Source organism: Bos mutus, chromosome 22 (genome assembly GCF_027580195.1).
Source record: "Bos mutus isolate GX-2022 chromosome 22, NWIPB_WYAK_1.1, whole genome shotgun sequence".
Classification (NCBI taxonomy): domain Eukaryota; kingdom Metazoa; phylum Chordata; class Mammalia; order Artiodactyla; family Bovidae; genus Bos; species Bos mutus.
In genome coordinates, this window is record NC_091638.1 from 1 (window position 1) to 144,179 (window position 144,179).

General features: G+C 38.8%; 2 protein-coding genes across 2 annotated transcripts; one reads left to right on the forward strand and one right to left on the reverse strand.

Annotated features, from left to right (window-relative positions):
* Window positions 1–5: 5 nt before the first annotated feature.
* LOC106700546 (serine/threonine-protein kinase Nek10-like) lies at window positions 6–82,043 on the forward strand (the record flags this gene model as incomplete). Its single annotated transcript, XM_070360022.1, has 10 exons — window positions 6–78; window positions 1,748–1,802; window positions 19,531–19,568; window positions 19,668–19,808; window positions 32,305–32,405; window positions 42,600–42,710; window positions 67,572–67,680; window positions 70,547–70,599; window positions 70,683–70,738; window positions 77,598–82,043. Coding segments are annotated over 10 exons (786 nt in total), but the record flags the coding sequence as incomplete, so codon positions are not given.
* Window positions 82,044–97,836: 15,793 nt separating this feature from the next.
* Window positions 97,837–104,832, reverse strand: SEC61G (SEC61 translocon subunit gamma). The gene is made up of 4 exons (XM_005909333.3): window positions 104,676–104,832; window positions 103,128–103,226; window positions 101,676–101,778; window positions 97,837–98,007 (listed from the first exon to the last, which is right to left on the reverse strand). Exons 1-4 carry the CDS (start codon window positions 104,785–104,787, stop codon window positions 97,998–98,000), a joined length of 324 nt encoding a protein of 107 aa, XP_005909395.2. The 5' UTR covers window positions 104,788–104,832; the 3' UTR covers window positions 97,837–97,997.
* Window positions 104,833–144,179: the final 39,347 nt, after the last annotated feature.

Consider the following 144,179-nt stretch of genomic DNA (forward strand, 5'->3'; position numbering starts at 1 on the left):
CAGAGCTTGATGATGAATTGGACATTTCGGATAACTTTAGCAGCTCCAGCTCAAGCCCTTTGAAGGAATCGACATTCAGTAAGCTTTCTTGCCAACTTCCGGCGGGTAGAGGTCTGAGAATTGTACTCGGGAGTAAGCGGATGTCATCGCCTACATAATGAACGGGTCATTTTCCAGGTGCTGTGCTAATTAGGGCAGGTGTGTCACTCTGACGGAGCGCAGAGGGCCCCTGGCGCTGTGGCTTTCCATTGCCTCCTGTCAAACGAACAGTTTAATTGTTTCTTCCAGCAAATACAGATTCTAACTGGGGAGTGGAGATAACTTATTTGGAAGCATACTAACTAACTACAGGAGTAATGGAAGTGACCTTTTGTGAGTCTGTTGATCAGAGGTTAGAAACCCGAGAAGAAATTAGTCTTGCTGTAGACTAAGTTTTGTACAGTTTTACTTACATTAATATAAAGGGATATATTTTCCTTAAAACACTAAAGTTAAATAAATGTTATAATTATTTAGAATTATGAAAAACACCATGCAGATTCAGTAAATATGTTAATATTTACTCTTAATTTGAAACAGTAAAAAAAAAAATAGACTGGGGCATGGGAAAGTAAAGATATATTTAGATACAATTTAAAGAACCTTCTCTATAGAAACATAGGATTCAAGTCACTAAACAAATCTGAAATTGAAATAAAACACCAGTTAAAATAGAAAATTGACAGAAAAGAATAACTTTTTTTAATTAATTTATTTTTTATTGAAGGATAATTGCTTTATAGAATTTGGCTGTGTTCTGTCAAACCTCAACATGAACCAGCCATAGGTATATACACATCCCTTCCCTTTTGAACCTCCCTCCCATCTCCCACCCCATCCCAAGAGTTTCCTGTGTATATACATCCCAAGGTATATACACATCCCAAAGAGTTTCCTGACTCTTTTAAAAGAGTAAGTTGATGGAATATTAAATAGGATAGATAGAAATACTCTGAAATAAATTGTAAATAATCCATTCTCAAAGACTATACTATGAACATTTCATAAAAGATAGTTTAAAATAGTGTCTCTAAGTATCAAAGTAGAACTCTAAGGATTTTGCTTCATACTTGTCTCTTTTCAAAATTAAATGGTCCATCAAAGTGGATTATAGACGTTCCACATTTTCTGGGGCAATATCAAATTCCAACACTCTGTTCTGTTTTCCATATAAATTCCTGCCCTGTCTGCTAAATAAAATGTCTTGATTTGTGATTGAGAAAACGTGAATATTATGTAGCAAAGATATTTGTGCATTTAAACATATGTAACAGATTCTAGAAGCAGTTAATTACTAACTGAGGTGAATTTTGAGATGATGGGATATTGTGTATCCCCAGTAACAAGGATGGGGAGGGTCAGTGGGAAAGTGAGGAAGGAAAAGCTGGACCCTTACACTTGCATGTGGTTACTCTAGCTCTCTTGGCAAGGGATTTAGGATGATGATGATACAGATGTTTTATGTGCTTTGTTAGCAATTAATAATGGAGTTTCTTTGTTTAGCACTTTTTTGTTGAGAAAGGACCCTTAAACAAACCTGTTAATAAACAGTAATTTGCAACGTTATATTTTAGCTGATAGTATCATAAATGAAGACAGTCTTTATAGTAGGTACAATTTGTTAGATACTTTAAAACAGGCAAATGAGTGAATAAATAAATGATTTGCAGCAAGAAAACGTGAAGTTATTTTTATTTTCTTGTTTCAGGCACTTTAAAAAGAAGTTTTAGTGCTTCAGGAGGAGAAAGACAATCCCAAACTAGGTATGTAGACACTGAGTTCCTAGAAACATTTTTAGACTCTGCAGAGCTGTTTTGGTGGCTAAATTGATACCCGATAGCAGAAGTTACCATGGGCATGTGGTACCAGAGACTGTTGGAGCCCACTCTCCCAGAACTGTTTGCATTTCACCAAGGACCATGCTGGGAAGAGCATTAACCTTGGACGTGGACTTCAGTCTGGCTTTGCAATCCTCAGCCACTCAGTTAGTCTCCCTGAGCTCAGGGGTGGCCCAGGGTTGTGGGGCTTCATGAGATTATCTGGGGCTGTGGCTCCCTATCCCTTATTTTTCTACATCCCTGGGGTATAGATGCCTATGGCACATGTAGCAGGTGTAGACCACGTCACACCCAAGTCTCAGCCAGCAGGAGGGGGAAGGGATGCAGAGACACATCCTTCCTTTTATGGATGTGACCCAGATGTTGTGTTCTTCCCTTCTGCTCACAGATCAGTGAGCTGGGGAGAATCTAGCTACAGGGGAGAATGAGCATATTTGGGGAATTCCATTTTAAAAAAAGAAATCATTATTTTGTAATGACTAGCACTTTCTGCAATATTTGTCTCTTGGGCTAAGAACTGAAATGAAGCTCTTTGATATGGCTTTTTGTAAGTTCCTGGTAACCTTCATGAGAAGAGTTCAGTGACCTTGGGTGAGGCTGGTGGGAGCAGAAGCCTGACTATGGTGGTTTCAGAGGTTACAGAAGCAGAGACAGAGAGAAACTGAAGAAAGTAGTGAGCTGATAGTGAGGTGATGGGAATGTTTGATGGGAAAGGGCCTTCTAGAATCAGGGTGGCTGAAGATGAGTGGACTGAGGAGAAGCAGCTGATGGAGAGAGGAAATTGTAGCTGGTTCCCAGTCTCAGAGTGGCATGGACCTGAGGACAGCCCTGGAAAAGAGGAAAGGGCAGCTTTTATGTGTGTCTGAAGAAAGAGAGGCAAAGATAAATTCAAGCTGGAGTGGTAGAGGAAAGGGATATACTTGGTAGTTTCTGCTTATTAGATGATGTTCCAGCTCACTGTGGAGGATCTTTTAGTCAAAAGAATGTGATCAGCTGGGGCGAACTGGCATTGAGATGGCAGGGAGCTGAGCAGGGACAGGCAGGGGCTGTCAACAGTGCTGGGTCTAGGAAGTGCTGGCCAGGTCATGTGTGAGTGGCTGTGCTTTACCAGGCAGGCTTTGTGGGCACAGGAAATAAAAGACAACTTGGGCTGACTTATATTCATTAGAAAGTTTTCAAGGACTCACATAATTATGGAACGCACAGAATCAACCTATGAAGGGATAGAAGCCAGGTCAGCCCCTGAAGTCTGTGGAGTAGGCACTCCTGGAAGATTGCCAAGGCTCTAATGCAGGCCTGAATGAGCCTCCAGCTTATTTGCTGTCTGCATGTCACCTCTCTGAGGATCCAGTGTCCTGCAGGGGAGTCAGGTTGGCCTGATTCCCTGCTGTGGGAGGGGCTGAGCCGCTTCACTGGCAGCCCCTCCAGGTCCCTCATGGGCCACATTGTTTAGTCAAAGGTACAACATCACTGATAAGTTTATCTTTTCCAAGTGAGGGTCAAGAAGGTTAAGCTAAAGTCTATTTATTTCCTAAGTCTTTTCTGGTGTTGCTAGTAACATGGTCCCATCACTTCATGGCAAATAGATGGGGAAACAATGGAAACACTGACAGGCTTTATTTTCTTGGGCTCCAAAATCACTGAAGATGGTGATTGCAGCCATGAAATTAAAAGACACTTGCTCCTTGGAAGAAAAGTTATGACCAACCTAGACAGCATATTAAAAAGCAGAGACATTACTTTGCTAAAAAGGTCTGTCTAGTCAAAGCTATGGTTTTTCTCAGTAGTCATGTATGGATTTGAGAGTTGGACCATAAAGCTGAGCACTGAAGAAATGATGCTTTTGAGCTGTGGTATTGGAGAAGACTATTGAGACTCCCTTGGACTTCAAGGGAGTCCATCCTAAAGGAGATCAGTCCTGAATATTCATTGGAATGACTGATGCTGAAGTTGAAACTGAAGCTCCAATACTTTGGCCACCTGATGTGAAGAACTGACTCATTGGAAAAGACCCTCATGCTGGGCAAGATTGAAGGCAGGAGGATAAGGGGATGACAGAGGATGAGATGGTTGGATGGCATCACCAACTTGATGGACATGAAACTGAGCAATCTCCAGGAGTTGGTGATGGATAGGGATGCCTGCAGTCCACGGGGTCACAAAGAGTTGGACACAACTGAGCGACTGAACTGAACTGATGACTTATATTATAAAATACATCATCAAAAGTCTTTTTCTTTTTTATTGGACACTTTACTCAGTGATACAAAGTTGCATAAATATATAGAAAAGATACAAAACAAGTATTTTAGTACAAAAATAAATGATCACATATTGGTGTCTTCCCCAATTAAGAGAATATTATTTTGGGATGGAAATTTTCAAACAACTGTTTTTAGGAATCTCAACATTGCCAAATAAATATAGTCATTTTTCCTGAAAGGATTCATAGAAAAATTATCAGTTGAAGTGTAGCTCTTCAAAAACAAAGGAAACATATGTATTAGAGCTTGAAATACTTTTTATTTGTATGTTTTTTGAAATGCTTTTTTAAAACTAGTCATTATCTACATGTTTACATCAAATTGCATAAACTAGAATCAACAGAAAGAAGCAGTCCAATTGGAATCTCATTTAAAGTGGGATATTGCAGAGTGGGCTTTAACTTGGGGCTAATGACCAAGTTAATAGGTGGAAAACAGAAGATGGCCCAGACCTTGAGGTTGAATTAGCAGAAGTGGTCATAAGTAAACAGGTGACTAGGGTCTGAGCTAAAATAACATGTGCAAGACTGTGCCATGTATGGGACTGTGTGACATGCCATTGGGGGTCACAAGCTGATTTAAGGCAAACCCTCTTCTCTCAAGAGAAACTTCCCTGGTGGCTCAGAGGTTAAAGCATCTGCCTCCAATGTGGGAGACCTGGGTTCGACCCCTGGGTTGGGAAGATCCCCTGGAGAAGGAAATGGCAACCCACTCCAGTATTCTTGCCTGGAGAATCCCATGGACGGAGGAGCCTGGTAGGCTACGGTCCATGGGGTTGCAAAGAGTTGGACACGACTGAGCGACTTCACTTTCACTTTTACTTTCTTCTCTCAAGGGCTTCCCTGGTGGCTCAGCTGGTAAAGAATCTGCCTGCAATGCAGGAGACCTGGGTTCTGTCCCTGGATTGGAAAGATCCCCGGGAGAAGGGAAACACTACCCACTCCAGTATTCTGGCCTGGAGAATTCCATGGACTGGACAGTCCATGGGGTTGCAAGGAGTCAGATATGACTGAGCTACTTCCACGTCACTTCACTTCACTCTTCTCTCAAGGAACTCATAGTGGAGGGGGCACAAAAGTAGACTTGAGAAGGAAATAAATGACAAAAGACAGCCTGTGATTAATGCCAAATAAGAGAAGAGAAAATTAATGACTTTTTTTTTTTACTTCCTTCCAGGTATTCCCTTTAATTCTATGAATTAAAGGGAGGTAACTCTAAAATATATTTATAATTCTTTGAAAAGCATTAAATAAGGTGAAAGTTATTTGCAATCTAATTTGTTTAGAGTTATCCTGAGTTTCTTGGTTTATTAATATTAACCATAAACCCCCTCTGCAAAGTGTTTAAAAGCTAAATGAAAAGTTAGAATCTAAAATAAGATAGCAGAGTTACAAAATATAATAAAAATCAATTTAAAATCAAGCCTGCAGATATTTTTGGCTGTTTTGTGCCATGTGTTAATTAGTAAGACAGTTGAAACGAGACCCTGGGCAGCTCCCCCAGAAGCTCCTTTCTGGCTCCTAGAAAAAGGGTCCCAATGAGAAAGAGTCACAGAGAGGTACGTGCTTGATTTGAGCATGGTGTTCAGAGTTTAGAATTCAGACTTGGACCTGGCTCCATGGTACACAGAGAAAGCTTAAGCATAAACTCTCAACTCTGGTCATCTCAGATATCAAGGGCTAAGTTGAAGCTAATTGCCTGCTAAAAATCATTGATACCTCCCCAGTAACTTGACACAGACTTTCATGAGCAGTTGGGCCAAGCAAATGGATAATACATCAGCAAAGGAAACTAGGAAGGGCAGCTCCTGCCTCCTCAGAGAAGAATTCTCAAGGCTAGTGAAAGGAAACATGATATTATCAATGAAAAGCACCCTGGTGTTGTGACCCAAGCTGTACTCAGATGATACATTTTTCAGGAATGTAATTAATGGCAAGAGTCTCCAGAGTCTCCAGAGTCTCCAACTCCTAGAAGTCAATGGTCTTTTTATGCTCTCTTTAGCAGAAGTCACTTGAAGCCAGAAAGTAGTTCATTTGGTTCTTTTCCTTGCCAAACTCCTCCCATATTTCAGCTCTCCCTCCCCAAATCAACAAAAATCCTAAAAGCCAAACTCAGAGCTGAGATACTGGGTCAGTGGAGAGTGTCCCATTTCTTGGCTCTGGAAATGCAGTCTTTCAGTCATTTGCAGCAGAGGTCAGTCTCCAGATCTCCATGACCAGGTCTCCAGATTCTAAATCTCCCCCACCAAGATGTCACCTGGCTAAGGCTCTTCTGGACCCCTAGAAGACCTGGCAATGTCAGCATGGCATTTTTCATATTATTAAGGGAGCCCATGGGGAATCTCTTGTTGATACACATTTCCCAGCAAACTACAAGTATATTCACTTAAAATAATTTGCTTTTAGTTATGCCTTTGGTTTACTAGAATAGAGATTTGATTTTACATCTTTGCTCTTTGCATGTAATCAGAGAGTCATAAATAAAGAGTGTCACTTGGGATACTCCTCCAGATAGTTGCTAATCTGAGTGGTCACCAAGTAATTGCTTTAGCTGCAATCACTCATTCTCTCTCAAGGGCTCGCTAGTTAGCTGTTCTGAAGATACAGAACCATAAGATTCTGGCTTACGTATAAGTTCTATTTGGTAAGTCACGAAAGGCAAATTCATATTACCTTAATGGTTTATTTTTATATATTGGTTTAAGTGAATGCACAGTCTTGTGATGGTCTATTTGAATAATTTTTCTTGAATGAGAACGTAAGAAATTATTTTGTTTTAAAAGCTTCAGTGAGGTATAATTCACACATTACTTTGTGTGATATAGGGCTTGGCCTATACCAGCATCTGTCTGGATTTTATAGCCTTACTTAGTTGATACATTTACTGGTGGTTCTAATTCAAGTCATAATATTTTATTTCAGTTTACAAATAAATTGTCCTGTATACCTTGGTAATATACACAGGCGTTTCAGTCTCTTTGTCCATACAGTCAAGTACTAGTGAACTATGGTCATTGAATTATGACCTTCTACAAAATTCATTGATTAATGAATTAATATTTATTACTTTGTGCTGGCACATACCAGGCTATGCCTAGTCCATCTTTGCATTCCCCAGGGCACAGTTTATTGCACATAGGTACCAGTCCACAAATACTTGTCAGTTAATAAATGAATGACTGTTATCTTGGCACAAATTCTGTATCTCTGTCTATAATTGGACTAAAACCTCACCTCCTGGCTTGAACCTACAGCCTTTGCCATAGTCAACAGCTTAAACCCTTTTTAAAGATCCTGCTGCTTAGGCAATAAAATTTTTCCATGTACATGTATATTCTGTTGCCAAGGCAACAGAGTACAGTTGGCAGGCTAGTTTCAGACATTGAATGTTTGCAGTATCAGAGATACCTGTGGTTCACAGCCTCTTTGATGAATCAGTGTATGCATAATTGTATTCAAGGATGTGTGCCTGATTCTAGTCTTTGTGTATAGAGATGATTGGAAATGTTTGTGACCATCCAGTATCATACACGTGACTGGAAAGAACTTGTGTGATCTCAGGACCTAGGAATGTTGCCTCCATATAGCAAAAGTCTTGATTATTTTGACTTAAAGCTATAGAGGATAGAGACTCCCGCTACTTTTTCATAATCCAGTTTCTAATAATCCAGATCTAGTTTCACTTAAATTGATTAAATACTATTGATCACTGCTTGCTGCTGTTAACCTGGCGTAGTAGCTGATGTCACAATCAAGCAGTCTCACCAGAACAATTTGTCAGTTGTTGTTGCTCAGTCGCTCAGCTGTGTCCCACTCTTTGTGATCACATGGTCTGCAGCACTCCAGGCTTTCCTGTCCTTCACTATCTCCCAGAGTTTGCTTAAACTCATCATGTCCATTGAGTTGATGATGCCATCCAACCATCTCATCTTCTGTCACCACTTTCTCTCCTGCCCTCAAGCTTTCCCAGCATCAGGGTCTTTTCCAATGAGTCACCTCTTTGCATCAGGTGGCCAAAGGACTAGAGCTTCAACTTCAGCATCAATCCTTCCAATGAATATTGAATTCCTTTAGGATTGACAAGTTTGATCTCCTTGCTGTCCAAGGGACTCTCAAGAGTCTTCTCCAGCACCACAATTCAGAAGTATCAATTCTTAGCATTCTTTATGGTGTAACTCTCACATCCATACATGACTACTGGAAAAACCATAGCTTTGACTATCCAGACCTATATTGGTAAAGTGACATGTCAGCTTTTTAATAGTCTATCTGGATTTGTCATAGCTTTTCATCCAAGGAGTAAGCATCTTAATCACATGGCTATAGTCACCATCTGCAGTAATTTTTGAGCCCAAGAAAATAAAATCTGTCACTGTTTCCATTGTTTCCCCATCTATTTACTGTGAAGTGATGGGACTAGATGCCATGATCTTCATTTTTAGAGTGTTGAGCTTTAAGCCAGCTCTTTTACTTTCCTCTTTCACCCTCATCAAGAGGCTTTTTAGTTCCTTTCTGCCACTGGAGTGGTGTCATCTGTGTATTTGAGGTTATTGATATTTCTCCCAGCAATCTTGATTACACTTGTGACTCATGCAGCCTGACATTTCGCATTGGCACCCCACTTTATTTCGGAGAAGGCAATGGCACCCCAGTCCACTACTCTTGCCTGGAAAATCCTGTGGACGGAGGAGCCTGGTAGGCTGCAGTCCATGAGGTTGCTAAGAGTCGGACACGACTGAGCAACTTCACTTTCACTTTTCACTTTCATGCATTGGAGAAGGAAATGGCAACCCACTCCAGTGTTCTTGCCTGGAGAATCCCAGGGACAGTGGAGCCTGATGGGCTGCCATCTATGGGGTTGCACAGAGTCAGACACGACTGAAGCGACTTAGCAACAGTAGCAACTCTTTATTTAGGGCTTCCCAGGTGGCTCAGTGGGTAAAGAATCTGCCTGCAATGAAGGAGACACAGGCAAAAGTGAGTTTGATACCTGGGATCCGGAAGATCCCCTGGAGGAAGGCATGGCAACCCACTCCAGTATTCCTGCCTGCAGAATCCCATGGACAGAGTAGCCTGGTGAGCTGCAGTCCGTAGGGTAGCAAAGAGTTGAACACAACTGAACTGACTGAACATGCACACTCGCACACACTCTGTATATAAATTAAATAAGCAGGGTGACAATATACAGCCAGCCTTGACAGACTCCTTTCTCAGTTTGGAACCAGTCCATTTTTCCATGTCCAGTTCACAGTGTTGCTTCCTGACCTGCATACAGGTTTCTCAGGAGGCAGGTAAGGTGGTCTGGTATTCACATCTCTTTAAGAATTTTCCACAGTTTGTTGTGATTCACACAAAGGCTTTAGCATAGTGAATGAAGCAGAAGTAGATTTTTTTCCTGGAATTCTCTTGCTTTTTCTATGTTCCAACAAATGTTGGCAATTTGTTGTCAGTAAAATCATTCTATTCCTTTTCTATGACAGTTCTAAAATTCCCTGGCTTATTAGTTCCTAGCTATTATTGGAGTACAAGTGGAGAGCCACGGTAGCACCATGCCACCTCCCTGCAGTGATACCAACTCCATTAACATTACAGGTGAACAAAAAGCCCTTAATGAGCAGGAGAAAGCATCCATACCTAATGTCACTTGTTCACACAGGGTATGTTTATGACATCACTGCCTGAAAGACACTTTCAAGATGTAAAATGCTAGTGAGCTTAGATGGTGTGGTTGCATCATCTTAATGTTGTAAGCCAGGCTTCTGATTTCATCATAAGGTCAAATATTTCTTCTATCAGCATTAAATTGTAGTGACTACTTTTCATAGTTGAATTAAATGATGTGATGCACTTGCAATGCATGTGAAAATATTTCCTCAGTTCAGAGATACAGTTAAAATAATTTGATGAGGTATAAAATTCTAGACTCCATCTCCTTCATGACCAGCATGCCTCTGACAAAATAATCATCTAAATAATTTACCTCACACTTGCATTTGGCAGTGAAAACTTGGTTTAAAAAATTACAAAGGTAACACCTCCAATTGCCACCTTACCTGTAGTGGTCAGGTAAAGTGTAAGTTGTCGGCTATTCCTCATATTCAGTGCTTCAATTTCTGTTTTGGCTTATGAATTCTGCATGAAAAATTTGGTTTATGAATATACACCAGATCTGAAGAGAGCTGAAAAGACCTTTCAGAATTTTTAAAAACCTTCCATTTCTCTGAAATTATTTTATTGCTCTGAAATGTTATTGATAAATTCCCATTTCAAAACTTTCAGAAGACACAAGCTTCATTATGATAAACCTTTTCACCACAAAACATTTCTGGAATGTTTTCTTTTTTTAATATAAATTTATTTATTTTAATTGGAGGTTAATTACATTACAATATTGTATTGGTTTTGCCATACATCAATATGAAATGTTTTCTTTGTGGGCCATCTCTGGCTAGTTTCCAGCTTGTACTGTCATAGGAAACCACCTTCTGAAGCCATAATGTTCCATTAGACATAAACATTCAGTCTGGTTCAATCTAGAGGCAGACTTCCCTCGGTTCAATTCAATTCAGTCGCTCAGTTGTGTCCGACTCTTTGCGACCCCATGAACCGCAGCACAGCAGGCCTCCCTGTCCATCACCAACTCCCGGAGTTTATCCAAACTCATGTCCATTGAGTCAGTGATGCCATCCAACCATCTCATCCTCTGTCGTCCCCTTCTCCTCCTGCTTTCAATCTTTGCCAACATCAGGGTCTTTTCAAATGAGTCAGCTCTTTGCATCAGGTGGATCCCTCAGACTCTGCCTAATCTTCTGTCCATTGTTCATGTTTGTGGACCCAACAGTTTTATAGTTAAAAGTTGTCATTAAGAGTTTTTTGCTCTGGTGTAATTTCAGATGACTGGGTTTTCTTATGATCTGTGATATAATTTCCAGAGAAATTAACAGTTTTTCTGCTATGCCTGTGCAGTCTTGTAACTTCTAAGACTGTAGGGATGGTTTCTTTTCAGTATTCCATCTCCAATGTCTAGCACAGTGCCTACACACTGTGAGCCCTTAGTAAATATTTTTGAATGAGTGAGTGAATGTGTGATGGTTATTTTTAAAGATTCCCTGAAATTTCTTAAGGAGAAATTTAGAATCATATAAAGGGGCAGCAAAGCTGAAAGCAACTCAGCATTACCAGGGAGGTCTATTTCATATATGCCCACTAGCATATATGTATTTTTTTCTTAAAATATCTTTTTACTGAAGTATAGTTGATTTACAATATTGTGTTAGTTTCAGATGTACAGCACAGTAACTTGTGTTAAAAGTTATTACAAGATAATGGCTCTATTATCCTGTAATGTGCAATATATCCTTGTTTCTTATCTATTATATATATAGTAGTTTGTATCTCTTAATCCCACATTCTTAAGTTATCCCTCCATTCTTCCCTCACCCCTATGGTAATCAGTTGTTTGTTTTCTACATCTGTGAGTCTGCTTTGCATAAATGTTAATTTGTATTATATATTAGATACAAGAGAGGCTCATCAAGATTAAGAGACTGGACCACCTAAGAGCCTCTCTGGTCCCTTTAATCTTGCCTCAGGTGGTTTCGTTGCTAATTCTCCTTTGATTAGCAACTGTTCTGCCCTTTGGAACTCAGAAAAGGTCATGAAGTCTGGAGTGTTGCCTACAAGGAATGGGGGATTAAAAAGGCCTCCCTGCCCTGGAGTCCCACAGGGCCCTGCTCAGCACAGTTCTATTACTTTTTTTGTTTGTTTTTTTCTATTTTGTTTATTTCTTTCTGATCTTGCTTTCCTTGTGGCTCAGCTGGTAAAGAATCCATGTGCAATGTGGGAGACCTGGATTCAGTCCCTGGGTTGGGAAGATCCCCTGGAGAAGGGAAAGCCTACCCACTGCAGTATTCTGGCCTGGAGAATTCCATGGACTGTACAGTCTGTGGGGTTGCAAAGAGTCGGACACGACGGCGACTTTATGATCTTTACTGTTTCCTTGGGTTTTGTTTGTTTTTCTTTCTCTAATTCTTGTAGGTGGTGGGTTAGCTTGTTTATTTGAAATTTTTGTTGCTTTTTGAAAAAAAAAAAACCTGTATTATTTTTCTCTTAGTGATTTTCCTGCATTCCATAGATTTTATAAAATTGTGTTTAATTGTCACTTCTCTTGACATAGTGTATGATTTCTTGTTTGATGGCATCATTGGCCCATTGGTTTTTTAGTAGCAGCTTGTTTAGTCTCCATGTGTTCATTTTCCCCTCATCCTTCTGCAGCTGATTTCTAGTCTCATGCTGTTGTGGTCAGAAAAAGTGCTTGAAATTTTTATCCTCTTGAGTTTGTTGAGGTTTGCTTTGTGGCATAGTATTTGGTCTATTGTAGAGAATGTTCCATACATGCTTGAAAAGAATGTGGTATACTCTGGGCTTTTGGGGCTGTGGTATCCTGTAGATACAGTTAACTCCAACTGGTCTTTTGTCAGGTAGGGCCTCTGTTGTCTTATGGACTTTCTGTCTAGAAGATCAGGCCATTGATGTCAGTGGGTGTTAAAGACTTCTACTATTACTGTATTCCTGTCAATGTCTCCCTTTATGGCTGCTAGTTTTGATATATGTATCTACTCTGATATTAGGTGCATAATCTTAATAAGTGTCATATCTTCTGTTATTGATCCCCTTATCATTATATGCTATTCTTTGTTTTTCTTTCTAAACTTTGTTTTAAAGGCTATTTTTTGTGATACAAGTACCAGTCAGTTCAGTCACTCAGTCGTGTCCAACTCTTTGCGACCCCATGAACCGCAGCATGCCAGGCCTCCCTGTCCATCACCAACTCCTGGAGTCTACCCAAACCCATGGAGTTGGCGATGCCATCCAACCATCTCATCCTCTGTCATCCCCTTCTCCTCCTACCCTCAATCTTTCCCAGCATCAGGGTCTTTTCCAATGAGTCAGCTCTTTGCATCAGGTGGTCAAAGTATTGGAGTTTCAGCTTCAACATCAGTCCTTCCAATGAACACCCAGGACTGATCTCCTTTAGGATGGACTGGTTGGATCTCCTTGCAGTGAGAGGGACTCTCAAGAGTCTTCTCCGACATCATAGCTCAAAAGCATCAATTCTTTGGCGCTCAGGTTTCTTTATAGTCCAACTCTCACTTCCATACATGACTACTGGAAAAACTGACTAGGTGGACCTTTATTTACAAAGTAATTTCTCTGCTTTTTAATATGCTGTCTAGGTTGGTCATAGTTTTCCTTGCAAGGAGTAAGCATCTTAATTTCCTGGCTGCAATCACCATTGGCAGTGATTTTGGAGCCCAGAAAAATGAAGTCAGCCACTGTTTCCACTATTTCCCCATCTATTTGCCATGAAGTGATGGGACCAGATGCCATGATCTTAGTTTTCTGAATATTGAGCTTTAAGCCAACTTTTTCATTCTCCTCTTTCACTTTCATCAAGAGGCTTTTTAGTTCCTCTTCACTTTCGCCATAAGGGTGGTGTCATCTGCATATCTGAGGTTATTGATTATTTCTCCCGGCAATCTTGATTCCAGCTTGTGCTTCCTCTAGCCCAGCGTTTCTCATGATGTACTCTGCATGTAAGTTAAATAAGCAGGGTGACAATATACAGCCTTGACGTACTCCTTTTCCTATTTGGAACCAGTCTGTTGTTCCATGTCCAGTTCTAACTGTTGCTTCCTGACACATACAGGTTTCTCAAGAGGCACGTCAGGTAGTCTGGTATTCCCATCTCTTGATGAATTTACCACAGTTTATTGTGATCCACATAGTCAAAGGCTTTGGCATAGTCAATAAAGCAGAAATAGATGTTTCCTGGAACTCTCTTGCTTTTTCTATGATCCAGCAGATGTTGGCAATTTGATCTCTGGTTCCTCTGCTTTTTTTAAAACCAGCTTGAACATCTGGAAGTTCACAGTTCACATATTGCTGAAGCCTGGCTTGGAGAATTTGAGTGTTACTTTACTAGCATGTGAGATGAGTGCAATTGTGCGGCAGTTTGAGCATTCTTTGGCATTGCCTTTCTTTGGGATTGGAATGAAAACTGACCTTTTCCCATCCTGTGGCCACTGCTGAGTTTTCCAAATTTGCTGGCATATTGAGTGCAGCACTTTCACAGCATCATCTTTTAGGATTTCAAATAGTTCAGCTGGAATTCTATCACCTCCACTAGCTTTGCTCGTAGTGATGCTTTCTAAGGCCCACTTGACTTCACATTCCAGAATGTCTGTCTCTAGGTGAGTGTGAGTGATCACACCATTGTGATTATCTGGGCCATGAAAATCTTTTTTGTCCAGTTCTTCTATGTATTCTTGCCACTTGTCCTTAATATCTTCTGCTTCTGTTAGGTCCATACCATTTCTGTCCTTTATTGTGCCCATCTTTGCATGAAATGTTCCCTTGGTATCTCTAATTTTCTTGAAAAGATCTCTAGTCTTTCCCATTCTATGTTTTCCTCTATTTCTTTGCATTGACCACTGAGGAAGGCTTTCTTATGTCTCCTTGCTATTCTCTGGAACTCTGCATTCAAATGGGTATATCTTTCTTTTTCTCCTTTGCTTTTTGCTTCTCTTCTTTTCACAGCTATTTGTAAGGCGTCCTCAGCAGCCATTTTTCTTTTTGTATCTCTTTTTCTTGAGAATGGTCCTGATTCCTGTCTCCTGTACAATGTCACGAACCTCCATCCATAGTTCATCAGGCACTATGGACACAATCTATCAGATCTAGTCCCTTAAAAATCTATTTCTCACTTCCACTGTATAGGTCATAAGGGATTTGATTTAGGCCATACCTGAATGGTCCAGTGGTTTTCCCTACTTTCTTCAACTTAAGTCTGAATTTGGCAATAAGGAGTTTATGATCTGCCGTGCAAATAAATTCATCAGTGCCATCTTTCTATATTCCTTATATATGTGGTAATATGTGATATTTATATTTCTCCTTCTGACTTACTTCACTGTATAATAGGCTCTATGTTCATCCACCTCATTAGAACTGACTGAAATGCTTTCCTTTTTATGGCTGAGTAATATTCCATTGTATATATGTATCTCAGCTTCTCTATCCATTCATCTGTCAATGGACATCTACATTGCTTCAATGTTCTAGCTATTGTAGACAGTGCTGCAATGAACATTGGGGTACTTGTGTCTTTTTCAATTTTGGTTTCCTCAGGGTATATGCCTAGTAGTGGGATTGCTGGGTCATATAGTGGTTTTGTGGCTGTATTGGTTTACATTCCCACCAGCAATGCAAGAGAATTCCCTTTTCGCCACATCCTCTCCAGCATTTATTGTTTGTAGACTTTTTGACGATGGCAATTCTGAGTAGTGTGAGGTGGTATCTCTTTGTAGTTTTGATTTGTATTTCTCTAATAATGAGCAATGTTGAGCATCTTTTCATGTGTTTATTAGGTATCTGAATGTCTTCTTTGGAGAAATGTCTGTTTAGGTCTTTTCCCCACTTTTTTATTGGGTTGTTTGTTTTTCTGGTATTGAGTTGTATGAACTGCTTATATATTTTGTAGATTGATTCTTTGCCAGTTCTTTCCTTTGCTATTATTTTCTCCCATTATGAGGGTTGTCTTTTCACCTTGTTTGTAGGTTCCTTTGCTGTGCAAAAGCTTTTAGGTTTAATTAGGTCCCACTTGTTTATTTTTTATTTTATTTCCATTACTCTAGGAGGTGGGTCATAGAGGATTTTGCTTTGATTTCTGTCATCGAGTGTTCTGCCAATGTTTTTCTCTAAGAGTTTTTTAGTTTCTGATCTTACGTTTAGGTCTTTAATCCATTTTGAGTTTATCTTTCTGTATGGTTTTAGAAAGTGTTCTAATTTCATTCTTTTACATGCATATGTCCAGTTTTCCCAGCACCACTTATTGAAAGGCTATCTTTGCCCCATTGTATATTCTTGCCTCCTTTGTTGAAAATAAGCTACCCATAGAGGGGTAGGTTTATCTCTGGGCTTTCTATCTTGTTCCATTGGTCTATACTTCTGTTTTGGTTCCAGTACCATACTGTCTTGATGACTGTAGTTTTGTAGTATAGTCTGAAGGCAGGAAGGTTGATTCCTCCAGCTCCATTCTTCTTTCTCAAGACTGCTTTGGGTATTCAGGATCTTTTGTGTTTCCATATGCATTGTGAAATTTTTTTGTTCTAGTTCTGTGAAAATTGCCATTGGTAATTTGATAAGGATTGCATTGAATCCATAGATTGTATTTGGTAGTATAGTCATTTTCACAGTATTGATTCTTCCTACCCAAGAACATGAAATATCTCTCCATCTGTTTATGTTGTCTTTGATTTCTTTCACCAGTGTCTTTAATTTTCTGCATACCGTTCTTTTGTCTCCTTAGGTAGGTTTACTCCTAGATATTTTATTCTTTCTGTTGCAATCGTGAATGGAGTTGATTCCTTAATTTCTCTTTCTGATTTTTCATTGTTAGTATACAGGAATGCAAGTGATTTCTGTGTATTGACCTTGTATCCTGCAAGTTTCTGATTGGGTCTTTTTTTAATATTTTAAAATGTTCATTGTTGAGATCAGTTCTTTTCCTTTATTAAGTTTGTTATTAATCATGTTTTAAGTTCTCTTGTGGTAAATTGTTTATTTCTGTTTCATTATTTTTCAGGGGTTTTCTTTTGCTTTTTCAGTTGACAGTAGTTCTTTTTATTTAGCTTTCTCTGTCTCTATTACTTTAGGTGAAACAGTTGTCCACTGCAGTCTTGAAATGGCTGTTTTTATGTGGGAGCATCCCTCTGCACACTATGTGTGCCTTGTACCTGCCTCTGATGGGTGATCTGGATTTGAGGTGGATGCCAGTTATACCTTTCCTCGGGATGTGCTGGAAGCTATCCCCTTGAATAGGCAGTGGTGCTAGAGATGGAGGGGCTAGACTTGGCACCAGGTCTGAGGCAGGACTTCCTCTCTGCCCAGTGGCCATCACTGCCCTGTTAGAGGTGAGGTCTGCTTTTAAATTACCAGGGAAGAAGCTAGCTCTATCCCCTTTAAGTGGATTTCTGCCCCCTCTTCCATGCACCAAGACATTTGCTTCAGTGGCATGGGGTGCTAAAACAAGTGTGGTCTGTACATTGACAGAGATCTAATGCACTGACCATGTAAGCGTCTGCAGCTCCAGTCGGATACTGACTCAGATGTAAGCCCCCTTTGTTTTTCATAGCCGATCATTTCTCCCTGCCTCTGCCACCACCCCCTACACATTTGTGGAACAGCTCTGCTGGGCTAGCAGAGAGCTGTGTGGACTCGTGGGGTGTGTCAGAGGTTAGCTGTGGTAGAGCATCCCCATCAGAATCCAGGAAACTTCTGATGCTTCTTGAGTAAGTGCTAGCAATGGCCACTGCTGCCACTCTTAGGCTCTGCCCTGGGACCAGGTAGCCTGTATGTCCCGAGAATTTTAAATTTCATTTAAATTTTAAAAATTATATTAATATTTATATTTAGTACATGTTGAAATAATATTTTGGTTATTTTAGTTTAAAATGTTATTAATTTCACTTTTTTCTTTCTACTTCTTAAAACTGTGGCTGCCAGAATATTTAGACTTATGTTTGTAGTTTGCATATTTCTGTTGGACAGTGCTGGGCTTGTCTAGAAGATTATGGTGTGGGCTATGCGTTTGCCCTTGCTGAGGAGTAACCTGTGTGCAAGGGAATGATTTGCTGGAACAGACGTTCTACCCCTCTGCTCAATCCCGAGGCTTCTGCCCACACTTATATGGACACTGCTAAGATTATGCCCCTCTTTGAAAATATGAGGCAGGGATCATCCCTTTTCCTTATGTAAACACATGACCTTATTCCAGGTGTAAAAAGAATGTATTACCTATGTAAAACTGATGAATTTCATTTAATTTTCAAGGGTCTGGAAATATGGGCTGGAATGGGACAGAAAAAATAAATAGGATCAAGAGAGGAGTGGATTGGTGGGGGATTGGAAGATGGAAATGGAGAGGGAAGGAATTCACAGTTAGATGCACACATTTTGATATTATTCTAGTAATTAAGTTGAGTGGTGGGTGAATGAGTGCCAAATTTGCTAGGCTTGATAACTTGGGTATGCGTTGCATGTACGTATCAAAATTTCTGTGACTGTAGTGAAAGGGTTGGGGTAATAGAATTATCAGTCATGTTTATTTGTGTCTGAGTCCCTATATCAGTTCCCACCTAGTAAACACCTATCATGTGCCTTAAACATAGAGGATGTTTGATGTACTTTGGTCGTGTTGCAGTAAAGTATGGTTCTTATAATTTGTCAGGTTGGTGATGGACAGGGAGGCCTGGCGTGCTGTGATTCATGGGGTCGCAGAGTTGGACATGACTGAGCGACTGATCTGATCTGATCTGATAGATATTTCTTATTTCTTAAAAAAAAAATGTTAAGAACTTGTCTCTCTAGATTCTAGTAGATAAAACAAGATTGAAGGTTATTTGTGGCTGTCCTCAGTAGGGTCTAATGACTCTTCCACTGGGTGAAAGGTCCTGAGACGAACTTGCATAATGATAAGGAAATCCTAAGTTTTAGAATAGGGCAAAAAACTGATGGTAATAATGCTGAGAAAATAAGGAAAAATATAATCTTCTTAAATGTAAAAATTATCTCATTTCATAGGAAGAGTTATAGTTTCTTCTTTAAGACAGCAGGAATAAAGCATGGAACATACTACATATAAAATTTTAAATGCTATTTCTTTTTCATACAAAATAAGTATTTTTTATTTTATTTTTTAATCTATTTTTGGCTGTTCTGAGTCTTCCTTGCTGTGCGGGCTTATCTCTAGTTGGGGCGAGCTGGGGCTGCTCTCTAGTTGCGGTGCACAGGCTTCTCACTGCAATGGCTTCTCTCGTTGCAGAGCATGGGCTCTAAAGCACATCGGCTTCAGTGGTCGCGGCACACAGGCTCAGTAGTTGTGATTCCCAGGCTCCAGAGCACAGGCTCAATAGTTGTGGCACAAGGGCTTCGTTGCTGCAAGTCATGTGGGATCTTCCTGGATCAGTTATCAAAACTATGTCTCTTTTATGTCAGGAAGATTCTTTACCACTGAGCCACCAGGGTAGTTCAAGTATTTTGATTTTAAATGTGACAAGAAAATCATTCAAGCCTAAGATTTAGGCTTATAATTATTCTTAGAGCTCATGAACAACTGTAATGCAACCAGGTTCTTCCACTGCTCACAGAATGTCAGCTCTGCTCTGGGTTCAATTATGTCTCTTTTCTCCCTTTATTAAACTCTTGAGGACATCTTTAGGAAACACAAACCTATATTTTCATATGGTTTCATAAACCATAGTGGGATATAAGCTTTCAATAAATGTTAGTCAAATCCAAGTTGAATAAACCTTCTCATTCTGCTTACAGAGACTTCACTGGTGGAATAGGATCCAGACTGAGACCAGGTAATTTAGCTTTGTCAGCAGTAACATCACACATGCCACCCTGAAATTCAGTGCAATTTGTATTACAGTCTCATGTCTTTCCCCCTTTTATTTCTTCAGCTTTGCTGCCTCTTGACCTGCTTCTGAAAGTGCCACCCCTCCTGCTCAGTGCCCACGTTAAGGAGGTAGAGGCTGAGTTAGTGACGGGGTGGCAGTCCCACAGCCTTCCCACTGTGATTCTCCACAGTCTCAAACACCATGGTAGTACTTATATTAGATAACATTGGTCTCAAGCACACAATGGGTGAACACAGAATTGTGGTTGGGCCTGAATACCCAAATGATGCTTGGGAGGCAACTCTAGTACAAACAACAGGAGAATCTCGTTTCATCTGTCCATTATTATTATATATAGTTTGGCAAATTAACAGTGTCAAGGTGCTTTCTGTGTTCACTTATTTGATGAAATATATGAGCTATTTTTCTAAAGTTTGTGTTTTTGCTTTGGTAGGAATGTTAGCCAGTTAAATTTTGAAGCTAACAGTGCATACCTACTACCAAAAATAGTAACTATGTTTTACATACGTATTTCTATAAGCTGTGCACCTATACGGTATAAGAGAGTAAAGCATATCTTTTCTTCTATCTCCTTTACTCTGATGCAGATAATTCTTTTTCCTTATTTGTATTTGATTAAGCAATGTTATATCAAATTGTTTCTCTAATAAGGTAGAAATTATGAATTCTTAAAGTATAATGGTTTATAGTAATTGTTTGAGAAAAAAAGAGTGTGTTTTAACATTTCTAATTTCTATTAAAGTGGACCAAATGTTCAACAGTAACAGTAAAGCTTTTAATTAAACCTGGATAATTCAGGAAAAAAACTTAGTGATTGTGCTTTTAACATATGTATATGACTCAAGTATAAAGTTCTGTTTTACTACTTTGGTTAATTTGGAATTATTGCTTAAAGTTATTTTCACTTTAACTTCCTTAATTTGTGTTCTTTTGTAGAGTTAATACATATGAACTTTTAGGAGATGTGAATTGATTTACTGTAATACTAGTCTGTGTCTCCACATTTATTAAATTTGCTTTAGAAGACTTATTGACAGTTTGGGGGCAATTACATGATCAGCATAGATGCAGAAAAGAGATAACTTTGTTGTTAAGGTGTCCAAAACATTATTAAGATGTTATGTTGACCATGCCCCACTCCAGCTATTTTGGTACAAGGTAAGTTCATAATATAGCCATGAAGCTAAAATGATTGTTATTAATTTTAAAACAGTGAGAGCAAAACATATACATATGTGAGCAATTTGAAGTTCAGTTGTGATTCATAAAAAGAATTACTTTTCCTAAAGGGTATTTTGAGTTAGTTAGTTCAAGACTTGACTTTATGTCTGCAAAATTAATCAGATCTCTGGATATTTAAACAAACTCTTTAGCATGGATAACATGTAATATATTACATTTCTTAGACCTACAGTTTGTTATACTATCTACTTTTTAAACATTTACCAATTCATGCATTTAAATTTAAAACAGAATATACTATAGCATTTTAAGTGTTGTCATTGAATGCTAAAGTTTACCTATAAAGGAATGATCGTTTTGACTAATATTATAGAACACAGTAATGCATATGGAGAAAATTTGAGTTATTACCTAAGAGTTATTCCACATTACAGTGAAAAAACCATATTTTTATTAGTCTAATGCAGACTGGTTTTTCTGCATATTATAAAAGTCATACTTTTCTAAATGTTGCAGGTGTTCTTGGACTAATTGGTTGCTTTGCCAAATGACAAACAACTGGTATAGGCCCCACTTAGATTGCCTCTTGTGCAAATGAGGATTCATTCCACTGTATATGAACAACAACTATAGTCCTGTATTGCCTAAATGTTCTGGAAAAAACTGTCAGAGAAGAGAGAATTTTGTCAGAACCTGGGTATATTCCCAGGACTAAATCTAGAATGTGAGCATCATTTTCCATTTGCTATGGCAGAACAAAGGGTGAAAACTATTACTTTAGAGTGTCGAATGGCTGTATTAGAATGTGATAGCATACTCTTAAAATGTGAACTTCTAGGCTCATATTGTGGCCATATGGCAGTATTTAATGCACTTCTGAACTCCTGTAAAACAAATAACCATGAAGCCATTTCAACACTATTATTAAAAATCCTTTTGTTCTGCCTTTTAATACTAATTAGATTCTGTAAAAAATTTATTTTATAACATATTCCTTATATTAAATAATAGTAATTTGACAACAGAATTGAAAACTTAGGAATTTTTGTACTGAGTAGACGAAAGTATTAGCAGTAATTAACATGGAATGAATAAATGAATAAACATGCATAACATGCAAAGTATGCATGTTAACTATTTTAGCTCTATTTTACTAACCTTTTTCACTTACACATTACCACTGTACAAATTTGGCCATTTCTGAGTACTATCTGTATTACTATTTTCCAAATATCTATTTCTTTCATTTGATTTACTTTCTCAACAGAAACAGACTCACAGAGAACAGACTAGTGTTTACCAGTAGGGAGAGGGAAAGATGAAAGGGGAAGGGGGTTAAGAGGTACAATTAGATATAAGTAAGTGGCATATACCCTGGAGAAACCACATTTCAAAAAGACAACATGTACCCCAATGTTCACTGCAGCACTATTTGTAATAGCCAGGACATGGAAGCAACCTAGATGTCCATGACAGACGAATGGATAAAGGAGTTGTGGTACATATACACAATGCAATATTCAGTTCAGTTCAGTTCAGTCACTCAGTCATGTCCAACTCTTTGCGACTCCATAAATTGCAGCATGCCAGGCCTCCCTGTCCATCACCAACTCCCGGAATTTGCTCAAACTCAAGTCCATCGAGTTGATGATGCCATCCAGCCATCTCCTCCTCTTGCCCACAATCCCTCTCAGCATCAGGGTCTTTTCCAATGAGTCAACTCTTTGCATGAGGTGGCCAGAGTATTGGAGTTTCAGCTTTAGCACCAGGCCTTCCAACGAACACCCAGGACTGATCTTCAGAATGGACTGGAATGCAATATTACTCAGCCATAAAAATGAATGAATTTGAGTCAATTCTAGTGAGGTGGATAAACCAAGAGTCTGATATACAGAGTGAAATAAGTCAGAAAGAAAAGAACAAATATAGTATATTAAAGCATAGTTTGTTCTCTGTGAATCTGTTTATGTTTTGCTCTATGCATTCATATGCTTTATTTTTTAGATTCCATATATAAGTGAAAACACACACAGTATTTATCTTCCTCAGTGTGACATTTTTCACTAAGCATAATATTCTCTAGGTCCATCCACATTGCTGAAAAATGGCAGAATTTAATTCCTTTTTATGGATGAATAATATTCCATTGCATATATACACACCATATATTTTTTATCCATTCATCTGTCAGTGGGCACTTGGGTTGCTTCCACACCTTGACAATTGTAAATGATGCTGCTATGAACATTGGGGTACATACATCTTTTTGAATTAGTGTTTTTTTGTTTTCTTCAGATATATAACCAGAAGTGGGATTGCTGGGTCATATGGTAGTTGTATTTTTAATTTTTGTGGAAATTCCGTGCTGCTTCCCATAGTGGCTGAACCAATTTACACTCTCACCACCAGTATACTAGGGTTCCCTTTTCTCCACATCATTGCCAACATTTATGTGTTGTCTTTTGGCTATAGCCATTCTGACAGGTAAAAGTTGATTTCTCATGATAGTTTTGATCTGAATTTCCCTGATGATTAACAAGTTGGAGCATCTTTTTATGTTTCCATTGTCCAGCTGTATGTTTTCTTTGGAGAAATGTCTATTAATGTGCTCTGTCCATTTTAAACTTTTTTATATTGAATTGTATGCGTTTTCAATTTATTTTGGATATTCCCCTTATCAGACATATCTTTTGCAAATATCTTCTCCCATTCAATAGTTCGTCTTTTCATTTTGTCTATAGTTTGATTCACTGTGCAAAAGCTTTTAAGTTTGATTAAATCTGATTTGTTTATTTTTGCCTATGTTTGCTGTGTCTGAGAAGACATATCCAAAAAAATATTTCTAAGGCCTGTATCAGAGTGTACTGCCTATGTTTTCTTTTAATTTTATGGTTTCTAGTTTTACATTTAAGCCTTTAATCTCTATTTTGTGTTTAGTTTTGTATCGTGAGTGAGTGAAAGTCGCTCAGTAGTGTCTGACTCTTTGCGACCCCATGGACTATACAGTCCCTGGAATTCTCCAGGCCAGAATACTGCAGTGGGTAGCCTTTCCCTTATGCAGGGGATCTTCCCAACCCAGGGATCGAACCCAGGTCCCCTGTATTTCAGGTGGATTCTTTACCAGCTGAGCCACCAGGGAAGCCCTACTTTTGTATATGGTATGAGGAAATGTTCTAATCTTGTTTTAAATGTAGCTGCCCAGTTTTTCCAGAACTATTTGTTGAAAGACTCTGTTTTCCCCGTTTTATATTCTTGCCTCCTTTGTCATAGATTAGGTGACCACATGTGTGTAGGTTTATTTCTGGGCTCTCTACTCTGTTCCATTGATCTATGTGTCTATTTTTGTGCCAGTACCATACTGTTTTGACTACTGTAGCTTTGTAGTATAGTTCGAACATAGGGCACATACATTCAGCTTTGTTCTCCATGTCTGTGCCTCTGTTCCTACCCTGCAAATAGGTTTATCAACACCATTTTTCTAGATTCCACATATATGCATTAATATATGATATTTTTCTCTTTTTTACTCACTTCACTCTGTATGACAGGCTCTAGGTTCATCCACATCCCTACTACTAACCCAATTTCATTCCTTTTTATGACTGAATAATATTCCATTGTGTATATGTACCACATCTTTATCCATTCATCTGTCAATGGACATCTAGGTTGCTTCCATGTCCAGGCTATTGTAAATAGTGCTATGATGAACACTGGGGTACGTGTGTCTTTTTGAGTTGTGGTTTTCTTAGGGTATATGGCCTGTTTTGGGATTGCTGGATCATATGGTAGTTCTGTGTTTAGTTTTTTAAGGTATCGCCGTACTGTTCTCCACAGTGGCTGTACCAATTTACATTCCAACCAACAGTGTAAGAGAGTTCCCTTTTCTCCACACCCTCTCCAGCGTTTGATGTTTGTGGATTTTTTGATGATGGCCATTTTGGCTGGTATGAACTGGTGCCTCATTGTAGTTATGATTTGTATTTCTCTGATAATTAGTGATGTTGAGCATCATTTCTTGTGTTTATTGGCCATCTATATTTCTTCTTTGGAGAAATGTCTATTTAGATCTTCTGCCTATTTTTTAATTTTATTTTTTAAAATATTTAACTCCATGAGCTGATTGTGTATTTTGGAGATTAACCCTTTGTCCACGGCTTTGTTTGTAAATATTTTGTCCATTCTGAGGTTTGTCTTTTTGTCTTGCTTATGGTTTCCTTTGTTGTGCAAAAGTTTTTAAGTGTAATTGGATCCCAGTTGTTTATTTTGTTTTTATTTTCATTATTTCAGGAGGTGGCTCAAAAAAGATCTTGCTGTGATTTATGTCAAAGAGTGTTTTTCCTTTGTTTTCCTCCAAGAGTTTTATAGTCTTACATTTAGGTCTTTAATTCATTTTGAGTTTATTTTATGTATGGTATTAGGTAGTATTCTAATTTCATTCTTTTACATGTACCTGTCTAGATTTCCCAGCACCACTTATTGAAGAGGCTGTCTTTTCTCCATTGTATATTCTTACCTCCTTTGTTGTAGACTAGGTGATTTTAGGTCCATGGGTTTATATCTGGGCTTTCTATCCTGAACCATTGGTTTATATTTCTGTTTTTGTGCCAGTACCATACTATTTTGATTACTGTAGCTTTTTAGTAAAGTTTGAAGTCAGGAAGACTGATTCCTCCTGCTCCATTTTTCTTTCTCAAGGTTACTTTGGCTGTTTGGGGTCTTATGTGTTTCCATACAAACTGTAAGATTTTTTGGTTCCAATTTTGTGGAATTGCCGTGGCAATTTGATAGAAATTGCAGTGAATTTGTAGATTGCTTTGGGTAGTATATTCATCTTTACTATATTGATTCTTTTAATCCAAGAATATGGTATATCTCTCCGTTTGTGTCCTCTTTGATTTCTTTCATCAGAGTTTTATAGTTTTCTGAGAACACTGAAGCTTTCTCAGTCTTCTGAAATCTTTTGCTTCCATAGGTAAATTTATTCTTAAGTATCACCCCAATTAATATTCCCTGGGGCATGATGTTCTCTGTTAGTCCAGTGGTTCTGACTCAGTTCTCCCACCTCAGGAGCCCAGGCCTGATCTCTGGCCCGTGAAGTGGGATCTTGCAAGCCACAGGGCCTGCCAAAAAAAGGAGCAGGGCAATGCAAATAATTACAAATTAAATTTAGAAAACTAACATATATTCAGAAAAATAATAATCTATATAAAACAAGTACTGGAGGGTAAAACTAAGCTCCAGTAGCGAAGAAGAAAAAAATCATAAATGATCATACAAAATAAAAGGGAGCATGCTGCTGCTGCTAAGTTACTTCAGTCGTGTCCGACTCTGTGTGACCCCATAGACGGCAGCCCACCAGGCTCCCCTGTTCCTGGGATTCTCCAGGCAAGAACACTGGAGTGGGTTGCCATTTCCTTCTCCAATGCATGAAAGTGAAAGGTGAAAGTGAAGTCGCTCAGTCGTGTCCAACTCTTAGAGACCCCAAGGACTGCAGCCTACCAGGCTCCCCCGTCCATGGGATTCTCCAGGCAAGAGTACTGGAGTGGGGTGCCATTGCCTTCTCCAAAAAGGGAGCATAATAATAATAACAAAAAAAATAAAATGAATTCAGAAAATTAACAGTTATTTTATTAAAAAATAAGAAGAATATATACAAAAGAACCACTGAAGGGTAAAACAGAACTCGATAATGGCAAAGAACAACAACAACAAAAAAAAACCAAACAAAACAAAACAATGACAAAAGCAACAAAAAGACAGAAAAACCTCAGCTGTGAGGGGCAGGGCTTAGGCAGGGGCTGGATTTATGTGGAGGCTAGCTTTAGGCAGGGGCAGGGTCCTGATTCAGGACCCACACTGCTGGAAAAGGCCCTGGTTGGGGGTTGGGGCTTGGGTTCAGCCTAGCTGAGGGGGACTCTGCAGTCTCTCCTGCCTTAGGGTGTGCAGGATCACACCTGGGGCCCCAGGAGGCTCCCTGGGGCCAAGTGGGTAGAATACCAGGCAGGTTCCCTGATCCTCTGAATCCCAAGTGACTCTTCCCCCAGGGCTTGGCTCTTCCTCATACTCCCCTCCTCTCACACCCATAGGACCTACATAGGCAGAGTAGGTCCTGTAGGGTGAAAGGCACCTTAAAGGGCAGAGAGGGCCCCAGAGGCTGGAGAGCCAGGCCCAGGGCCTTAGATGACTCCCATGGGCTCAGTGGGCAAGGGAGCAGCAGGCACTTCTCCTGACCCCTGAGGGCTCCCCAGTTTGGCTTGCATCCTTCTTCCCACTCCCTCTCACATCCCCAGTACTCACGTGGGCAGAGAGGTCCCTGAAGGGCATAGGACCAGGCTTGAAGCCTGTGCAAGCTCCCTGGGGCCAAGTGGGCAGGAGGGAATGCCAAGCACATTCCCCCCTCCTCATCCTACAACCTCTGAAGGTCCTTTCTACTCCCTGTTAACATCCTGGAGGCAAGCATGCCTCTCTGGGTGCTCCCAGTCACTCCTCAGCCACACTAGTCCTGTCTGGCCTCCACTTTTCCTCCCCTCTTTGCTCCCGTTCACATACTACCTGATTGCTTAGTGGGTTCCTCCCATCTGTCTGGTTTTCAGAGGCCCCCCACCAGCATCTTGTGAGTATCCTAGTTGTAGGGCAACAGAAACTCCATGTCTTCCCTCTCAGTAATCTTGGCTCTGCCTAATATATATATATATATATATATATATATATATATATATATACATATACATATACAGTTCTTTTTTTTTTTTTTTTTTTTTTTTTTTTCAGGAGCTCCTGCTGTAAACTTTCCCTTCCCCTGTTGTTCAAAAATCCCTGATTCTTAGCAGAGAGAATTCAGAAAAATAGTATACTATGTCTTGGTCAATTGGGGAATATGTGTAGTCCATCTCTTGATCATTTTGTAGTAACTAAGAGGTTCAGAGCTTGTGCTGTGAATTGTAACTTCAGTAGACTGGACCAGGAGCGGGCCCCTAACTTCACTATTGTAATGTGTCATGAGATAATAAACCAGATATAGTGTACTGCACAGGGTGTGAAGGCATAATGTTTCCAATTTATTACATGTACTTGCTTTTCAAAAATATTTGATCCATTAAATGTTAAAAGGTACAATGAGAACGTGTTAGAAGTAGCAGCTCCTTTTAAGAAAAGAAGTAGTATTTCAGGTGTGGGAAGGAGCATACGTGTTAGGTTACGTGGTCCATGGTTTCATGGTCTCCTGGTAACAAGTTAGGAGAGTTGAATAAGTGTAGAGTTAGGGCCCATCTAATTGCAGGTCCCAGTTCTTCAGGCTTGGTTGGACACTCTTCTTAATTTCAGTTATCTGTAAAATGAGGACACCGTTCACAACAGTTACGAGGACCACATGAGATGCCATGTGTGAAACCCTTGCCAGCACCTCTCCAGGTCCTCCTACCACCACCTCAGAGGGGAGACTTAGCTGTTCAGTGTCATGTCCACCACACAGTGAGCTAGCAAATATGATTGTTTGGCATTTTAAGTAAATTGCCACTTATAATGAATTTTGTGGTTTCCTCCTAAGTTTTAAAACACTAATTCAGCTCCCTATTTTAATAAAACCATAAAAGGAATACAGAGTGTTCCAATTTAAACTTTGATTTTATTTAAATTTTAATGAGACCAAATACTTTCTATCTTTTGCAGCAGGAAGTATATAGGTATGACTCATGAACATACTATGCATGACTGACATTGAAATAAGATCAGTTTATATGGTATCTTTTTTTTTTTTTTTTCCTGGCCACATTCTGTAGCATGCAGGATCTTAGTTCCCCAACCAGGGAACAAACCCAGGCCCTTGACAGAACATAGATTCCTAACCACTGAACCACCAGGGAATTCCACCTATGATCTCTTTTTAAGGGAAATTTCTTTTAATAAAATTGTCAATATAAATATGTGTTATATTTTTAGTGAATAGTTAAGTATAGTATTTTCAGTGTGCTAATCTGAAAGACAGGGAGAATGCTTTATATGGCTAACATTTGCCATGAAGTTGGTAGTTATTAATGTCTAATGAATAAAAATTTTAAAGATATATATTTGGATTTTTATTATTTTTGTATTCCTAAAATTACTAATGGCTACATATTTTGGGATGGGGAATATAAAAAACAGTGATGATTTGATAAGGTAGAAAAGGAGGAATAAAAATTATCCTACCTAGGATTAGCTGAAGTTGTTCAGGAAATCAAGAGGGTTTGCAAGTGTTATAGTTAGACTCCCATCATTATGAACCTTAAATTTCTTTCTTCTCCCCAGTCCTAACCCACGTGATCACTCACATCTCAGTAATCCTGCCAGAGCACCCAGAATGCTGAACTGGTCATGCAATCCTGACTTGTCATGGCATAACAGCAGCAGATAACCTTGAGAGACTGTCTTTAGTCTAGGTGATGGGGTTGGGAATTGCCCTTTAAACTGAACAGAAGTAACAGATTAGAGGAAAATACTTATAACATATAAAATACAGTAAAAGGATTAGTATTCAGACAATGTAAAGGGCATATACAAATCAATAAGAAAAAAGAAACTTGGGAAACAGAAAATTCACCAAAGAAGTGCAGCACCTCATCATCATTGAGATAAACACAACACAAAACAAAATCACAGTGGTAAAATTGAAAAGTTTGACTATAGTGTTGATCAAGGGATAGAAAAGTGGATTCTCTTCTGGTTAGAGTGCAAATTGATTCAGCTCCTTTAACATGTATTTGTTAAAATTGCAAATATATGTATCAAAGGGCCCAGCTACTTAATTTCTCATTTACACTAAAAGACCTCTTGCACTATGCACAGTGAGGCACACACACACATATTCACTGTATGAACACATATATTCACTGCAGCATCATTTACCATCATAATAAGTTGAAAGAAAACTAAGTCCCTATAAAGACAGAAGTGTATGCATGCATACAGAACATGCATGCAGAACATGTAGTACTGTTCAATGGTGGTCATTAAAAATGAGCTATAACTGATAAGAAATTATATAACTATATTTGATAAGAAATAATCTCCAAGACAGAATAAAAATTGTAACCAGACTTACAATGTGTCACCATTTATTTAAAAAAAGGGAAAGAAAGCATGAGGTAGCACTATAGATTTTCTACAATAGTAGCTTTCAAAGTGTTTTTTTTTGGAAATGATCCTCAGGAAGGCACACATTTCATATCTAGACTGAGTGAACCCTTACTACATGCAGTACTCTGACATTTTTCTATCCTGTTTTATTCCGTGCCATTCCTTTCCACTTTGCAAAAGCTGGTCCTGGCTCATTAAACTGATTCAGGACTCAACCATAGTTTGAAAAATATTGCTCTGAAGGTGCACACTGAAATATGTAAATAGAAAAGTAACTGAAAGGCAACGCACCAAGCTGGTATCAGAGGTTGCCTCTGGGGAGAAGGCTGATGGACGGTGGTCCCAGGGGTTCTAGAGTCTCTTCTGTGATTACTTAGGTTATTGCACATTTTCTGCCTATTTTATAATAGGCATCTGTAAATATACATTTTAAAATGTACTTTTTAGAGAGTAAGAAATCAAAGCTATTTTCAAAACTCAAGGAATTACTGGGATTGAGAGAGTAGTGGCCAAGGGTCTTAAAGAAAAATTGTTGCACTGCATATTGAGTAGTACAGAAGGCAGGCATTCTAGCTAACTATTTCTGTTTTATACCTATGGCCACAGATATAAAACATCAACTAAACTACATAAGTTTTAGATATCAGTCTAGACAAACAAATAATTACAGGGGTGGTGTGGGGAGGGAGATGGGAGGGAGGTTCAAAAGGGAGGGGATATATGTATACCTATGGCTGATTCATGTTGAGGTTTGACAGAAAACAGCAAAATTCTGTAAAGCAATTATCCTTCAATAAAAAATAAATTAAAAAATAAAACTATAAAAAAATTAAATTTATTTAAAAAGAATAATTATTTTTGCAAAGAAACATTACTGTAGAAAATATAATGTATGTATACTTGGCCATCTCTGCAGGCTGAAGCAGATATGCCCAGTTCTCTGTTTTCTATTTCAGAACTAACTTAATTCTTTCTGGTTTATCTTCACATTTTTACACTAAAGGGTAATTTATTAAGCCTCATCTGAAAGGTCAAGTAACTCATGTTTACAAGAAGTTAGACACAGTTCCTAGAGGAGGTAGATCCTTTTAATTTCAAACATTTAAATGGTATTATATGTAGATGGATTAGAACTAGATGATTTCTTATGTGAATTTCTCAACACAGTAAAAGCACCCGTAAGAAAAAGAATATTTTCTTTTTTTGTAGTTTGTTTCCTAAATATACACTTTCATATGCTAATTGTAAGACAAATTGAATTTTTAATGACCACATTAAATTTTCTCTATAAATGTTCTGAAAATAAATTTTTAGGGTAAAATATTTAAGCCTTCTAAGAAAGCACTTATATAAGAATCATTTTTCAAAATCTTAGCTGTTGCTAAAGCAATGATTATGTTCACCTTTAATTTCATCTACTCAAGGTTTCATTGAGGTAAAAAAAGAAGGTCTTTGAAACTTTTCTTTAAAAATGAGAATTTGGGAAGAAAAGCATTATTTTAGAAAGCATGCTACCGGTTGTAGCAAGGAAGGGAAAGAACAAGAAGATGGGAGAGAGGATAGTATACATCCACCTATCTGGTTTTTCTTCCATTGTGGATCTGAGGTTGAGAGGAGGCAGAGGGGACCTGTGACTAACATGGAGGTTGAGGCCTTTCTTTTAAATAGCTTTACATTCCTTGAAGTTAAGAGTGGGACTTGTGCCTATGACATGTGAATCTGGGAAAGTGGCTCATATGCAGTTTGGCACCAAGCTAGCCTAGGACTGTGAAAGTGATGTGACTCTATGATGAGAACTCAGAATACATTATGAATGTCTCTTACTGATACCCGAAGGGAGGTGAAAATTATAATTCATAACAATTTTCAAACCATTGATTATATTACAAATTATAATTTATTAGTTTTTTTGTTTGCTTTGTAAGATTACCTATTCAGTATTTGCAGTTTGGTAGTTTTAATAAGATTAGTTTTATTTGCTATAATGAATTAAAAATTTTAAAGTGTGATAGTCTCTTAACTGCACATATCTGATGCCTACCTTTTCAGTGGACACAGTATACAATACACCACTGACTGCTAGTGGCAGCCTGGTGTAATTGCAAGCAAATTTTCCAAGTGATAAATAGTCTTCCAGATGTTATCAATAACATCATCATGTTACTTAGGGGTCTGAGAAGTAGAAGGAAGGAATTATGCATCCAATATCATAACATATTGAAGTGTTACAAACTCTCTACATAATGTTTCATTGGCAGGATGAGGGTTTTTGCTTCAATTGTTTTTTTCCCCCTGAATTTTACCCCATTTTCCCATTAATATGGTGTTTGAAGGGGAAAACCAGGGTCTTCACTAACTGCAGTTTTTTTTTTATCCACAGCATCTGCAGGAATTGCTGTGTCACAGAGGAAAGTACGTCAGATCAGTGATCCTATTCAGCAGATCCTAATCCAGCTGCACAAAGTCATCTATATCACTCAGGTCAGTGTGCCAGCTTTTTATTTCCTTTTCATCTTAAGTACAAGTTTGGTGCTAATATTGCCAAAGAACTCTTTGAGACACTTTTAGAATCCACTCCTGTGCATGTTCTCTGGGTTGCTACTAATATGGAATAACAAAATCTTGCAGTTTTTTATTTTTTTAATGTATAAGCTATTACCTCTTTGGTAATGATGTGTACCAGTTCCCCTGGATCATATTTCGCTGGATCATACCATATCCAGGGGAACTGGTACACATCATTACCAAAGAGGAAATGTGATATGAGATGGGTCATATGAGATATGACCCTTGTTCTTGACTTAAAGCTCACTATTGTGGGTCTTAAGAGGAATGAGTATCTCTTTTAAAAGTATTAGCCCTCATTTGTCCTAGGTGAGGTTAGTATAGAGTTTTGAAGCAAAAGAAGGCTTGTCTTCTCAGATGCAGGGTTTAAAGCTACTTCCACTGGCAATGATAGCTCAGAGTGAGTTGAGTTTCAAGATAGTCAGTTTTATCTGGGTCCAACAACATGTCCCTACTTGGAGTTTTAGTATTCTAATTTTTTTTTTTTTTTACCTTTTGCATGAGAAATTTGGTGAAATGAGCATTCAGCTGACACTGTAACTCAGCAATCTACTCAATTAGATTCCTGTTTGATTATTAGCTATACCAGTGCTGTGGTAGCAAGAAGTACATTCTATTAGGGCTGTCATGGAATCTTTCTGGCTCTTAGACTATGATTTGAGCTGACAGTTAAAGGACCCAAGCCTGTCATTGTCTCTGTAAGTGCTCCAGTACATCTGAAGGACCCACCTCCCTCCCCATCCTTGTGGTCTTCATACTGCCTGATCATCAAATGTAGCAGTCGCTCAGGCTTCCAGGGTGCTCCCTTCAGTTGGCTCTTCATCCAGATGACTGTGGTGAACTGCAGCAGCACTGCATGCCATGGATCACTAGCATCTTGTGTCCTCCTGGCAAATAACCCATCAGTGGGCTCAGTTCCAAGGGTACAATCAAACCAGTTTTCAAAATACCATCTGTGTGGCTCCTCCTGGACAATCCTGGAACCAAATCTGTTTCATTAAGAGTCTAGTCAGGGAACAGAAACCACAATAATTTCAACAGGGATGGTTTCACTTAAATACTTATATAAGAATTACTCATAATAACAGCGTATCATCTATTGAGGTGGAGAAGGCAATGGCAACCCACTCCAGTACTCTTGCCTGGGAAATCCCATGGATGGAGGAGCCTGGTGGGCTACAGTCCATGGGGTTGCAAGGAATCAGACACAACGGACGTGACTTAGCAGCAGCATCTACTGAGGAGGGGAAGAGAAATTTAAAGACCATAAGAGCAGATAGGGAAGTCACTATTTATAGGGCTAAGTAAGAGCACCCAAGAAAGGAACAAAATGAAAGAGGACACCCTATCCTGGGCTGAGGTTCAGACCTTACTGGAAAAACCAGAGAAATGTTCTGAGGTTCTGTGCTTTGGACCTGCTGGAAAGCAGCATGTAAGGATAACATGCTAGGAACTGCCCTCCATGGAACCAGGTGAGGTGCCAGAGGTAGGTTCTGCTCCATGGAACTCTTCAGAAAGCTGGTTGCAGGGTTGGTGCCACTGAATTTGGCTGAGCGTTAGCACCACTTGAAGTTCCCTTCCCTGCTGACCATTCAGTGCTGCCCAACTAAGGTAAGGGAGGAGTATCACTGGAACCAGAAAGACAGGCTGAATCCTCTACTAGCGCCCTCTGCTGATAGATCTGAACATCCAGCCAGCTGACAAGGGATATATGTTTCAGTATCACAAACAGGGCAGAGAAGGTGGATTTGGAAGTGAGAGTAAACAAACTGACAACTGGCACAGTTAGCCTGGGGGCTTTATGAGGGGCTCCCTTATTTGGAACCTGCCAACCTCCAGCTTCTCACTGTTCCTCCTTTGACTTCTGCCCATCCTGGAGAGTAGCCTGGCTCTTATCTATCATGTTTGAATTGTTTTTTATGTATTTTTTGGTTGGTTCACTTTTAAACTAAATCTGGTATTCTTTCCAGTTACCCTGAGGGCTACCCTTTTGAGACTTAAGAATCTAAAGTTGATTACTTTTTCTTCCATTTTCTGCCTACAACCTTTCCCTTATGCAACCCCACAAAACTGTCTACCTGATTGAATGAAAGTAGGTGAAGGGGCAAGAAAATTGGTTAATAAATCAAAATATACTCTGCCATATCTCTATTGAGTAAAGGTATTATATTCAAAAACACATTTCCATTTAAATACTGATATAAATATGTGGGGAAGCTTTTTTAACTGTAGTGTTATGGAAATAACTTCAAATAGCTTTTTGGTTACCTTAACAATTCACTACCAAATTAAGAGAAATATCCTTTGAAATTTAATTTCTATATGTCTGTCTTGATCATTTTTATATATTAATAATAAAAATAAAAAATAATGAAACCTTTAAAGGTTTTTTATTATTAATATATAAAAATGATCAAGACAGACAGGACAACTTGGAAGAAATGGACAAATTCTTAGAAAAGTACAACTTTCCGAAACTGAACCAGGAAGAGATAGAAAATCTTAATAGACCCATCACAAGCACCGAAATTGAAACTGTAATCAGAAATCTTCCAGCAAACAAAAGCCCAGGTCCAGACAGCTTCACAGCTGAATTCCACCAAAAATTTAGAGAAGAGCTAACACCTATCCTACTCAAACTCTTCCAGAAAATTGCAGAGGAAGGTAAATTTCCAAACTCATTCTATGAGGCCACCATCACCCTAATACCAAAACCTGACAAAGATGCCACAAAAAAAGAAAAAACTACAGGCCAATATCACTGATGCACATAGATGCAAAAATCCTTAACAAAATTCTAGCAATCAGAATCCAACAACACACTAAAAAGATCATACATCATGACCAAGTGGGCTTTATCCCATGGATGCAAGGAATCTTCAATATCTGCAAATCAATCAATGTAATACACCACATTAACAAATGGAAAAATAAAAGCCATATGATTATCTCAATAGATGCAGAGAAAGCCTTTGACAAAATTCAACATCCCTTTATGATAAAAACTCTCCAGAAAGCAGGCATAGAAGGAACATACCTCAACATAATAAAAGTATATATGACAAACCCACAGCAAACATTATCCTCAATGGTGAAAAATTGAAAGCATTTCCCCTAAAATCAGGAACAAGGCAAGGGTGCCCAGTCTCACCACTACTATTCAATATAGTTTTGGAAGTTTTGGCCACAGCAATCAGAGCAGAAAAAGAAATGAAAGGAATCCAGATTAGAAAAGAAGAAGTAAAACTCACTGTTTGCAGATGACATGATCCTCTACATAGAAAACCCTAAAGACTCCACCAGAAAATTACTAGAGCTAATCAATGAATATAGTAAATTTGCAGGGTATGAAATCAACACACAGAAATCCCTTGCATTCCTATACACCAACAATGAGAAAATAGAGAAATTAAGGAAACAATTCCATTCACCATTGCGATGAAAAAAATAAAATACTTAGGAATATATCTACCTAAAGAAACAAAAGACCTATATATATATAAAACTATAAAACACTGGTGAAATAAATCAAAAAGGACACTAACAGATGGAGAAATATACTGTGTTCATGGATCAGAGGAATCAATATAGTGAAAATGAGTATACTACCCAAAGCAATCTATAGATTCAATGCAATCCCTATCAAGCTACCAATGGTATTTTTCACAGAGCTAGAACAAATAATTTCACAATTTGTAATGAAATACAAAAACCTCAAATAGCCAAAGCAATCTTGAGAAAGAAGAATGGACCTGGAGGAATCAACCTGCCTGACTTCAGGCTCTACTACAAAGCCACAATTATCAAGACAGTATGGTACTGACACAAAGACAGAAATATAGATCAATGGAACAAAATAGAAAGCCCAGCGATAAACCCACGCACCTATGGACACCTTATCTTTGACAAAGGAGCCAAGAATATACAGTGGAGAAAAGACAATCTCTTTAACAAGTGGTGCTGGGAAAACTGGTCAACCACTTGTAAAAGAATGAAACTAGAACACTTTCTAATACCATACACAAAAATAAACTCAAAATGGATTAATCTAAATGTGAGACCAGAAACTATAAAACTCCTAGAGGAGAACATAGGCAAAACAGTCTCCGACATAAGTCACAGCAGGATCCTCTATGACCCACCTCCTAGAATATTGGAAATAAAAGCAAAAATAAACAAATGGGACTTAATTAAAATTAAAAGCTTCTGCACAACAAAAGAAACTCTAAGCAAGGTGAAAAGACAGCCTTCAGAATGGGAGAAAATAATAGCAAATGAAGCAACTGACGAAGAATTAATCTCAAAAGTATGCAAGCAACTCCTGCAGCTCAATTCCATCAAAATAAATGACCCAACCAAAAAATGGGCCAAAGACCTAAACAGGTATTTCTCCAAAGAAGACATACAGATGGCTAACAAACACATGAAAAAATGCTCAACATCACTCATTATCAGAGAAATGCAAATCAAAACCACAATGAGGTACCATTTCACGCCAGTCAGAATGGCTGCTATCAAAAAGTCTACAAGCAATAAATGGTGGAGAGGGTGTGGAGAAAAGGGAACCCTCTTACACTGTTGGTGGGAATGCAAACTAGTACAACCACTATGGAGAACAGTGTGGAGATTCTTTAAAAAACTGGAAATAGAACTGCCATACGACCCAGCAATCCCACTGCTGGGCATACACACCAAGGAAACCAGAATTGAAAGAGACACGTGTACCCCAATGTTCATCACAGCACTGTTTATAATAGCCAGGACATGGAAGCAACCTAGATGTCCATCAGCAGATGAATGGAAAAGAAAGCTGTGTTACATATACACAATGGAGTATTACTTAGCCATTAAAAAGAATACATTTGAATCAGTTCTAATGAGGTGGATGAAACTGAAGCCTATTATACAGAGTGAAGTAAGCCAGAAAGAAAAACACCAATACAGTATACTAATGCATATATATGGAATTTAGAAAGATGGTAATGATAACCTTGTATGCGAGACAGAAAAAGAGACACAGATGTATAGAACAATCTTTTGGACTCTGTGGGAGAGGGTGAGGGGTGGGATGATTTGGGAGAATGGCATTGAAACATGTATAATATCATATGTGAAACGAATCGCCAGTCCAGGTTCAATACATGATACAGGATGCTTGGGGCTGGTGCACTGGGATGACCCACAGGGATGGTATGGGGAGGGAGGTGGGAGGGGGGTTCAGGATGGGGAATACATTTACACCTGTGGCAGATTCATGTTGATGTATGGCAAAACCAATACTATATTGTAAAGTACAAAAAATAATAATCGAATTTCATGGTCAAAAAAAATAAATAAATGGATATATTTTATTTCTTTACTGGATTCCAAAGTATTTTAAAGCAAGAACGAAACAATTATTAACACCTAATTATTATGCTCTTACACTTCCAGCATAACAAATTATTTCATGTTTTTGGCAAAATGCCATTCCTTGCTGCAAGTTCAGATATAACCATGGTGATTGTAAAAATGTACTCCAGAATTCTTTAAAGTTTATGACTTTGTACATAGTAAGGAATGATTACTCTTTGGGAAACTAAATTACAGTGCTTACCAAACTTAATGCCTTTCAAATAAAGGAGATAAATAAAAGACTAAACATTACACTCGCATATTCACCAAAGGTTGAAGACCAGGATCAGTTTTTCCCCTCTGGTAATGGCAAAGGAAAACTTCTGAAAGTAAAACTGAATTGACAAAGCAAACCAAAAAACCCTTCTTGTTCATGTATTTATATACTAGGCTCTCAAACTCTCACAGACTTATGCTGTGATAGCACCCTGAATTGCAGAACCAGGTCCCTTCTGACAACCAACAAGTGACTTTAAATGGGAAACTGCTTACTTTTGGCTGGTGGTGACATTTCCTACCCAATTTCCATGGAGACAAATCTGTGGAAACAATCTAAAAGCAGCTATTTTTAGAGACACAATGTTAGAATCCTTATCCTGCCTCCAGTGATTTTTCATCTGTTTTCATAAAAAATGAGATAGTAATCTTAAGACCAGTGAGCTGAGAATGAAATCAGTGGTTCACTTCCATTGCTGAAAACCAAAATTGATCTTTGAGCAATTAAGGTGACTGAAATACATATGATAGCAGGAGTCTTCATGTGTTATTGCTTAGGTAGAAACTTTGCGGACAATGTAAGTTTGGATTTAACTCTATAGTTAAAATTTGATTGTTGTGTTAAATAAATGCTTTGAAAATGAGCATATTGCAACTTTTTAAAAATGGAACATCTGTCTCCTAGAGAGTAGACTGTTAGTTTGGTTGGAGCTCCTTTAGATTGTCATCTTAGCAACAATACTTGTTGCCAGAAGAATACAGAGATGTAGTCAGGAATAGCAATGAGCTGTCCTCAGATGGAAAATGCAGGACTAACTGTCATCAGGGCAACATACTGTTTTTTTCCAGCAGTGGTGATGGATGAAGTTAGATCCATCTGTACCCTCTCATCTGGATCTTCTGATTCCTAGGGGCAAGGATGACAGATTAAATAGAATTTAGGGCAAATCTGTGTTTCTCAAGTGGACTCAGGTTTTCAGGGTTTGTAAACTCTTAAGGCAAATAGATGGGGAAAAAATGGAAACCATGACAGGCTTTATTTTGGGGTCCAGAATCACGATGGATGAGACTGCAGCTTTTCTTGGAAGAAAAGCTATGACAAACCTAGACAGTGTATTAAAAAGCAGATACATAAGTTTTCCAACAAAAGCCAATATAGTCAAAGCTATGGTTTTTCCAGTAGTCATGTACAGATGTGAGAGTTGGACCATAAAGAATGCTGAGTGCTGAAGAATTGATGCTTTCGAACTGTAGTGCCAGAGAAGACTCTTGGAAGTCCCTTGGACAGCAAGGAGATCAAACCAGTTAATCCAAAAGGAAATCAACCCTGAATATTAATTGGAAGGACTCATGATGAAGCTGAAACTCCAATACTTTGGCCACTGATGCAAAGAACCAACTCATTGGAAAAGCCCCAGATGCTGGGAAAGATTGAGAGCAAGAAGAGAAGGGGGCAACAGAAGATAAGATGGTTGGATGGTATCATCAACTCAATGGACATGAGTTTGAGCAAGCTCTGGGAGATACTGAAAGACAAGGAAGCCCAGATAGTGCTTCAGTCCATGTGGTCACAAAGAGTCAGACATGACTGAGTGACTGAGCAACAACAACAAGAGAATTTTACATTCTGTGTATTTATTTTGATGATATGCTGAACAGTTTAGCATTTAGTGAAATCTCCTTTTAAACAGTAATATGTCAAATCACTTTTTTTCGATAGGAAAGATATTATTTGAGTCACTATCAAAGCAGATCCTGTGGGCTACTGAAAGGTTGTTGTTGAGCCATGAAAGATGCCAGGATTCTTGGTCTCTGGAGGAGAGGAATTCAATCCAGGGCCAGTGACGAGGCTTGATCAGAGCTTTTGTGTAATAAAGTTTTATCAAAGTATAAAAGAGATAGAGAAAGCTTCTGACATAGATATCAGAAGGGGGCAGAAAGAGTGCCCCCTCTGCTGGTCTTTAGCCAGATGTTTTATGTCTGTTCAGTTCAGTTTAGTTCAGTCGCTCAGTCGTATCTGACTCTTTGTGACCCCATGAATCGCAGCATGCCAGGCCTCCCTGTCTATCACCAACTCCCGCGATGCCATCCAGCCATCTCATCCTCTGTCATCCCCTTCTCCTCCTGCCCCCAATTCCTCCGAGCATCAGAGTCTTTTCCAATGAGTCAGCTCTTCGCATGAGGTGGCCAAAGTGCTGGAGTTTCAGCTTTAGCATCATTCCTTCCAAAGAAATCCCAGGGCTGATCTCCTTCAGAATGGACTGGTTGGATCTCCTTGCAGTCCAAGAGACTCTCAAGAGTCTTCTCCAACACCACAGTTCAAAAGCATCAATTCTTCGGCACTCAGCCTTCTTCACAGTCCAACTCTCACATCCATACATGACCACAGGAATAACCATAGCCTTGACTAGATGGACCTTTGTTGGCAAAGTAATGTCTCTGCTTTTCAATATGCTATCTAGGTTGGACATAACTTCCCTTCCAAGGAGTAAGCATCTTTTAATTTCATGGCTGCACTCACCATCTGCAAGTGATTTTGGAGCCCCAAAAAATAAAGTCTGACACTGTTTCCACTGTTTCCCCATCTATTTCCCATGAAGTGATGGGACTGGATGCCATGATCTTCATTTTCTGAATGTCTGTTAGGAAGCTGTTAATCAGATAAGAGAGACACCTCAAGGCTGATGGAGTTTCACCAGGCCCCTCTCCCACAATATGCATTTTTGAGATAGGATGGCACGAGGTGTGTCATCCCCCAGACATGAAACAATTGATATGAATACTAGTTTGTTGAGCTATTATCAGCCCAAGGTTTGAGAAAAGAAAAAAAGTTAGTCTAGGTGGAACTATTTTGAAGAAAGGCAAATTCCAAAGCAAATATATAATACATTAACATAGCTTAAGAAAAGCATTTCCATAAGAAAAACGCATTGGTTAGCTCAAGGTTAGAAAAAAGTTAAGGTGGAACCAGGTATTGTCATGGCAACACAGAATTTTAAGAGAAAAATATCTGATGCTTGCACCCTGTTTCCTCCATTTGGAGACCCTTGGCCTTCCTGCCTGTTACCCTCTCACTACTGACGGTCTGCCAGTGTGTTTTTTGGAGACACTAGAGGATATAGTTCCTCAGAAAGAATCCATATATTATGTTCGAGGAAACCTACTATATAAACATACAAGATTTTATTTTTTCCTTCTGTTACTTTGGAATGATGAAAACAAACAAAAACCACACTTTTAGACTTGTGATGTTGAGGGAGTCATTCTCTCTTCTAGACTCAGTTTCATCATTCAGGTGGCCATGGGACTGTGAGATAAGGGAAATACAGTATGTGAAATGTTTGTAAAGTGTTATACTAGTGTAATGCTAGTGATGGTGGTGTTTGCTCTCAAGCAAAAGTAGAGCTGGGAGACTCAGAAAGTGTCTTGGGTGTTATATAAAGTCTGACTTACTCACCTATAGAATAGTTCCTGATTTATAAGTTTATTGTCAAGAAAAAAAGTGGGCTAATGCCCACAAAAGAGAACAGTAGTGCCTGGCACATACAAATTATAGGTAGTAGTCATTTCATCCTTAGTATTATAACATATGTGTATTTACCTGTACTTATGTCATCTGAAGTTAGACTATGCATGAGTTACCATTCTGTGCAAAAACTTTAATTCTTCATGAAAACTTTAAAGATAGGGTACTGTCCCTTGTGATGCCCCATATGTGAATCTTAAGTTGACTGAATATTGACTTATGCAAGAAAGGTTTTATGAAAGTCAATTCAAGCCATCAGGAGTAGTAAAAGCAATTCTAAGTTAACTAGAGGCATATCAATTTAGCTGCCATAACCAGGGTAAGTCACTTTTCAAGGACGCACTGGCGCTGTAGCGGACAATAAGGCATGTCAGGGAAGACTGCCGCCCTTCCCTTTGACGGACAGAACCGTGCTGGGCCGCACCTGAAACGCCGTGCACCAGCTCTGCCTTGCGGTGTTTGACTCAGGGAGGTGGAAGCTTCTGGTGGGTAACAGTAGGGAGTTACCAACTCTAAACAGTGCTTCTCATGATACTTTCCCTTCTCTACCCCAAACAGTGGCTTCCTACTACTTATTTATTAAATCTAATTCATCCTGACTGAACCCTAATGTATACATATTCATTTCTCTCTTTCTTCTTTCATAGAATACATCTTTCCTTGTAAGTCTGTTATTTACAAAATTCAGTTTATATGTGCAACTAATATGTAGTTTAGTTCTGTGAAAAATAACATCAATAAAATGAAAGAACAGTAATATAATTAGAAGTAACCTTTTGAAAGAAAACACAGTAAAATATTTTTTCTGGATTGTAGACTGAAAAATTGTAGTATCAAATCATGCTATTTGGAGTAAAATTTAAAATTCTTCTTTAGTCCTATTGAATGAATATTGTTACCATCACAAATGCTTCTTGAGAGTCAGCTATGCATTGTTAATGACGTGCTTATTATGATTTTCTCATGTTATGCAGCTTCCTCCAGCTTTGCACCACAACTTGAAAAGAAGGATTATAGAGAGATTCAAGAAATCCCTCTTCAGCCAACAGAGTAACCCTTGTAATTTGAAATCTGAAATTAAAAAGGTACAGTATTCTACATATAGAAATTCTTCTTTTACTAACAAAAACACATCATATGAATTAAATTTTATCCTCCCATGCTTGAATCCTCTATTAAACTCTGCCCTTTCCTAAAGCATGTTATCAATGTTTCTCTTAGCCCATTTGGGCAGCTATAGTAAAAATACCAAAAACTGTGAGTTTATAAGCAGCAGGAATTTATTGCTCACAATTCTGGAATCTGGAAGTCCAAGATCAGGTGCCAGAATAGTTGAGTCTAGTAACCTCTTCCAGGTTTCAGACTGTCAACTTCTTGCTATATCCTTATGTGGCAGAGGGAGGTAAGGGAGCTCTTCCAGGCCTCTTTTATAAGGGTACTTTTAATAAGAACACTTATATAAGGGCTTTATTTTTATGGCCTAATTACCTCCCAAAGGTCCCTCCTGGGGGATTAGTGTCAATATACAAATTTGAGAGAACACGAGCACTGAGACCATAGCATACTTAAGATATTAAATCAAGGGTGTGTCTTTGCCTCTAATTTTCTCACCTTTATTTCTGAAGCCATCAACCTCAGAAGACTAATAGAAAGTTCTTTCAGTGTTATTGTATGTTTCCTAAGAAGAAATGTTATTAAATATCTTTAATATAAACAAATATGTATGTCCTTTTAGAGAATTCTATTCCAATCTTTATTGAAATATTCTTCACCAAGCTCATAAATTTAAGTTTGCAACCCTGAACAAGTCACTTAAGCATCTGAGGTCATGATTTTTATCATTTAAGAAGGTGAAATGAGCCATTTCTTAAAGTTCTTTTCTTCTTTGACATTAGAGAGTCTCCTAGACTTTGGGTGCTGGTAAATATTCCTATTCTTACATAAGAAAACTAAATCACCAAGAGGTTAAATCAACCCCAGATGGAAAGAAAACTGTTTATTTCTGATTAACACAACTTGGCGAAAGGGTATCCTTTTGACTTTGTTGGTAGCCATTCTGATACAGGCCTTGGAGATGGTCACAGGTTCTGTTCTCCTGTCCCAGAACGACACAGGCCAAACAGCTTGGACCCACTGGTGTAAAGATGCTTGATCCTGTTCCAATTTTGTGTATTTTTAAAAAGTTTCAGCACATACTGGTGCTGAAGCCAAAGTTCTAATACGTTGGCCACCTGATGCAAAAGCCAACTCATTGGGAAAGACTCTGATTCTGGGAAAGATTGAGGGCAAGAGGAGAAGGGGGTGACAGAGGATGATATGGTTGGATGGCATCACTGACTCAATGGACATGAATTTGAGCAGACTTAGGGAGACAGCGAAGGACAGGGAAGCCTGGCATGCTGCATTTCATGGGGTCGCAAAGAGTCAGACACAACTTAGTGACTGAACAACAACAGAATATACTTAAACTTTGGCTCAGGCATGCTGCCAATGAACTTTTTATTTAAGGTTTATTTGAAAATTTTACTGTATTCAATCTGTAGCATAAATCAACTCATAATCTGGGCAGTGTTGGGGTATGGAGGGAACCAAAAGTGCCCATTGAACTGAGAAGGCATCTTGAGACCTATAAACAAGGCAGGCAACTCTGTATAATCAAATTTGTTCCAGAGTAATTTACAGGGTGAAATTCCCTGGTGATTCAGCGGTAAAGAATCTGCCTGCCAATACAGGAGACATGGGTTTGATGCCTGGGTCAGAAAGATCCCCTGGAGAGGGAAATGGCAACCCACTCCAGTTTCTTGCCTGGGAAATCCCATGGACAGAGGCTGCAGTCCATGGGGTTGCAAAAGAATCCAACATGACTTAGTGATTGAACAACAGCAAACTTACAAGGTGAGATGGAGATCAGGTGGACAATGACCCAGAAGCATTTGCAGCTGCTCCCCACACCTTCAAGGAGCCACTGGGATGGTTTTAAAGTTAACTTAGGGTGTGGGGGTTGGTGCTCGGAAACAGGACGTGCCTTCCTAAGTCAAGTTTATGAATTGATAACTGGTCACATGGGCACAAGGAATACCTCAACCAACATCTTTATCGTTGTCTTTGGGGACAAGCAGAGCATGGAGGCCACCTGGTCATGATGATTATTAAAAAACTTGTCTTAACGACTAAGGCCCTGACAACAGAGATGTGACTTACTGGCCAGTACAGTCCTGAGTGAGGTCAGGGGGAGGACAGGAGGAGCCACATGGGCCCACGGTGCTGTCAGTTACCCTGACAGTCATATGGGCTGTTTGATAAGAAATACAAGAAGTATGTTTTTGCTTCTTTGCCTTACATCAGTGGTATCTGCACATACACAAACAGGGGATGGGGAGAAAAATGCATTCCTACAGGGAAACAAACTATAAACCCTACCTCATCAGGTAGAGAGATCTTTTGGATTATCTTGGCAAATAAGGCTGAGAAACAAAGATGGGGAGATCAAAATAGAGGTGGAGGAGCCTTCAGATATTTATTGCATGATATTCACATATTACATCATGAATACCAATAAACTGATTTATTTTGTCTCCTCTGGGTCAGCCTGTCTTGTTGCAGAGCACCAGCTCTAGGGTGCATGGGCTTCAGTACTGGCAGTGCACAGGCTCAGTAGCTGAGGCTCGCAGGCTTTAGAGTGTAGACTCAGTAGTTGTGGCTCATGGGCTTAGCTGCTTCATTGCATGTGGAAACTTCCCAGACCAGTGATCAAACCTGTGTCCCCTGCATTCCACTGTACCACCAGGGAAGACCCCAATAGATAGATTTTTTAAAGATAAAAGTTCAAATCCCCCATAGAACATTACATTTTACCAAGTTTTATTTCTTATTAAAATGATGTTCAGAATAATCCAGTCTGTACATGCATTTACTTTGAAATCCTAGCTTCATGAGAGGAATATGCCTGCCATGAAATGAGGCTTGAAGGTGCTGCGACCTGTCCCTGCTCTGTGATCCCAGCAGGCCTGTCCTTAGAATAAATCATTGCTTCTTTGTGACTTGGGTTTTCAGTTTTGCATCCTTTCCTTGGCGTCTTTCTTTTTTCTCCTTTTCTTTTGTTATGCCCCCACCCCCACCTTGTCTGCCTCCTCTTTGCTGTCACAGGTTGCCACCTTCTGTTCCTGTTCTGGGGCATGAGTAAACCAGAGGGGGGCATAGATTCATTGCTTTCAACTTTGTTAAGATGCAGATTAAATTATCCTATGAAGAGGGCTGTGCCCTCCTCATCTGATACTATGTGTGTGGTGGTCCTTACCCTTATGGTGGTTCGTACCCTGCCATCAGGCCTCACCTCCCATGAGGTAAAGAAATCCTACGCCTGGAATATTAACCGAATTCTCTATTAACACCTTTCTTAACTTTTCCTGTCTAGAATTAATCCCCCTTTTCTCTATGCTTCAATCACCTTTTCACTCATATCATTGTGTTTTAAATAGCTTATTATTCTAACTGCTTGCCTTTTCTGTTTACCCAAAGGCAGTGAGTAAATTTGGTAATCTTTGACTCCCCAGAGTCGTACACAGTGCCTGGTAGATATTAATGGATAATTGCTGAATAGAGAATAAATTCTAGATTGATACACATATTCTGTGTAACATATCCTATACTGTGGTTCTGTTCTTTACTGATATATAAATATTGATATAATATATTTATATATTTCTCCTTGAAGAAGAAAGCCCTCCTGCCTCCAATCTCAATCTAAACAAGGGAAGTTTGTGACATGTTTTCCCCCCTTTCTGGTGTAATCTTTAGTTAGTGACCATTTTTGTTCAGAAATAGCTTTTTCATCCCTTGTACAATCATAGAGGATCGCCCACGCCAGTGGTGACAGCACGCAAAGTCAGTATGATTTCTACCCTCCCCTCTCAAGCTTATTCTAAAATCCAGGGACTCCATGTCCCAATTAAGTTTAAAGGAGTCATTATGGGATGATTGCGCCTGACTTATGAGTAGCCTGAGACCCAGCAGGATGTACACAGGAATCAAAACATGGCAGAGCCCTTTTCCAAGAAATTAAGCTCTCCGATTATGACTCACCTGAAGTGTCTTCAGTCCAGTCTGCTCAATCATGGCTGGGATTGCAGGGTGAGTAAAGCACCTAAGCAACTGTCTTTGAGAACTAGGGTTTTCAGCATGGGAGAAATGAGTAACAGAGACAAAACAGAAAATACTAATTCAAACTAGAAGTATCAATATGAATCAGTATTAATTCATGACAGATCTTATCTTTTTTAAAAAGAAACATATTTCCTAAATTTCACTAAAATGATCTAGAAATAAAGCAAGCAGCAGTGTGCTCCCTTTGCACCCATGGCTTTGGAAATACAGCCCATTGCAGCGGCAGGGCAGGAACTGAACATGATCATGTTAGAGTATCTTCACTCTATTTACAGATTAAATAGAAGCATGCTGTCAGGGCAACTGCAGGTGTGTCAACAGGACTCAGGAGCCAACTTTAAAGAGGCCCCCCACAGACTATTAGATAATTAAAGCATCAGTCAGCATCAGTCACCACAATTAATTGAAAGCATTAATGTTTAAATCCAAGAGATCACAACAGTGAAAAAAAAAAATCCCTCATTAATTACCTTTGGAAGATGCTAAGTGACCAACTCATTATTTTTAAAATTTTTTAAAAGAGAAAAGAATAAAACATTTATTCTGCCTTTCCCTTATGAATTCTTTCTCCGGGTAACTAAATTGATGAGGGGGAGTTTCCTCATTATCAAAGAACTTCAACTAATACATACTGAAGGAATAAAAAGAATTATCATTTTGCAGTCCCTGAATGAAATAATGGATCTGACATGATCACTACTGGCTGCTGGTATCACAAAAAAAGGAGCAACCAGACAGTGTATGCCTCCTGATGGATGGATGTGGCACTCCTGTGAAGTGTACATGCTAAACACTTGAATCTGCATCTGATCAACCTCTCAGACTTAAGCCTAAGAAAATAGAGAGCATAAATACTGGACCTTTCTGTTAACAAAGTGACCTATAAAGTCTAATAAATACCAATAGAAAAGAGCTGTAGGTTAAGCTACACTATAAAATGAAAATTTTTTCATTAAAAAAATGAAAAATCAGGCAACATTTTATGTCTTAAAATGTTATGTAATTCAGTCAAAGAGGACAAGAAAAACATAAAGATAAGATGATTGACAAAAGAAGGGTGATAAAAGACATCAAAACATTTCTCACTTCTGGTACTTGTTAATAATTTCATTTATTTAGGCTTAATTTTCTTCAAAGTACTATCTCAGTTGATTAGGTTCCAAACTGTTTATGTAGTTGTTCTACAGCAAAGATAACCTTATTTTATGATATGGAAAAGTGTTACTCACTGAATTGTGTCCAGCTCTTTGCAACCCCATGGAACATAGCCTGACAGCCTCCCCCATCCATGAGATTTTCCAGACAAGAATACTGGAGTGGGTTGCCATTTCCTTCTCCAGGGGATCTTCCTTACCCAGGAATCAAACCTGGTTTTCTCACATTGTGGGCAGACTCTTTACCATCTGAGACACCAGGGAAGCCCTATGATATGGAAAAGAAGGTATAATTTAGAGAATGTAGTGAGGGTTACATTTGTAGTTTCTCCTACAAATTTTCTTTTATTTAGTTTTTGCCTAAAAAGTACTATATTCTCAAATGACCAATAAAGTGCTACAGTTCAGTTCAGTTCAGTCACTCAGTCGTGTCCAACTCTTTAAGACCGCATGGACTGCAGCACACCAGGCCTCCCTGTCTATCACCAACTCCCAGAGTTTACTCAAACTCATGTCTTGAGTCTGTGATGCCATACAACCATCTCATCCTTTGTCATCCCCTTCTCCTCCTGCCTTCAATCTTGCCCAGCATCAGGGTCTTTTCAAATGAGTTAGTTCTTCGCATCTGGTGGCTGAAGTATTGGAGTTTCAGCTTCAACATCAGTCCTTCCAATGAATATTCAGGACTAATTTCCTTTAGGATGGACTGGTTGGATCTCCTTGCAGTCCAAGGGACTCTCAAGAGTCTTCTCCAACACCACAATCACTCACCCCACTCCCCTTGGCAACCACAAGTCTGTTCTCTGAGTCTCTGGGTCTGTTTGTGTCATATTTTGTATTCCGCATGTAAGTGATATCATGTGAATTTGTCTTTCTTTTTCTGACTAACTTCATTTAGATGACAATCTCTAGGTTCATCCATGTTGGTTCAAATGGCACTATTTCATTCTCTTATATAGCTGAGTACTATTTCACTATGTATTTATGTTACCACATCTTTTCTATCCATTCATTTGTTGATGGACACTTAGGTTGCTTCTGTGTTTTAGTTATTGTAAATAGTGCTGCTGTGAACTTTGGGCACATCACCTCTTTGAATTATGGTTTTCTCCAGATATGTGCCCAGGAGAGGGATTGCTGGATCGTATGGCAACTCTAGTTTTAGTGTTTTGAGGAACCTCTATATTATTCTTCATGGTGTGCACCAACTTACATTCCCACCAACAGTCTAAAAGCGTTCTCTTTTCTCCACACCCTCTCCAGCAATTATTGCTTGTATAATTTTAATGATGGCTATTCTGACCCATGTGAGGTGTTATCTCATTGTAGTTTTGACTTACACATCTCTGATAAGTAGCAATGTTGAGCATCCCTTCATGTGCCTATTGGCCATCTGTATGTCTTCTTTGGAGAAATGTCAATTTATGTCTTCTGTTATTTTTTGACTGAGTTGTATGTTTTTTCTTACTGAGTTGTGTGAGCTATTTGTATATTTTGGAAATTATTTTCTTGTCAGCAGCATTGTTTGCAACTATTTTCTCCTAGTCCATAGGATATCTTTTCATTTTATTTATGATTTCCCTTGCTGTGCAAAAGCTTATATATTTGATTAGGTCTGATTTGTTTCTCTTTGCTTTTATTTCTATTGCCATGGGAGACTGACCTAAGGAAACATTGGTATGATTTATGTCAGAGAATGTTTTGCCTATGTTGTCTTCTAGGAGTTTTATGGTATCACGTCTTACATTTAAGTGTTTAAATCATTTTGAGTTTTTTTGTGTATGGTGTGAGAGTGTGCTCTAACTTCATTGATTTACATGCAGCTTTCCAACTTTCCCAGCATCATTTGCTGAAGAACTTTTACCCGTTTTATATTCTTGCCTCTTTTGTCAAAGATTAATTGACTGTAGGTGTATAGGTTTATTTCTGGGCTCTGTATTCTGTTCCATTGATACATATATCTGTTTCTGTGCCAATACCATGCTGTTTTGATTACTGTAGACTTGTAGTATTGTGTGAAGTCTTGGAGGCTTATGCTTCCTGCTTTGTCCTTTTTCCTCAAGATTGTTGGCAATTCTGGGTCATTTATGATTCCATATAAATTTTATGATTATTTGTTCTAGTTTTATAGAACAAATCATGTCATGGGTAATTTGATAGGGATAACATTACATCTGTAGATTGTTTTGGGTAGTATGGTCCATTTTAACAATATTAATTCTTCCAGTTCAAGAGCATTAAATATTTTTCCATTTCTTTGAATCATCTTCTGCTTCCTTTATGAATGTTTTATTGTTCTCAGTGTATAAGCCTTTCACCTCCTTTGTGGGTTTATGCCTAGGTATTTTTCTGATGAATTTTTTTTTTTTAACTTTCTCTTTCTGATATTTCATCATAGTGTAAAGAAATGCAACTGATATGTTAATCTTGCATTCTGCTACCTTGCTGAATTCATTAATACGTTCTAGTAGATTTTGTTTGGAGTCTTTATATTCATTGATAAGTTCTACTAGTTTGTGTGTGGAGTCTTTTGTGCAGAATCTTTACCATCTGTATAAAATGATGAAATTACCTCTTCCCTTCCAATTTGGATACCTTTTATTTCTTTTGTCTGATTGCTGTGCCTTGAACTTACAACACTGTGTTAAAGAGGAGTGGTGATAGAGAGCATTTTTATCTTGTTCCAGGTTTTAGCAGGAATGTTTTCAGCTTTTCACCATTGAGTATTATGTTTGCTATGGATTTGTCAAATATCTTTTATTATGTTGAGATATGTTCTCTCTATATGCACTTTGGTGATAGTTTATATCATGAATATGTGTTGAATTTTATAAAATACTTTCTTTGCGTCTTTGTCTTTTCTTTTATTGGTGTAGCATATCATATTGATTAATCTGCATGTATCGAAACATCCTTGTGACCCTGGGATGAATCCCACTTGGTTGTGGTTTATGATCTTCTCTATGTGTGTTATTGTATTCGGTTGGATAATATTTTATTGATAATTTTTATATCTATATTCATCAAAATTATTGGCCTGTAATTTTCTTTGTCCGTAGTATCTTTGTTTGATTTTGATATCAGGGTGATGGTGGCTTCAAATAATGACTTTGGAGTGTTCCTGCCTCTTTAGTCTTTTGGTAAAGTTTGAAAAGTTTTAATATAAATTCTTCTTTATATGTTTGGTAGAATTCCTCAGTGAAGCCTGAAATTTTGTTTGCAGCAAGTTGTTTGTTTGTTTTACAGATTCTGTTTCACTTCTAGTGATTGTTCTGTCCAAATTATCTATTTCTTCTTTATTCAGTTTTGGTGGACTGTATGTTCCTAGAAACTTGTCCATTTCTTCTCGGTTGTCCAGTTTGTTGGCATATAGTTGTTCATAGTGAAAGGTTGTTGCTGAGCTGTGAAAGATGCCAGGATTCTTGGCCTGTGGAGGAGAGGAATTCAATCTGGGGCCAGTGACGAGACTTGATTGCTCAGAGCTTTTGTGTGATAAAGTTTTATTAAAGTGTATAGACAAAGCTTCTGACATAGACATCAGAAGGGGGCAGAAAGAGTGCCCCCCTTGTTAATCTTTAGCTGGATGTTATATAGCTACTGCTACTGCTAAGTTGCTTCAGTCGTGTCCAACTCTGTGTGACCCCATAGATGGCAGCCCACCAGGCTCCCCTGTCCCTGGGATTCTCCAGGCAAGAACACTGGAGTAGGTTGCCATTTCCTTCTCTAATGCATGAAAGTGAAAGGTGAAAGTGAAGTTGCTCAGTCATGTCCGACTCTTAGTGACCCCATGGACTGCAGCCTACCAGGCTCCTCCGTCCGTGGGATTCTCCAGGCAAGAGTATTGGAGTGGGGTGCTGTTGCCTTCTCCGATATAGCTACTAGCAGCCTGCTAGCTGGAGAAAGGCAATGTCTCAAAACTCAGAGACTAGCACCAGGCCTTTCACTTGCAACATGCATTTTGGGATAACATTGGCACAAGGTGAGTTGTCCTGGGCCATAAAACAATTGACATGAATCTTGAAGAAAAGCAGGTTTCCAAGCAAATACATAGTCTCATTAACATAGTTTAAGAGAACATTTGCATGAGTAAAATATACTGGTTTGTCAAGTCAGTTCTGAGTCTTAGGCAGAAGCAACTTGAAGACAGAGTCCTAGGGTATATGTATAGTTCATTAACATAACTTAAGAAAAGCTTTTCCGTAAGAAAAATGCATTGGTTAGCTCAAGGTTCGAGAAAAGTTCAGTTGAAACCAGGTGTCATTATGGCAATACAGAATTTTAAAAGAAACCTCTTATAAAGTTTGTATAGAGAAGGGGGAAAATCTAATACTTGTAGTTTGCTTCCTCCTGCCACTTAAGAGAGAGATAAAAAATGTCTTGACACTTGCAGCCTGTTTCCTCTGTTTGGAGACCCCTGGCCTTCCTGCCTGTTACCCTCACAACAGTATTCTCTTACGTTTTTTGTATTTCTGTGGTGTCAGTTATTATTTCTTCACTTTCATTTCTTACCTTGTTTACTTGGATCCTCTTTCTTTTCTTCTTAGTGAGCCTGGTCTGAGGTTTGGTAGTTTTGTTTACCCTTTCAAATAACTAGCTCTCTGTTGTACTGATTTTTTTTTTTCCTACTCAAGTTTCTATTTGATTTATTCCCTCTCTGATCATTATTATTTCCTTCCCTCTGCTACTTTAGGTTTTATTTTTTCTTCTTTTTCTAATCTTTTAGGTGGTGGTTTAGGTTGTTTATTTAGGATTTTTCTTGTTCTTTGAGGAAGGCTTGTATGGCTATGGACTTCCCTCTAAGGTCTACTTTCGCTGCATCCCATAGATTTTTCTATGGTTGTGTTTTCATTATCATTTGTCTCAAGGTTTTTATAAATTTCCTCTTTGATTTCATCATTGACCCATTGATTTTTTAGTAGTATGTTGTTAGTCTACTTGTAGTCATTTTTTCGGGGCTTCCCTTGTGGCTCAGCTGGTAAAGAATCTGCCTGCAATGTGAAAGACCTGGGTTTGATCCCTGGGTTAGGAAGATCCCCTGGAGAAGGGAAAGGTTACCCACTCCAATATTCTAGCCTGAAGAATTCCATGGACTGTATAGTCCAGGGGGTCACAAAGAGTCACTGCAGATGGTGACTGCAGCCATGAAATTAAAAGACGCTTACTCCTTGGAAGAAAAGTTATGACCAACCTAGATAGCATATTCAAAAGCAGAGACATTACTTTGCCAACAAAGGTCCGTCTAGTCAAGGCTATGGTTTTCCAGTGGTCATGTATGGATGTGAGAGTTGGGCTGTGAAGAAAACTTGAGTGCCGAAGAATTGATGCTTTTGAACTGTGGTGTTGGAGAAGACTCTTGAGAGTCCCTTGGTGCAAGGAGATCCAACCAGTCCATTCTGAAGGAGATCAGCCCTGGGATTTCTTTGGAGGGAATGACGCTGAAGCTGAAACTCCAGTACTTTGGCCACCTCATGCGAAGAGTTGACTCACTGGAAAAGACTCTGATGCTAGGAGGGATTGGGGGCAGGAGGAGAAGGGTCCGACAGAGGATGAGATGGCTGGATGGCATCACTGACTTGATGGATGTGAGTCTGAGTGAACTCCGGGAGCTGCTGATGGACAGGGAGGCCTGGCGTGCTGCGATTCACGGGGTTGCAAAGAGTAGGACATGACTGAGCGACTGAACTGAACTGAATCATTTTTTTATTCCTCTTTTTGTGGTTGAGTTCTAGTTTCATGCCATCATGGTCAGGAAAGATGCTTGAAATAATTTCCATCCTCTTAAATTTGTCTTGAGGCTTGTTTTGTATCCTCGTATGTGGCCAACCCTAGAGAATGTCTCATGTGCCTTTGAAAAGAATGTGTACTCTGGGTTTTTGGATGTAATTTATAGCCATTTTATTCCTTGTTTTCCAGTTGACTTTACATTTCTTTTTTGTTCCCTTCCTTTTCTTCTGTGGTTTGATGGTTTTCTTTTGTATTATGCTTGAGTTCCTTTCTTTTTGGTTTTTATGAATCTATTGTATTTTTTTCATTTGTGATTACCCTGTTTTTCAAGTATGCTAATCCATTCCTATATCTACTTGCTTTAGACTGATAGTCATATAGACTCAAACACATTCTTTTAAAAAAATATACATTTTTCTTACTCTCCTCCTCCACATTTTATGATTTTGATGTCCTCTTTTACATCATGTATATCCTTTTGCTGTTCATTTTAGATATTATCACTTTCACAAATTATTTTCTATTTTTTTAAGTTTGTATACTGACTTATTTATATGTCAGATTGTAATTTTTCTATTTCCTATAGATTATCGGTTCTTTTGACTTTTAAAAATTTCTTTTAGAATAAGTTTAGTATTGCTGTATTCTTTTAGCTTTTGCTTGTCTGAGAAATTCTTTTTCCCTACCTCTATTCTAAATTATAATCTTGCTAGGTAGAATATCCTAGGTTGCAGATTTTTCCCTTTCAGGACTTTTGACTATATCTTGCCACTCCTAGCCTGTAACATTTCTGTGGAGAAATCAGCTGAGAGTCTTATGGGGGTTTACTTGTAGTTAACTCTTTGTTTTTTTCTTGGTGCCTTTAAAATCCTCTCCTTAACTTTTGCTATTTTAATTATAGATCTGTTTGGGTTCACCTGTCTGGGACTCTCTATGTTTCCTGTACCTAGATATCTGATTCCTTCTTTAGCTTGGGAAGTTTTCAGCCATAATCCTTCAAATGTATTTTATCTCCCTGTTTTTCTTTCTTCTTCTGAAATACCTATTATGTATAATTGGCACACTTTATATTATTCCAAAGTTCTTGTATGTTGCTTTCATTTTTTTCATCTTTCTTTCTGATATTCTGATTGGGTGATTTCCATTATTCTATCTTCCAGATCACTTACATGTTCTGTATTATTCAATTTTCCATTTATTACCTTTAGTTCAGCTTTCATTTCAGCAAACTATTTCCTAATTTTTCTTGGTTTCTGTTCATAGTTTATAGTTTCTTTTTATAGTGACCTGCATTTCTACTGATAGGTTTTATTCATCCCTTCAGTATTTTTATTACCTCTTTTTTGAACTCAGAATGAAGAGGTCTGTTTCATTGTTTGCTCTTCCAGGTGAACTCTCTTGATCATTTACTTGGGAGTGGTTTTTCTGCTTCTTCATTTACTTGTATTCCTCTGACTCTATGAGTTTATGAGAAACAGTTATATACTGTGGTCTTGGAGGGCTATTTTTATGTGGGAGAGTTCCTGTGTAGCCTGCATGGGTTTAATACTTTTGGTGCAAAGGCTGTCTTTAGTATGGGTGCCTGCCACCTCTTTCCTCAGTATGTGCTGGCCATTACCCTTTTGGTAGGCAGTGAGACTGGTGTTGTGATGACTATAGCCTGCACTGGATAGTAAGCAGGGCCTCATCTTTGCTCTTTCATTGTAACTGCCCTGTAAGGGACAGGGTCTACTCTTAGTGTTTGGAGCAAAAGCCCCAGATTCGTATCTGAGCTGCGGTATGAGGTAGGTGAGATTGGAGCCCTCATACTTGGAGAGGAATTACTGAGTATTCTTCAGCAGGAGATGTCTATCCAGGTGTGTGGTTGGTGGTGTCAACTGTCACCTGTTGTGTGGGCTCACAAAGAACAATATTGTTGGCACTGCCCTCATCCCCACCTCAACTGTGGGAATGCAGACATTTGGCCTTGGTGTCTCTCAGATACTACATTCACAAAGCCACCAGTGCAGATCCATAGGTACCAATCCATTGAAGTCAGGAACCAGGTAAAGGGGTTTCCCCTGGTGAGGGAACCTTTACCTACTGTAAAGGGGTTTTCCAGGGTGAGGGAACCTTTCCTCTTTCACAGCTCTGTCCCAGTTGTGCAGATCCCGTGCCACTTCCTTAATTATTTTCTTTCATCTTAGTTGGTCATGTGGTGGTATTTCTTACAATTTTGGCTCTCTCAGACCTTGTCAGTGTTCAGTAGGTATTTTTTGAGAGTTGTGCCACACGTAGATATATTTTTGATGTATCTGTAGGAAGAAATGAGATCTACTTCCTATTCTGCCACCTTGATTGGATATCAGATAGACATCAAATTTTGTCAGTTCATAAGGAGGTTTCTCATGCATTCTTCCAAATACATGCCAAAGATGGGAGGTACACCTGTCAGCTAAATATTCATAAGTTTAGAGAGGCCCCATCCAGTGCTGGTCTGAGCTACTTCACAGCCTCAGCCAGCCCAAGAGGCCATTAGTTTGAAGGTTCTGTTGTATCACCCATATTTCTACCTACTGTGTGAGCATTCACTTTGCCATTTAGTGTGTTCAGAATTGATCTCACCACCTTCTTCCTTCTTTTGTCCACATCAAATATTACTGGAAGCATCTGTTTTCCTTCTGCTCCATCTCTAAACCTTGGGTCACTCTCAACTGTTCCACCTTATATCTTGCATCTCCTAAATCATTAACACCTGGGGAATCTTCATAGTATAGGTGGTTTTTCTTGGCCTTTGGTGATACCACCTGGGTTCTAGCCCTGGTTCTGCCAGTTACTACCTATGTTCTTCGAGCAAATTACTTCTCAAATTCCTCATCCGTGAAATGGGGATAATGCATAAGTTACAGGGTAGTTGTAGGAACCAAATAGAATATTGACTATATCTAGAATGTAGTAAGTACTGAATCAGTGGCCGCAGGTGGTGGTGGTGTGATTAAGTAGGAATACTTGGTCTTCCTCCTCCTCTTGGTTTCCACTTTATCCAAGCTTTATATCTCTTACACTAGAGTCACACTTGGAGAAGGCAATGGCACCCCACTCCAGTACTCTTGCCTGGAAAATCCATGGATGGAGGAGCCTGGTAGGAGGCTCCTCCTACCAGGAGTTGGACACGGCTGAGCGACTTCACTTTCACTTTTCACTTTCATGCATTGGAGAAGGAAATGGCAACCCACTCCAGTATTCTTGCCTAGGGAATCCCAGGGATGGGGGAGCCTGGTCAGCTGCCGTCTATGGGGTCGCACAGAGTCAGACACGACTGAAGTGACTTAGCAGCAGCAGCAGCAGAGTTACATTTCCTTGCTGATTAACTTGTTCTCCAGTCCATTTTGCCAGACTTGCCAGTATTTCTAAACACCTGTTTCCAGTTTCCTGCTTCACTGTCTAACTCTGGGTCCAACCCAGGGCTCCGTTGTTTGCAGGAGCCTCCTCCTGACCTGCCTGTGTTTACCCTGAGTTCCCAGCCCTACTCAAGCTATTATATATATTGCATTCCGAGTGATCTTTTCAAAATAGAAATCTGACCAGAAATTGTCCAAGGGGCTTTTAGTAAAAAATGTCAAAATCCTTACCAATGGTGTTCATAGTCCTGTCTGGTCCAAGCCTTGCCTCTCCCTCCACCCTCACCTCATACCACTCTTGCCCTTTGCTGTCTGTACACTGGCCACAGTGCCAAGCTACCATGCTGCTTCCTCCCAAGTCTCTACACACTTTTTCTTCTACCTGTAATGTTCTTCCCACTCCATCTTTTATTCACTCCTACTCTTTATTTCAGCTCTCAACACAAGTGCCATTTTTTCAGGTAAGTCTTCCCTAAGTTAAACTCTGTTACCTCTTAGAACCAGAGGCCTGGTCTTCAATGTGTTTGGCACATTTGCAATTTTACAAATATACATTTGTAAATATATATTTCACAGTCATAATTCTCCCTAATGAGTCAGTAAGCTCCAAGAATACAATATTTAGCCAGTATTGATTGTTTTCATTGTTTGGATCTGTGTGTGGCACATAATAGCTGATATAAAAAACCATTACTCCCTGAGGACTTCCCTGGCTGTCCAGTGGTTAAGACTCAGTGCTTTCAATGCAAGAGGCATGGGTTTTATTCCTGGTTGGGAAACTAAAATTTTGCATGCTGTGCAGCCCAGCCAAAAAAAAATTTTTTTTTTTTAATTTTATTTATTTTACTTATTTATTTTTATTTTAAATTTTTTTGCATGTGATGTCTAATTCTGTTTTAATATAAATTTATTTTAATTGGAGGCTAATTACTTTACGATATTGTATTGGTTTTGCCATCCATCAACATGAATCCACCACGGGTGCACATGTGTTCCTCATCCTGAACGCCCCTCCCACCTCCCTCCCCAAACCATCCCTCTGGGTCACCCCAGTGCACCAGCCCCGAGCATCCTGTATCATGCATCTAACCTGGATTGGCGATTCGTTTCACATATGATAATATACATGTTTCAAAGCCGTTCTCCCAAATCATCCCACCCTTGCCGTCTCCCACAGAGTCCAAAAGACTGTTCTATACATCTGTGTCTCTTTTGCTGTCTCACATACAGGGTTATCTTTACCATCTTTCTAAATTCCATATATATGTGTTAGTATACTGTATTGGTGTTTTTCTTTCTGGCTTACTTCACTCTGTATAATAGGCTTCAGTCTCATCCACCTCATTAGAACTGATTCAAATGTATGCTTTTTAATGTCAGAGTAATACTCCATTGTGTATATGTACCACAGCTGTCTTATCCATTCGTCTGCTGATGGACATCTAGGTTGTTTCCATGTCCTGGCTATTATAAATAGCGCTGCGATGAACATTGGGGTACACATGTCTCTTTCAATTCTGGTTTCCTTGGTGTGTATGCCCAGCAGTGGGATTGCTGGGTCGTATGGCAGTTCTATTTCCAGTTTTTAAAAGAATCTCCACACTGTTCATAGTGGCTGTACCAGTTTGCATTCCCACCAACAGTGTAAGAGGGTTCCCTTTTCTCCACACCCTCTCCACCATTTATTGCTTGTAGACTTTTGGACAGCAGCCATTCTGGCTGGCATGAAATGGTACCTAATTGTGGTTTTGATTTGCATTTCTCTGATAATGAGTGATGTTGAGCATCTTTTCATGTGCTTGTTAGCCATCTGTATGTCTTCTTTGGAGAAATGTCTGTTTAGTTCTTTGGCCCATTTTTTGATTGCATCATTTATTTTTCTGGAATTGAGCTCCAGGAATTGCTCGTATAATTTTGAGATTAATTCTTCGTCAGTTGCTTCATTTGCTATTATTTTCTCCCATTCTGAAGGCTGTCTTTTCACCTTGCTTAGAATTTCCTTTGTTGTGCAGAAGCTTTTAATTTTAATTAGGTCCCATTTGTTTATTTTTGCTTTTATTTCCAATATTCTGGGAGGTGGGTCATAGAGGATCCTGCTGTGATTTATGTCGGAGAGTGTTTTGCCTATGTTCTCCTCTAGGAGTTTTATAGTTTCTGGTCTCACATTTAGATCTTTAATCCATTTTGAGTTTATTTTTGTATATGGTGTTAGAAAGTGTTCTAGTTTCATTCTTTTACAAGTGGTTGACCAGTTTTCCCAGCACCACTTGTTAAAGAGATTGTCTTTAATCCATTGTATATTCTTGCCTCCTTTGTCAAAGATAAGGTGTCCATAGGTGCGTGGATTTATCTTTGGGCTTTCTATTTTGTTCCATTGATCTATATTTCTGTCTTTGTGCCAGTACCATACTGTCTTGGTCACTGTGGCTTTGTAGTAGAGCCTGAAGTCAGGCAGGTTGGTTCCTCCAGTTCCATTCTTCTTTTTCAAGATTGCGTTGGCTACTCTAGGTTTTCTGTATTTCCATAAAAATTGTGAAATTATTTGTTCTAGCTCTGTGAAAAATACTGTTGGTAGCTTGATAGGGATTGCATTGAATCTATAGATTGCTTTGGGTAGTATACTCATTTTCACTATACTTATTCTTCCGATCCATGAGCACGGTATATTTCTCCATCTATTAATGTCCTCTTTGGTTTCTTTCACCAGTGTTTTATAGTTTTCTATATATAGGTCTTTTGTTTCTTTAGGTAGATATATTCCTAAGTATTTTATTCTTTTCATTGCAATGGTGAATGGAATTATTTCCTTAATTTCTCTTTCTATTTTCTCATTATTAGTGTCTAGGAATGCAAGGGATTTCTGTGTGTTGATTTTATATCCTGCAACTTTACTATATTCATTGTTTAGCTCTAGTAATTTTCTGGTGGAGTCTTTAGGGTTTTCTATATAGAGAATCATGTCGATCTGCAAACAGTGAGAGTTTTACTTCTTCTTTTCCGATTTAGATTCCTTTTATTTCTTTTTCTGCTCTGATTGCTGTGGCCCAAACTTTCAAAACTATGTAGAATAGTAGTGGTGACAGTGGGCACCCTTGTCTTGTTCCTCACTGTAGGAGAAATGCTTACAATTTTTCACCATTGAGGACAGCAAGGAAACTCCACAATAAAGAGAACTCCACAAACTGCCAGAACACAGAAAGGCCACCCCAAATACAGCAATATAAACAAGATGAAGAGGCAGAGAAATATCCAGCAGGTAAAGGAACCAGATAAATGTACACCAAACCAAACAAAAGAGGACGAGATAGGGAATCTACTTGATAAGGAATTTCGAATAATGATAGTGAAAATGATCCAAAATCTTGAAAACAAAATGGAATCACAGCCTAGAGACAAGGATTGAGAAGATGCAAGAAAGGTTTAACAAGGACCTAGAAGAAATAAAAAAGAGTCAATATATAATGAATAAAGCAATAAATGAGATCAAAAACACTCTGGATGGAACCAACAGTAGAATAACGGAGGCAGAAGATAGGATAAGTGAGGTAGAAGATAGATTGGTAAAAATAAATGAAACAGAGAGTGAAAAAGAAAAACGAAGTAAAAGAAATGAGTTCAATCTCAGAGACCTCTGCAACAATGTTAAATGCCCCAACATTCAAATCATAGGAGTCCCAGAAGAAGAAGACAAAAAGAAAGACCATGAGAAAATACTTGAGGAGATAATAGTTGAAAACTTCCCTAAAATGGGGAAGGAAATAATCACCCAAGTCCAAGAAACTCAGAGAGTCCCAAACAGGATAAACCCAAGTGAAACACCCCAAGACACATATTAATCAAATTAATAAAGATCAAACACAAAGAACAAATATTAAAAGCAGCAAGGGAAAAACAATAAATAACACACAAGGGGATTCCCATAAGGATAACAGCTGATCTCTCAATAGAAACTCTTCAGGCCAGGAGGGAATGGCAGGACATACTTAAAGTGATGAAAGAAAATAACCTACAGCCCAGATTACTGTACCCAGCAAGGATCTCATTCAAATAGGAAGGAGAAATCCAAAGCTTTACAGACAAGCAAAAGCTGAGAGAATTCAGCACCACCAAACCAGCTCTCCAACAAGTGCTAAAGGATCTTCTCTAGACAGGAAACACAAAAAGGGTGTATAAATTCGAACCCAAAACAATAAAGTAAATGGCAACGAGATCATACTTACCAGTAATTACCTTAAACGTAAATGGGTTGAATGCCCCAACCAAACGACACAAACTGGCTGAATGGATACAAAAACAAGACCCCTATATATGCTGTCTACAAGAGACCTACCTTGAAACAAGGGACACATACAGACTGAAAGTGAACGGCTGGAAAAAGATATTCCACACAAATAGAGACCAAAAGAAAGCAGGAGTAGCAGTACTCATATCAGATAAAATAGACTTTAAAGCAAAGACTGTGAAAAGAGACAAAGGAAGACACTATATAATGATCAAAGGATCAATCCAAGAAGAAGATACAAGAATTACAAATATATATGCACCCAACATGACAAATGCCAACAAGTATGAAAGGGGGAATTAACAATAACATAATAATAGTGGGAGACTTTAATACCCCACTCACACCTATGGATAGATCAACTAAACAGAAAATTAACAAGGAAACACAAACGTTAAATGATACAATAGACGACTTAGACCTAATTGATATCTATAGGACATTTCACCCCAAAACAATGAATTTCACCTTTTTCTCAAGCGCACACAAGAACCTTCTCTAGGATAGATCACATCCTGGGCCATAAATGTAGCCTTGGTAAATTCAAAAAAATCGAAATCATTCCAAGCATCTTTTCTGACCACAATGCAGTAAGATTAGATCATAATTACAGGAGAAAAACTATTAAAAATTCCAACATATGGAGGCTGAACAACACACTGCTGAATAACCAACAAATTGCATAGGAAATCAAAATATGCATAGAAACGAATGAAAATGAAAACATAACCCCAAACCTGTGGGACACTGTAAAAGCAGTGCTAAGGGGAAGGTTCATAGCAATACAAGCATACCTCAAGAAACAAGAAAAAAGTCAAATAAATAACCTAACTCTACACCTAAAGCAACTAGAAAAGGAAGAAATGAAGAACCCCAGGGTTAGTAGAAGGAAAGAAATCTTAAAAATTAGGGCAGAAATAAATGCAAAAGAAACAAAAGAGACCATAGCAAAAATCAACAAAGCCAAAAGCTGGTTCTTTGAGAGGATAAATAAAATAGACAAACCATTAGCCAGCCTCATCAAGAAACAAAGGGAAAAAGATCAAATCAATAATATTAGAAATGAAAATGGAGAGATTACTGCCAGGGTCCAGCCCCAGCAGGATCCAGGGGTACCCTCAGGATGACGGTATAGGCGAAAGGATAGCAAAGCAGAGAGAACAGAGCCTTGACCTTCCTTGATTAACACAGAAAGCCAATAAAGCTCCTGTGTTCCAAGGAGTCATCCTGAAAGAAGAACAGGGAGAGAAAAGCAGAGAAAAGGGAAAAAAGAACAACATGGGGAGACCAAGCTTCGGTGAGCGAGGCCCATAACTTTATTTTCAAAAGGAACTTTTATACCCTGACTTGTACATAAAGGGAAATGAAAGATGCAAAGTCATACAGAGTCAGCCCAAACATTACATCTGTTTTGTCTTTATCAAAACCAGGATTTTTTTCTGCATACCTTTCCCATAAACAATGTTGTGTACATTATTGTCTGGCCTTGGAGGCCTGTGGACATTTTATGACCCTTTTTTGATAAAGGCTGCTCAACCAGAAAACTTATTTTCCCTTGAAGTGTTTTTTCTTTATATTTCTAATCTATGTCAGCCTCAGAAAGTACTAAACAGAGTTACATTCTCACAGAGCAAAGCTGCAGTAAGTTACAACAAAGAAAGAACCAATTAGCTCAAAGGTCTGATGTGGTTAATTCCAAGGCTGCTGCTTGTTTTTCTCACATTCCAACTGTGTTAACCAATGTACTCCCAGGTGCACAGTGGATAAGGGATATGGGCACTTGGCAGCAAGCATTGGCCCAATAACGAAGCCCTTTACCAGTACTATCTATTCTAATAATTTTTCACCCCTTAAAGAACTCTATGCTCATTAGGACTTTTAGAATGTTTTGGCTTCCCATGTCAAGGTTGGGGAGTTGTGAACAATCATGTGTGTTAATTGCAAGAGTATGGATAAACCTGTCAGGCAAGCTAGAATGCCAACAGAGGGATTAAAATAGAAATATTCCTTTCATGCCCAGGAGACTTATTAACTAAAGCCCTAAGTTGACTTTTTCCAGAGAAAGGTGATCAGGGATAGCCTCCTGTTAATGTCAGAAGAGTTGGTGAAAGGCACAAAATAGTAAGACAAACAGATTCTGGTTTTGGGGTAGATGCTTGAGCAGATCCAGGGGGTCCCTTGAGGCCTGATCTGCCTTTGCCTGTCAGGTTCTCTCTGCATGACCTTTGTCATGGGTGGGATCTCCCATGGTGGCTCCCGGCAGATCACAACAGACAACACAGAAATTCAAAGGATCATAAGAGACTACTATCAGCAATTATATACCAATAAAATGGACAACTTGGAAGAAATGGACAAATTCTTAGACCAGTACAACTTTCCAAACCTGAATCAGGAAGAAATAGAAAATCTTAACAGACCCACCACAAACATGGAAATTGAAACAGTAATCAGAAATCTTCCAGCAAACAAAAGCCCAGGACCAGATGGCTTCACAGATGAATTCTACCAAAAATTTAGAGAAGAGCTAACACCTATCCTACTCAAACTCTTCCAGAAAATTGCAGAGGAAGGTAAACTTCCAAACTCATTCTATGAGGCCACCATCACCCTAATACCAAAACCTGACAAAGATCCCACAAAAAAAGAAAACTACAGGCTAATATCACTGATGAACATAGATGCAAAAATCCTTAACAAAATTCTAGCAATCAGAATCCAATAATACATTAAAAAGATCGTACATCATGACCAAATGGGCTTTATCCCAGGGATGCAAGGATTCTTCAATATCCGCTAATCAATCAGTGTAATACACCACATTAACAAATGGAAAAATAAAAGCCATATGATTATCTCAATAGATGCAGAGAAAGCCTTTGACAAAATTCAGCATCCATTTATGATAAAAACCCCCCAGAAAGCAGGAATAGAAGGAACATACCTCAACATAATAAAAGCTATATATGACAAACCCACAGCAAACATTTTTTTAGTTTAAAAATGAAAAAAATTAAATAAAGAATAATCTCTGAATTAATGAATAGCACTCATTTTCCTCTCTTCATCTTAAATAAGCAGTGCCTCCATAACATGGCCTAATGTCATAACCCTTTATCACTTGCCATTAATATGCCCAGCCTTTGCCGTCAAGTTCCTCTCACCTGGAATGATCACTTGGTTTCCTTGCATCCAACCCAAATCCAGCCTTTGTGGTTCAGCTTTAGTGTTTCTTCTCCAGATCTTCTGAAAACCATACTGGTCTTCACAAGGCATCTTTGTTTGTGTAAACTTAGGTCTCACCGCCCCATTTCATACTTCATTATTTAATTCATTGCCCCATTGTTTTATGTACATTAGTCTGTTTTCCCAGTTCAGTTGCAAGTCTCATGAAGGCCAGATGAATTCTGTGTCCTCTATGTTGCCCTGCATGGTGCTAACAAGCTGGGAAGATCATATTGTATGTGAATTGAAAGGTTTACATCTCTGATTTGTAAAACCTTCTCACATCACAACATAGTAAGGGGCAAAAAAGATTTGCTGAAAGAGTATATGTCAAAATACTAAACTGCAAAAAGAAGTTCTGGAAAGTTTCTAGAATAAAAATAAATGTATCTGGGGCTCAAACACAAGCCTAAGGAATTTTAGTCCTTGGCTTCTTCCATGGGCCCATCCTTTTGAGAATTCACAGTTCTTAGGCTGAAGGAGACAGTTAGTGTGACACAGGCACTGGAAACCTGAAATGCTTTCTTCAAGGTTTAAATCAATGATAAAGACATGTCCAGTCATCTTAAAATGACTCTCGACCTCTACAGGCCACAATTCACATATACTACTGTGCAGCTTTAAGCATCTTCCTCCTGTGAAATCTTTAGGATTCCAAGGTATTTACTTAATAATTAAGTAGACTTTAAATAAGCTTTCTAAGAAATATTTGGGATGAAAATTCCAGGCAGCCAAATTACTTCTATGCTCAGCCATATGGAAAACAATTCCATCTGAAGTCACTTGGAAGATAATACCAGGAAATCATTTTCAGCATTGCTGCTGCTGCTGCTGCTGCTGCTAAGTCGCTTCAGTCGTGTCCGACTCCTAGTGACCCCATGGACTGCAGCCTACCAGGCTCCTCCATCCATGGGATTTTCCAGGCAAGAGTACTGGAGTGGGGTGCCTTCTCTGCATTTTCAGCATTACAAGGCATATTAAGAAGGTGAGTTGAAGTAATCTACTAGCTTGAATAAAAGAACTACAGAATGCTTAAGACTATCTACATTGCCTCCTAACAGCACTGATGAGACATTTATTAAGTGAGTAACCATCAAACCTTCCTTCATTACACTGTTATAACAGATAGTTATTAATTTTATCAGTTGTCACTAAAGTAGGGAAAATAAATTTCTAAGATTGAAAAAGGATGATTCACATGTTTTTCTAAAATGTAGCATTTATTGTCAATATAGAAACTGGAAAACTCAAAAATGATTTGTATTTATAAATATCCAATGCACATTAATGGAATCATTATCAGTTGTTAATACAACATGTTTATATTGAGATATAAAATGCAAGGGACTCTTGAGAGTCTCTTGGACTTCAGGGAGATCAAACCAGTCAATCCTAAAGGAAATCCAATCTTGAATATGCATTGGAAGGGCTGTTGCTGAAGCTGAATCTCCAATACTTTGATCACCTGATGCGAAGAGACAACTCATTTGAAAAAACCCTGATGCTGGGAAACATTGAAGGCAAAAGGAGAAGGGTTTGGCAGAGGGTGAGATGGTAATATAACATCATTGGCTCAATGGACATGAATCTGAGCAAACTCAGAAATAGTGGAGGACAGAGGAGCCTGGCTCGCTATAGTCCACGAAGTCACAAAGAGTCAGACATGACTCAGCGACTGAACAACAGCACCACCACCACAATAAAATGCAAAATGTATACAGTGAAGTACATATACAGCTCCATGAACTTTTACATATATTCTCACCCACGTGACAACCAACCGCATTAATACATAGCACATTTCCAGTCGAGAAGAAGGCTCCTGCCCACCTTTCCCAGTCAAACCCTACCACCTGCTACAAGGTACTCATTGTCCTGATCTCTGTCACCATTGGTTAGATGTTTTGGCTGTGAAAATATGTGTAAGTGAAGATATACACTGTATATCCTTTTGTGTCTGGCTTATTTTCTCAACACTTATCCATCTTGCTGTGCATATTCATAGCATATTCTTTTTCATGTTTGACAAAATTCCATTGGATAAGCACACCACAATATATTTATCTGTCCTCTGTCCATGGACATTGAGGTTTTTCCAGTTTTTTATTATGAATAAATATGCTATGAACATTCTTATACATGTCTTTTGATGAACAGAAGTACTCATTTCTCTCATGTGAGTATAGCCAAGACTGGGATTGTTGGCTCAAGAGTGAACCTATTTGTGAACTGCCAAAAGATTTTTTCAAGTGATTGAACAGTGATATATTTTAATTCATGAAGAGAGTTTGTGAATACAAGGTAAATACTATTGCATAGTCTAAATTGTGCCTTTTGTTTCTGGTTTATTAATATGAATCAACATGTTGAAAATATATTGTTTTACATAGGCACAAAAAGTTGGCCAGCTCAAGTGCTGGTTGGAATTAAAGGTGAAATGATTTTGAAAGTTCCATTTAACAAGTTCAGCTTTACAAAAGGGTATTAAATAATTGGAACAGTAAGTTCTGACATTTAGTGAATTGCTTTTCCCTTTACAGTGTTGGGAATTAATGTTTGGAGATGAAAATTAATGGTAATTTAGGAAAATGTGTTAAGAAACATGTTTGCTTTGATCAAACACAAAGGCATTATTCAAAGCATATACATGAAAAGGGATGATTTGAGCTAAAAATAATGTTTTGTCAAATGATTGTAGCTTTTTCCTCCTATGCCTGATAAAAATAACATTCTGATATCCCAGGCCCATGCCATTATTTTTCTATATTTTTATTTTGTTCTCATAAAGCTATAGAGTATTTTTTTTCACGTTACCAGGAATTGTCTGCTTGCTTTCACTGTAATTTGCCTGCCCCTAATTTATAAGTTATTTTGAAAGGAAGAAGGTGGGTCTTTATCTGTAGACAGGGATTGACAGCTGAAGAGCACTAACTTTTCTGAGCAGAGACACATACAGAGGTTACATGTCATGTGACTCTGAATGTGAAAAAAGAGGTAATTTTGCCTTTTCTGTTTCAGTTATCTCAAGGATCTCCAGAACCAATTGAACCCAACTTTTTCACAGCAGATTACCACTTATTGCATCATTCATTGGGTGGAAAGAGCCTGTCCTCAAATGACCCAACAGGTAACAGTCTTCAACACAGGAAATCTGGCTTTCATGAAGGAATAGGTTATTTGGATCAATAGCTATCCTTACAAGGTTATCTTCAACTTACAATGAAAAGAGAGCTTATTTTGATTATCTGCAGTGATAGTTGGAAGGGACATACAGTAGGAATCTAGAAATTCCCTCAGAGTTATTTTACCCACTTGTGACAGCTTCCTCCATCATTTATTAATACCATAAGCGAACAGAATCTGTGTGGGTAAATTGAATTTCTTTGTATCTGATGATGGGAAATCAAATGCCCAAAGCATCCAGGGACATAAAAAGCAGATATAAAGAATTTGAATAAAACAGAAAATTTGAAACTCATCTGAAGAATCCAAATCATATGTATTTGATTTGTGTGTATGTGTGTGTGTAAAAATTTCACGTAGGGAGGCAATATAACATAGGGATTAAAAGCACGTATTCTGTAAACCTGGATGCCTACATTCAAATCTCAGGTAAACCACTTAGTAACTGATCTTGAGAAAATTATTTGACCTCATTGAATCCCAGGTTTTTTCCTATAAAATGGGAATAAAAATGATACCTACATTTTAGGATTATAGGAAGGATCAGTGTAACTATATAAAAATATGCTTAGCCAGTATATAGGGACTCAGCATAAGGACCTTCTTGGGATATTTGACCTCCAGAAGAGATCTGCAAGCTACTCCGAGATTATGGAATTCCTAAGTAATTTTTGAATCCCTGTAAACTATAATTATATCTCTCAGTAGGGCAGACAGACATGAGGTTTATATGGTTAAATGAAAACTTTCCATTTCCTTAGGCAAAAAGAATCTTCAAGTCTGCTGTGCTTTTGTTGTTGCCTAATTTAGGCAAATCATGTCATGTATTAATTAGCAAACTTGCCCTAAGTCTTGGACTCCTGGGATAAAGCTAACCTGGGTTGGTAGAATTTCATTTAAAATAGTCCCTGAGAAATCTCTAAGATCAAAATAAACTGTTATCTAAAATTTTTTGCTTTTATTTATTTTTAATTGAACTACAGTTAATTTATAATATTGCATTATTTTCAGGGATATAGAAAAGTGGTTCAGATATATATATATATATAATCTTTTCAGATTCTTTTCCTTTTCCATTAAAAGTTATTACAAGATACTGAATATCCCAGTGCTATACAGTAAATCATTATTATTCATTTTTTATATAGTAGAATGTATGGGAGCTTCCCTGGTAGCTCAGCTGGTTAAGAATCTGCAGTTAAAAATTAACTGCAGGAGGTTAAGAATCTCCTGCAGTGCAGGAGACCCAGGTTCTATCCCTAGGTTGGGAAGATCCCCTGGAGAAGGAAATGGCAAACCGCTCCAGTATCCTTGCCTGGAAAATGCCACGGACAGAGGAGCCTGGCGGGCTGCAGTTCATGGGTCGCAAAGAGTCAGGCATGACTAGTGACTAACACTGGGTCACTATGTATCTATTAATCCCATATGCCTAATACATCCCCTTTCTTTCCCCTTTGGTAACCAGAGGCTTGTTTTGTATGTCTATGAGTCTGTTTCTGTTTTGTAAATAAGTTCATTTGTATTATTTTTTAGATTCCACATATAAGTGATACATAAAATTTGTGTTTCTGACTTACTTAATTTAGTATGATATGGTATATATATATATCAGTTCAGTTCAGTTCAGTCGCTCAGTCGTGTCCGACTCTTTGCAAACTCATGAATTGCAGCATGCCAGGCCTCCCTGTCCATCACCAGCATACATATATGTATATGTATATATATATATATATACACACACACATATATGTATGTATATATATGTACATGTATATATATATACATATGCATACATACATACAATGGGATATTACTTATAAAGAGGAATAAAATATTGCCATTTACAGCAACATGGATGGGCCTAGAGATGATCATACTAACTGAAGTCATCTGCTTTTACAAGCATCCTTCAGGGCATGTTGGTCAGTCACAGGCCAGACTTCTTACCACAGCAGACCTGCTGAGTGAGGAGCTCTGCTGAAAATCTCTCAGTGGCCTGAGAGGGAGTTGACAGGCTGTTCCAGAAGCTGGACGCCTCACCCCAGAGCAGACCAGCTGTGTCCCTTGTCATGGCAGAAGGGCAAAAGCAAAGAGAGCAGAACCAAGGAGCACTTTGGGCAATGCCTCTAAGCTGGACTTGAAAACCAAGCTGCCAGGACTCACATCTTCATGCATCCTCTTAATCTTCAATCACTTTTCTCTCTCCTAAGTGGCAGGGGAACTCCCAGGCGTCCACATGAGTAAGTGTGGATTGACTGGAGTGGAAACTGGTCAATATTACTTTGGGTGGTGTTGGGGTAGGTCAATGTGCTGGTGTATCACACTCATGCCAAACCTCAAAAGAATTATTATCCTCCAATTTCAAATGTATTTTCCTACTGGGAACCATAGGAAATGGTCAGATCTTTGACATAGTCCACTGGCTATTTCTGCCTTCCTCTGAGAATTTATTCTCTTTCTGGAACATATCTACGCTTTTTGCTGATGGATTGAGGAGAGTTTCTTAATTTTTTTTTTTTTTTTGCTTATCAGGAAATTTATGCTTAGAATCACTTTTCACCTGTCCTTAACACACACACACACCCCTAACTTAATTGGCCAATTTACACCATGAGCAATTCCTGTAAATCTTGTGTATTATTTTGTGATCACCACCCTAAAAGCCAAGATAATTTAGAATGTGTTTGTAAGTACTAATTTTCATCACTAAGGAACTGACCTGTTTTCATTACACATGAGTTCTAATTGCCAGTACAACTGAAGAAAACATGAACCAAATGTCAGACTTTTCATAATTTATCTGTTTCCAGGTCTACCCTCTAGCTTTGATTTGGAGGAGGGGATAACATATGAACAGATGCAGGTGAGGTTTTTGCACTGCCTCTGAATGATTTTATTTTGTTGTTTTTAATTCAATACTAACCTGATTTTTTTTTTCAACTTTAGACTGTGATTGAAGAAGTCTTAGAAGAAAGTGGCTATTACAATTTTACTTCTAACAGGTGAGATCTAGAAATGTGAAAGTTCAATATAGAACACTGGATTTAATTTCTCTAGCCTTGATTCCAGAGGTCCCACCCCCACCTTTTATTTTAAACACTTTTGTAAAATAGCTTGGCTCAGAAGGATACAACCGTGGGTAGAATGTATGTTCCCCATCTTTTGTATGGGTGCAGCTGCTGTATTCTTAGTTGGAAAAGAGTGATAGCTTAGTAGTAATTTACTCCCATAAAAAATGAACATAATGAAATCGAAAAGTATTTCTACATTTTAAAAAAATTAAACATTTGTCCCATATTGGAAGAGCTGTAAACTCAAATTTCCATAACTAAAACCTATCCATTATTTGTATAGAATGCAAGGGGGAAAATCCACCTAAACAAAGAATCACTTCTGGTGAATTTAAGAAATGTTTGTGGGAGAAGGATTTGTTGTTATGTGTTCCTTTTTGCTTACCCTAAATAAGAAACTTCAATTTACTGGGGCTGTGTGTTATCTTCTAAAATAATCATCATTGGTGCTCTAAAAATATACTCTATCAATTTCATTCAGCTCTGGATTTCTGCAGTTTTACTGTTGGGCACAGTTTCGGGCAAAAAGATTTGAGTACAGTTAGTTTATTTGAGAGGCAATCCCAAGAAACTCTGCTAGGGGATTGAAGAAATAATTCAATAAAGCCTTCATTTTCAAGCAAGTTACCATTGTGGTATGTGGAGCTTGATCACACTGCGGAAATCTGAGAGCCAGTGGGGAACATGTGCTTCAGTTCTCCCACTCGTGGACTGAGGAAGCTGGGCTGGTATTTATCTCTAATTTCTGTTAGTCATTTTCTGAGTACTTTTCCCCCAGGAGATGTTAGTTACCTGGCATTTCTGGCCTTCTGTAAAGGTGGACACAGTAGATTCTAGAGGTCAGAGAAATCCTCAGGAAAAGAAATTCAGGTGTTGGGAATTGGGCACCAGGTTGTCATGTTTGAAGTACTTTTTTTAAAATATAAATTTATTTATTTTAATTGGAGGCTAATTAGTTTACAATATTGTATTGGTTTTGCCATACATCAATATGAATCTGCCACGGGTGTACTGAAGTACTTTGAATGTGGGGGTATGGACCCTGATTTTGTCTGCTGTACATGAGCTGGCCACTCATAACAGAATCACCACATTGGACCATGAGTAACCACTTACATGTCCTATATGACCAAAACTGCTTTAGGAGGCATGGTTCTCTGGAGTTTATTTTCCCTAACTAGCCCTTTCTACCTGGATGAACTGCCTTCCTGTCTAGCTAATGAAGCTATCTGGTGACCACTATTTAAATTATTCTAGAAATCTTCCCCAAAGATAACTGTTAGCCATGGAAAGAGAAAGAGGTCTCAAGAACATACTATCAAGATCATTATATGGAAATTAGATTCATTTTTGAGGTTCAGTCTCCAACCTTTTTTCCCTCCCTGTTTCAATGAATTGCTCTGTGAATCACAGATAAAATTATTCACCTGCTTGCTCTTTTGGCTTGATAATATATTTCCAAAATACTATCTTTGTACATTTAGATCTGTTATGATTTGAAACTGCAGAGAAATGATGAGTTATTCTTATTTACCAAAGGTATACTGTTGATAGAAATCACCATATCCATAATCACTCACCTCCTCCCATTTCTGGAGGGATTTTGAATTTTCTTTCTTTCCTCTTGATCTGAGTACACCCAGCCTTCCATGGATAATACAAATGTCTCCATTCTTTACGCTTGGCAGCTTATTATTTCAAGTGCCCTCGGCTTGTAATGGGGCAAAAGTTATACTAATCACTTTTTAAATCTGCATTTTCTCAAAGACTCAGGATCATGGGCAATGAATACTTCAAATTTTTGTAGGAAGTCAACTAAATATAATGAAAAACCAGGTGTGTCAGGAACTTAGGAAAGCTCTTACAAGAGCTCTTATCTTTTCTTTTTTTAGAATAATTTCAGTCTTATTTTAAAATTTATTTTTATCCTTTTCAATTCTACTATTATTAAGTTTTTAAAAAAATGAAACATTGGGACTTTCCTGGTGATCCAGCGGTTGTGAATCTGCCTACCTACGCAGGGAACCCAGGTTCAGTCCCTGGCTTGGGAAGACTCCCCATGCCACAGGGCAACTAAGCCTGCCTGCCACAGCTACTGAAGCCCACATGCCCTGGAGCCTGTGCTCTGCAACCAGAGAAGCCACCGCAATGAGAACACTGCACACCGCAACTAGAGAGTAGCCCCCACTCGCCGCAACTAGAGAAAGTCTGTGTATAGCAACGAAGACCAGCACAGCCAATAAATAAATAAACAATTTTCTAAAAAATCAAGCATTACTTCTACTTCTAAAGACACATTCCTGTACTAAAAGAAATTGTAGATTTTCTTCTTATGGTAAATAGACAATAAGATGCTATGCTGTATTTAGTCACTCACTTGTGTCCGACTCTTTGAGACCCCATGGACTGCAGCCCACCAGGCTTCTCTGTCCATGGGGATTCTCCAGGCAGGAATAGTGGTGTGAATTTCAACTCCCTCCTCCAGGGGATCTTCCAAACCCAGGGACTGAATCCAGGTCTCCCACATTGCAGGTGGATTCTTTGCCATCTGAGCCACTAGGGATGCCCAAGAATACGGGAGTGGGTATCCTATCCCTTCTCCAGGGGATCTTCCTGACCCAGGAATCAAACTGGGGTCCCCTGCATTGCAGGCAGATTCTTTACCAGGTGAGCTACCAGGGAAGTCCAGATATTAAGATACCTGATAACAAAGGTGAAAAGTTATTTGTGGTTATTTTTGGAATTGTGACTAGAATACAAAGATATTTAAATGATCAAGTTAAAGCAAGATATGATGGAAATGACATCAAATTTTCTTAAAATGCTCCAAATTAAAATGAATCATTCACTCAGAAATCTGTATAACCATGATACTCCCTTTTCAGTTTCTAATAGCAGTGATAGAATATATAATTGGGGGAAAGAGTTTTCATGCTTTACTAGTAAAAATAACCCTGAGTTGTGCTTAACACCATTATTTGTTTACTGATATTCCCAATTAATTTCCAAGAAATACGTCAGGCTCCACATGGAAAGACCTAACACTTCATAAACTGAAAGTGCTCATAATTCCAAATATGAATCAAATTAGCTGTGGCAGTCCTGATTTTTCCATAGTCAAAGGGTGAGAGTGAAAGTAGCTCAGTTGTGTGCGACTCTGCAACCCCATGAACTATACAGTCCGTGGAATTCCCCAGGCCAGAGTACTGGAGTGGGTAGCCTCTCCCTTCTCCAGGAGATCTTCCCAACCCAGGGATCCAAGCCAGGTCTCCCCCATCGCAGGCAGATTCTTTACCAGCTGGGCCCAATTGCAGGCAGATTCTTTACCAGCTGAGCCACAAGGGAAGGCCAAGAATACTGGAGTGGATAGCCTATCCCTTCTCTAGCGGATCTTCATGACCCAGGAATTGAACTGGGGTCTTAGATTCTTTACCAACTATCAAGGAAACCCTGACTCAAAGGGTAGTGGGTGCTAAATATCACAGAACATGTAGAGGTAATTAGAACCAATACTTAGAATCAGTAGAGTCTCTTTTCCCAAATAGGTTTTGTAAACATGCAGTATTATCAAAGATGACAATATTTGTTCCCTGAGAAATAAAGTTTCATGACCAAATATATTTGGGAAATCCTGAATGTACATTTTTCTGTTTTGGGAGAATGTTGACACACATGACTATATTGAAGACTTTGAGATATGCTATAGGAAAGAAGTCTGTTTATCTTGTTTACCCTAGTGATTCTTCATATTTTACCTGGAACACAAGTTAAGATAGCCTTCCTTAGAATGTGGTTTGAAAAATGAAACATTGTTTTAACTACTCCACCAGTATCTACTCAGATCGGCTGTTGTTATCATCATCTTAATCTTCATCATGGTCACCACTGCAAAATGTTATTAAGTGATCTTGATTAATTGTCATACAGAGAGAATTACATACATAAGCCCTGTATTATTCAAGTTTACAACTTAAGACTGTCAGTCAGACCTATACATATGTCTACAAAGCATGCAGACAGCAATTAAAGCACTAAGCCAAGATATGGCACGTAGCAGCTTAGATTACAGGGTTCATGTTTAGTTAGAAACAGAGAGATGCCATTCTCAACCTGAAAGTCTCAGAAGGCCATTATCTAGCTACTAGCTCTCTTTGGGGAAGATACATAGAAGTGTTTAAATAATGGTGAGGCTTCTTGGGCAGAGGGTAGGAAGAATGTCTCAGGCACAGCATGCTGCATTAGTTAAAGAGATAACAGAGACAGCAGCAGGGAGCCCTAGCCCAAATGAGGGATTTGGGGAGGGGAAGTAGGACTGAGTTGAGAGTGCAATGAAAATAAAACAAGGTCAAAACAAACTGGGCCAGCCTTGAAAAGTGAAAGTGAAAAGTGTTGGTCGCTCAGTCATGTCCAACTCTTTGCAACCCCATGGACTGTAGCCCACCAGTCTCCTATGTCCATGGAATTCTCCAGGCAAGAATACTGGAGTGGGTAGCCATTCCCTTCTCCAGGGGATCTTCCCAACCCAGGGATTGAACCTGGGTCTCCTGCACTACAGGCAGATTCTTTATCATCTGAGCCACCAGGAAAACCCAGGAAAGCCCTAGGAGGGCTCTATTTGTGCTCACTTGCAGGGTTGTATGATTAAATATATTTCTGTTATTCAATTGCTCAGTTGTGTCCAACTCTTTGTGACCTCATGGACTGCAGCATGCCAGGCTTCCCTGTCCATCACCATCTCCTGGAGTTTGCTCAAACTCACATCCATTGAATTGGTGGTGCCATCCAACCATCTCATCTGCTGTTGTCCCCTTCTCATCTTGCCTTCAATATTTCTCAGTATCAGGGTCTTTTCCAATGAGTTGGCTCTTTGTATCAGGTGGCCAAAGTATTGCAGCTGCAGCTTCAGCATCAGTCCTTCCAATGAATATTCAGGGTTGGTTTCCTTTAGGACTGACTGGCTTGATCTCCTTCCTGTCCAAGGGGTTCTCAAGAGTCTTCTCCAGTACCACAGTTTGAAAGCATAAATTCTTTGGCACTCAGCCTTCTTTATGGTCCAATCCATACATGACTACTGGAAAAATCATAGCTTTGACTATACAGACCTTTGTCAGTAAAGTGATGTCTCTGCTTTTTAATACACTGTCTAGGTTTGTCATAGCTTTTCTTCTTAGCAAGTATCTTTCTGTTTCATGACTGTATTCTCTGTCTACAGCGATTTTGGAGTCCAAGAAAATAAAGTCTGTCACTGTTTCTATTTTTCCCCATCTCTTTAGTTCTTCCCTTTCTGCCTCTGGGGTCGTGTTATCTTCATATCTTAGGTTATTGATATTTCTCTCAGCAATCTTGATTCCAGCTTCTGATTCATTCAGCCCAGCATTTTGCATCATGTACTCTGCATGTAAGCTAAATAACCAGGGTGACAATATAAAGCCTTAATATATTCTTTTCCCAATTTTGAACCAGTCTGTTGTTCCACGTCTGGTTCTAATTGTTGCTTCTTGACCTGCAAACAGTTTTCTCAGGAGGCAAGTAAAGTGGTCTGGTATTCCCATCTCTTTTAAGAATTTTCCGCAGTTTGATGTGATCCACACAGTCAAAGACTTTAGCATAGTCAATGAAGCAGAAGTAGATGTTTTTCTAGAATTCTCTTCCTTTTTCTATGATCCAAAAGATGCTGGCATTTTGATCTCTGGTTTCTCTGCCTTTTCTAAACCCAGCTTGAACATCTGGAAATTGTTGGTTTCACGTACTGTTGAAGCCTAGCTCGAAAGATTTTGAGCATTATCTTGCCAGATTGTGAAATGAGCACAATTGTATGGTAGTTTGAACATTCTTTGGCATTGCCCTTCTTTAGATTGGAATGAAAACTGACCTTTTCCAGTACTGTGACCACTGCTGAATTTTCCAAATTTCCTGGCATATTGAATGCAGTACTTTCACAACATCATATTTTAGAATTTGACATAGCTCAGCTGGAATTCCATCACTTCCACTAGCTTTGTTCATAGTAATGCTTCCTAAGGCACACTCAACTTCATACTCCAGGTTGTCTGGCTCTAGGTGAGTGGTCACACTATCTTGATTATCTGGGTCATTAAGATCTTTTTGTTCGTATAGGTCTTCCATGTATTCTTGTCACTTCTTCTTAATATCTTCTGCATCTGTTAGATCCATACCATTTCTGTCCTTTATTGTGCCCATCTTTGTATAATATATTGCACAAAAATATATTTTACACACATTAATATTTAGCTTTCTCACCAGAATGATACCATCTAGCTTGCCTTAATTATATCACTGTTGTTATGAGAGTAAAACTGTTCAGTTTTGTGGGTGAATAGAGAATGAGCATATCATTCAGGTCCTGGCAGGTTACAGTCCATGGGATTACCAATATTTGGACATGACTGAGTGACTGAGCCCAACACAGCACAGCACACATTAATATTTTATTTTTTAACAATGAAATATGTGTTGTGGTAAAAAGAAATTATTGATTCAACTTGCTTTGCTTTAAAATAGGCATTAAATGTACAAGCTACTTGGGATAGGCTTTAATTTTTCCACTATAGAGTTATCAGTTACTATTAAACTTATAATTTGAGAAAGACAGTGTCAGCACTGAACTTAAGCAAAAGGCAGCTTTCTAAAAATCTCCCCATTTTATGCTTAGAATCACCATTTTATTCATTTATTTACTTGTATACCTGAGCTACTGCTTTTGAAATTGAATGTGTGAACTAAAATATTTGAGATTGTAGAGAACACTTTCTACTTCTGAATGTTCTAGGTATCACTCCTATCCATGGGGGACCAAGAATTATCCAACCAAAAGATGAACGTGCTGCACTTTAAACGGACCTGGTTTTCCCAGTGAAGGTCAAGTTCTGGACTGAAGCCTCTACTGGCAAGATGCCCAAGGATTGGGTGATACTCCAAGAGTATGGAAGAGAAAAGACCAATATGCCACAGTGCCCGCAGGGCCTCTTTCTAGAGATCCAGGGCTACGAGGCTCCATCCTTGGGATACACAGATACAGGATAGCGGGGCTTCCAGTGTACTCCTGGGAGAGACTGCTGCAGAATTCATCTATGAGAAGAAAACTCGCTCCTTGCAGGACTTTCCTCCAAGTTAAAAAGAAAACAAAAAAATGACATATTTTTCAAAGAAATACTTTTTACTTAGAATTGCTAAAACTATGTTTAAAGGCATCTAGCTTTCTATGTATAGTTTTAGATAAAGAAAATTATAGAACTCAGAACAGTAATATTGGGTAATTCACTGTATCCATCAATTTTTTAATGGTAAAAGAAATTCAGAATATGTGATTGAAATATTGTGTAGTTTTATTTGTTTGTTTTACTGAAAGGATTGCTTTTCCCTTAACCATGTGGGTGCTAGTGATCTTAAACCGTGATATAGTGTGGACAGTATTTGTGACCTTGCACAACCTCTGGGAATACCTGTCAGATTGTCAGATTTAAGTTAGACCAATAGAATGTATGGATGTACAGTGTGTGTGTGTGTGTGTGTGTGTGTGTGTGTGTGTGTGTAGGGGTAAGACGGAGGTTTAGATTAGGCTAATGCTTTGCTGCTAATCACACTCATAGTGTCCTTAGAGCACTTTGAAGAGTCATAGAGTCTATGAAAGAGATGCAATATTCCACATTCTAACTCTCTAGCTAAAATTACCTATATTGCTTTTAAGTTTTTATTATTTGAGAATTTGAAATGAAAATAAGTTATATAATAAAATATGTTTCTTCTTTATTCATTGAGATGTCTCTAGAAAAGAGAATTCAGAATGCCAAAACAGTGTCCCATTCCTGTGTGGGGATAATTTATGGGGAAAATTCTTATAGATTCTTACTGGGCTAAAAAGTCTCTTCTACTGACTTCTTATAACTGGTGTAATGTCAAGAAATTATCACCAAGTCAGACTGTGCTTCTAACTAAGGCATTTTTTAAAAGTTAATCAATTTGTTTAGTTATTTCTGGCTGTCCTGGGTCTTCATTGCTGCCTTCAGTCTTTCTCTGGTGGTGGCTTCTCTTGTGGCAGGGCCTGGGCTCTAGGGCACGGGAGCTTCAGTGCTTGCAGCTCACTGGCTCTGTAGTGCAGACTCAGTAGTTGTGGTTCCTGGGCTTAGTTGCTCCGCGGCACGTGGGATCTTCTTGGACTAGGAATCCAATCAGTATCCCCTGCATTGCAACGTGGTCTCTTAACCACTGGGCCACAAAGGAAGCTCTTCAGGGAATGTTTTAAATCTAAATAATTAGTCACCTAAAGCTGGAATTATGCTTTTTACTTCTAAATTCTAGCTTCGCTGGTGGCTTAGAGGGTAAAGAGTCTGCCTGCAATGCGGAAGACCCAGGTTCAATCTCTGGGTCGAGAAGATCCCCTGGAGTAGGAAATGGCACCCCACTCTAGTACTCTTGCCTGGAAAATCCCATGGACGGAGGAGCCTGGTGGGCTACAGTCCATGGGGTCACATAGAGTTGGACACAACTGAGTGACTTCACTTTCCTTTCTATCTTATTTACATTGATATATTTTTAGTGTGATCAAATAAAATTTAGTACAGTGGTTGAAACACAAATATCTTTTCTATAGTATGGGGAAATCTCTTAATGTGACTCCATATAATTTTTATAATTAGTGTATTTAGTACTTAAATTATATCCAATTCTCTTTAGCTAGTGCCTTTGAAAATTGCCAATGATCCTTTTCTTTAAGCCAAATTCATAGTTTCAAAGACACTGTAATTAACAGTAATAAGTGAGAATACAGCGATAAATTTCAGTTTTAGCTTTCAATCAAATTAATCCACATGTGAAATTTACATATGAAATCAAAAGGTTATGATAGTGTTGATTTAAACCAGAAACAAATTGTATTTCTATTCCAGCTTAATTTGAACCTGCACAATTATTTTTTATTTCTTTCTTCATGTATGGAATGGGCACATGCCTTTGTTGTACAAGAGGCACAGGCCTAGAGAAGAATAAATTTTCATTGTGACAGAAGTCAGTACCTAGAGATAAACCAAGATGTAGGGTGAAAGTTTGAACCGTAAAGTCCTTCTGCAAAGGTGTAGAAAAGATTAGTATTCAGAAGTCACACCTTGGTAAGAGAAGAGAAGTTGTTTATTTGAAGGTTTTTAAATGCATATAGTTGACCTTATTGACCAGAAAGGGAGCAAAATATTCTATCATACTAACTCTTCTAGATCATAAAAATGGCATTTATTATGCTAGAAGTTAGTGAGAATGAACAAAAATAAGCAAATGAATGCCTTTTTCAACAGCAGTGTTAGGCTCATCAACTCTAAGCTGATAGATGCATTCTTTTGCCAAAATAGTATATTCTTAAACTACCACAGTCGCTGAATCAGCATTCTCCCAGTGCAAGACCAAGACTTTAAGAGGTTAGACAGTTGTGAAGCAAGCGTTTTGTGCAGGGGCCCACATCTCAGCAGTAAGGTTAGCAAAGAAGGACCTCTCCCAATAAAAACAAGAAGCATCCTTCTGTTTTGACTGTCTAAACTGTCTTTTAGTGCAAAGAGATTGTTACTTGAACTTAATAGGTCTCAATCTTTTCCTGATTACATTTACATTTTTTCTCTTCTTTTTATATAATTTTTAAATGATATGTTGTGCAATGAAATCCATGTGAGTTCATCTAATATTCACTGAATATTTGTATGAGACAATACGAATCGAATCAGTCTTCTCAGGTCATTTTTATATGCAAATACTTCAGTTCATTATGTGTTGATCCACCAGGTCTACCTGAATATGTGTCCTTGAAATTGTCATTTGATTTTTAAAAGCGGAATATTTCATTCTCAGGGAGGTGGCTGTAGGAGGCATATGTGCTTGCTGTTTGCTAACTTTGTCTACTTTCAGATGTGTGATATTTAATTAGAGCTCTTCAGAGAATAGTGAAATGGACACTAGACCCAGAGCTCATGGATGCATTCAGAAAACTTCTGGGAAAATGCTGCTGAGTTTTGTGTGGACATCTGTCTGGTTCTGGGTGATGTGTGTGCATCTGTTTTGGCATCTTAAAACAGAATTAATTAAGAAACATTGTTATGAATTTTACCCAAATGTTGGAACTGGATTGCAGTTAAAGTCTTCCTAGAGATACCACCTATGATTTATTAAATATAAATACTATGAATTTTGATGTTCAAAAACTAAATAGGACTTGTTAATTATGTACAATTCCAGCAATATCATCAATTAATTACCACTCACATTTAAGATGTGTGATGGTGACAATATTGCTTAGTGAATTTCATCAGTATCAGTATGCATAGAATCCACATCATTCCTTTTGATATGCAGAATTGAAAAATATATTTATTGCTATGACTCTGTTTGAAATGGTGAGGAACCGTGCATATCAAGTATGCTGGATTCCTTTCGAAATGGCTTCAGCTTCTGTATGAAGGCAGGAAAAAAAAATGTAAGCTACTTTTATTGTTTTTGCCTTTACTTTGTTTATGGTGTGTATTCATGAGCACCGAAATCACGGGAGAGACAAGCACAGGCATCAGCACTGACTCCGCTTCTCAGCACATGGGAGACACAACTGCAGAGGGCTCCCAAGCAAGGGAAGCCCAGTACTTCTGTGTGTCAACCGGGGCTCTTTGAATGAAATTCCACCCAAACATGAAATTCTTCATGTTCAACAACTAAATGGGATAGCAAGTGTAGTTTACATATGACTTTATGATATTTTTAGATTGTATGCTTTGGCAGAAATTTACATAGTTTTGGATGGAATATTTTTCCAATTGAAATATGCTGCTAACAATGTGCTCACCTATGACTGCTATTTTCTTTATTGATAGGAGGACACAAAGGTCTCAGGGGAACGACTTTGTGATAAAGAAATTCTTATGTGTGTCACTACAGTTAAACTGCATGATGTAAATATGACCATTATGTTTAATCACAATCCTGCCACGATGTTTTGAAATTTGCAAGGGGGACAGGAAATATTTTATGACTCTGACTGGGTGACTGGTGGATATTGCAAATTTACATGCCCTCAGGGACTATGAACAATAATTGCCTTTAAAGGTGAAGATCACGCGTCCTAAAATCATATAGCATTCTTGGTATGTGAGGTATGCTAGTCTTTTTTTTTTTTTTTTTTACTATACATATATAGCAATTAACTAGTAATGTGAAAGTTTTAAAATGCAGTGTATTGCTTTATGCTAAAAGTAAATGAACTCTACTCTCAATTGAAAACAATATTATTCCTCTAAATGTGAAAAGCTTCCTTTTCTTCATTCTGCAGTATGAAGTTTTGCACTGTACCCAGAGGTAGCATAAGTGTATTATAGAGAAAGTATATTATAGCAAATATGTGATTCTTTAAATGTTAACATTTGAAAGTAGCCCATCTTAAGCAAAGATGAAGTTTTGTCTTTATAGAAAGTTACTGCCATTTTGGTAGGTAATCAACAAGCCTGAATGAATGCTTGGAATTAATCTGGTGAACTCACCAATGAAAAATTAGCTGATGTTTTTGCAAACAAGTAGAAAGAGGTTCAAACTAGAAATAACAAACCAAGAGGGAAAAAATGCTTTATGACCTTAGTACCTTTAAGTCATACTAATGTCTCAAAAAATATTCTTAACCCATGATTTAGTTCTACATTTCAAGTATAAGTTGAGTCAGGATTCTGAAAAAGAATCATTAGGCTTATAGATGGCATTACATTTTAGCTTTCCTTGCCCTCCATGTTCTCTGTGTTTACCTCATGAATTTTGAAAGAAATAGAGCTGGTTCAGGGATACCTTATATCCAGAAAGGATAGATGAACCCAACATTAACAGTGAGGGGGTGAATAAATGCAAGTACTCAGAAGTGAAATCTCAACTTACCATAGAGGAAACCTTTCGATGAGGTGGGATGATCCCCCAATAAAAGCTACTTTGAGAAGCCAGAGGGTGAGTAGAAGGCTAGTGATTCCCCAGTGCCTGTTGTCATTCAGCAGGGAGTCACCAGGTGGTGAGCAGTTGACAGAAGGGCCAGGAAGCTCTGTGTCCAAAATAGCCAATTCCTGTTTTGGATTGTTTTTCCTTTTTTTCCATCATTAGTTTTTTCTTTTCTTCTGGATTCCCACACACATACACATGCTATGGTTTCTTCCATACATATGTAAAAGACAGACAGTCTTTTAATTCTAATCATCCTTCAGGTTAGTCAAGGTCTAAGACTAGACCTGGGCTCCTATGATGAGGGGAAATATGAGTGAAAAGAGAAATCATAGGAGCTTTGTCTTACGGTTTGCAGTGGGTTAGTTTTACAATTCGGAGAAGGCAATGGCACCCCACTCCAGTACTCTTGCCTGGAAAATCCCATGGATGGAGGAGCCTGGTAGGCTGCAGTCCATGGGGTCGCTAAGAGTCAGACACGACTGAGGGACTTCACTTTCACTTTTCACTTTCATGCATTAGAGAAGGAAATGGCAACCCACTCCAGTGTTCTTGCCTGGCGAATCCCAGGGACAGGGGAGCCTGGTAGGCTGCAGTCCATGGGGTTGCTAAGAGTCAGACACAACTGAGCGACTTCACTTTCACTTTTCACTTTCGTGCATTAGAGAAGGAAATGGCAACCCACTCCAGTTTTCTTGTCTGGAGAATCCCAGGGACGGGGGAGCCTGGTGGGCTGCCGTGTATGGGGTCACACAGAGTCGGACACGACTGAAGTGACTTATCATAGCATAGCATAGCATAGTTTACAGTTTGTCTTAGGATAAAAATCATAATCACATGCATTGTCTCACTTGTTAGAAAGGCAGTACAAGTGGTTGTCAAGTGCTGGATCCAGTTAGAAAAGTTAAAGTGTTAGTCACTCAGTCATGTCTGACTCTTTGGGAGCCCATGGACTTTAGCCCAGCAGGCTCCTCTGTCCATGGAATTTTCCAGGCAAGAATACTGGAATGGGTTACCACTCCCTTTTTCATGGGTCCAGTTTAATCTCAGCTTTTTCACTTAAGTCATTTAAATTCTCTGTGTTGGGGAGGCGGTCCTCAGATGGCTGAGCAATAGGACGGGGAGACCACTTTCTCCCCCACAAATTCATCAAAAGAACATTTGAATGCTGAGTAAATGTTAAAAGTTAAAAATTAAAAAAATAAAGAATGATAGTAATGTCTCCATCCAAGGAAGGGAGTCTTAAAAAAGAGAGAAGTTTCCAAACACCAGGAAACACTCTCACTGGTGTGTGCTCGCATTGACTCGGCCACACTGGGCCTGCCCCCACTCACGGCGTGTGTGCTTTCCCTGTCTACACTGCTTAGGCTCTAGGTTGCTCTGCTGGGAACTGTCTGAGGCCAGCCCTGGGTTGTGTGCACTTCAGGTCTAAGCCGCTCAGGTTCAGGTACTTGGGTAGTCCTCAGAGGCGCAGACTCGGTTGGGCCTGCGTTTTGTGCCCTTCCCAGGTCCGAGCAGCTCGGGTGACCAGTGTTTGGTGAGTGCGGTCGCTGCGACTTATCGCCTCTCCCTTCCCTGCCGCTTGGTTTTCTGTGTGTACAACCGGCACACCTTCTCAAGCGGATGTTGACCATCCAGAATCCCAAGAAGTCTTAGTTAGCAACAAAGCCTGCTTGTAGTTTGGTAGATAATGTCTCTCTGGGGCTGCAATTGCCCACTTCTGGCTCTGGCTGCCTGTCACCGGAGGGGGATGGTCTGCAGCCAGCTAGCTCTGTTCAGTCCTTTGTTCTGTGAGCGGGTCTGGCGGTGTTTTAGGTTAGGGCTTTTCACGTGATAGCTATCCCACAGTCTGGTTTGCTAGCCCAAGTTAGTTCCCTCAGATTGCCCTCGGGGCAGTCAGGCCTAAAAAAGTGTCCACCACCACCCCCTTGTGTCAGGGCGGAAATTAGACCCTGAAGAGACCAGCAAACAGAAGAAGCTAAAACACTACTGCACCTGTCCTTGGACGTGACAGGTGCAATGGATTAACACCCTGTAGTTAGTACCGAATATATAGGAAGACGCCTATAGATCTTGAGAAATATAAGCCGGATCAAGGAACTATCTGAAACTGAACTGACCCCACGCTGCCCACAACAACACCAGAGAAAGCCCTAGATATATTTTTACTATTTTTACTATCATTCTTTATTTTTTTAATTTTTAAGTCCTCTATTACTCCTTTAATTTTCATTTTTATAACCTACTATTACTTTGCAAAAAAAAAAAAGAGACACTATTTTTTTAAAGCAAACTTCATATATATATTTTATAATTTTTATGACTTTTTTTCTCTTTAATATTGTAGTTTTGAAAATCCAACCTCTACTCTAGATTTTTAATCTTTGCTTTGTGGTATTTGTTATCAATTTTGTACCTTTAAGAACCCAATCTTCAGTACCCATTTTTACTTGGGAGCGAGATTACTGGCTTGACTGCTGTCTCCCCCTTTGGACTCTCCTTTTTCTCTACCAGGTCACCTCTATCTCCTCCCTCCCCCCTTCTCTTCTCTACCCAAATCTGTGAATCTCTTTGTGTGTTCCGGACGGTAGAGAACACTTAGGGAACTGATTACTGGCTGCATCTGTCTCTCTCCTTTGGATTCCACCCTTTATCCTCCTAGCCACCTCCGTCTCCTTCCTTTCTCTTCTCTTCTCTGTACAACTCCGTGAACATCTCTCAGAGTTCCAGACTGTGGAGCACACGTAAGGAAGTGGTTAGTGGCTAGCTTGCTCCCTCCTGTTTCGATTCCACCTCATCTCATCCGGGTCACCTCTATCTCCCTCCTCCCTCTTGTCTTCTCCATGTAACTCTGTGAACCTCTCTGGGTGTCCCTCACTTTGGAGAAACTTTTCATCTTTAACCTAGATGTTTTATCAATGGTGCTGTAGAGATGGAGAAATCTTCAGGCTACTGTAAAAATAAGACTGAAAACTAGAAGCAGGAGGCTTAAGTCCAAATCTTGAGAACACCAGAGAACTCCTGATTCCAGAGAACATTAATCGACAGGAGCTCATCAAATGCCTCCATACCTACACTGAAACCAAGCACCACCCAAGGGCCGACAATTTCCAGAGCAAGACATACCACGCAAATTCTCCAGCAACACAGGAACACAGCCCTGAACTTCAATATACAGGCTGCCCCAAGTCACTCCAAAGCCAATGACATCTCATAACTCATTACTGGACACTTCATTGCACTCCAGAGAGAAGAAATCCAGCTCCACCTACCAGAACACCGACGCAAGCTTCCCTAACCAGGAAACCTTGACAAGCCACCTGTACAGCCCCACCCACAGCGAGGAAACTCCACAATAAAGACAACTCCACAAACTGCCAGAATACAGAAAGGCCACCCCAAACACAGCAATATAAACAAGATGAAGAGACAGAGACCTCCTTTACCCAGCAGGTAAAGGGATAGGATAAATGCCCACCAAACCAAACAAAAGAGGAAGAGATAAAGAATCTACCAGATAAAGAATTTTGAATAATGGTAGTGAAAATGATCCAAAATCTTGAAAACAAAATGGAATCACAGATAAATAGCCTGGAGACAAGGATTGAGAAGATGCAAGAAAGGTTTAACAAGGACCTAGAAGAAATAAAAAAGAGTCAATATATAGTGAATAATGCAATAAATGAGTAAAAAACACTCTGGAGGGAACAAATAGTAGAATAATGGAGGCAGAAGATAGGATTAGTAAAGTAGAAGATAGAATGGTAGAAATAAATGAATCAGAGAGGGAAAAAAGAAAAACGAATTAAAAGAAATGAGGACAACTCAGAGGCCTCTGGAACAATGTTTAATGCCCCAACATTTGAATCATAGGAGTCCCAGAAGAAGAAGACAAAAAGAAAGACCATGAGAAAATACTTGAGGAGATAATAGTTGAAAACTTCCCTAAAATGTGGAAGGAAATGATCACCCAAGTCCAAGAAACTTGGGCCTCCAGAGAGGGCCAAACAGGATAATCCCAAGGCGAAACACCCCAAGACACATATTAATCAAATTAACAAAGATCAAACACAAAGAACAAATATTAAAAGCAGCAGGGGAAAAACAACAAATATCACACAAGGGGATTCCCATAAGGATAACAGCTGATCTTTCAATAGAAACTCTTCAAGCCAGGAGGGAATGGCAAGACATACTTAAAGTGATGAAAGAAAATAACCTACAGCCCTGATTACTGTACCCAGCAAGGATCTCATTCAAATAGGAAGGATAAATCAAAAGCTTTTACAGACAAGCAAAAGCTGAGAGAATTCAGCACCACCAAACCAGCTCTCCAACAAATGCTAAAGGATCTTCTCTAGACAGGAAACATAAAAAGGGTGTATAAACTCGAACCCAAAACAATAAGGTAAATGGTAACGGGATCATACTTATCAATAATCACCTTAAATGTAAATGGGTTGAATGCCCCAACCAAAAGACAAAGACTGGCTGAATGGATACAAAAACAAGACCCTTATATATGATGTCTACAAGAGACCCACCTCAAAACAAGGGACACATACAGACTGAAAGTGAAGGGCTGGAAAAATATTTTCCATGCAAATAGGGACCAAAAGAAAGCAGGAGTAGCAATATTCATATCAGATAAAATAGACTTTAAAACAAAGGCCGTGAAAAGAGACAAAGAAGGACACTACATAATGATCAAAGGATCAATCCAAGAAGAAGATATAACAATTATAAATATAAATGCACCCAACATAGGAGCACCACAATATGTAAGACAAATGCTAACAAGTATGAAAGGGGAAATTAACAATAACACAATAATAGTGGGAGACTTTAATACCCCACTCACGCCTATGGATAGATCAACTAAAGAGAAAATTAACAAGGAAACACAAACTTTAAATGATACAATAGACCAGTTAGACCTAATTGATATCTATAGGACATTTCACCCCCAAACAATGAATTTCACCTTTTTCTTAAGCGCACATGGAACCTTCTCCAAGATAGATCATATCCTGGGCCATAAATATAGCCTTGGTAAACTCAAAAAGATTGAAAGCATCCCAAGCATCTTTTCTGACCACAATGCAGTAAGATTAGATCTCAATTACAGGAGAAAAACTATTAAAAATTCCAACATATGGAGGCTGAACAACACACTGCTGAATAACCAACAAATCACAGAAGAAATCAAAATAGAAATCAAAATATGCATAGAAATGAATGAAAATAAAAACAAAACAACCCAAAACCTGTGGGATACTGTAAAAGCAGTGCTAAGGGGAAGGTTCATAGCAATACAGGCATACCTCAAGAAATAAGAAAAAAGTAAAAAAAAAACCCTAACTCTACACCTAAAGCAACTAGAAAAGGAAGAAATGAAGAACCCCAGGGTTAGTAGAAGGAAAGAAATCTTAAAAATTAGGGCAGAAATAAATGCAAAAGAAACAAAAGAGACCATAGCAAAAATCAACAAAACCAAAAGCTGGTTCTTTGAGAGGATAAATAAAATAGACAAACCATTAGCCAGACTCATCAAGAAATAAAGGGAGAGAAATCAAATCAATAAATTTAAAATGAAAATGGAGAGATCACAACAGATAACACAGAAATACAAAGGATCATAAGAGACTACTATCAGCAATTATATACTAATAAAATGGACAACTTGGAAGAAATGGACAAATTCTTAGAATAGTACAACTTTCCAAAACTAAACCAGGAAGAAATAGAAAATCTTAGAAGACCCGTCACAAGCACAGAAATTGAAACAGTAATCAGAAATCTTCCAGCAAACAAAAGCCCAGGTCCAGACGGCTTCACAGCTGAATTCTACCAAAAATTTAGAGAAGAGCTAACACCTATCCTACTCAAACTCTTCCAGAAAATTGCAGAGGAAGGTAAATTTCCAAACTCATTCTATGAGGCCACCATCACCCTAATCCCAAAACCTGACAAAGATCCCACAAAAAAAGAAAAAGAAAACCACAGGCCAATATCACTGATGCACATAGATGCAAAAATCCTTAACAAAATTCTAGCAATCAGAATCCAACAACACATTAAAAAGATCATACACCATGACAAAGTGGGTTTTATCTCATGGATGTAAGGATTCTTCAATATCCACAAATCTATCAATGTAATACACCACATTAACAAATGGAAAAATAAAAGCCATATGATTATCTTAATAGATGAAGAGAAAGCCTTTGACAAAATTCACAACCCTTTATGATAAAAACTCTCCAGAAAGGAGGAATAGAAGGAACATACCTCAACATAATAAAAGCTATATATGACAAACCCACCTCAAACATTATGCTCAATGGTGAAAAATTGAAAGCATTTCCCCTAAAGTCAGGAACAAGACAAGGATGCCCACTTTCACCACTACTATTCAACACAATTTTGGAAGTTTTGGCAACAGCAATCAGAGCAGAAAAAGAAACAAAAAGAATCCAAATTGGAAAAGAAGAAGTAAAACTCTCACTGTTTGCAGATGACATGATCTTCTACATAGAAAACCCTAAAGACTCCACCAGAAAATTACTAGAACTAATCAATAAATATAGTAAAGTTGCAGAATATAAAATCAACACACAGAAATCCCTTGCATTCCTATACACTAATAATGAGAAAACAGAAAGAGAAATTAAGGAAACAATTCCATTCACCATTGCAACGAAAAGAATAAAATACTTAGGAATATATTTACCTAAAGAAACAAAAGCCCTATATATAGAAAACTATAAAACACTGGTGAAAGAAATCAAAGAAGACACTAATAGATCGAGAAATATACTGTGTTCATGGATCGGAAGAATCGATATAGTGAAAATGAGTATACTATCCAAAGCAATCTATAGATTCAATGCAATCCCTATCAAGCTACCAACAGTATTCTTCACAGAGCTAGAACAAATAATTTCACAATTTGTATGGAAATACAAAAAACCTAGAGTAGCCAAAGCTATATTGAGAAAGAAGAATGGAACTGGAGGAATCAACCTGCCTGACTTCAGGCTCTACTACAAAGCCACAGTGACCAAGACAGTATGGTACTGGCACAAAGATAGAAATATAGATCAATGGAACAAAATAGAAAGCTCAGAGATAAATCCACACACCTATGGACACCTTATCTTTGACAAAGGAGGCAAGAATATACAATGGAGAAAAGACAATCTCTTTAACAAGTGGTGCTGGGAAAACTGGTCAACCACTTGTAAAAGAATGAAACTAGTACACTATCTAACACCATACACAAAAATAAACTCAAAATGGATTAAAGGTCTAAATGTTAAGACCAGAAACTATAAAACTCCCAGAGGAGAACATAGGCAAAACACTCTCCGATATAAATCACAGCAGAATCCTCTATGACCCACCTCCCAGAATATTGGAAATAAAAGCAAAAATAAACAAATGGGACCTAATTAAAATTAAAACCTTCTACACAACAAAGGAAACTCTAAGCAAGGTGAAAAGACAGCCTTCAGAATGGGAGAAAATAATAGCAAATGAAGCATCTGACAAAGAATTAACCTCAAAAAATATACGAGCAACTTCTGCAGCTCAATTCCAGAAAAATAAACGACCCCATCAAAATGGGCCAAAGAACTGAACAGACATTTCTCCAAAGAAGACATACAGATGGCTAACAAACACATGAAAAGATGCTCAACATCACTTATTATCAGAGAAATGCAAATCAAAACCACTATGAGGTACCATTTCATGCCAGTCAGAATGGCTGCTGTCCAAAAGTCTACAAGCAATAAATGGTGTAGAGGGTGTGGAGAAAAGGGAACCCTCTTACACCGTTGGTGGGAATGCAAACCAGTACAGCCGCTATGGAGAACAGTGTGGGGATCCCTTAAAAAACTGGAATTAGAACTGCCATATGACCCAGCAATCCCACTGCTGGGCATACACACTAAGGAAACCAGAAGTGAAAGAGAAACATGTACCCTAGTGTTCATCCCAGCACTGTTTATAATAGCCAGGACATAAAGCAACCTAGATGTCCATCAGCAAATGAATGGATAAGACAGCTGTGGTACCATATACACAATGGAGTATTACTCAGCCATTAAAAAGAATACATTTGAATCAGTTCTAATGAGGTGGATGAAACTGGAGCCCATTATACAGAGTGAAGTAAGCCAGAAAGCAAAACACCAATAGACTATACTAATGCATATATATACGGAATTTAGAAAGATAGTAAGGATAACCCTGTATGCGAGACAGCAAAAGAGACACAGATGTATAGAACAGTCTTTTGGACTCTGTGAGAGAGGGCAAGGGTGGGATGATTTGGGAGAATGGCATTGAAACTAATATCATGTGTGAAACGAATCGTCAGTCCAGGTTAAATGCATGATACAGGATGCTCGGGGCTGGTGCACTGGGATGACCCAGAGATATGGTATAGGGAGGGAGGTGGGAGGGGGGTTCAGGATGGGGAACAAGTGTACACCTGTGGCGGATTCATGTTGATGTATGGCAATACCAGTGCAATATTGTAAAGTAATTAGCCTCCAATTAAATAAATTTATATTAAAAATAAATCAATAAATAAATTCTCTTAGTTCCCAAATCTGTAAAAATAATAACAGTACCTAACTCACAGGGAGCTCTTGAGTTTTAACTCTTTTAATATTTGTAAAATGCTCAAAACATGTCTTTGTGCATGCTAAACACTTAATGTTAGCAATTATTCTTACTATTAATTATTATCTTGCACATCTTCCCTGTAACTAGAGTATCCCAGAGCTGGGGCTGAAATTTCCGTATTGAAACTTATTTTTCTGCTTTGACTGCTGAGGGGTGATAACATACTTTAATTCATTCTCACAGTGTATATTGAGGATCTACTCTGAGCCAAGGCATGGTGTAGGTGCACTGGAAGTGAAGAAAACATAAGATCATCTCTTTTTTCAAGTTTTTCAAGTTTGTAGGTGAGAAAAAATGATGTCAGCTCCTCAAGGACCAGACTTTGTCTTATTGTCATTAGAAATCCATGCCTTGGTATGAAATTAGATACAGCACAGAGGCAATCGGAACCCATGTGGAAACAGACATGGGGATATGAGAGAATACATGACAAACATCCTCGACTGTGCTTCCCCTTTCTTTAAGTTCTCCATTTCTGTCCACCTGTTCTTTTTTGATGATACTTATTTCCTTCCGTGTAAATATCAAGTCATCCACATGCTGGCTTTTGCGATCTCATTTCCACCGACTTTATCCACTCTACACTGTGTTCAGGAACATATTGCACCATGTTTGTTACTTACCATGGTATTTGTACACACTTCTGATGTAGGATTTATCACAATGTATTCAATTTACTTGTTTATGTGTTAGACTTTGAGGTAAAAGAGGCAAGACCCATGTCATTCCAACCCAAGTGGCCCCCGCCAGTTGAGCACTTACCACATAGCAGGCACCCAAACTTGTAGAACATGTGTTTTGGACTGACATTCCCTGCTTAACCCCTTTATGTCTGGTTTGTATCAGTCTTTTCTCCCAATACCTATTTGTGCAAACACCTTCAATGAAATCTAGCAATGTATACTAATATGCCCTGACCTTCAATAAGCATACCAAAAAGCAGAGAAATTACAGAGTTCCAAAGGGTAAACAACTTTGTAGTTAGAAAAAGTTCAGCCTAGTAGAATTTTGGAGAGTTGTGCAAGTTTATATGATGATAACAAAGCAGAAAATGGTGTACTAAATGCTAGGGGTATTTTAAAGTTCTTCCAGACACAAAGATTTGAAATAAAACCCCACCTGCTCCAGCCACTTGGGTTGAGTTCCTAACAGTGAAAGGACACAGTGCCTAAAAGTGCTTCCAGAGAAACATTGACTGAATTGAAAGCCAACCTTTCCCTGCAGGCTGAAAAGGTTTCAGTCTGCATTGGCTGTTTTGGACACAGAATTTCACACAGCTTTCTGTCAAACCCTAGAAAGACTGGCATGCAGATCTCCACACATTTCACCAGGGACTCCAAATTTTGGTATCAATTTGCTGACTAGAATGAACAGGCTCTATAAAATTCTTTCACCTGTCATGTAGTTAGTTCAGTCACTCAGTCATGTCCAACTCTTTGCAACCCCATAGACTGCAGCACATCAGGTTTCCCTGTACATCACCAACTCCCAGAGCTTGCTGAAACTCACGTCCATCCAGTCAGTGACGCCATTCAACCATCTCAACCTCTGTCGCCTCCTTCTCCTGCCTTCAACCTTTCCCAGCATCAGAGTCTTTTCCAATGAGTCAGTTATTTGCATCAGGTGACCAAAGTTTGGAGCTTTGCTTCAGCATCAGTCCTTCCAATGAATAGTCAGGACTGATTTCCTTTAGGATGGACTAGTTTGATCTCCTTGCAGTCCAAGGGACTCTCAAGAGTCTTCAACACCACAGTTCAAAAGCATCAATTCTTTGGCCCTCAGCTGTTTTTATGGTCCAAATTTCACATCCATACATGATTACTGGAAAAACCATAGCTTTGACTAGATGGACCTTTGTCAGTAAAGTAATGTCTCTGCTTTTTAATATGCTGTCCAGGTTGGTCATAGCTTTTCTTTCAAGGAGGAAGCGTCTTTTAATTTCATGACTGCAGTCACCATCTGCAGTGATTTTGGAGCCCAAGAAAATAAAGTCTCTCACTGTTTCCATTCTTTTTCCATCTATTTGGCATGAAGTGATGGGACCAGATGCCATGATCTTAGTTTTTTGAATGTTGAGTTTTAAGCCACCTGTCATGTAAGAAGCATAGACTTTGTGCATGGCAGAAAATCTTTAACACATAGTACAGTGGGGATCTCTCTTAGTCATGTTCAGAACACAGATCTTCATGCACCTTTCAACTTCCTCTAGACATAGCAGAACTGTAGATCTCCAAAATAAATACTATGTACTTCAAACTTCCAGTATACCTTCCACACTTTCAGAAAACAAAGTGCAAAGTGGTTATTACCTATGGCAAGAAACAACCAGTTATATTCTCCAATGGGACAAAGTTGCTGTTAACTGAAGGCTTTCAGCAGGGATTCACCTATCAAATGCTTGGCACGCTCTTAGATTTACTCAACTTTACATAGAAAAAGCAAAGGTAAGCTACACAAAACTTTGGAAATGAATCGCTACGTATGTCACAACATGAACTTCCTTAGATAATGAACACTGTTGGGAAAAGTTGTGTTACTGACCTGATAACAAGGTCAAGTGATTACTACAGGCCACTCTTCATCCCAAATGGTGTAAAAGAAGTTCATGCTTCTATTCCTAGTTAGAAGACTCCCAAGCTTCCTGTTCAAGCTCTAGTTTCACAAAGCTGTGAAATAAAACCCCATCCAGGTGGCAGTAGTGGTAAAGAAACCTGGGTTTTGATCTCTGGGTCAGGAAGATCCACTGGAGTAGGGAATGGCAACCCACCCCAGTATTCTTGCTTAGAGAATTCCTTGGACAGAGGATCCTGGCAGGCTACAGTCTGTAGGGGCTGCAAAGAGTCGAACATGACAAAGTGGCTGAGCACGCGCACACACACAAACGTGCACACACACACACACACACACACGCATGGAGGTTTATGTGTATTCTGATTCCAGAAAACGAATATATACATACACACAATGTTAGCTTTGATACTAGCTTACCAGCACCAAAAAAGTTGAAAATTGGCTTTGTGTACTTCAGTTCAGTCACTCAGTCGTGTCTGACTCTTTGTGACCCCATGGACAGCAGCACACCAGGCTTCCCTGTCCATCACCAACTTGCAGAGCTTGCTCAAACTCATGCCCATTGAGTGGGTGATGCCATCCAACCATCTCATTCTCTGTCATCCCCTTCTCCTCCTGCCTTCAATCTTTCCCAGCATCAGGGTCTTTTCCAAAGAGTCAGTTCTTCATATCAGGTGGCCAAAGTTTTGGAGTTTCAGCTTTAACATCAGTCCTTCCAATGAATATTCAGGACATTTCGTTTAGGATGGACTGGTTGGATCTCCTTGCAGTCCAAGGGACTCCCAAGAGTCTTCTCCAACACCACACTTCAAAAGAATCAATTCTTCGGTGCTCAGCTTTCTTTATAGTCCAACTCTCACATCCATACATGACTACTGGAAAAACCATAGCCTTGACTAGACGGACCTTTGTGGGCAATCATTGTGCTGTACCTTAAACTTCCAGCGCTGTATGTCAATTACATCTCAATAAAACTTAAAAAACAAAAACATCCAGGAGGGATGGTGTAGTGGCAGTGAGGAGTGGAGGGGGAAGTAGTAGTTAAATTGTGGATGTATTTTGAAGACTACCCACATTACTTATTACACAGGGTTATTAAGAGGATCAACTGAGAAGAAATAGTTTGGAAATTATATTTTACATAAATGTTCCAGTCTCTACTACAGAGTCAACATTTGTGATACTGTTCATTTAGAAATTCAGTATTTGGTGGGAAGAGAATACAAATCCATTTTGATTAAATTATAATTAGTTAACTATCTGATATTTAATGAACTTTACTATGTGGAATCGAGTTATCTCAAGAGCCTTTTCTAGGTGCTGTCTAAAAAAGCCTACAGAACAGTTTATTATAACCAAGCCTGACTTAAAAAAGAGAGAGATAGGCATATACACTACTACAGTAGTGGAAAGGGAGTCAGAGATGCTATATACAAAAACAGCCTTGCAAAACTGCATCCACGGGACCTGGCAAATCTACCACAAGACTTTCTAGAGCACAACACCATGACATGTGTTAACTTGAGGTAGATCTCAACTCCTCTGGAGCAGGAGCTTTCTAAAACGAGATGCACCCTTTAAACACAAAACATGACGGTGCCTCCTGCACTCAGTGAAACTCAGTATGCTTCCTTCCAGGCAGAACACAAGTGTCCCAAGAGGGACAGAGTCTGGTACAAAGTGCCGCTTTCCAGCAGTGCCAGAGCCGCTGAAATAGGAGCTAGGCTTTACTTCCTACCCTCTCCTATCGACTGCCATCCTGTCTGGACTATTACTGACTCCCCCTGATGGGCCTTTCTGTTGGCTTTTGTTGTTAAAAGCAGATTTTACTCTAGGTGGTCAAACACTTGGTTGTAAGGTGAAGGGGTTTCATGGAAATGGCAAAACTGCCACAAGGGTGGTAACATGTTTTACTGTAGCTATTAAGACACCAGAAAATTATCAAGAGCTTTCAAATCTTACCACTGGAAGTGTGTTCTGTATACCAAAGCATCAGCAGGGAGGCAGAAATGCAAACTCTCAGGTTCCCAAACCTGCTGACTCAGACTCTTCAGCGCGGGAAGAAACTCCCTCAAGTGATTCTTAAACTTGCTTAAGTTTAAGAAGTACTGTTTACAACACAAATGCACTAGCTCTTAGATATACCAGGGGTGTGGTTAGTAAGAAAAAGCTAGTTTTTATTCTTACCTATTTAAGAATTCAATTGTTGAGTGTGAAAGTTATTCTATCCTATCACCACAGTCCTTGATTAGCGCTCACTTCACATTTACAGAGTATTTATGTAATGTCTTACCTACCAGTATGTCAGGAACCAGTTAAGTCAGCAAAATAAAAAAAAAATGAGCTGCACAAATGCACACTATGAATGCTATGCTAGGTCACTTCAGTCGTGTCCAACTCTGTGCGACCCCAGAGACGGCAGCCCACCAGGCTCCCCCGTCCCTGGGATTCTCCAGGCAAGAACACTGGAGTAGGTTGCCATTTCCTTCTCCAATGCATGAAAGTGAAAAGAGAAAGTGAAGTCGCTCAGTCGTGTCCGACTCTTAGCGACCCCATGGACTGCAGCCTGCCAGGCTCCTCTGTCCATGGGATTTTCCAGGCAAGAGTACTGGAGTGGGGTGCCATTGCTTTCTCCGGCACACTATGAATAGAGACTCGTAATTTTAACTTACATCAAGACAACATTAATGTTCAAATCATTTCATCCTACAAGAAAATATACACATTTGCCAGAAGCAATTCTGACATTTTACCAATACATTTCAGATTAATTTCTAGGTAAGCAGTTAATATATGTGTATATACATAAACCTGTATGTGTACATAGTCAATATATGCATGTTTGTATAAACATATATGCAAACATACATCTGCATACACACGTCAACCACACGCACATGTATACACACAGTGTATACACACTTCTGGCCTGTAAGGAGCTAGCTAACTAGCCAACTATCAAACATGGCTACATGGTCTCCTGAAAAGCAGAGGTGGCGAAGGCTTTATTTCCTCAAAGATAGCAATTCATTCAAGAGTAAACAATATTTCAAAAATAGGCAGAAAATCTGTTCTGAAACTATGGAAGTGTATCTCATTCTCTGAACCATGGATCTCAAAACCAAGGAACCCTGCCCAGTAGTACCAGTCAAGACACCTGTCTACCTTATTCACAAAGACTCAGAGGACACTTACCAAACATGTGCCGCTGAACAATTTTTTAAAAAAGAAAAAAATCACAACTCAGGAAATAAAGGTTCAATAATTAAACCCTGAATGAACAAATCAATAATAGTTTTACACAGAAAATTGAGAATAAACTGTCTCAATTTTACATTACTATTTTTTAAAGGGGAAAGAAGACAAGACCCCTTTTCATCTCATATTCAATTATCAGTAAATTCTTTAAAATATTCAGAACTCCAATGTTTAGGACAGTGTGACTAATTATGGTTTATCTGAAGAGGAGCTCTTGAAGCTTTTAACCACGATCTTCAGGAAGCTATTTTAAGTGGCACGGAAACTTTCAGAGGGGCGCTGACTACTTCTGTACACTGTGAGTGCTCGAGACGAAACTCCTACCCTACCTTCAAACTCTCTCCGTCATTACCATCCTTTATTTGCATGATCAGACTGAGACAGGAAAACTCAGAAAGGGCAATATTCCACTGTGCCTTTTAATTTTTCCTGTAAACTGAAATATGAAGGAGTGAAGGAAGGAAAAGAGGGAAGAAGGAAATAGAACCCATTATTTCTTACCACTAAAATCTGATAAGTATCTCTGATGGAAAAAAGAGAAGACGTCTATTTTAAAATTATTTTAATTTACAAATAGAAAACATCTTGGAAGAAAAAAATGAAAGAAAAACATAAAACACACAGACAAATTTCTGCTCCATCAGCTTCTCAAATCCTCACTTGTTCACCAATCCCCAAGATGAAAACTTCTTTTCTAAAAAGGTATTCAGCCACCACTGTAAAAGAAAGAAAGATGGTCAATTTTGAGTATTAAAGATTTTAATAATAATAAATTTGAAATTCAATATGCTCTAATTTTATGGAACCAGAACCAGTTATTTGAGAACCACATCTATATTACTCCAAAACAGCACAAAAGAGAAGAAACTGAACTTTAAAATCTTGGAACTGAAAAGGCCCTTACAGATAATGTGGCTGTTGGAACAGGCTTCATCTGTTAAAACTCAGAATCCTCATTTGAAAAACATGCTTAACAGCATAGCATAATGTCTTTCATAACAAGATGAAAAACATGAATTATATAACAGGACTGTTAGTTGAGAACTTTTTCAATTTGATGTACAAACTGGTTCTCAACCACTGTATCTTACCCAAACCACTCAGAAACCTGGATTAATAACAAAAATTGCCTTCCCTATAGAAGAACGTCTAAGTTTCAACAGCAAGAACATTAAAATAATATACTCAGATACATGTTTTAAAACTGTAATGTTAAGGAAAGAAGATAATTCCAGTACTAGATGAAAGTTCACTTGGGATTTTCTGTAACATCTTACTGAAAAACCTGAACAAACAATTTGGCCAACCCAAAAATACTCCTAAAAACAAGAGCCCTGCATCTAAACTTTAACATAAAGTACTAAGGGCTTACTTCATTACACTGTATTGCTTAAATTAAAATGCCCACAACTACATAAATCCTTTAACTTATAACCCTGTGGATATTAATTCTGACTGCTATAATTGTACAGAAGAGGAAAAAAAATCATAAGGAAAACAGAGTGATAACTCAGCCTAATGAGAGAGTAGTTTGTTTATTCTTCACTTGCTATCATCTCAAAATGATTTTAACAGTGATTTATATGCTCTTTCAACAGGAAAAAAGATTTCTTTCAGTTTTACAGTTGTCATGGCATATCATGAAAAGAGTAAGTTTTCTGATAGCTTTTTTCACAAAATGTTTCTTTTGGCCCTCACTTTAATGTAAAAACTATCTAGAGATATAAACTTTTAACTCTTTATTTTGATACATTTTTGTTACTAGAAGAATAGTTTTCTAAGCAACTAGCTTCCTAAACGGAGAAGGCAATGGCAACCCACTCCAGTACTCTTGCCTGGAAAATCCCATGGACGGAGGAGCCTGGTGGGCTGCAGTCCATGGGGTCGCTAAGAGTCGGACACGACTGAGCAACTTCACTTTCACTTCTCACTTTCATGCATTGGAGAAGGAAATGGCAATCCACTGCAGTGTTCTTGCCTGGAGAATCCCAGAGACGGGGGAGCCTCGTGGGCTGCCATCTACGGGGTCGCACAGAGTCAGACATGACTGAAGTGACTTAGCAGCAGCTTCCTAAAAGTCAGAGCTCAACTATCTCTAAGCAGTAAGATTTGCAAAAGATATACTGTGCCTGCTGTAGAAATTAGAATTAAGAGAAAGAAAATTTTTAACACTGGTTTCAAAGACCTGTTGGGAACATCTCAGTGTCAAAAAGGTGTACTGAGTGCCTCATCCTAAAAGGTACTTTAGACCACAACTCATATAATGAAATAAAAGATGTTCTAACATAAAACTAAGATAAATAACAATGCTGAAGAGATTCAAAATTCAGAAGTCTTCTATAAGGGAAATCTAGCAAAAAGTAATTTAACAAGGGTAATGTTCCATTCTTAGGCTAAAAACAAACCACACCAAGTAAACCCAAGATAAAGAAAATTTATTTAGTAGTTATTTGTGAGAAACTGTCTGAAGACTTGAGTCTTAGCAAGAAAATATCCACAATAGGCAATGGAGTCTAGGTACCGGATTTTTAAGAGGGCTAATGAAATGCAAACTGGAGCCTGAAGCGAGGCCTGTGACTCAGAATGAGTAATGGCCTGCACAGTGGCTAAGAACTGAGGCTCTGGAAACTGGATTTCACATGCTGCTCTACCACTTACTGGCATGCAATGTACTTACTCTCTATGCCTCGGTTTCTTCACCTATAAAATGGGCACAATAACACTGCTAATCTCACACAACTGTCATGAGAGTTAAAAAGGTCAACTCACACCAAGCTGTGTGTCCTCGGCACACACCAAGTGCATAATAAATGTTAACAATTATTACTACCATTGTGATCATTAGAAAAAGGTTAAGAACCTTACATCGTTCACTTAATTCGACACTTACTCAAGTGCTTTCAGTATGCACAAGAGAATACTGTACTAGGTTCTGTAGTACATATATATACACATATCTACAATATAGACGTATGTATACACATATGCATGAATATACAGTCATATATTAGTATTACATTATCAATTAAGAAATAATTCTGTAAGTTACACCTGTCTGACAATGGGCTAGGAAGCTGCGTAGCAGAAGCCCTGAGCTGACATCACAGACTCCACTCTACACACTCTATTTACTGATTAGGTAGCGGCTGTAGACCAAAGACACTGAGGCTCAGCTTTCCTAATTCTACTTGAGGATTTGCTCCATGATTCCAAAATCCCAAAAATGGCTTTCCTCACTAGGAATATAGCAGAGATTTCTGAACTGATGGAGGAGCTTTGAGATACTTGGTCCTTTCCAGGTCTAACTCTCCGTGATCCTTTGTAGCAAGTCTGCATAACAGCTATGAAAACCTACTTAAGAAATCCACCTGACCATGCTCATTCAGTCACGTGTCATTTAAAAGACAACTTCCACAAGCATCCATAGTAAAATATCCAGTACTTAAGAGATTTATAGTTTACAAAGCATCTCCACCTTATAAAATAAGCCTAAAAGGCTTATCTCATGATTAGATAACTAAATGACAGGTAAGGCTCAGAGACCAAGCAAATACAAAATCACAGAGCAAATAAGTACTACAACAGGTACTAAGTCTTTACACCAACAAAACTGCCTAAAGCTGCCTGCTCTAACTGCACACTGCCCCAAGCTGTCCCAACTCATGAGTGCTTAATGAATCTAAAAAGCAAAAGCATTTAGAAAAGAATAAAGCAATTCCAGTGTTTTCCAGCCTTTTCTCCTCCTAATATACTTAAGTGTATTAGTATCAGTGTCTCATTACATTAACCACAACTTCCATTTAGGTTTGAAAATTGTTTTTTAGGTTTTACATGACTTAAGTCACTTATCTTTTCTATAGCCCTAGTCAGGAACTATTATCCCTATTGAATACACGGGACACAAAGGAGCTAAGTTGTCCAAAGTTATGACAGCTATTAAGTACTAAGAAAAATCTGAATATAGGTAACCTGGTTTAGGTTTGAACTCTACTACTATAGTGATCCTCAGATGGGGAATATTTCCTCTGCACCTTAATGCTGACAAGTTCATGTACTGCACAAAGAGAACCTGGATTTGAATACTGGTTCTATCACTGAATACCTGTTTTATCTCATACTGAGTACATTTAACTAGCTTCTTCAATCCTTTAAAATTTTACTTATTAAAAAATGACTGTGTATCTCACATAGTAGCTTTAAAAATTATGTAAATATAAAGTTACTTTGAATTATCTGGTACTCAGTAAATAGCAGTAGATTCTATCAACATTAAAAAAATCAAAGAAACATTATCTATATATTAACCAAATAGCAGACTGTCAACTCAAATGGTCTGCATTTTCATTTTATCCTTGATAGTGTCTGTTTCAAAAAGTTTACTTACACAATGATGTTATTAATAGGAATATGGATCAATTTCACAAAAAAGCCAATGAATCCCATTATAGCGAATCCTATTGCTGTTGCCATGGCAATCTTCTGGAATTCTGGATTTAGAAACACAAAATTTACATTACTTTTTGCACTGTCACCGCAAATAAAGGGGGAAAAATTAGCACTGACATAAATAAACTTACTGGTATACACTTCTCCTGATAATAAGAAAGCATTTTTTTTTAAAAAACATGATGTATTAATAGTAAATAAAATACGACAGATTTTTAATTTTCCTAATATTTAAGGAAATATAAAAATGAAGTGCATGTTCATGCTAGTGAATCCATCAATAAACAGAGAAATATTTATCTTCCTAGCAAATGACCAGAATACCAAAAAGGAAACATGAATACACAGTATTTGTCTTAAAAACTTGTAACATTGATAAAAACATCAACTATAAAATCAAGAATGTAATTTTTTATAAATAATAGCCCCACTGTCTTTGATATTATCATGAAGCCAAAAAACAAGGCTTGAAAAACTGAATAGGGTCAAACACAGTTTTATGTAAAGGTTCAGACCCTGTAATGTTTCCATTTAACACTACTTTCTCAGGGAAGCTCTCCCTGCTTGGTTAGATTGGTTAGTCCTCCTAAAACATGCTGGTACACCTTCCTCTATCTACCTTACATAACACGTACCACAGCAGTAACTAAAAATTATAATTGTCATTATTTGTTTATGATTGTCTTCCCTCAAAGATTCTAAGCTCCACAAGAGCAAGGACCATTCCCTAGTACATAATTTTATATATTATGCTATATATGTAGTATAATATGTAATATTACATTGTCTATTATATTCCCAGTCCTAACTCAGGCAGCAGTCAAAAAAAGAGCAGAGACAGACAAATTCTAGCGCATCTTTGGACGGGGAGGCCCGGCATGCTGCGATTCACGGGGTTGCAAAGAGTTGGACACGACTGAGCGACTGAACTGAACTGAGTGCATCTTTTAACACATCAATTATGATAAATAAGAAACTTCCTAGGTTGGTACCAACTATGCTGTTGATTTCATTATAAGGCCTTTTTTGTCTGGGAGAGGTTTAGGGGAAGAGTGACATAGCATGAAGAGTTTCAAAAGATTTTTCAGAGCGGAAATGTGAAAGATACTGAAAAGTCATTACATATGACCAAGGCAAAGGCAACATGGAAAATAAGGCTGTAACAAATAACCTTATAAGTCTGGAAAACACATAAAAAAGAAAAATCTGTAAGGGATGCACAAAGTACACAAAATGTAGCAAAAACTGACAATTCCAAAAAACAATAAAGCAAAAATAAATCAATTAAAGTGATGAAAGAAGTACAACAATTATTAAACAGGAAGACATTAATAAAGGGCTTAGAGAATGCAAAAAATTAATTTTTTTCCTCTCATTCCAAAGCAATTACCTTTTCTATCAGGTTTGGTGCATCTTTTAACCAGCCGAATTGAGTCTTTCACAAACTGCCGACTTGGCTCAACGAACTGCATTACCTGATCCATGATGTCTGTTTAAAAACCAAAAATGAAAAAAAAGATGATCACTGGTGTTACTTACTATAGCTTCAAGGACTTGCCCACTCATATCAAAATGTAAATGAGATCATCCTGATATGAGTGGGTGGATTTCATCTCATTAAAAAAAAAAAGAAATTAGACTCCAAGAGTAAATCAACACTATTTTTTGTAATCTCCAAAACAAAGGCAGTAAAAAAACACAGGTCTTGCCCCTGTTCTCAATGATCAAGGTGCATGCTCTTAACATAAAAGGGCACTCACTACTAAAGGCTAAGCACCGGACAATACATCCACTCCTTACACACCCTGCAGTCCTCTCACTGTTCCTGTTAAGGAATCAACAGTGTTGAGATGCAACCAAGCATTTTCTATATTTTACTTTAAACTCCCGGGACACCAGTGTCTGGCGCGGTGAGTGCCGATTGGGATGCTTCAAGAGCCTAGAGTAGAGGCAAATGTGGACTTCAATCTGATTGTTCTCTATCTATACAATTTTTAAAACCACAAAATCTGGGTAAACCAAGATTCAGATTTTCAGAAGCTATTTGGCTAAATTCTAAATCTTTGGCTTTGGACACACTTTTTAAAAACGGCTACACATTTTATCAACAGGTTCTTCTGTGGAATCTATCACACAACTGGAATGTCATCCAATCCTTAACAGTCACTGGTATTTAATGTAACAGCTAATGAAACCAGCTCCTTACTTGTACTTCACTTATTTCTAGCACAACAGTGGCCAGGGACAGTTGAATTAAGGCCATTCATAAGAGGTGGTGGTGGTTCTACAAATCCCTTTCTATGAAATGTAGCCTCTCTAGGCCCTAGTTTTCTTACCCAGGGTGGGTTGCTAAAACAAGATATATGAAACACTCAAAGTATGTCAGGAATTCTATAAACATTCTAGGCCAGGTATGCCAGGCCCAGAATGTTTTCATTTAACTGTTCTTCAACTCCAGTGAGGTTAAAATTTATAGATATCTTGATGAAAGCGAAGCACCTTTTTTTCCTAGACAAAAAAAGCGTTAACACCCGAAACACTGCACTGAATGTCAGGGAAGGGGATCCAATAACCCCTTCTGAACTGATTCAGATTCTAGATTCACTCTCCCACGTCACAGCACAAGACTGAGCTCTCGAAGACACATTCCACGGCCCCAGAGCCGACCCCGAAGGGACCCTCTCTGACTACAGAACCGAGTGGAAACGTTCCCACAGAGGTAGCCAAGGACGGGCGACCTCAAAGCTTAGGCCCGGGCCAAGAGTCGGCCGGAGGGATCGAGGCCCTGGAAGCCCTTCTCCGTCAGACTCGCGGCTCTGAGTCAGCTTTCCCCGACGCCTTGCGGACAGGCAGCAGGCGGCCGGAGGGCTCCCTCACGCCCTCTGCCTTCGCTAGTGCCCAAAGGGTAGCTCCGAGCTCCAGCCACACGAAACCTCACCTGCTCCGCGTCTGCTCAACAGCCAAAGACACGTAGCACAAGAGCCGACAGACAGACGCCCACAGGAACCGGAAACCACGCCCAAATACCAGCAGCCCACCCCTCCGCTCATTGGGCTTTTGGGAGTACGTCAGCGCGCAGGCGTAGTCCCATGTTCGTCTGGACTACACTTCCGGAAACAAGCGCACCGATTGCACAGCTACGGCACAGAACTTGGCTTAGGCCTTTCGCGGCCTGCGTGGGGAATGGGGAGTTGCGTTTGTCGCGTGGGCCCCTCCGCTGCCTGGGCGGGGCGTGCATGGTGTGGGCGGCGCTGCGTGGCAAGGTGGCAAGAGCTCTTCCGCTGTGTGGGTGGGCTGCGTGGCTTGTACCTTCCGCTGCGTGAGCGGGACGCGGGCGTGGCGTTCGTCTCTTGGACGCCTGCGCTGCCTGGGCGGGGCGTGCATGGCGTGGGCGGGGCTGCGTGGCCCCTTGGCGGTGTGGGCAGGGCTTACTCCTGGTCCGGTTCTTCATCCCGGGCTGCTCCCTTGGAGAGCTACCTTTGCAGAGCAGGTCCGTAGGACAGGGGATTGGCTCTGATGTGTTTCGTCTTGGACGGTTATCTCCTGACTGCCTATTCCTTTGTATATATTTAATTGTATTGGTCATCATGAACCTTATAAGTAATATAGTGTTTTATGACCAGTCTCACTCAACAGTCTCATACCCCCAAAAGCTCGCTTTCCTCTGTATTCCTCTTTGGAGTTCCCTTGGAATGGAAGCCTTCATTCTCTGGGTTTTGCCAGTGGGAACGTGGTACAATGTATGTATGTAATCTTGACTATGGCTTTTGCTGAGACTATTGATGGTTGGTGGTAGGTGGTGAGCTTGTCAAGGTGTGTGATTTTATGTTTTTAGAGTGAGTCAATCTTTTCAACAATTAGTTATCAAGCATCTACTGTGTATAATACTTTATTTTACTAGGTGCTGTGAATGAGTCAGACGTGTGGTAAGGGAATTTACAGAGTAGGGAAGGGAACAAACAAGAAAACAAAGTAACTATAGTTAATAAAATACTATGTGCAAATAAAAAACCTTCATGGATCACAGGCATGTCTTTAGGAAGGGGCCTACATAACTCAATGGAACTATGAGCCTTGCTTTGCACGGTCACCCAAGATGGCCAGTCATAGTGAAGAATTCGGACAAAACATGTTTTATAAATAAAAAAGGTGTTGTGAAGGGGGAGGGGGGAGTAAAGAATGGCAGTGTAAAGACAGCATTCCTTTGGATGTTCACTATAGGACTCTTAAGGCACCGGGCTAAAGATGAACAATTCTTTAAAACCCCAATCTTCCAGAATTTTAAAATTCTTTAAATTAAGGCAGAATGCACATATGAACCTACTGTATGTATGGACTACCTGCAGTGCAGTGTATGAAAACTGTTAAAAACATGAATTCCTGACCTCTACCCACTGAATCAGAATATTTGGATGTTTAGGGGTTAGAAACCTATATAGTTTTAAAACTTACTACGCTTTCTTAGGTACTGAAGTTCATAGCACTGAGAGATCTAACCCCTCTCTGAACTCTGCTCTCTCAGCTGCTCACATGTGTTCCTCTGGTAGCCTTGTGCTTCATTGTTAGGCCAAGAGAGGAAGTGTTTCTCAGACCTCTGGGCTTTGAAAAAGTTTTTACTCTGCTTCATGACCAGCATATCCTGTAGTCAAGTATTTTCTGCAATGAGTACTGATATTAACAGGGTCCAGTATTTTGTTTTGACATGGACAAAAACCCATAATGGTATCATCACATATGTGGAAAACCTAGGGCTAGAAAACATATATTTGTGTGTGTGTATATATATATATATATATATATACTTATATGTATTTATGTATATATCTGTATATGTATTTGTGTGTGTGTGTATATATATATATCTGTGTATATTTGTATGTATATATGTATATCTCAGGTGCCCATCACTCTGATACATATATATTTATTTATACAGAAAAGCACACCATGAGCATTGTGGACACCACATTCAAATATTATGTCCTTGTTATTTAGGTGAGAAAAAATTTTTATATTCGGGACTTCCCAGGTGACATTAGTGGTAAAGAACCTGCCTGCCAATGCAGGAAATGCAAGAGATGTGGGTTCGATCCCTGAGTTGGGAAGATCCCCTGGGAGGAGGGTACAGCAACCCAGTCTAGTATTCTTGCCAGGAGAATCCCATGGACAGAGGATCTTGGTGAGTTACAATCCATGAGGTCACAAAGAGTCTGCACAAGTGAAGCGACTTAGCACACATGCACACATATTTTTATATCCACACTCAAGTACTTAAAGTTTCAATTTCTTGAATTGTGAATTTATAGACATAGATATAGAAATGCCAAATATCATACAAGCTTAATACAGCCTTTTACCATGGAAGAGGTGCATTAGAACTATACTATAGCAACATTCCTATATTTGTCATGAAGTGGTTTAGTAGACTATGCAACCACTGAAAAATAAAAGACTATGCGACCACTAAAAAATAAAAGACTACGTGACGACTAAAAAAATAAAAACTACTATATAGTTTTTCACTATATAGCTGAAAAACCAATTGTGTATTAGAATAGCATGAATGCCATTTCTCTGAAGATAAATATACAATCCACCCAAAACCCAAAAGGAGGCAAGAAAGGAAGAAGAGAGAAAAGAACATTAAAAGCAGTCCAGAAAAACAAACAAAACAGGAGAAGTAAGTATAATCACATCTGTAATTTCATTACATCTAAATATAATTTTTAAGTTTAAAAAGCAAATGTCAAAGTGATTGAAAAATACAAAGATTTAGCTATATACTGATTGCATAAATACACTTTAAATATAAAGACATAGGTTGCAAGTAAATAGATGGAAATGAAAGCAATGAAAAGATGTCAAAATTTGGTACCAGGGTTTGTTGATACCAGATAATAGTAGATAACGTAGACTTTAACATAGGAATTACTGGAGATACAAAGAGGGTATTTTCATAATGATAAAAGGTATATCAATCATAATACCTTTACCAGGAAGGTATCTCAATCACAAATTTCTGTGCACCTAGTAACAGCTTCAAAATACAGGGGAAAAAATTACAAACAATTCTACCAACAAGCAGGAGATTTTAAGTCTTCATTCCACAACTCAACAGCATTAGACAAAAAAGAAAATCAACAAAGAAATAGAAGATCTGAACAACTTTGTCAACTACTCTACCCTAATTAGTCTAGTAGTGGAGCACTACCCCAAAAAGTGCGAATATACATTGATTTCAAGTGCACATGGTAACTTTACGACGATATACACTAGGTCATAAAATAAGTCTTAAATAAAAGAGCAATCAAATCATACACTGTTTTTCCTGACCATTGTAGAGTTAGAAATCTATAAAAACTAGATACCAAGAAAAATCCCAGTTCAGTTCAGTTCAGTTCAGTCACTCAGTCGTGTCCGACTCTTTGTGACCCCATGAATCGTAGCACACCAGGCCTCCCTGTCCATCACCAACTCCCAGAGTTCACTCAGACTCACGTCCATCGAGTCAGTGATGCCATCCAGCCATCTCATCCTCTGTCGTCCCCTTCTCCTCCTGCCCCCAATCCCTCCCAGCATCAGAGTCTTTTCCAGTGAGTCAACTCTGCGCATGAGGTGGCCAAAGTACTGGAGTTTCAGCTTCAGCATCATTCCCTCCAAAGAAATCCCAGGGCTGACCTCCTTCAGAATGGACTTGTTGGATCTCCTTGCAGTCCAAGGGACTCTCAAGAGTCTTCTCCAACATCACAGTTCAAAAGCATCAATTCTTTGGTGCTCAGCCTTCTTCACAGTCCAACTCTTACATCCATACATGACCACAGGAAAAACCATAGCCTTGACTAGACGAACCTTTGTTGGCAAAGTAATGTCTCTGCTTTTGAATATGCTATCTAGGTTGGTCATAACTTTCCTTCCAAGGAGTAAGCGTCTTAATTTCATGGCTGCAGTCGCCATCTGCAGTGATTTTGGAGCCCCCCAAAATAACACTGTTTCCACTGTTTCCCCATCTATTTCCCATGAAGTGATGGGACCGGATGCCATGATCTTCGTTTTCTGAATGTTGAGCTTTAAGCCAACTTTTTCACTCTCCACTTTCACTTTCATCAAGAGGCTTTTGAGTTCCTCTTCACTTTCTGCCATAAGGGTGGTGTCATCTGCATATCTGAGGTTATTGATATTTCTGCCGGCAATCTTGATTCTAGCTTGTGTTTCTTCCAGTCCAGCGTTTCTCATGATATACTCTGCATATAAATTAAATAAGCAGGGTGACAATATACAGCCTTGGATATTAAATAACATGCTTCTAAATAAATAATCCAAAGAGTCAAAGAAGGAGTCACAAGAGAAATTAGAAAATTTATTGAACCAAATGAGAATGTAGTATACCAAACTGAAAGATCACTATACACTCCCAAGAATGTGTAAAAAGGTTGACAACATCAAATCTGGGCATAAGTATAGATCAATCAGAACTCTTATCATTGTCAACAAGAATGTAAAATGATACATAGCAGTTTTATAAAGCTCAGTATATATCACCCTAAATAATCCTTCAATTTCAATGTTATTTACTGAAAAGATGTGAAAATATATTCACCAAAGGACTTGTACAAAAATATAGACAAAAAACTAAAAGTGAGTCAGGGATCCATCAATACAGAATGGATGGACAAAATGATGTATTTCCACATCGTTTCCACTAATTCACAATCGAGAAAAAAAATATATATCTATATATATATATTTGTATATGTTTATGTAACAACATTAAAAGTGAAAGTCGTTCAGTCGTGTCTGACTCTTTACGACCCCATGGACTATATAGTCCATGGAATTCTCCAGGCCAGAATACTGGAGTGGGTAGCCTATCCCTTCTCCAGTGGATCTTCCCAACCCAGGAATCAAACTGAGGTCTTCTACATTGCCGGTGGATTCTCTGTCAACTGAGCTACCAGGGAAGCCCATAACAACATTGATGAATATCAAAAACACTGGTGAATGAAAGAAGTCTATGCAAAAGACTGCATACTATAAATAATATTCAGAAGACATTCTAGACTAGGCAAAATTAATATATGGTGAAACAGGGTTTGGGTGTAGGGAACTTGGGGGTGAACAGTAATGTAACTTAACAGGGGTTAGGATTAAATAGGAGTCTTAGTTCAAACTGAAATAACAAAACACCACTAACTGGATGGTTTACACAGTAAACACATTTCTCCCAGTTCTAGAAGATAGAATACAATGTGGTTGGGTTCTTGGTAGAGGGTGTCACCCTGGTTACCAATGGCTGTCTTCTCAACTTATCTACAATTACTCTAATCCCACCATGGGGACTCCACCCTTATCACCTAATTACCTCCCAAAGCCCCACTTCCAAGTGCCATTGCATAGCTGCTTCAACAATGAACCTGCATTCATCGCTGAATATTCGATCCAAGGAACAGTTGTGTGCATTTCTCACAGCTCACTAAATGGTACTCTTAAGGTGTGCATTCTACCATATCTAAAATTCACCTCAAAAAATAAAGCACTATACATGAATACTGAACTCTAGCTGAATGATATAGCTGCTGACAGAAGTAACATGTACAAGTAGAAGGACAATCATTGTAAGGCTCACTTGAGGTTGTATGGATATTCACTGAACAATTTAACTCAACTTATATGTATGTTTGAAAATTCTTATAATGTGGAAAAAAGTCTAATATGCACAGCACTAAATGAAGTTTAAAAAATTTTGTCCTGACATGTTGAATATAAATTGAAAGTATACACGGTAGAAATTTTAAGTTGTCCCTCAATTTAAAAAATCAGTGAAAGATTGGTAGTGTTATTTGATATAAGCTGAATCAGCCCTCCATTTAGATTTCCAAGTCTTTGTATGAAGTAAGAAAATGTTCAAAAACCCTTGTATAGATACAGGATTAAAAAAAAAAAAGCTTAATGTACCCTCCAGGTAGTTTGAGTAAAATTTCAATTGCATATGGGATATATGATATTTTCTACATTTATTTTACTCCCAAGTAGATCTCTGTGTTGATTTGAGAGTTAAAAGTTCCATCTCTACATCATTTATAGATTTTCAGAATGGGTACAGGCATACCTCAGAGACATGAGTGTGTTTCCAGACCAGTGTTAAATAGTAAATATCACAATAAAGCAAGTCACACAAATTTTGGGGTTTCCCAGTGCATATAAAAATTATGTTTACACTATAGTGTAGTTTGTTAAGTGTGCAGTAGCATTATACCTTAAAAATGTACATTAATTAAAAAGAACTTTATTGCTAAAGACTGCTAACCATCATCTGAGCCTTCAATGAGTTGTAATCTTTTTGCTGGTGGAGGATCTTGCCTGGAAGTTGATGGTGGCTGTGGCAGTTTCTTTAAAAAGACAGCAGTTAAGTTTGGCACATCAATCGACACTTCCTTTCACCTGAACACTTAGAGGCTGTTAACTAGCCTAATTTCAGTATTGTTGTGTCTCAGGGAACAGGTAGGCCTGAGCAGAGGGAGAGAGATGATCAGTGGAGTGCTCAGAGCAGGCACAACATTTATTAAGTTCTCTGTCTTATAGGAGCATGGTTTGTGGTGCCCAAAATAATTACAATAGTAACACCAAAGATTGCTCATCACAGATGACCATAAAAAATATAACAATAATGAAACATTTTGAAATACTGTGAGAATTACCAAGCTGTGTTTCAGAGACATGAAGGGAGTAAATGCTGTTGGAAAAATGGTGCCAGTAGACTTGCCCAACACAGGGTTGCCATAGATCTTCAATTTGTAGAAGCGCGGTATCTGTGAAGTGCAGTAAAGTGAAGTACCATAAAATGAGTTATGCATGTTTTAAAACATATAATTAGAGGTCTCATTGCAGTAATTGAGGTAGTTCTTTTTTAATATAAATTAATTTATTTTAATTAGAGGCTAGTTACTTTACAATATTGTATTTGTTTTGCCATACATCAACATGAATCCGCCACAGGTATACACATGTTCCCCATCCTGAACTCCCCTCTCTCCTCCCTCCCTGTACCATCCCTCTGGGTTGTCCCAGTGCACCAGCCCCAAGCATCCTGTATCATGCGTTGAACCTGGACTGGCGGTTCGTTTCATATATGATATTATACATGTTTCAATGCCATCTCCCTAATCATCCCACCCTCTCCCTCTCCCACAGAGTCCAAAACACTGTTCTATACATCTGTGTCTCTTTTGCTGTCTCACTTACAGGGTTGTCTTTACCATCTTTCTATTGTGGTTATAAAAGTAAATATATCACATGATAAAACATCTATGTATTTATATATGTTTGTGCTTAGAAAAAGCCTTTAAAGATATAGATTTGATAATGCTTGCTAATATAGATTTTATAATGCTCAACTTTTGTTAACATTAACAATTTCTACTAGTTTAAATTTCTTAAAATTTTCAAGTTCTTTTTTTCTAAGGTAATAAGATATTTGAAAAGCAAGAGATAGTAAAACAGTACAAATGACTTAGTTTAAAAAAAATTACAAGAAAAAAGGAGAATGAGTCAAATATGTCTAAAAAGCATACTCACCTATGATAACATATTTATTTTGATTCAATAGGAAAGTTTCTATTTAACAGGCTAATTATAATATTAAAATTATAGTTAATCATTTGGAGTGATACTCCTATTGTCCTAAGCTTTAAGGTATATGAAATAAGACTTGCTAATTGGGGAGTGAAGTGGATAATCCACCAATTTAGTTCTTCCATAAACTGGATTCTGCATAATGATTAAGTCTGGGATTGTACAATTTTTGGTCAAGATAGCATTTTAATCCATCGTGTAAAGGCAAACAGGAAAAGATAAGACAGTGGTTTCTATTACTACCTAGCCCCCAAAGTTATGCAGTACTGCTACAGAGGGTAGAACCTGTGCAAACATGTGCAAGTATGGAGTCAAAATCAAACCAAATATCGTATGTTTAGAGCAAATTCCATCCATATTCGGAAATACAGCTATTTCTTAACTTTCTTGGTTGTTGAGTACATTTGTGATTATATTTTTGAAATAATTTTAGCAAAAATAATACACACTAATTATTTTTTAAAATTTGGACAATACAGACAAGTACAAAGAAAATGCTAAAAATAAACCACCATCCTTTATCTAGTAAAATGCTTCATTAACAGATAAACCTAACTCCAGTTCTCTCTCTGTCAGTATAAAGATAGAAAAATACCTAGGTAAATAACTATAAAATTATACAGATAAATAATTTAAAATATGATCATATTAAAATTATGTTTAAAATATTAAATTTACTTTATCTGAGTTTAACAGAAGAAAAAACAACTCAAATGAAAATGAAAGAATTTGTAAATTTCTGAATATAAGATAAGTATTTCTTTCAGTTCAGTTCAATTCAGTTGCTCAGTCGTGTCCAACTCTTTGAAACCACATGGACTGCAGCACGCTAGGCCTCCCTGTCCATCACCAACTCCGAGAGTTTGCTCAAACTCATACCCATTGAATCAACGATGCCATCCAACCATCTCATACTGTGTTGTCCACTTCTCCTCCCGCCTTCAATCTTTCCCAGCATCATGGTCTTTTCCAGTGAGTCAGTTCTTTTTATCAGGTGGCCAAAGTATTGGAGTTTCAGCTTCAACATCAGTCCTTCCAATGAACACCCAGGACTGATTTCTTTACCACATGCTATATTGCTCCTTAATTACAACTCTTAGATTAAGAGAAAACATTCAGTTCAGTTCAGTTCAGTCGCTCAGTCGTGTCCGACTCTTTGCAACCCCATGAATTGCAGCATGCCAGGTCTCCCTGTCCATCACCAACTCCCAGAGTTCACTCAGACTCACGTCCATCGAGTCAGTGATGCCATCCAGCCATCTCATCCTCTGTCGTCCCCTTCTCCTCCTGCCCCCAATCCCTCCCAGCATCAGAGTCTTTTCCAATGAGTCAACTCTTCGCAGGAGGTGGCCAAAGTACTAGAGTTTCAGCCTCAGCATCATTCCCTCCAAAGAAATCCCAGGGCTGACCTCCTTCAGAATGGACTGGTTGGATCTCCTTGCAGTCCAAGAGACTCTCAAGAGTCTTCTCCAACACCACAGTTCAAGAGCATCAATTCTTCAGCACTCAGCCTTCTTCACAGTCCAACTCTCACATCCATACATGACCACAGGAAAAACCATAGCCTTGACTAGATGGACCTTTGTTGGTAAAGTAATGTCTCTGCTTTTGAATATGCTGTCTAGGTTGGTCATAACTTTCCTTCCAAGGAGTAAGCATCTTTTAATTTCATGGCCGCAGTCACCATCTGCAGTTATTTTGGAGCCCCAAAAAATAAAGTCTGACACTGTTTCTACTGTTTTCCCATCTATTAGGTTGAACTAATTATAAGATATTTATTCTTGGGGATAAATTTATACCTAAGGTAATGCCACCCCACTCCAGTACTCCTGCCTGGAAAATCCCATGGACGGAGGAGCCTGGTAGGCTGCAGTCCATGGGGTCGCTGAGGGTTGGACACGACTGAGCGACTTCACTTTCACTTTTCACTTTCATGCATTGGAGAAGGAAATGGCAACCCACTTCAGTGTTCTTGCCTGGAGAATCCCAGGGACAGGGGAGCCTGTTGGGCTGACGTCTATGGGGTCACACAGAGTCGGACACGACTAAAGTGACTTAGCAGTAGCAGTATGGCTGATTCATGTTGAGATTTGACAGAAAACAACAAAATTCTGTAAACAGTTATCCTTCAATTAATAAATAATTTTAATAAAAAGTATTTATTCTTAAAATGTTTTAATTTTAGTAAAATTGGTGCTCAGCTGTGATGAGAAAATTCACACACTTCCTCCCTCTCTATTCCCCTCCCCTCCAGTTTCTGTTAATATATTGGAATAGCCCCTACCTAAGGAATGAATCTACTGGTTGAAGCCCACTTTAACTCTTAAAACAATAAAGTTAAAATTGTAAGACTCCCACAGTCATATTCATCATCATACTAGAAATCCTAGTCCATTATGTAGAAGGGTGGTGGTGGGGGAAGGCATATAGATTGAGAGGGAAAAAACTTGTCTTTTTTCACAGATGACATGATAGTCTATGTAGAAAATCCCCAAAAGTTCAACAATCAAATCTCCTGGCACTAATTAGCAATTATAGTAAGATTACAAGATACCAAGTTAATATACAAAAGTCAATTGCTTTCCTAGACACTAGCATTGAAAAATTGGAATTTTAAATTAAAGTCCTTCATTTTTATTAGCACCAAAAAAGGGGGAGAGGGAGGAAAGAGGCAGGCAGACAAGTACAAATTTAACAAAATACGTGCAAGATCTATACTAAGAAAACTACAAAATTGATGAAAGAAATGAAAATCTAAATATTAATAAGTAGAGAGATATTCCATATTCATGGATAGGAAGACTCTATATTTTAAAGATGTGCGTAATTCCCAAAATGTTATTCAGCACAAAAATCTTATCAAAACCCCAGCAAATTATTTTGGATATCAACAAACTGCTTCCAAAATGTATGGAAAGACAAGTAGCCAACACAATATTGAAGAAGAATAAAGTTGAAGAATTGTCACTACTAGACTTTAAGACTTACATACATCTGTAGTGATCAAGACAATGTGGTATTGGTGAAAGAACAGATAAATAGATCCACTGAACAAAATAGAAAATCCAGGAAGTAGACCTACACAGATGAGACAATTGATTTTTGACAAAGGAGCAAAGGCAATTCAATGGAGCATAGATCATCTTTTCAGCAAAATGTACTGAAACAACTGCACATCCGAGTACAAATCTTAGACTTTTGCAAAAATTATCTCAAAATGGATCATAGACTTGAATGTAAAATGCAAAATTCCAAAATTCTAGAAGGTAACATAAGAGAGAACAGAGGTGACATTAGATTTGGTGATTTATTTAGATACAACACCAAAGCATGATCCATGAAAGAAAAAAAAAAAATAGCATGACATTATGTAGATCAAAAACTCCTGCTCTACATAAAGACATAGTTAAGAGAATGAAAAGACAAGTCACCAACTGGGAGAAAATATATGCAAAACACATGTCTGATGAAAGACGCATTCAAAATACGCAAAGAACCCTTGAAAGCCAAAAACTAAGAAAATTCAACAATGGCAAAATATCTGGACAAGATACCTCACCAAAAAAGATATACAGATGACAAATATGAAAAAGTGCTTGGTATCACATGTCATCAGGGGACATCAGATTAAAGCAATGACATACCACTATATGCCTCTTAGAATCCTTAAAATACAAAACACTGACAACAGCAAGTGTTAATGAGGATGTGGAACAATGAGAAATCATTCATCACTAATAGATATGCAAAATGGTACAATTACTTTGGAAGACACTTTGGTAGTTTCTTACAAAGCTAAACAAAATCTTACTACACTATCCAGCAGTCACACTCCTTGGTGAGTATGACAACCCAAATAAGTTGAATACCTACACAGGAATTTTTTATAGCAGGTTTATTTATGACTATGAAATGTGGAGGCAACCAAGATGTCTTTCAGTAGATGAATGGATAGACAAACTCTGACACATCCATAGAATGGAATATTATCCAGTGATAGTATTGATGATGACAGAAAACTATCAAGGTTTGAAAAGATATGGAGGAAGCTTAATGCATATTTCTAAGTGAAAGAAGCCAGTCTATTTAAAAAAGACTATTTACTGTATGATTTCTGCTATATGACATTCTGAAAAAGGCAAGACTGTAAAGACAGTAAAAAGTTAGTGGTTGCCAAGGGCTTGAGGGAAGGAGAAAGGAATGAGTATGTGGAGCATGGGATTTTGAGTGCATGGAAACTATTCTGTGTGATACCACAATGGTGGCCACATGATAGTATGCATTTGTCAAAACTCATAGAACTGTACACCACAAAGAGTGATCAGTTCAGTTCAGTTCAGTCTCTCAGTTGTGTCCAACTCTTTGTAACCCCATTGACTGCAGCATGCCAGGCCTCCCTGTCCATCACCAACTCCCAGAGTTTATTCAAATGCATGCCCATTGAGTCAGTGATGCCACCCGACCATCTTACCCTTTGTCCTCCCCTTCTCTTCCTGCCTTCAATCTTTCCCAGCATAAGGGTCTTTTCCAGTGAGTCAGTTATTTGCATCATGTGGCCAAAGTATTGAAGTTTCAGCTTCAACATCAGCCCTTCCAATGAATATTCAGGACTGATCTCCTTTAGGATGGACTAGTTGGATCTCTTTGCAGTCCAATGGACTCTCAAGAGTCTTCTCCAACACCACAGTTCAAAAGCATCAATTCTTCAGCACTCAGCTTTTTTCACAGTCCAACTCTCACATCCATACATGACCACTGGAAAAACCATAGCCTTGACGAGACAGACCTTTGTTGGCAAAGTAATGTCTCTGCTTTTGAATATGCTGTCTAGGTTGGTCATAACTTTTCTCCCAAGGAGTAAGCATCTTTTAATTTCAAGGCTGCAATCCCCATTTGCAGTGAGTTTGGAGCCCCCTCACCCCCACCCTCATATAAAGGGTGATACCCAATGTAAATTGTAGACTTTGGTTAATAATGTATTCATCGATGGTAACGGATGTACACCAGCAAGTTGTCAGTAAGAGGGAAAACTGTACAGATGAAGTGGGAGTAGTCGTTTTCTGTGCTTTATATTTAATTTTTCTGTAAACCTAAAACAACTGAAAAATAAGTGAAAAAAAACCTATAAGACTCCAGGAAATGGGAAGAAATGAGTTATTCTTTCCATACTGCTCATGAAGTTATTATGGCAAGAATACTAGACAGCATGCTAAAAAGCAGAGACATCAGTTTGCCAACAAATATCCATATACTCAAAGTTACAGTTTTTCCAGTAGTCATGTATGAGTGTGAGAGTTGTACCATAAAGAAGGCTGAGTGCCAAAGAATTGATGATTTTGAATTGTGGTGCTGGAGAAGACTTGAGAGTCCCCTGGACTACAAGAAGATCAAACCAATCAATCCTAAAGGAAATCAACACTGAATATTCATTGGAAGGACTGGTGCTGAAGCTGAAGCTCCAATACTTTGGCCACCTAATGTGAAGAGCCAGCTCGTTGGAAAAGACTCTGATGCTGGGAATGACTGAAGGCAAAAATAGAAGCCAGAGGATGAGATGGTTGGATGGCATCACCGACTCAGTGGACATAAATTTGAGCAAACTCTGGGAAATAGTGGAGGACAAGGAAGCCTGACATACTTCAGTCCATAGGGTTGCAAAGAGTTGGACATGACTTAGCGACTGAACAACAACAACAAAGAGTCATTCTGCTGTTTTCTTTATGCTCTGTCAAAGTTAGTCTCTCAGTCTTTGTGTCCTCATGGACTGTAGCCCTCTGTCCATGGAATTCTTCCGACAGGAATACTGGAGTGTGTAGCCATTCCCCTCTCCAGGGGATCTTCTTGACCCACGGATCAAATCTCGGTCTACTGCATTGCAGACAGATTGTTTACCATCTGACTCTCTAGGGAAGCCCAATGCTCTATCAAAACCACTGTTAAACAATATTGAGCATCCTGTGCTCTTTCCCTCTACCAGTCAGCCTTTTTCTCCCCCAAGATTGTGAGAGGTCCAGCATGTTTCAAAGACAAAGTGGATGGAATTACTTTGGTCACAAACCTATTTATAACCAGTTGACTCATTTCAAGAAGGCAAGAGATTCTGGACTTTTCATCTCATCCCCTGAGGCTTAAATAGTGGAGCATGATGACATTAATTTTGTGCTTTCTTTATGCCAAGGCATAGAGAGTGTTAGGGGCTAAATTATGTCTCCCCAGAACTTGCATGTTGAAATCCTAAGCCCCAGAACCTAAGAATGTGATTGTGTTAAATATTTGGGGATGGGGCCTTTAAAGAGGTAATTAAGTTAAAGCCATTATTGTGGCTCTATTCTAGTGTGCTGATGTTCTTATAAGAAAAGAAAATTTGGACACAGACAGGTGCAGAAGGCAGGTGGTATGAAGATGCAGGGTAAGACAGCCATCTGCAGTTAAAGAGAGAGATCTCACAAGAACACTGCCCTGCTTATATCTTGATCTCAGACTTCCAGCCTCCAGAATTGTGAGAAAATAAATGTCTGTTTATGATACCACCCTTACAGCAGAAAGCAAAGAGGTACTAGAGTCTCTTGGTGAAAGTGAGAGAGGAAAGTGAAAAATCTGGTTTAAAACTCAACATTCAGTAACAAAGATCATGGCATTTGGTTCCATCATTTCATGGCAAATAGATGGGAAACAATTGAAACAGACTTTATTTTGGGGGGCTCCAAAATCACTGCAGATGGTGACTGCAGCCATGAAATTAAAAGACACTTGCTTCTTGGAAGAAAAGCTATGACAAACTTAGATAGCATATTAAAAAGCAGAGGTATTACTTTGCCAACAAAGGTCTGTCTAGTCAAAGCTATGGTTTTTCCAGTAGTCCTGTATGGATGTGAGAACTGGACAATAAAAAAGGCTGAGCACTGAAGAACTGATGCCTTCAAGCTGTGGTGCTGGAGAAGACTCTTGAGAGTCCCTTGGACTGCAAGGAGATCAAACCAGTCCATCCTAAAGGAAATCAACCCTGAATATTCATTGGAAGGACTGATGCTGAGGTTGAAGCTCCAATACTTTGGCCACCTGATGCAGAGAGCCAACTCATTGGAAAAGACCCTGATGCTGGGAAAGATTGGAAGCAGAAGGAGAAGGGGACAACAGAGGATGAGATGGTTGGATGGCATTACTGATGCAATGGTCAACAAACTCCAGGAGATGGTGAAGGACAGGAAAGCCTGGCATGCTGCAGTCCATTGGGGTCACAAAGGATGGACATGACTGAGCAACAACAACAACATCAAAAATTTCTGTAAGTCATCCAGTCTGTTACAATGCTTTGTTATGGCACTCTTGCAAACTAGGGCAGGTTTTTATTGCTATTTTTTTTTTTTTGGTCTGTTTTCTAACAAATAAAAAGTTCAAGGAAGTATAATTTTTGGACATACAGTAACATCATATGAATATAAAAATCATGAAATATTGTCTTCTATCATTGCACTGTAGAATTAACCTTTTAGGAAGACATTTATAAAGCTTTGTGAAAATTCATATGGAGAAAAGAATCACAGATTTTTTTTTTGATCAGTTAAATTTCCTTGTCAGGTAATATTACTTAAAAAAAATGTTCTATAGACACTGAATTTCTTAAGTTCACATATGTTTGAATATATGTATTTTATTTTAGTGACATGAGTGGGTATAAAATTGTGTCACTTTATTATTTTTAAAAATTTGGCTCAAGTTAATTATTTCATTATACCCTAACGCTGTTACTAAGGAGAAATTTGACACTAGTTTGAAATATTTCCATGTTACTTTATCCCCTCTATGTGATCAAAGAATCTTTTGTCTATTCCTGAAACTCTATAAAAACGAGATCTGTCTCAATAAAAACTGATATTCTCTATAAATTTTTACAGAGACCTTAATTCTTTATGGAAATTTTGTAATAAGTTTTCTGTTTGAATCTGCTGGGGTATCTGTTTAAAGAAATGACATTTTTGTAAGCTTTTCTTTTTTCTTTATGTATTGTATTTTTGAATTGTTTATCTTGCCTGTTCCTCTGTTCACTGTGATGAGCTCAAGCCTTTTTGTATTTTATTATTTAAGGTTTTAGCTCCCTATTCTGTTTCTTATTGTTTCTAATTCAGTCTCTGATAGTATTTGGTTCTCAATTTTTCTCCAGAACTACAGTTTTGTCTTTTTTAGTCTATTTTGAAATTTTTACTGACAAGAAATCATTTTCTGGAGTTCAGGTCCTTATTAAGTTACTTTTATCAAAAAAAATATTTGTAGAGAATTTCCTTTTGTTTCTTTGAGATTTCTACTCATTTCTTCTTATGATATTGTCATACGCCTTTGTATTTACCTTTCAGCATAATGTTTGTAAAATTTAAATTTAAGCAATGCTTTAAAATGTTTAAAAAATTTAAAACCACAAAAATTCAGGGAATGGTATAATTATGTCATTTCTTTTTTAATTAATTACTTAATTAATTTGATTGCTCTAGGTCTTAGTTGCAGCATGTGGGATCTAGTTCCCTGACCAAGGATCGAACCCAGGCCTCCTGCATTGGGAGCACAGGGTCTTAGCCACTGAACCACGAGGGAAGTCCCTGTGTCATTTCTTTTCATGTAGATGCTTATACTTTTCAAGATTTTGTCACCAAGCCCAACCTCATGCTGCTCACTACATAACAGGCCAATAAATTAAGAGATGACTTGTTAGGATAAGAAATAATGACTTTATTCAGAAACCCAGAAGATCAAGAAAATAGTGGACTAGTGTCTGAAAGGCCCATCTTGTCAAGGTTTGGATGGTAGTTTCCTTTATAGAACAAAGAGGGGAGAGGTGAGGAGGTATAATAAAAAAGGTTATAAGTTACTAAAAATATTTCCTGGTTTCCACAAATCTTCAAAGGGATGTATTAATTTCTCTTTTCCTGTAGTCATTCACAGGTGGACCTGGTCAAGATGTTTCCTGTAAGTTGAACAAAGGGATTTTAGCTTTGTGTTCAGGCATGGAAGGTGAGGTTCCCTGAGACAGTCCATTATGTGTACTTTGAGTTATAGGCAACATCCCTTTAGTGATTAACTTGTAGCAAAAGTAGTAGAATATGGGTTAAGGTAAATGAAACATCCAATATGGAGTCGGGTTTGTTCCTCCCTACTAGAGTTTCTTTTTAAATTTTACCTGACCTTCCTATTTAGCACTCAGACTTTTCTCCAAATAAGAAATATTTTTGAGATGAGTTGTTTGTCTGTTGCTTCATTTGCTATTATTTTCTCCCATTCTGAAGGCTGTCTTTTCACCTTGCTTAGAGTTTCCTTTGTTGTGCAGAAGCTTTTAATTTTAATTAGGTCCCATTTGTTTATTTTTGCTTTTATTTCCAATATTCTGGGAGGTGGGTCATAGAGGATCCTTCTGTGATTTGTGTCGGAGAGTGTTTTGCCCACGTTCTCCTCTAGGAGTTTTATAGTTTCTGGTCTTAACATTTAGATCTTTAATCCATTTTGAGTTTATTTTTGTGTATGGTGTTAGAAAGTGTTCTAGTTTCATTCTTTTACAAGTGGTTGACCAGTTTTCCCAGTACCACTTGTTAAAGAGATTGTCTTTTCTCCATTGTACATTCTTGCCTCCTTTGTCAAAGATAAGGTGTCCATATGTGTGTGGATTTATCTCTGGGCTTTCTATTTTGTTCCATTGATCTATATTTCTATCTTTGTGCCAGTACCATACTGTCTTGATGACTGTGGCTTTGTAGTAGATAGAGCCTGAAGTCAGGCAGGTTGATTCCTCCAGTTCCATTCTTCTTTCTCAAGATTGCTTTGGATATTCGAGGTTTTTTGTATTTCCATACAAATTGTGAAATTATTTGTTCTAGCTCTGGGAAAAAATACCATTGGTAGCTTGATAGGGATTGCACTGAATCTATAGATTGCTTTGGGTAGTATACTCATTTTCACTATATTGATTCTTTTGATCCATGAACACGGTATATTTCTCCATCTATTAGTATCCTCTTTGATTTCTTTCACCAGTGTTTTATAGTTTTCTATATATAGATCTTTAGTTTCTTTAGGTAGATATATTCCTAAGTATTTTATTCTTTTCGTTGCAATGGTGAATTGTTTATACAGATGGCTAACAAACACATGAAAAGATGCTCAACATCACTCATTATCAGAGAAATGCAAATCAAAACCACAATAAGGTACCATTTCATGCCAGACAGAATGGCTGCGATCCAAAAGTCTACAAGCAATAAATGCTGGAGAGGGTGTGGAGAAAAGAGAACCCTCTTACACTGTTGGTGGGAATGCAAACTAGTACAGCCACTATGGAGAACAGTGTGGAGATTCCTTAAAAACTGGAAATAGAACTGCCTTATTACCCAGCAATCCCACTGTTGGGCATACACACCGAGGAAACCAGAATTGAAAGAGACACGTGTACCCCAGTGTTCATCGCAGCACTGTTTAGAATAGCCAGGACATGGTAGCAACCTAGATGTCCATCAGCAGATGAATGGATAAGAAAGCTGTGGTACATATACACAATGGAGTATTATTCAGCCATGAAAAAGAATACATTTGAATCGGTTCTAATGAGGTGGATGAAGCTGGAGCCTATTATACAGAGTGAAGTAATCCAGAAAGAAAAACACCAATACAGTATACTAATGCATATATATGGAATTTAGAAAGATGGTAATGATAACCCTGTATGTGAGACAGCAAAAAAGACACAGAGGTATAGAAACAGTCTTTTGGACTCTGTGGGAGAGGGAGAGGGTGGGAAGATTTGGGAGAATGGCATTGAAACATGTATAATATCATATATGAAACGAATGACCAGTCCACGTTCTATGCAGGATACAGAATGCTTGGGGCTGGTGCACTTGGATGACCCAGAGGGACGGTACAGGGAGGGAGGTGGGAGGGGGGTTCAGGATAGGGAACACATGTATACCGGTGGCAGATTCATGTTGATGTATGGCAAAACCAATATAATATTGTAATTAGCCTCCAATTAAAATAAATAAATTTATATTAAAAAAGAAATTAAAAACACACACAAAAATAATAATAAAATGTTTAAATATTTTCCACAATAAAAAAAGAAATATTTGTGAAGATTCTCAATATTTTATTCCGTCTCTTTCTGGAGCTTAGGGTTAAGGCTAGGGAATTATGCCAAGCCATGACAGAATATATTTTTTTTCTCTTTTTTCACCATTTATTGATGTTTAGGCACGAAGTTGTATGTTTTTCCTTATATGGTTCTTCCTCTTGAAGTTTTTGCTGTGCTAATAATTATTGTTAGTTACATTTGATGTTGGGGGAAATGAGTTCTGGGTTCCTGTTTTACCTCACCATCATTTCTATTTTAATAAGGTCAGAGATTAAAATATCAGACCCTGGTATTGTAACCCAGAAGCTCTCTTTAATTAGATATGTCCTGTTTTTATCTTCTGTTCACTTTGCTAGAACTGCTTTGAGCACTTATCCTCACTAATTATTGTAATGGGAGTAGCTTAAAGCTTAAAAAGATAGCTGTTCTAGCCTATGATTTTATACCAATTAACATGGGATGATGCTCAGAATAATGGTGAGAAAACAAAACAGTAGTAAAAATGGCCAAGCCAAAAGAGTTGTTAGAGGGCAAAGAATCCAATTGCCCATTTTTACAGATAGAAATGGAAGGAAGTGTGGAAGGTGATGAATGCAAAGGCCTGGCCTTTGAACTAACCTTCCTAACTCCGAGGAAATAATTATTTTTGTATTTTATCTTTCTCTAGCACACCAGGATGGCTCCCCAGATTGTTAGCTGTTTTAAGAAATGAGAAATGTAATACTTAGCCCTCAGGGTAGTCCAACTCAGCCTAAGTATTAGTTAATTAATTAATACACCCTACCAAGGAAGGACATGATTTATTTACTGCCCAAGAGAACCATCTACCTACCTGTAACATCTAGCTCCTTCATTTATAGCTGGTGCTGACTCAGTGTATTATAACATCTCCTTCCTTTCTGTTATTCGTAGTATGTCCCACCTAAGACTGATACTGTTGTTAAGAACTCTGTCAATGGGGTTATTCAATCAGATGAAGGAAGATTATTGGTTTGGTCAAGAGTGCTTAAGAACTTCAGCTTCCAGCTATGATGGAGAAACTGGAAAAAGACATGTCTTCCTAATGTTTAAAAATAAATAGGAAACTGGATTAAAATATATGAAATTACTATTTTCAAACACTGACAAATAGGAAGTACAAGACTTTGAACTATAAGAGGTCGGTAAAAGAAGTAAACTGAGTCTTAAAATCACTCCAGTCTCTTCCTGAAGAGCATCTTCCAAAGCACAACTGCAGAGTTGAAGGGAGGATCCTGTGCAGTGGTCTTGAGCTCAGGGGATACTTATTAAGGATCAAGAAGTCTGATATGCTAGAATTTCTGAGGCAGACTGGCACAGAGGAGGGAGTTATATGGAGAAAGAGCTCTAGAAATCTTCAGGGTTCTCTGTGAGTCTGTTGATGAAAACTAAGCTATGCTACATAAGGTAAAATCCACCAGGCTGTGGTAACAATGACCAAATGCTCTCAGAAGAGTCATTCCCAGAGGACACAAGATCTAGGAGACATTCAAATTCTAAGCAGCCAAATGAGGAATCTTTATCAACTATATTGAAGATTTAGCAGAACTCTCAAGAAGGGGATATCTTAGTAAAATGACAGAATTAGTCATAGAATGGGGCTTCCCTGGTGTCTCAGTGGTTCCAGGTGGTGCTAGTGGTAAAGAACCTGACTGTTAATGAAGGAGATATAAGATATGTGGGTTTGATCCCTGGGTTGGGAAGATACCCTGGAGGAGGGCATGGCAACCTATTCCAGTATTCTTACCTGGAGAATCCCAGGCACAGAGAAGCGTGGCAGACTACAGTCCATAGGGTTGCACAGAGTCAGATATGACTGAAGCAACTTAGCATGCATACACACAGCCAGAGAGTAAACATGGAAAGGAAGGAAGAGAAGAATGGATCAAGGCCAGACAGGAGCTAACAGTGTTCCTGTCAACAGTAACAGGGAGCTAACAATGAGTTACTTTAGAATAATTATTAAAAATATGTCGAGGATTTTAAGAAAACATCATGAAAAGATCAATAGAAAGTACTATAACAATAACCAAATAGAGACTTAGAGCTGAAAAATATAGTATCTTAAACAATAAATTCACAACATAGAGATAGCACCCACTGAAAAGTTTAGAATATCGGTAAATTTGAACACATAGAAACAGAAACCACCACAGTAGAAGAACATAAAGAAAAAAATGGAAAAGAACCAAATTTAGTGACCCATGGGCAGCAAATTTTAACAACTGGCATCATGGAAGAGAAAAGACTTGATTTATAGCGTAGGCCAACTTTTATGATGTAAATACTGCCACTATTGCTGGTTTCAAGGTACCAACATAACATCACTGAATATAATATTTTCCAAATTTGATGAATTATAAACTAACACACATCCAATAATCTAAACAAACAAACAAAAAGCCAAGAAAACCACAGCAAAGTATATCATTTATTGTAGTCAAATTCTTGAAAATCATGATTAAAAAGATCTTAAAGTTAGCCAAAGGAGGCAATTCATACATATACACGAGCAAAGACCAAGACCAGGCATTTCATTTAAAACCGATCACATCTTTAAACTACTGGTGCGGGTTGGAGGAGTGAATCTGGATTTCTAAGCTCATAGAAATGTTCTTCTACACTGAAGGATTATGATTTCTATCTTAGAAAGCTGGAAAATGAGAGAATATTAACTCCAAAGAACTAGGAAGCAAAAATAAAGATGAGTTGAAATTAATAGACCAAGGGTCAGCAAACCAGAGCTCACAGGCAACTCTGGCTCAACACTTGTTTCTGTAAATAAAGTTTTATCTGAACATAGTTCCACTTATTCATTTACTTGTTGTTTATTGCTACCTGAAAGGTCATACGGCCTGAAAACCTAAAATATTTATTTCAGATCAGATCAGGTAAGTCGCTCAGTCGTGTCCGACTCTTTGTGACCCCATGAATCGCAGCACACCAGGCCTCCCTGTCCATCACCAACTCCTGGAGTTCACCCAGACTTACGTCCATCGAGTCAGTGATGCCATCCAGCCATCTCATCCTCTGTCGTCTCCTTCTCCTCCTGCCCCCAATCCCTCCCAGCAACAGAGTCTTTTCCAATGAGTCAACTCTTCGCATGAGGTGGCCAAAGTACTAGAGTTTCAGCTTCAGCATCATTCCCTCCAAAGAAATCCCAGGGCTGATCTCCTTCAGAATGGACTTGTTGGATCTCCTTGCAGTCCAAGGGACTCTCAAGAGTCTTCTCCAACACCACAGTTCAAAAGCATCAATTCTTTGGCGTTCAGCTTTCTTTATAGTCCAAATCTCACATCCATACATGACTATAGGAAAAACCATAGCCTTGACTAGATGGACCTTTGTTGGCAAAGTAATGTCTCTGCTCTTTAATATGTTGTCTAGATTGGTCATAACTTCCCTTCCAAGGAGAGAGTGTCTTTTAATTTCATGGCTGCAATCACCATCCACAGTGATTTTGGAACCCAGAAAAATAAAGTCTGACACTGTTTCCACTGTTTCCCCATCTATTTCCCATGAAGTGATGGGACCAGATGCCATGACCTTAGTTTCCTGAATGTTGAGCTTTAAGCCAACTTTTTCACTCTCCTCTTTCACTTTCATCAAGAGGCTCTTTAGTTCTTTACTTTCTGCCATAAGGGTGATTTCATCTGCATATCTGAGGTTACTGATATTTCTCCCAGCAATCTTGATTCCAGCTTGTGCTTCCTCCAGTCCAGCATTTCTCATGATGTACTCTGCCTATAAGTTAAGTGAGCAGAGTGACAGTATATAGCCTTGACATACTCTTTTTCCTATTTGGAACCAGTCTGTTGTTCCATGTCCAGTTCTAACTGTTGCTTCCTGACCTGCACACAGGTTTCTCAGGAGGCAGGTCAGGTGGTCTGGTATTCCCATCTCTTTCAGAATTTCCCACAGTTTATTGTGAGCCACACAAAGGCTTTGGCATTAGTCAATAAAGCAGAAATAGATGTTTTTCTGGAACTCTCTTGCTTTTTTGATGATCCAGTGGTGTTGGCAATTTGATCTCTGGTTCCTCTGCCTTTTCTAAAACCAGCTTGAACATCTGGAAGTTCACGGTTCGCATGTTGCTGAAGCCTGGCTTGGAGAATTTTGAGCAGTACTTTACTAGCGTGTGAGATGAGTGCAATTGTGCGGTAGTTTGAGCATTCTTTGGCATTGCCTTTCTTTGGGATTGGAATGAAAACTGACCTTTTCCAGTTCTGTGGCCACCGCTGACTTCTCCAAATTTGCTGAAATGTTGAGTGCAGCATTTTCACAGCGTCATCTTTCAGGATTTGAAATAGCTCAACTGGAATTCCATCACCTCCACTAGCTTTTTTCATAGTGATGCTTCCTAAGGCCCACCTGACTTCACATTCCAGGATATCCAGCTCTAGGTGAGTGTGAGTGATCACACCTTCATGATTATCTGGGTCGTGAATATCTTTTTTGTACAGTTCTTCTGTGTATTCTTGCCACTTCTTCTTAATATCTTCTGCTTCTGTTAGGTCCATACCATTTCTGTCCTTTATCAAGCCCATCTTTGTGTAAAATGTTCCCTTGGTATCGCTAATTTTCTTTAATAAACTATTAAAAAATTTAGTCTAACTATATGCGATAAACATAATATACTATGAACAGGTAGAATTTTTCTTGGGAATTCCAGGTTGATTTCATAGATGAAAAATTAATGTAACAACATTAACAGAATAAAGGAGAGAAAAATAAGTTTCCTGCTTCAGGAAGAAAAAAAATGTGCAACTGACAAAATTTAGCCTGTAATGATTAAAAAAAAAAAAATTCACCAAAATAGGAATAGAAGTCAACTGATAAAAGACATTTTTTTTTTTTTTTTTTTTTACAAAATATGTACAGCTAACATCATACTCAATGGTGAAAGACTGAGTTCATGTTCCCTATGATCAGGCTCCATCCCTGTCACATTCATTCAGCCTTGCACAAGAAGTCCTTGCCAGGGACATCCCTGGCAATTCAGTGGTTAAGACTCTAGGCTTCCAGTGCAGGGGGCATGGGTTCCATATGGTCAGGGAAACTGAGATCCTACATGCTGTGCCTGCTGCTGTGCCAAGTTGCTTCAGTTGTCTCTCTTTGCAATCCTATGGACTGTTGCCTGACAGGCCCTCTGTCCATGGCATTCTCCAGGCAAGAATACTGGAGTCGGTGGCCACGTCCTCCTCCAGGGGATCTTCCTGACCTAAGGACTGAACCCTTGTCTCTTATGTCTCCTGCATTGGCAGGTGGGTTCTTTACCACTAGCCCCACATGGTATGGGGCACAGCTGAAAAAAAATCCTTGCCAGGCTAACCAGTACAAACAAAGCCAGACAGCAATAGAAGGCATTTTTTTCTTTTGGAAACAAAAATGCTCCCCCCCTTTTTTTTTTTTGCAGATGACATGACTGTGTAGAAATTCCTAAGTGAAAGTCACGCAGTCGTGTCCTACTCTTTGCGACTCCATGGACTGTACAGTCCATGGAATTCTCCATGCAAGAATACATGAGTGGTAGCCTTTCCTTTCTCCAGGGGATCTTCCCAACCCAGGGATCGAACTAAGGTCTCCTGCATTGCAGGTGGATTCTTTACCAACTGAGCTATTGGGGAAGCTAAAAATCCTAAGCAATCTCTAAAATTTATATTAAAGCTAATGAGTGAATTCGGAGAAGGCAATGGCACCCTACTCAGTACTCTTGCCTGGAAAATCCCATGGGCAGAGGAGCCTGGTAGGCTGCAGTCTTTGGGGTCACTGAGAGTAGGACACAACTGAGCGACTTCACTTTCACTTTTCACTTTCATGCATTGGAGAAGGAAATGGCAACCCACTCCAGTGTTCTTGCCTGGAGAATCCCAGGGATGGGGGAGCCTGGTGGGCTGCCGTCTATGGGGTTGCACACAGTCGGACACGACTGAAGTGACTTAGCAGCAGCAGTGAGTGAATTAAGAAGGCCACAGCTTATAAGGTTAGTATACAACACCACTTATATCTCTATACATACTACTCCTATATATTGAAAATTGAGAAAATGAAAAATTTTAAATATCATTATATTTATATACTAGCATCAAAATCATGAAATCGCAAAATGTTTGCAAAACCTATTCACAAAAACTACAAAAAACTGGTGACAGAAATTAAAATTTAAAGAAAACTATTTTACTTATGGATTTAAAGACCCAATATTGTTAAGATGTTAGTTCTTCCCAAATTAACAGCCAATCCAGGCAAAATCCCAGCTAGTTATTTTGTAGAACTGGACAAGCTGATCCTAAAATGTATCAGAGGGCCTACAGTAGATTAAGTTTTAAACAAGAAGAAATTTGAAGGAGTTTGAGAAATTTGAGTCTTATAGAATAAGAATATGTAGGACAGTATCATATTGGTCTATGTTTTGATAAATATATATATAGAAGAAAATAGAGTCCAGAAATATGTCCCACAAATATGGTCAACTGATCATCAAGAAAGGGGCCAAGATGAAAGGATAGTCTTTTTAAGTAACAGTGTTAGTGCAGTTAGATATTAGGAGAAAAGAAGACTATATAGGACAAAATAAATCTCAGTACTTCCCTCATATCATACACATAAAAAGGCTCATAGACCAAAATGTAAATGTTAAAACTATGAAATTTCTAGAAAAAAGCATAGGTGAAAACTTTCGTGATCTCAGGATAGGCAAAATTTTTTGATAGGTAACAAAAAGCTATATAAAAATTTATTGATGAATTCAGTTTAGTTTGGTCACTCAATCATGTCCAACTCTTTTCAACACCATAGACTGCAGCAAGCCAGGCTTTGTAGTCCATCATCAACTCCCAGAGCTTGCTCAAACTCATCTCCATCGAGTTAGTGATGCCATCCAACCATCTCATCCTCTGTCACCCCCTTCTCCTGCCTTCAATCTTTTCCAGCATCAAGGTCTTTTCAAATGAGTCAGCTCTTCGAATCAGGCGGCCAAAGTATTGGAGTTTCAGTTTCAACATCAGTCCTTCCAATGATTATTCAGGACTTATTTCTTTTAGGGTTGACTGGTTGGATCTCCTTGCAGTCCAAGGGACTCTCAAGAGTCTTCTCTAACTCCACAGTTCAAAAGCACCAATTCTTCAGCTCTCAGCTTTGTTTATAGTCCAATTCTCACATCCATACATGACTACTGGAAAAACCATAGTTTTGACTAGATGGATGTTTGCTGGCAAAGCAATGTCTCTGCTTTTTAATATGCTGTCTAGGTTGGTCATAGCTTTTCTTCCAAGGAGCAAGCATCTTTTAATTTCATGGCTGCAGTCACCATCTGCAGTGATTTATTTCATCAAAATTTGAAATGTTTGCTCTTCAAAGGACATTTAAGAATATAAAAATCAAGTCATAGACTCACAATATGCTAACAATACATACAAGTTTATACAAATATATTAACAATACATGTATCTGGAAGAAGACATATAGAACATATATAAAGAATTTTGTAACTCAATAATTAGAAGACAACCCAACTTTATAGAGAGAGGAGCAAATTAATTAAATGTTTAACAAAAGAATATATAGGAATGATCAAACGCATATGCAAAGATGCCTAACACTATTAGTTAAAAGAAAATGCAAGTCAAAATCCTCATGAGATACACTATACATCCATCATAATGGATAACATGAATGACAATACCAAATATGAAAGATATGGCTAAGCTGCAACTCTCATTGATGCTCTGGGAATATAAAATGGTAAGGCCTTTCTAGAAAATACTTTGGCTATTTTACATAAAGTTAAACATTTATTTACCCTAAAACTTCAAAGTATTTACCAAGAGAAATGAGAACATTTGTATACACTTATTATACACATTATAATAATGTGGAGCAGCCATGAGGAGATACCCCTCGTCCAAGGTCAGAGAAGCCCCAGTAGGATGGTAGGCACTGGAGCGGATTTGAGGAGATACCCAACCTCAAAGGGCAAAGGAGAAGCCCCAGCAAGGTGGTAGGAGGGGCGAATTTGCATTTAGAATCAAACCCCATTCCCACCAGAGATGCTCAGAGGGCTCAAACAAACCTTTTGTACACCAGGACCCAGGGAACCCACAGAGACTGAGACAGAACTGTGTTTGAGCATCTTCTGTGGATGTACGGGTCAGTGACTGTCAGAGCGACAGGGCTCTGGGTGCAGCAGACTCGGGTATGGCATAAGCCCTCTTGGAGGGGGTCGTCATTAATCCCACCACAGAGCTGCCAGAACTTACACAGGACTTGGAAATAGACTTGGAGGGCACAAACAGAACCTTGTGCACCAGAACCCAGGAGAAAGGAGCAGTGACCCTGCAAGGGACTGACCCAGACTTGCCTATGAGTGTCCAGAAGTCTCCAGTGGAGGCGTGGGTCAGTGGTGGCCTGCTGCAGGGTTGGGAACACTCAGTGTATCAGTACATGCATAAGATCTTTTGAAGGAGGTCACCATTATCTGCATTACCTCCACCATAGATTGACTCCAGGTAAACAGCAGGGAACACAGCTCCACTTACCAACAAAAAATTGGATTAAAGATTTACTGAACATGGCCCCCACCCATCAGAACAAGACCCAGTTTCCCCCTCAGTCAGTCTCTCAGGAAGCTGCCATAAGCCTCTTATCCTTCTCCATCAGAGGGCAGACAGACTGAAAACCACAGTCACAGAAAACTAACCAATCTAATCACATGGATCACAGGCTTGTCTAACTCAATGATATTATGAGCCATGCCATGTAGGATGGATCATGCCATGTAGGACTACATGCTATGTAGGATGGATCATGGTGGAGAATTCTGACAAAACGTGGTCCACTGGAGAAGGGAATAGCAAACCACTTCAGTATTCTTGCCTTGAGAACCCTATGAACAGTATGAAAAGGCAAAATGATAGGACACTGAAAGATGAACTCCCTAGGTCGGTAGATGCCCAATATGCTACTGGAGATCAGTGGAGAAATAATTCCAGAAAGAATGAAGAGACGGAGCCAAAGCAAAAAGAAAACACCCAGTTGTGGATGTGACTGGTGATGAAAGCAAGGTCCAATGCTGTAAAGAGCAATATTGCATAGGAACCTGGAATGTTAGGTCCATGACTCAAGGCAAACTGGAAGTGGTCAAACAGGAGATGGCAACAGTGAAAGTTGACATTTTAGGAATCAGTGAACTAAAATGGACTGGAATGGGTGAATTTAACTCAGATGACCATTATATCTACTGTTGTGGGCAAGAATCCCTTAGAAGAAATGGAGTAGCCATCATAGTCAACAAAAGAGTCTGAAATGCAGTACTTGGATGCAATCTCAAAAATGACAGAATGATCTCTGTTCGTTCCCAAGGCAAACCATTCAATGTCACAGTAATCCAAGTCTATGCCGTGACTAGTAATGCTGAAGAAGCTGAGGTTGAACAGTTCTATGAAGACCTACAAGACTTTCTAGACATAACACCCCCCAAAAGATGTCCTTTTCATTATAGGGCACTGGAATGCAAAAGTAGGATGTCAAGAAACACCTGGAGTAACAGGCAAATTTGGCCTTGCAGTATAGAATGAAACAGGGCAAAGGCTAATAGAGCTTTGCCAAGAAGATGCACTGGTCATAGCAAACACCCTCTTCCAGAAACACAAGACAAGGCTCTACACAAGGTCATCACCAGATGGTCAACACCGAAATCAGATTGATTAAATTCTTTGCATCCAAAGATGGAGAATCTCTATACAGTCAGCAAAAACAAGACAAGAAGTTTACTGTGGCTCATATCATGAACTCCTTATTGCCAAATTCAGACTTAAATTGAAGAAAGGAGGTAAAACCACTAAACTATTCAGGTATGACCTAAATCAAATCCCTTATGATTATACAGTTGAAGTGAAAAATGGATTTAAGGGACTAGATCTGATAGAGTGCCTGATGAACTATGGATGGAGGTTCGTGACATTGTACAGGAGACAGAGATCAAGACCATCCCCAAGAAAAAGAAGTGCAAAAAGGCAAAATGGCTGTCTGAGGAGGTTTTACAAATAGGTGAGAAAAGAAGAGAAGTGAAAAGCAAAGGAGAAAAGGAAAGATATACCTGTTTGATGGCAGAGTTCCAAAGAATAGAAAGGAGAGATAAGAAAGCCTTCCTCAGTGATCAGTGCAAAGAAATCGAGGAAAACAATAGAAGGGGAAAGACTAGAGATCTCCTCAAGAAAATTAGAGATACCAAGGGAACATTTCATGCAAAGATGGGCTCCATAAAGGACAAAAATGGTATGAACCTAACAGAAGCAGAAAATACTAAGAACAGGTGGCAAGAATACAGAAGAACTGTACAAAAAAGATCTAAACGACCCAGATAATCATGATGGTGTGATCACTCAACTAGAGACAGACATCCTGGAATGTGAAGTCAAGTAGGCCTTAGGAAGCATCACTATGAACAAAGCTAGTGGAAGTGATGGAATTCCAGTTGAGCTATTTCAAATCCTAAAAGATGATGCCGTGAAAGTGCTGTACTCAGTATGCAACTTTGGAAAACTCAACAGTAGCCACAGGACTGGAAAAGGTCAGTTTTCATTCCAATCCCAAAGAAAGGCAATGCCAAAGAATGGTCAAACTACCACACAATTGCACTCATCTCACACGCTCAGTCATGTCCGACTCTTTGTGACCCATGAATCGCAGCACGCCAGGCCTCCCTGTCCATCACCAACTCCCAGAGTTCACCCAGACTCACGTCTGTCCAGTCAGTGAGCCATCCAGCCATCTCATCCTTTGTTGTCCCCTGCTCCTCCTGCCCCCAATCCCTCCCAGCATCAGAGTCTTTTCCAATGAGTCAACTCTTCCCATGAGGTGGCCAAAGTACTGGAGTTTCAGCTTTAGCATCATTCCTTCCAAAGAAATCCCGAGGCTGATCTCCTTCAGAATGGACTTGTTGGATCTCCTTGCAGTCCAAGGGACTCTCAAGAGTCTTCTCCAACGCCACAGTTCAAAAGCATCAATTCTTCGGCGCTCAGCTTTCTTCACAGTCCAACTCTCACATCCATACATGACCACAGGAAAAACCATAGCCTTGACTAGATGAACCTTTGTTGGCAAAGTAATGTCTCTGCTTTTGAATATGCTATCTAGATTGGACATAACTTTCCTTCCAAGGAGTAAGCATCTTTTAATTTCATGGCTGCAGTCACCATCTGTAGTGATTTTGGAGCCCCCCAAAATAAAGTCTGACACTATTTCCACTGTTTCCCCATCTATTTCCCATGAAGTGATGGGACCAGATGCCATGATCTTCGTTTTCTGAATGTTGAGCTTTAAGCCAACTTTTTCACTCTCCTCTTTCACTTTCATCAAGAGGCTTTTTAGTTCCTCTTCACTTTCTGCCATGAGGGTGGTGTCATCTGCATATCTGAGGTTATTGATATTTCTCCCGGCAATCTTGATTCCAGCTTATGCTTCTTCCAGTCCAGCGTTTCTCATGATGTACTCTGCATAGAAGTTAAATAAGCAGGGTGACAATATACAGCCTTGATGTACTCCTTTTCCTATTTGGAACCAGTCTGTTGTTCCATGTCCAGTTCTAACTGTTGCTTCCTGACCTGCATACAGATTTCTCAAGAGGCAGGTCAGGTGGTCTGGTATTCCCATCTCTTGAAGAATTTCCCACAGTTTATTGTGATCCACACAGTCAAAGGCTTTGGCATAGTCAATAAAGCAGAAATAGATGTTTTTCTGGAACTCTCTTGCTTTTTCTATGATCCAGCGGATGTTGGCAATTTGATCTTTGGTTCCTCTGCCTTTTCTAAAACCAACTTGAACATCAGGAAGTTCACGGTTCACATATTGCTGAAGCCTGGCTCTGAGAATTTTGAGCATTACTTTACTAGCGTGTGAGATGAGTGCAATTGTGCAGTAGTTTGAGCATTCTTTGGCATTGCCTTTCTTTGGGATTGGAATGAAAACTGACCTTTTCCAGTTCTGTGGCCACTGCTGAGTTTTCCAAATTTGGTGGCATATTGAGTGCAGCACTTTCACAGCATCATCTCTCAGGATTTGGAATAGCTCAACTGGAATTCCATCACCTCCACTAGCTTTGTTCATAGTGATGCTTTCTAAGGCCCACTTGACTTCACATTCCAGGATGTCTGGCTCTAGGTGAGTGATCACACCATCGTGATTATCTTCACATTATTATTGTGAAGCTCTTTTTTTGTACAGTTCTTCTGTGTATTCTTGCCATCTCTTCTTAATATTTTCTGCTTCTGTTAGGTCCATACCATTTCTGCCCTTTATCGAGCCCATCTTTGCATGAGATGTTCAGGGACAAAAATGAAGGAACTACTGACAGATGGAAAAGCATGAATGGGTCTCAGAAATGTTGTGATGAAGAAAAAAGTTTCATACATGGATAAAGGCACAAAGGGTACATACTGTATGTTGTTATTGTTCAGTCACTCAGTCATGTTCAACTCTTTGTGACCCTATGACTGTAGCACACCAGGCTTCCCTGTCCTTCACTATCTCCCAGAGTTTTTTCAAACTCAAGTCCATTAAGTCAGTGATGCCATCCAAACATATCATCCTCTGTCACCCCCTTCTCCTCCTGCCCTCAATCTCTGACATTATCAGGGTCTTTTTCAATGAGTTGGTGTTCATATCAGATGGCCAAAGCATTGGACCTTCAGCTTCAGCATCAGTCCTTCCAATGAATATTCAGGGTTGGTCTCCTTTAGGATTGATTAATTGGACCTCCTTGCTATACAAGAGACTCTCAAGGGTCTTCTCCAGCAACACAGTTCAAAAGCATCAATTCCTCAGGATTCAGCCTTCTTTATGGTCCAACTCTCACATCCATACATAGCCACTGGAAAAACAATGGCTTTGACTTTACAGAACTTTGTCATTACACTAACGTCTCTGCTTTTTAATACACTGTTTAGGTTTGTTATGACTCATCTGATAGCTCATTTGGTAAAGAATCTGCCTGCAATGTGAGAGGCCTGGGTTCGATCCCTGGAATGGGAAGGTCCCCTGGAGAAAGGAAAGGCTACCCACTCCAGAATTCTGGCCTGGAAATTCCATGGACAGTAGTCCTTGGGGTCACAAAGAGTCAGACATGACTGAGTGACTTTCACTTTTACTTCAGGTTTGTCATAGATTTTCTTCCAAGGAGCAAGGATCTTTTAATTTTGCAGCTGCAGTCACCATCTGCAGAGATTTGGGAGCCCAATAAAATAAAGTCTGTCACTGTTTCTATTTTTACCCCATCTGTCATGAAGTAATGGGACTGGATGCCATTATCTTCGTTTTTTGAACGTTGAGTTTTAAGCCAGCTTTTCCACTCTCCTCTCTCACTTTCATTAAGACACTCTTTAATTCCTCTTTGCCGTTAGCGTGGTTTCATCTGCATGTCTGAAGTTACTGATATTTCTCCCAGCAATCCTGATTTCAGCCTGGGATTCACTCAGCCCCACATTTCACATGATGTACCCTGCACATAAGTTAAATAAGCACGGTGACAGTATACAACCTTGACCTAAAAGGAGTATACAACCTCCTTTCCCAATTTGGAACCATTTTTTTCCATGTCCGGTGCTAACTGTTGCTTCTTGACCTGCATATAGGTTTCTCAGGAGGCAGGTAAGATGGTCCAATATTCCCATCTCTTTAAGAATTTTCAACAGTTTTCTCTGATCCACATAGTCAAAGGCTTTAGCATAGTCAATGAAGCAGAAAAAAGATGTTTTTCTGAAATTCCCTTGCTTTTTCTATGATCCAATGGATGTTTTAGTTGGATCTCCAGATCTTCTGCCTTTTCTAAACCCATCTTGTACAACTTAAAGTTCTCAGTTCATGTACTTTTGAAGCCTAGCTTGAAGAATTTTGAGCATTACTTTGCTAGCATGAGAAATCAGTGCAATTGTGCAGTAGTTTGAACATTTTTTGGCATTGCCTTTCTTTGAAATTGGAATGAAAACAGACCTTTTCCAACCTGAGGCCACTGCTGAGTTTTCCAAATTTGTTGGTATATTGAGTGCAGCACTTTAAAACATCATCTTTTAGGATTTGAAATGCTGTTCAGTCGCTCAGTCGTGTCCAGCTCTTTTTGACTCCTTGGACTGCAACACTCCAGACTTTTCTGTCTATCATCATCTCCCGGAGCTTGCTCAAACTCATGTCCATTGAATCAGTGATGCCATCCAACCATCTCATTCTCTGTCTTTCCCTTCTCTTCCCACCTTCAATCTTTCCCAGCATCAGGGTCTTTTCTATGAGCTGGCTCTTTGCATCCAGTAGTCAAAGTATTGGAGCTTCAGCTTCAGTGTCAGTCCTTCCAATGAATATTCAGGATTGATTTCCTTTAGGATTGACTTCCTTTAGGATTGACTGGTTTGATCCCCTTGCAGTTCAAGGGATTCTCAAGACTCTTCTCCAACACCACAGGTCAAAAGCATCAATTCTTCAGCGTTCAGGCTTCTTTATGGTCTGACACTCACATCTGTACATGACTACTGGAAAAACCATTGCTTTGACTATATAGACCTTTGTCAGCAAACTAATGTCTCTGCTTTTTAATACACTGTCTAGGTTTGTCATAGCTTTTCTTCCAAGGAGCAAACATATTTTAATTTTGTGGCTGCAGTGATTTTGGAGTCTGTAGTGATTTTGGAGCCCAAGAAAATAAAGTCTGTCACTATTTGCATTGTTTCCCTTTCTATTTGCCATGCAGTGATGGGACCAGATGCCATGAGCTTCATTTTTTTGAATGTTGAGTTTTAAGCCAGCTTTTTCACTCTCCTCTTTCACTTTCATCAGGAGAATCTTTTGTTCCTCTTTGCTTTCTGCCATAAAGGTGGTGTCATCTGCATATCTGAGGTTATTGATATTTCTTTCAGCAATATTGATTCCAGCTTGTGCTTCATTCAGCCCAGCATTTCGCATGATGTACTCTGTATAGAAGTTAAATAAGCATGGTGACAATATAGAGCCTTGAGGTACTTCTTTCCCAATTTGGAACCAGGATTTGAAATAGCTTAGCTGGAATTTCATCACCTCCACTAGCTTTGTTTGTAAAATTGCTTCCTAAGGCTTACTTGGCTTCACACTCCAGGATGTCTGGCTCTAGGTAAGTAACCACACCATCATGGATATCCAGGTCATTAACACCTTTTTTTGTACAGTTCTTCTGTGTATTCTTGCCACCTCTTCTTAATCTCTTCGGCTTCTATTAGGTCCTTATCATTTCTGTCCTTGATTGTGCCCCACTTTGCATGAAATGTTCCCTTGATATCTCTAATATTCTTGAAGAGTCCTCTAGTCATTCCCATTCTATTGTTTTCCTCTATTTCTTTGCATTGCTCACCCAAGAAGGCTTTCTTATCTGTCCTTGCTATTCTTTGGAACTCTGCATTTGGGTAGATATATTTTTCCCTTTCTTTTTTCCCTTTCACTTCTCTTCTTTTTTCAGCTATTTGTAAGGCCTCCACAGACAACCATTTTGCCTTCTTGCATTTCTGTACTTTGGGGATGGTTTTGGTAACTGCGTCCTATACAATATTATGAATCTCTGTTGATAGTTCTTCAGGCACTCTGTCTATTCAATCTAATCCTTTGAATCTACTGGTCACTCCCACTGTATAATCATAAGGGATTTGATTTAGGTCATACCTGAATGATCTAGTGGTTTTCCGTACTTTCTTCAATTTAAGTCTAAATTTTGCAATAAGGAGCTCATAATCTGAGTCATTGTCAGCTTTTGTTCTTGTTTTCACTGACTTATAGAGCATTTCCATCTTTGGCTGCCAACAATATGATCAATCTGATTTCAGTATTGACTATCAGGTGATGTCCACGTGTAGAGTCATCTCTTATGTTGTTGGAAGAGGGTTTTTGCTATGACCAGTGTGTTCTCTTGGCAAAACTCTATTAGACTGTGCCCTGCTTCATTTTGTATCCAAGACCATACTTGCCTGTTACTCTAGGTATCTCTTGATTTCATATTTTTTCATTATAGTCCCCTTTGATGAAAAGGACATCTTTTATGGTGTTAGTTCTAGAAGGTCTTGTAGGTCTTCATTAAACTGTTCAGCTTCAGCCTCTTCAGCATTAATGGTTGGGGCATAGACTTGGATTACTGTGATATTGAATAGTTTGCTTTATAAATGAGCTGAGATCATTCTGTTGTTTTTGAGATACATATTATAGAATTTCATTTATATCACATTCTAAATATCAAAACTGATCTGTAGTGATAGCATATCCATGGTTGCTCAGGGCGATGGCTGGGCATGGGGTTTTCTGTAAATAAACACTAGGGTACCTTTGGGAGGTGATGGTAATGTTATGCATCTTGATTGTGCTACCTGGGTGTGTACATGAAAGAGACACATGTACCCAATGTTCATCGCAGCACTGCTTATAATAGCCAGGACATGGAAGCAACCTAGATGTCCATCAGCAGATGAATGGATAAGAAAGCTATGGTACATATACACAATGGAGTATTACTCAGCCATTAAAAAGAATACATTTGAATCAGTTCTAATGAGGTGGATGAAACTGGAGCCTATTATACAGAGTGAAGTAATCCAGAAAGAAAAACACCAACACAGTATACTAATGCATATATATGGAATGTAGAAAGATGGTAACGATAACCCTGTATATGAGACAGCAAAAGAGACACAGATGTATAGAACAGTCTTTTGGACTCTGTGGGAGAGGGAGAGGGGGGTGATTTGGAAGAATGGCATTGAAACATATATAATGTCATATAAGAAACGAATTGCCAGTCCAAGTTTGATGCAGGATACAGGAAGCTTGGGGCTGGTGCACTGGGATGACCCAGAGGGATGGTATGGAGAGGGAGGTAGGAGGAGGGTTCAGGACTGGGAACATGTGTACACCGGGGTGGATTCATGTTGATGTATGGCAAAACAAATGCAATATTGTAAAGTAATTAGCCTCTAATTAAAATAAATAAATTTAAATTAAAAAAACTCATTGAATTGGCACAGTTTAAAGGGTCCATCTTATTGAGTCTATTTCATATCTTAACACAGTCTTTTTAAAAAAACTCTTTGAATAACCAAATAAAATTAATGTTCTGTTTGAACCTTGAACTAAATGTTCAAATTTATTTTATTGGAGAACATTTAGCAGCGTTAAAAGAAACAGGGTTTGTTTCTTTTTATCAAAAGTTTCTAAGAAAGACACACGATGGCGATGTTACATCAAGAAAGCATGTGTGCTTGGCCTCTTAAGTCAAGTCCTGAGCTCAGTACTCTCTTTTTATGGGCTTTCAGGAATCTTATCTAATATATATGACCATTGTCTACATTCAATAACACGAACATATTTTTTAAATATCTTGAAAACTTTTAAAATTCTTCTAACATTTAAAAAATTTTCAATTTCTGCCAATCAAAGTCAAAATTATAAATAGTTCACAATCAGCAAGGCTGTTATTAGAGAGAGGTACATACTACAAATTGAACTGTCTGAAATGCCCTGTCTGAGATTTGTCTTATTTCTAGAAAGAGTGCTTATGTTTCCAGGATGATATAGTCATCCCTTGGTATCTGCAGACGATTGGGCCCAGGATACCAAAATCTAAAAGTGGGGGGATACTCAAGTCCCTTATTTAAAATGGTAGAGCTTGCATGTTATAATCTACACACATCCTCCTCTGTACTTTAAATAAATCTCTAGATAACCTATAGTATCCAATACCACCTAAATGCTATGAAAATATGAAAGTGAAAGTATTAGTCTCTCAGTCATGTCAGACTCTTTCCGACCCTATGGACTGTAGCCCGCCAGGCTTCTCTGTCCATGGAATTCTCCAGGTAATAAGACTGGACTAGTCATTCCCTTCTCCAGGTTATGAAAATAGTTGTTTATAAACGCTTTGTAAATAGTTCCCAGCTCGCAGAAAATTCAAGTCTTGCTTTTTGGAACTTTCTGGAATTTGTTTTTTTGAACATTTTGAATCCTGTTTGGTTGAATCAGAGGATGAAGACCCCTTGGATACAGAGGGCTTACTGTACTTGACTTGTAGTTCAGACATTCGGCCACAAGAGGGCAGTGCAAAAGTGCACATAAATAAAAAACAAGGATGCCACGTGGAAAAAGGCCGGTGGAATTGTTGGGAGCATTGTTTCCTGTAGGAACCAACCACATCGTCTACAACAGCAGACTAAACCCAGATGATTCGTGAGATCAAGGAGCACTCATTCTACCAGAGTAAAGGGTGAAAATAAATATACATTGCTAGAAAACATCAATTTGATTCAGATTTTTTGTTGTTGTTGTTTAAAACATTATGTATCAGTAATAAGAGAGTTCCCATCAACGAACTCTCCTGAAGATAACTATAACCTAGGCAAGATACGTTAAAAAAAAAAAAAAAAAAAACATGAAGATGTAGGAGAGAGAGGAAAGTCAGGCAGATTCTGGAGGGGATTTGACACTGGAAAGAGAGAAGGTACTTGGTAAATTTCCCGTCTTATGACTCTTATCCTGAGGGCAGACCCCAGTCCCAGGGGATAAACCCTCTACACCTATTCCAGGAGCCGGTGCCAAGGGTGTATCCCTGGTGCCCATCCCTGCCCAGGTCACTTCAGTTGTTCATCAACCTCCCTGAGCTTCAGTTTGTTCCTGCAGATCATAAAGGAGAGCAAGTCTTTTTCATGGGGTTCTTTTTGAGGATTAGCAGAGATCCTGCATGTGAAGTGCCTGGCATGTCACGGTTCAGTGAGTGATTACCCTTTTTTTTTTTTTTAAACTCTGCTTCCCACTTTTCTTTTGTGGTTTACTTGGAATCTTGTGACTAATTCTCAATTTCTGAGGTACAGTCTGGTGGACACCCTCCCATTTAGCTTGAGACTCCCCTCCTGAATTATTTTCTTATAAAGGGCCATGAGAAAAGAAGAAAGCTCCTCACAAGCATACTTTATCTTCTCATCTCCGTTTTAAAACGCAGGTTGGAAGAATACTCTGCCACATTTTTGCAGTGAGTGCTAGCTTACTGGACCCCCCACCCAAAAAAAGAAGCCCCCAGGTGCTAGCAGCCTGTAAGGAGCTGCAGGAGTTAGCACTTCCTGAGATTATTTCAGAACACTGCCTGTCTCCAGTTTCCTATCACCCTGCACCCTCCAGTCTTCATCTTAATTCTCTGTGGTTAAGTTTACAGAATTTTGAGTGATTATGTGCACCAGTTTTTAAAAGGACTACAGCTCTTCTCTACTCTGGGCTCACCTATGATTCTTCTTGTTCCCACCTACCCCATTCCATCAACACTCACCACAGGCCCCTCTACCACCACAGGAGGTATGGAGCCTCCTAACTGGTTCCCTGCTTTCCTTCATGCCACCCATTTGCCATTCTCCTCCAGATCCAATAGTTAAACTACTAAACATGCTTATCAACTTATATTAATCCTTCACTTTAATGTCTCCCATAGCTTCATATTATGGTTCAGTTCAGTTCAGTTCAGTCACTCAGTTGTGTCCGACTCTTTGCAACCCCATGAATCGCAGCACGCCAGGCCTCCCTGTCCATCACCAACTCCCGGAGTTCACTCAAAATCATGGCCATCGAGTCAGTGATGCCATCCAGCCATCTCATCCTCTGTCGTCCCCTTCTCCTCCTGCCCCCAATCCCTCTCAGCATCAGAGTCTTTTCCAATGAGTCAACTCTCTGCATGAGGTGGCCAAAGTACTGGAGTTTCAACTTTAGCAACATTCCTTTAGAATGAACTGGTTAGATCTCCTTGCTCCAACACCACAGTTCAAAAGCATCAATTCTTCGGCACTCAGCTTTCTTCACAGTCCAACTCTCACATCCATACATGACCACAGGAAAAACCATAGCCTTGACTAGATGAACCTTTGTTGGCAAAGTAATGTCTCTGCTTTTGAATATGCTATCTAGGTTGGTCATAACTTTCCTTCCAAGGAGTAAGCATCTTTTGATTTCATGGCTGCAGTCACCATCTGCAGTGATTTTGGAGCCCAGAAAAATAGAGTCATTGTTTCCCTTGTGTTCCCATCTATTTCCCATGAAGTGATGGGACCAGATGCCATGATCTTCGTTTTCTGAATGTTGAGCTTTAAGCCAACTTTTTCACTCTCCTCTTTCACTCTCATCAAGAGGCTTTTTAGTTCCTCTTCACTTTCTGCCATGAGGGTGGTGTCATCTGCATATCTGAGGTTATTGATATTTCTCCCAGCAATCTTGATTCCAGCTTGTGCTTCTTCCAGCCCAGCGTTTCTCATGATGTACTCTGTATAGAAGTTAAATAAGCAGGGTGACAATATAACCCTTTTCTTATTTGGAACCAGTCTGCTGCTCCGTGTCCAGTTCTAACTGTTGCTTCCTGACCTGCATACAGGTTTCTCAAGAGGCAGATCAGGTGGTCTGGTATTCCCATCTCTTTCAGAATTTCCCACAGTTTATTGTGATCCACATGGTCAAAGGCTTTGGCATAGTCAATAAAGCAGAAATAGATGTTTTTCTGGAACTCTCTTGCTTTTTCTATGATCCAGCGGATGTTGGCAATTTGATCTCTGGTTCCTCTGCTTTTTCTAAAACCAGCTTGAACATCTGGAAGTTCACAGTTCACGTATTGCTGAAGCCTGGCTTGGAGAATTTTGAGCATTACTTTACTAGCATGTGAGA

What these genes read in the sequence shown, in the direction of transcription:
- SEC61G (XM_005909333.3), bottom strand. Translation starts at nt 104,787, where the DNA reads ATGAGCGGAGGGGTGGGCTGCTGGTATTTGGGCGTGGTTTCCGGTTCC. An exon ending in GTTGAGCAGACGCGGAGCAG is followed by an intron (nt 103,227 to 104,675) that starts GTGAGGTTTCGT and finishes GTTTTTAAACAG; the next exon opens with ACATCATGGATCAGGTAATG. An exon ending in CACCAAACCTGATAGAAAAG is followed by an intron (nt 101,779 to 103,127) that starts GTAATTGCTTTG and finishes TTCTAAATCCAG; the next exon opens with AATTCCAGAAGATTGCCATG.